At 43.6% G+C, this 102,728-nt stretch overlaps 6 protein-coding genes, 2 non-coding genes and 1 pseudogene across 9 annotated transcripts in view; 3 read left to right on the forward strand and 6 right to left on the reverse strand.

Moving 5' to 3' along the window:
- Positions 1-6,120, reverse strand: part of RNASE10 (ribonuclease A family member 10 (inactive)) — a 19,127-nt gene extending 13,007 nt beyond the window's left edge. The window contains 1 exon segment of the mRNA XM_049768994.1: positions 6,053-6,120. Within this exon segment, the coding sequence (XP_049624951.1) occupies positions 6,053-6,120 (68 nt within the window).
- Positions 6,121-20,372: 14,252 nt separating this feature from the next.
- Positions 20,373-20,479, reverse strand: LOC126002151 (U6 spliceosomal RNA). The gene has a single exon (XR_007492926.1). It is a non-coding gene; the product is annotated as a U6 spliceosomal RNA (small nuclear RNA).
- A 1,969-nt stretch (positions 20,480-22,448) lies between these two features.
- On the reverse strand, positions 22,449-22,555 carry LOC126002189 (U6 spliceosomal RNA). The gene has a single exon (XR_007492957.1). It is a non-coding gene; the product is annotated as a U6 spliceosomal RNA (small nuclear RNA).
- A 6,533-nt stretch (positions 22,556-29,088) lies between these two features.
- Positions 29,089-45,131, reverse strand: PNP (purine nucleoside phosphorylase). Its single transcript, XM_049768672.1, has 6 exons — positions 45,000-45,131; positions 37,152-37,321; positions 32,910-33,013; positions 32,549-32,724; positions 32,252-32,442; positions 29,089-29,743 (listed from the first exon to the last, which is right to left on the reverse strand). The coding sequence occupies exons 1-6, from the start codon at positions 45,008-45,010 to the stop codon at positions 29,532-29,534; spliced, it is 864 nt and encodes a 287-aa protein (XP_049624629.1). The 5' UTR covers positions 45,011-45,131; the 3' UTR covers positions 29,089-29,531.
- A 13,464-nt stretch (positions 45,132-58,595) lies between these two features.
- PIP4P1 (phosphatidylinositol-4,5-bisphosphate 4-phosphatase 1) lies at positions 58,596-62,801 on the forward strand. Of its 2 annotated transcripts, none has more exons than XM_049768674.1 (7): positions 58,596-58,867; positions 59,148-59,338; positions 60,063-60,169; positions 60,949-61,054; positions 61,228-61,280; positions 61,372-61,462; positions 61,985-62,801. In XM_049768674.1, exons 1-7 carry the CDS (start codon positions 58,705-58,707, stop codon positions 62,126-62,128), a joined length of 855 nt encoding a protein of 284 aa, XP_049624631.1. In that variant the 5' UTR covers positions 58,596-58,704; the 3' UTR covers positions 62,129-62,801. The 2 variants fall into 2 exon arrangements, with proteins under 2 accessions (XP_049624631.1, XP_049624632.1); XM_049768675.1 differs by having other exon boundaries at positions 58,596-58,846.
- A 644-nt stretch (positions 62,802-63,445) lies between these two features.
- On the reverse strand, positions 63,446-65,984 carry APEX1 (apurinic/apyrimidinic endodeoxyribonuclease 1). Its single transcript, XM_049768642.1, has 5 exons — positions 65,921-65,984; positions 65,518-65,643; positions 65,113-65,297; positions 64,141-64,333; positions 63,446-64,015 (listed from the first exon to the last, which is right to left on the reverse strand). The coding sequence occupies exons 2-5, from the start codon at positions 65,573-65,575 to the stop codon at positions 63,498-63,500; spliced, it is 954 nt and encodes a 317-aa protein (XP_049624599.1). The 5' UTR covers positions 65,576-65,643; positions 65,921-65,984; the 3' UTR covers positions 63,446-63,497.
- A 497-nt stretch (positions 65,985-66,481) lies between these two features.
- Positions 66,482-74,638, forward strand: OSGEP (O-sialoglycoprotein endopeptidase). Its single transcript, XM_049768638.1, has 11 exons — positions 66,482-66,596; positions 68,557-68,676; positions 69,386-69,561; positions 72,425-72,520; positions 72,654-72,703; positions 72,838-72,916; positions 73,569-73,634; positions 73,739-73,829; positions 74,044-74,119; positions 74,212-74,310; positions 74,464-74,638. The coding sequence occupies exons 1-11, from the start codon at positions 66,482-66,484 to the stop codon at positions 74,501-74,503; spliced, it is 1,008 nt and encodes a 335-aa protein (XP_049624595.1). The 3' UTR covers positions 74,504-74,638.
- Positions 74,639-78,696: 4,058 nt separating this feature from the next.
- On the reverse strand, positions 78,697-80,141 carry LOC126001758 (UBX domain-containing protein 7-like; annotated as a pseudogene).
- Positions 80,142-90,348: 10,207 nt separating this feature from the next.
- KLHL33 (kelch like family member 33) lies at positions 90,349-99,223 on the forward strand. Its single transcript, XM_049768730.1, has 5 exons — positions 90,349-90,602; positions 90,767-91,514; positions 96,888-97,812; positions 97,916-98,083; positions 98,192-99,223. Exons 2-5 carry the CDS (start codon positions 90,791-90,793, stop codon positions 98,742-98,744), a joined length of 2,370 nt encoding a protein of 789 aa, XP_049624687.1. The 5' UTR covers positions 90,349-90,602; positions 90,767-90,790; the 3' UTR covers positions 98,745-99,223.
- The last annotated feature ends 3,505 nt before the right edge of the window (positions 99,224-102,728 follow it).

Here is a 102,728-nt window from a genome sequence, read left to right on the forward strand (position 1 = left end):
TGACTTTCTGCATGAGAGGCAAATGCCTTACCTCTATGCTATCTCTCTGGCCCCACAAATAACAAATCTTAAAGCAGAAATTAATGAAGTGGAAACCCAAAAAACAATCTGAAAGATCAATGAAAGCAGAAGTTGGTTCTTTGAAAAAATAAACAAGATTGATAGACCATTGGCAAAACTCACAAAGAAAGAGAGAAACTTGATAACCCATATTAGAAATGAAAAGAGGGAATAAAAATTAAAAGAGGAAAAAAAAAGAAATGAAAAGAGGGAGATCACTACAGATATTGCAAAGATTCAAAGGGTAATCAAAGACTACTTTGAGAAACTTTATGCCACCAAATATGAGAGCCTGGAAGAAATGGATAAATTCTTGAACTCTTATAACCTTCCATGGTTGAATAAAAAGGATATAATATATCTAAACACCCCCATACCATTGAGGAAATTAAAATGGAATCAAATGTCTGCCCAAAAAGAAAAGCCCAGGCCCAGATGGATTCACTAATGAATTCTTTCAAACCTTTCAAGAGGAACTACTACCAATACTGGCCAAGATCTTTTATGAAATTGAAAAAACGGATACAATTTTAAATAGCTTTTATGAAGCCAACATCACCTTGATATCAAAACCTGACAGAGATGCTGCCAAAAAATAAAATTACAAACCAATATCCCTGATGAACACAGATGCAAAGATCCTCAACAAAATTCTGGCAAAGAGGATCCAATGCCTCATCAAGAATATCATTCACTACGATCAAGTAAGTTTCATCCCAAAAATGCAAGGATGGATTACCATAGTTGATAGATGGTAAATCTATCAACCTAATACACAACATCAACAATAAGAAAATGGATTAAAGACCTTGATATCATACCTGAAACCATAGATATATAGAACAACACGTAGGTAAAACCCTCTATGACATTGAAACTAAAGGTATCTTTTTTTTTTTTTTTTTTTGGGCCACACTCAGCGATGCTCAGGGGTTACTCTTGGCTGTCTGCTCAGAAATAGCTCCTGGCAGGCACAGGGGACCATATGGGAACCAACCACCTTTGGTCCTGGATCGGCTGCTTGCAAGGCAAATGCTGCTGTGCTATCTCTCTGGCCCGACTAAAGGTATCTGTAAGGAGGAAACAGCACTCTCCAAACAAGTAGAAGCACAGATAAACAGATGAGGAGGGGGGCAGAGAGATAGTATGGAGGTAAGGCGTTTGCCTAGGTTGGTGGTTCAAATCCTGGCATCTCATATGGTCCCCTGAGCCTGCTAGGAGTGATTTCTGAGCATAGAGCCAGAATTAACCCCTGAGCGCTGCCGGGTGTGACCCAAAAACAAAAACAAAACAAAAAAACAAAAAAACAAAAAAGATAAACAGATGGGAATATATATTTTTTGTTGTTGTTTGTTTGTTTGCTTGTTTGTTTTTCGGGCCACACCCGTTTGATGCTCAGGGGTTATTCCTGGCTACGCGCTCAGAAATTGCCCCTGGCTTGGGGGGACCATATGAGATGCCAGGGGATCAAACCGTGGTCCTTTTCTTAGCTAGTGCTTGCAAGGCAAACACCTTACCTCTAGCACCACCTCGCTGGCCCCCAGATGGGAATATATTAAGCTGAGAAGCTTCTGCACCTCAAAGAAAATTGTGCCCAGGATACAAGAGCCACCCACTGAGTGGGAGAATTTATTCACCCAATACCCATAAGATAAGGGGCGAATATCCAAAATATACAAGGCACTGACAGAATTTTACAAGAAAAAAAAATCTAATCCCATCAAAAAATGGGGAGAAGAAATGAATAGACACTTTGACAAAGAAGAAATACAAATGGCCAAAAGGCACATGAAAATATGCTCCACATCACTAATCATCAGGGAGATGCAAATCAAAACAACTATGAGGTACCACTCGGGCCAAAGAGAATGGCGCACTTCACAAAGAATGGCAATATGCAGTGCTGACGGGGATGTGGAGAGAAATGAAATCTTACTCATTACTGTTGGGAATGCTGTCTAGTCCAACTTTTATGGAAAGCAATATGAAGATTCCTTTAAAAACTGGAAATTGAGTTCCCATGTGATTCAGCTATACCACTCTTAGGGATATATCCTAGGAACACAAAAATACAATACAAAAATCCCTTCCTCACACCTATATTCATTGCAGCACTATTTACAATAGACTCTGGAAACAACCAAGATGTCCTTCAACTGTTGAATGGCTAAAGAAACTGTGGTACATATACACTATGGAATATTATGCAGCCGTCAGGAGAGATGATGTCATGAAATATTTCTATACATGGATGAACATGGAATCTATTATGCTGAGTGAAATAAGTCAGAGGGAGAGAGATAGACACAGAATAGTCTCCCTCATCTATGGGTTTTAAGAAAAGTAAAAGACAGGTTTGCAATAATTCTCAGAAACAAAGATAGGAGGGCTGGAAGGTCCAGCTCATGACATGAAAGCTCACCACAAAGAGTGGTGAGTATAGTTAGAGAAATAACTACACTGAGAACTATCATAACAATGTGAATGAATGAGGGGAGCAGAGAGCCTGTCTAAAGTATAGGCGGGGTGGCGTGGGGAGGAGGAAGATTTGGGACATTGGTGATGGTAATAATGCACAGGTGAAGGGGGGTGTTCTTTACATGACTGAATCCCAAGTACAATCATATTTGTAATCAAGGTGTTTAAAAAAAGATATAATAAAAATAAAATAAATAAATGCAGACTATTCCTTTCCCTTTAAAAAAATTAAGTAAATCTAAAAAAATAAGGATTATTACGTAGAAAAAATCTAGGAACAATGTCAAGGCATGCAGCATAGTAATGGAGATTACTAAGGGAAGCCCACTCCAGATGTGTCTTTTGGCTTTCCTGGTGCAGTGCCTAATTTTCCCCCCATGAAATATTTCAGCCAGAAGGCCCGTCAGTGGAAGTCAATCATAACCCCTGTGTGGATTACTGGCTATATTTCTGACATGGCTGTAACATTATTTATCTCTTTCCTTTTATTTATTTGGCTTTGCTCCCTTGCTAAACTACAGATATTTGGCCTCAGTTTTTCTGCAGTCAAAAGAAATTTTAGTACCAAAGAAAGTTGCTAAGTTCCCCATTGGCTAGTTTATTTGCAACTCAAAAATTGAGTCCAGCTCCTTGGTACCTCCCAAAAACTTTACTTCTGAAACTAGTTGAGCAGGATATGCTTTTGAGATGTTAAAACTAACATTCTCTTTTTTAACTCAGCTCTCTTTTTATTATGGGGGGGGGTGGTGTCTCACCCGGCAGTGCTCAGGGGTTACTCCTGACTCTGTGTTCTGAAATTGCTCCTGGCAGCATGGGGGACCATATGGGATGCCAGGATTCAAACCACCATCGATCATGATTGGCTGTATGCAAGGCAAATACCCAATCTCTGTGCTATTTCTCCAGCCCCATTTTTTAACATCCATTAATTCATATTTTTTTCCAGATTGATCTTTGAATTTATTTAAAGAAAATGCATTACATAGTTGTTTTAACTGATGATAACTGAAAGAAAATATAAGAGATGAAAGAGAAAGGAAAGAATTATTTTTTTGGTTTTTTGGGCCACACCTGTTAGATGCTCAGGGGTTACTCCTGGCTAAGCACTCAGAAATTGCCCGTCTTGGTGGGACCATATGGGATGCTGGGGGATCGAACCGTGGTCCTTCCTTGGCTAGCACTTGCAAGGCAGACACCTTGCCTCTAGCGCCACCTCACCGGCCCCAGGAAAGAATATTTTTGAGAACTATTGATTCACAATGAATTCACTGAAACACCAACAAAAAGTTTAATAAGCTCTTTAAAAAAAAAAGATGAGTTAAAAAAATACAGTAATAATGGTGTGAGAGTAGCAACTGTTGTTGTTTGCATAGGTCCAGCAAAATATGGGTAAAATGAAAAAAAAAAAAAAAAGAGACTTGGCCTAAATACAAGGAGACCTTACCCCTGAAGTTATCTGGCATAAGACTGACTCTGGGTTCCAGTTATTCTAGGTTTTCCAATCCCTGAGTCATTCTCTGTGGTCATGGTGAATTTTTTTTTCACATATTAGCTGTTGTTGGTGTCCGGTTTCAGTAGTTAAAGATTATGGTTGCTTTGCATTTCTTTCATCGAAGTCAGGATGTTGTGGAGTGTTTTGTAGTTTCACCTCACCATTAGATGCAGAGTGTCCTGCCCTGCAAGCCAATTGTTGCTGTTGCTAGGTCAGCTGGGTGTTAAGGGAACACTTCTTGGAGTAAGTCAATGCCAGGGTAGCGGTAGGGTCTTCCCTGGTAGAGGTTTGCTTCCTGGTGATGTTGTAGACAATTGTGGTTGTTTCCATAGATGGTCAATGGTTCAGGAGTCTATGGGCAATGCCCATTCTTCTGAGGCCTTAGCCAAGGCATTATGCCAGTGTTTAGGGTATAAGGCCTAACTGCATTACCAAATTTGTGTTCCTATCTCTGTTAGATAAGAACTTGTTTGCATATGTAGTATTTTCCATTTTAATGCACCTATGCAAAAGAGGAACAATGCCACAATGTATTATTGGTGCCCCTGGAGAGTTAAGGGAACAAGTCCAACTATCCCCTTAACTTGGTTCTAGCATGAATTCTAAAGCATAAGACTCTTCTACCAGAATTCCTTATTAACAGATCACAAAGAAAGAAAAAACAAACAACCCCTCCCCCCCCCAAAAAAAAACAGTGGGCACAATTGTCACTGTATAAGGGGATATTCAATAAGAGTTATAGCAGTTAGGGAATACACCTAAGATATTCAAAGGAGATATGCATGTCCCTTTCATGTCATTAGAAATAGTCGGGAGGAGGGTGCTGAATCCTGGACACCACTTTGATCTGTGATTTGGCCTTCTGGAGTCTGCAAAATGTCTCCCAGCAGTTCCATATCGGGAAATACCTTTGAGTAGTAACTAATCAGAAACCTAGGATAGTAGCAATCATAGTTACACAGTGAAAGAAGGTGGAGGACAGGAGGCCGCTGAGAGTAGATAAATAGGAACAGAGTACTGGTTTCTTCTCAGCCTGAGAGTCTGTTTTTTTTTTCACTTTGGTAGCTGGTTGGCAGCTGGCTTAAGTGGGGATAATAATGTGCTTCGTGAGGAGGCAAGAACTGAGGGTAAAAATGGTTAAATGTGGGGTAATAGGTGTTGGAAGTGAGGGAGTTAAGGACTAAAAATGAGCTTTTGGGTGGTGAGCCAAGGGGGGGAAGGAAAGTACACAACATAGACATTCTGTATATGACAGATTAAATCCAATGATATCCAAATAATTGTCTATAATTTCTGAGTGGGGGTGCTAGCCCCCGCTCAGTTTCAGAATGGGCAGGGGTGGGAAGGAAAGTTGCCTGTGACTTTCTGAAGCCAGCCCCTCTTGTGCTCTTGTGCTGCCATTCCCCATGCTGGCAAAAGCTCCCGGCTCCCAGGAAGGAAAGAGATCCTTCAAGAGCTGAAAGCCCAGAAGTTCACCACCCCCACTGAAACCCTCCCTTCTGAGCAGGGTGGGAATTGGGGAAAGCCTGGGATCCCCTTAAAAATCCTCACCGGCACCCACCTCACTGGTCCCTTGGGCATGTGGCTCAGGGGTAGCCCTGCCAGGAGTTCTATCTGAGCACAGAGCCACGAGTAATCCCTGAGCGCTGCTGGGTGAGACCCCCAAAAAAAAAACAAATAAACAAAAACAACAAACTCAGCCTTAATTATGACATAAACACTAGATGTTCTAAACTCTCTCTAAGGAGCCACATAGACTCTAGCCTGGACACTCAAATCTAGGAATAAAGATTGTCCTTTCCACCGAGAATTCATTTATTAGCCGAGATGCAAAATCTCCACGCACAATCACTGTAGTGATTAAATTAGGAGCAATTTACTCACTAGACCAAAACAGCTTTGGAACTAACAATTTATTAACGATTCACAGGGATTCCAATCTAGGGTTTTTAGTACAGCAAGAGGCATTGTACTAAGTAACGGCAGAGGCCGAAATATTTCAGTGTTGTAATGAGGGCTCACCCCCTTTTACTTGGTATGGGGTGCTGGCCTGACATGCTGAGCCAAAGGATGGTGGGAGCATAGCTCATGGCAGGATGGGTGTGAGGGAGCATCCTGCCTTTTTTTTTTGGGGGGGGGGGGAATTCCTGCAGGCCCTGGGCAGATCTGCCCTACACTGCAGGTACATAAGTTGGGGTAACAGAAGAGCAGGCCGCCTGATACTCAGGGATGCCCGTCAATGCCAGCACCTCGAGAAGGCACCTGATTGTGGGGTGCATATTGGCCTCTTCGTCCAGTTTGACTGTGAAGCTCCTCTGCGCCTTTAGCTCCTTGGCCACTGACCGGGATGGAGCTGACTCTGACGACATTGCTGTAGACCTTGACAAGAATGACCCGGTTGTTCTCCACAGCTCTTTGGATGTGTGCGTGGGTCTCCTGGGCCTCGAGCACCAGATCGATGAGGTGGCACTTTCTCTGTACCTGAGCAGCCAGGTCCTGGGCCAACTGCTGCTCCACGGCCGCCTGGATGTGGCTGCGGATGGACAAGAAGACCCTGACCACCAGCACGAGGCCCAGCAGGAAGACAAGAGCAGGCAGGCCCTGGGCTGCCTCCTGCCAGACCCCCTGAGCACAGTTTGGGTCCCCGGGGACCAGCTCCAACACCATCTCAAATTCTCAAACATCAACCTCAAGCTAAGAGCCATCTTAGAGAGCAGCCAGCTCATGGCTACACCACAGTACTCTTAGCTGGTTGCTATGGTGCCATCAGCCACAACATTCCCTTGGAACTCTGTGGGGGTGGGGGCAGGAGGGGTTTGACCAATAAATGGATTCTCCTACCCCTCTGGCTCCCTTGCAGCGCTCAGGGGTTAAACTCCTGGTTCTATGCTCAGAAATCTCTCCTGGCAGGTACAAGGGACCATATGGGATGCCGGGATTCGAACAACCGAATAACCGACCTTCTGCATGAAAGGCAAATACCTTACCTCCATGCTTTTTCTCCGGCCCCTATTTGTTTATTTTATGAGTTTGGGAAACACACCCAGCTATGATCAGGGGTTATTCCTGGCTTTTCACTCTAGAATTACTCTTGGAGGTCTTCAGGGAACTGTATATAATGCAGGGGATCAAACCTGGATCAATTAGTGCAGGCAAGTGTGTACTCACGGTTTTATCTCTCTAACCCCATAAAATACATCTTCTAATTATTGCCTGAAAGTTACAGGAAAAGAAACAATGGTGCTATAAATTTCTTACTAAAAAAAAAAAAATAGGGCCTGAAAGATAGGATAGCCTGGCTGACCCCGCCAGAATTAATTCCTAACTGCAAAGTCAGGAGTAACCTCTGAGAATCACTAATGTGGCCCATAAGCCAAAATTAAAATAATAAAATTAAAAAGATATTTTTTTGGCCTTACATTCTATCCTTCAATATTTGTAAATAACCTTTTTTAAATATTCATTTCTTATTGCATTGTTTTTGATTTTTTGTTGCCTGAAATTGGTTTAACAATATAGAATTTTTCATAAAAAAGTAAGCATTGAAAATGTTGAAAAAATTGAAAATTGAAAATTTCTTCTTTAGAGAGGAAATTTCAGGGTTGAGAAACCTAGTTGCTTAACATATTGGTTGACCTTTGGTTTTGTTCTTCCCAGAGTCTTGACTTTCTCAATAAAAGGAAATACAGTACTTTCCAATCTCTTGCTTCAGTGTCTTTCTTGAGACTTTGTTTTCAATATTTTATACACCATTTTTTTAGGTGCATTTGCCTTTAATACAGTTATTGAGAGAGGAGGAGAGGGGTTTGTGGTTGGCCTTCCTGTTGCAGTCAGATGGAAGATTATCTATGTGGCTGCATGCAGCTGAACAGGCTGTAGTTTCAAGCACTGGGGAGTTTTCATAACCACTTCATAGTTCTTTTGTATTGTTAAAGACTGCCGACCCAAGGTCTCATCTCTTTCCATCTGGAGCTGCTGTTCTCTCTAGCAGGTAGGAATTGTTTTTTCTTACTGGCTTAGTCTTGAGATTTCAGTAAAGGTACTACTAGTGGAAGTTTATAATATGTATCTTTGATTTTAAACTTGATTTATAGTATGTACTTTTAGAGTACATTTTTCTTGTAGGTGGAAAAATTTAAATATGTGATGCCCATCCTGTCTGCATTTGAGAAAATGCTAAGCTAAGAAAATGCTGATTGTATAAACTTCCTGTAACCATGCTGATAATGCCATAATGTGGGTACTCCCCCATTGCTGAAGCATGAAGCAAAGTAATGATGAGTTTACAGTAATGTCCTATAAAAACAGGCTTTTGAACCCCTGAGCTTTGTCTAAGATTTCAGGGGCTTACTGGTCTGATAACTGGTGTAAATAAAGATCTCCTTGTTCTCCTGTCATAGATGGTTTCAGTGTGCTTGACTAAATGGACACCCATTACAACACTCTGACTTCATACTCTATTTGTGTGTGTGTGTGTGTGTGTGTGTGTGTGTGCATGTGTGTATGTGGAGGGGTGTTTGGTTGGTTTCTGTTTGGGTGCTGTGTCAATAATTAGGGCTTACTTTTGGCTCTATGCTCAGGATCAGTCCTGTTGGAACTGGGGATGGGGAATAGAACTAGAGTGAAACTAATTCTTTTTTTTTTTTTTTTTTTTTGTGGTTTTTGGGTCACACCCGGCAGTGCTCAGGGGTTATTCCTGGCTCCAGGCTCAGAAATCGCTCCTGGCAGGCACAGGGGACCATATGGGACGCCGGGATTAGAACCGATGACCTCCTGCATGAAAGGCAAACATCTCACCTCCATGCTATCTCTCCGGCCCGAAACTAATTCTTTATGAGGTGGAATGAAAAAAACATTTAGGACATGTAAATATATACTATATTATATTATAGTTATATATAAACTAATATAATTATATTGTTTTATTATATTAATTACATTAAATTATATCATATTGTTACATTATATTATATTATTATGTATATAAAAGCATAGGATCTAGAACAATATACAGTGGGTAGGGCACTTGCTTTGCATACAACTGACCTAATTCCATTACCATCATCTCACTTGGTTTCCTGTAGTGATTCCTGAGTGCAGAGTCAGGTGTATTCCACCTGAAAAAAGAAATGAAAAGAAAAGAAAAGGAAAGAGGGGGCCGGGCGGTGGCGCTAGAAGTAAGGTGCCTGCCTTGCCTGCGCTAGCCTAGGACGGACCGCGGTTCGATCCCCCGGCGTCCCATATGGTCCCCCAAGCCAGGAGCGACTTCTGAGCGTATAGCCAGGAGTAACCCCTGAGTGTCACCGGGTGTGGCCCAAAAACCAAAAAAAAGAAAAGGAAAGAGAAGGAAAGAAAAGGAAAGCAAGCAAGCAAGCAAGAAAGAAAGAAAGAAAGAAAGAAAGAAAGAAAGAAAGAAAGAAAGAAAGAAAGAAAGAAAGAAAGAAAGAAAGAAAGAAAGAAAGAAAGAAAGAAAGAAAGAAAGAAAGAAAGAAAGAAAGAAAGAAAGAAAGAAAGAAAAGGAAGAGTCTAAAGAGTTTGTGAGAAAGAATTTTATTTATTTTTTAATAATTTCTTTATTTAAGCGCCATGGTTACAAACATGTTCATAGTTGGGTTTTAGCCATAAAATACACATCCCCTTCACTAGTGCAACTTTCTTGCCACCATTGTCCCCCATTTCCCTCCTCCCCATCCCCTGCCTTGAAGATTCAAGATAGGCGTTGTATTTGTGAGAAAGAATTTTAGAGAAAGAAACTTTTTGTATGGTGCAATTTGATATGTTTTAATAAATTTTTAAACAGATACTAAAATTAAGATTAACTACCAATACAATACTTATGTAAAACCAGAAATTGACTGCTTTTCTTTCCTAAAAGGACTAAAGTATTTTTTTTTTCTTTCGGTTTTTGGATCACACCTGGCAGCGTTCAGGGGTTACTCCTGACTCAGAAATTGCTCCTGGCAGGCTGGGGGAAATATATGGGATGCTGGGATTCGAACCACCGTCCTTTTGCACGCAAGGCAAATGCCCCACTTCCATGCTATCTCTCCGAACCACAAAAGTATTCTTAAGGTTGTGACCAGGAGGCTTAAAAGATAGTTTAGTAAGTAGTGTACTTAACTTGCATATGGTTGACCTGGGTTAAATCCCTGAAACCACTTGTTCCTCAAATACAGAAAAAGAATTAAGCCCTGAGCATTGCTGAGTGTGAATCAACAACTAGGAATTAAAAAGGGCTATACAAGGGATTACAAATGGTTTTAAATAGTCTGCCTCAAAAATAAAGATGACACCCATTAGTCAGATAACTTCATATACCTCATGTCAATTTTACCATTAGGTTGTAGATTAAGAAAACCTAAACTTAATTTTAGTATTGGGGGGGCACACCCAGTGGCACTCAGGGATTACTCCTGGCTCTGCGGTCAGAAACCACTCCTGGCTCGGGGGACCATGTGGGATGTCGGGAATTGAATCTGTGCCCATCCTGGCTCAACTACATGCAAACTCTCTACCACTGTGCTACCACTCTGGCCTTAATTTTAGTATATTTTATAAGGCATTACTGGAGTGAGAGGGGGCAGGCCCACTCCTAGCATTGCTCAGCCTGATAGTGCAAGTCTGTGGTTCTGGTATTTGTGCCTATCAACATGGTGTACAAAGCTAGGAGTAAACCTTGAGTACCATGTGCTGTGTTCCAATTTCAAAACCAAACAAAATAGAGGCTGGAGATATAATAGAGTGATTGAGTATTTACCTTGTATGCAGCTGACAGGAGTTTGATCCCTGCACCCCATATGGTTTCCTAAGCTTGCCAGGAGGAATCCCTAGACACAGAGACAAGCTTAAGTCCAGAGCACCACCTGACCTGGTCCCAAAACAAAACAAATCCAAAGAAAATGACTGATCATAAAATTCTACTTTCAAAAAGTCCCTAAAGTCTAAAGAAAATATGCCAGCTAAACTGTTATTTAGCAGAACTGACATAGTTATTAGCCCTTATGATTAAGGGTAACTTAATGGTTCCCATTCCTTGCTGCTCTCTTTACGGTATTTCTGTTAAATTACGTTTTTCTTGCAAAATCATCCAGACATTCCAGCTTGATGGCCACCCAGGAAAGGTTTCATTCAGGAAGAGGAGGCAGCTAATGACGCAAGCTACTTGGGATTCTGTCCTCATCTCACAGGTTCACACTTGCTTTGGTCTGGTGCATCTGGAGTTTTCCAGTCTCACAGGATTGACTCATACTAACTACCTTCACAATAACACTATAAACAAGAGCTGTATTGAAAATTTGTGCAGCAGGTAATAAACTGCCCTACACATTCTCTCCAAGACTCAAGTGGGAGGATAACCGTCAAGATTTGTTTGCTGTACAGAGACTTTAGGGGACTGAGTTTCATGTCAGGCACATGAGCACCAATAAGAGTGACCCCTGACTGGTCCGAGTGCAGTGGTGTTTACAATTAATTTATCACAGCCAGTTACATATTTCTTTGTTCCTTCTCCACTCCTACTGCTTCACTTGACTAGCCTTAAAAAAAAAAAAAAAAAAAAGAGTGATCCCTGAGTATAGACCCAGAAGTAATACTCAGCACTCACAGGCATTGTTCAAAAATAAATAAATAAATAAATAAAAAATATTTGTGTGCCAGGATAAAGAGTAGCATTGAGATTCACCGAGGTCAGGATGAGGCTGGGAAACATTACACACTAAATCAATGCCTCACCCTTGAGCAGCATAAGTTTATAAGGGAGCAAATCCCAAATTCATAATTTTCCCTTTCTATTCTCTAAACTCCCAAACATGCCCTAAATTATTGTAATAATGATTTAACTGTATTATACTGATTTTTATTTATTTCAGTATAGTTAATTGATCTGGATTCCTTCATTTCCAACCTTGTTCCATAAGAGGATTAAAGGCTGCTTGTAAAACTAAAATATATATTAACATGAATCAACTTAGGTGAAAGGCAGAGTACAGTTTGATTGACTAAATATTAATTAGAAGAATGTTAAAGTTTGTTTGTACTTTGGTGTCCAAAGCTGGAGCCTATAAGTTTTTCATGGCCTCCTCTGTTTATTGAGTTAGGTCGGTGGGTGGTTTGATTTTACAAATGGTGCCTACTGTTCACTAAAGATTTATCTCATGTGAATCAATATTCATATAGTATCAAAGTTATTGTTTAAGGGCTAGAGAAAAAGATAGTCCTCCAGACTCAGCTAGAATCCTCAGCAACCTGTGTACCACCAGAAGTCACTCCTAAATATCAAACCAAGAATAGCCCCTGAACATTCCTGGTGCAGCCCCTAAACCAAAAAAAAAAAAAAGTTGCTGTTATATTTACACTGTCAACTATATCTAATCACCGTGATTTAATTTTTTTCTTTTTCTTTTCAGGTCTGATCTTTTTTTTTTTTTTTTTTTTTTTTTTTTTTGGTTTTTGGGTCACACCTGGCAGTGCTCAGGGGTTATTCCTGGCTCCAGGCTCAGAAATTGCTCCTGGCAGGCACAGGGGACCATATGGGGCGCCGGGATTCGAACCGATGACCTCCTGCATGAAAGGCAAACGCCTTACCTCCATGCTATCTCTCCGGCCCCAGGTCTGATCATTTTTTATTTCCACTAAATGTTCATGTGGGTGTCTGGACCTGGTACCATTCATTTCCCCCCCTCAGTTTATGAAGCCGAACAAGATGATGCAATCAATGTGGTTCTGTTGGAGATATAGAAAAAGGAAAAATGGGGCCGGAGAGATAGCATGGAGGTAAGACGTTTGCCTTGCATGCAGAAGGATGGTGGTTCGAATCCTGGCATCCCATATGGTCCCCTGAGCCTGCCAGGAGCAATTTTCTGAGTATAGCTCCAGGAGTAACCCCCGTGTGCTGCCAGGTGTAATCCAAAAACCAAAAACCAAAAAAAAGAAAAAAAAAAAAAAAAGAAAAAGAAAGAAAGAAAGAGGGCCGGGCGGTGGCGCTGGAGGTAAGGTGCCTGCCTTGCCTGCGCTAGCCTAGGACGGACCACGGTTCGATCCCCCGGCGTCCCATATGGTCCCCCAAGAAGCCAGGAGCAACTTCTGAGCGCATAGCCAGGAGTAACCCCTGAGCGTCACAGGGTGTGGCCCAATTAAAAAGAAAAAGAAAAAAAAAAGAAAGAAAGAAAGAAAGAAAGAGAAAGAAAGAAAGAAAGAAAGAAAGAAAGAAAGAAAGAAAGAAAGAAAGAAAGAAAGAAAGAAAGAAAGAAAGAAAGAAAGAAAGAAAGAAAGAAAGAAAGAAAGAAAGAAAGAAAGAAAGAAAGAAAGAAAGAAAGAAAGAAAGAAAAGAAAAGAAAAAAAAGGAAATGGAAAAGAAGAAGGAAAGAAAAAGCAAAAAAACTAGGAGCGGTCCTTTTAGGTGTTGTAGATATCAATTTAGAAGCGGGAAGGAAAAAAGAGGAAAAAGGTAACAAGACAAAAAAAAATAACCAACAAAAAACAACCAAGCAATAACAAAAAAAATACAAAAATCACAAACAAAAACAAAACAAACAAACCAATTTAATTTTTCTATTTGTGTTAATAGAAAGAAAAACTTGCCAAAACAGCCTGTCAGGCTCAAGGAAAGGAAAAACTCCCCAATTATCTTGATATGCCCTTCGATCAGGCTTCCAGGTTCCTACTTTCCCAGGTTCTTAAAGAGTTTCTTTGATAACCCCTCACTACACACACACCCCAACCCCCAGGATACAGTTGTTCCGGCCTAATTAGTGGGATTAGGGACTGTAGTTCTTCAAAGATGAGAGCTGGAGAAATAGGAAAGCAAAAGAGAAAAGCATTTAGACTCTGTAATCTGTAATATAACATCTGCAAACCTTACTAAAATAATAGTGATTGGGGTGGAGCGTTGGCGCTGGAGGTAAGGGGTCTGCCTTGCCTGCGCTAGCCTAGGACAGACGGACTGCAGTTTGATCCCCCGGTTCCCATATGGTCCCCCAAGCCAGGAGCGATTTCTGAGCGCATAGCCAGGAGTAAGTCCTGAGTGTCACCGGGTGTGGACAAAAAACAAACAAAAATAAATAAATAAAAAGATTAAGAAAATAGTGATCTTCTTAGGTAAAATTGGTATTGCTGTTATGTAGGAGAATATCCTTGTACTCGGAGATACTGACTTGTATTAAAAAGTGGGCTAACATGGAAACAGCTTACTTTCAAATGGCTCTGTGTGTGTGTGTGTGTGTGTGTGTGTGTGTGTGTGTGTGTGTGTGTGTGTATGTGATGTTAACAACTGATAAATTGATACTAGGAGAGGGTAAATTATTCTCTTTCCCCCTTTCTTAGGCTTGATTATTTTAAATGTGAAAGATTGGGGGCAAAACAGACTTAAAATGTCTTTAATATATATCAGACTGAAGGCAAGTATACCAAATTGATAACACTACTTTGCTCGACTGAAAGAATAAAGGGATTTATTATGTTCCTTGTTTTTTTTGTTGTTATTTATATTGTCAAATTGGCCTATGTGTACTGTAAATGAGATTTTTATCATATAGTCCTTGTACCTCTGTGCATTAAATGCCCTGCCCAACCCTGCTCCAGCCCAGTAAACCCCTTTCAAAGCAACTTTCTCACCTACAAAAAGCTCCCATGCATATCTCCAGCCTCATAATTCTTTAGCCTGCAAACAATATCATCATAAATTATTGCCCACACAAATCACATGCCATAAAAACTGCTGTTCCAGAACAAATGGTTCCTATCTGACTGCACCTTTCCACCCATTGTGTGCCCTTTCTCCCAAATGACTGAATTACTTGGGATACTTCTCCATTCCTGCTTTCACTCTGCCTCCACCCACCACTCACTTACTACAAGTGTGCTTTGGAGGGGCTGTCCTTTCCAGACTGATCCTTTTATTATCTTGGCTTTTGTAAGCAAGTCATAATATTCTTGGTGAGTAGGTTTGAATAGAGTTTTCCTTCAATAGTTTTGTTAGTAGGTTTGAATAGAGTTTTTCTTCAATAGTTTTGTTAAATATTTATCTTAGCTCCTGAGTCAACAGTTCAACAATGTAACTCAATAATCTCTTTTTTTTTTTTTTTTTTGGTTTTTGGGCCACACCCGGTAACGCTCAGGGGTTACTCCTGGCTATGCGCTCAGAAGTCGCTCCTGGCTTGGGGGACCATATGGGACGCCGGGGGATCGAACCGCGGTCCGTCTCCTAGGCTAGCGCAGGTAAGGCAGGCACCTTACCTCCAGCGCCACCGCCCGGCCCCCTCAATAATCTCTTGTTTGGAGTTGTTATTGTTGAGTATTGGGAGCTACCCCTGACAGCTTGGGGGCTCTACCCAGTTCTCTTCTCAGAAGACTCTTCTCAGAAGTTGCTCAATGGACCATGTATATAACACTGGAGATTGAGCCAGGGTTAGCTGCATGCACTTTAACCCCTGTACTATCAATCTGGTCATCAACAATTTCTTTTATTTTGTGTAACTCTTCTATTTTGTTTTGTTTTGGGTACCACACCCTATGGCACTCAGGGGGTATTCCTGGTTCTGCACTCAAAAATTATTCCTGGCAGGCTCGGGGGGACTAAATGAGATGCTGGGGATTGAACCTGGGTCAGCCGCATGTAAGGCAAATGCCCTACACATTGTGCTTTTACTTTGGCCCCAGTTATGTATAACTCTTCTTTATATTTAGTGCCTTCCATTTGAATTTCCTACAATCTAACACCTTTCTTTAATGTAAGACAATTCCACAGTAATAAACCTTTTTTATCTTTAATGTGCCATAGGTTTATCTCCCCTCAGACCTTTCATATTCAGCAAGATATGTGATGAGTTTTTACACATTACCTGCATTAACGCTGTAGATTTAAAGTTATGAAGACAAAAGTTCTAAGTATAAATCTTGGCTTAGCTATTTTTTTGCTGTCTTGATGACCATGATGGAAAGCTGACTAATTCATGACTTGCTTAATAAAACCAATTAGATCTTTACATTTAACTCCATTAGATTTTTGTTATTTAACATTACTTAATGGTTTCTTTTTTGTTTGTTTGTTTTTGTTTTTGGGCCACACCCAGCGATGCTCAGGGGTCACTCCTGGCTGTCTGCTCAGAAATAGCTCCTGGCAGGCACGGGGGACCATATGGGACACGGGATTCGAACCAACCACCTTTCTTCCTGGATCGGCTGCTTGCAAGGCAAACGCCGCTGTGCTACCTCTCCGGGCCCTACTTAATGGTTTCTAAGTATAAAAATGAAAAGATAACCAGGGATTTAAAAACCTTTTTGTAAACTGTAAAGCACAATATTAGATGCTTCAATTAAGGAGTGTCATCTTCCTCCCATCATAAATTGGATCCTTCTCTACTAGGTCATTTGCAGAATTTGGCTAGTTATGGTATCAGCTTCAATGTTTCTTTTGCAATTACAGTAACAATGATTTCTCTAAGACAATCAAGCTTTTTATAAAAATAAACCAATAGTTCTGTTGTGCTATTTTTAATAAAATGCTTTATAAGAATAGCTACAATTTTCTTATGTCCTAACCATTTTTCCAAACTCTACCTTCCTTCCAGTTCTCAAAGCCTGGCCATATTATCCATCTGTGTTCCAAAATTTGGAGCCTCTTCTTTGCTAGAGGTTAGCAATAAAGTTTCTTCATTTATTGTTTTTACTCTGTTATATTTATTTATTTTTTATTTATTTATTTTTTGGAGGGGTCACACCCGGTCACGCTCAGGCATTACTTCTGGGTCTGTGCTCAGAAATCGCCCCTGGCAGGCACAAGGGACCATATGGGATGCCGGGATTCGAACCACTGTTGGTCCTGGGTTGGCCGCTTACAAGGCAAACACCTTACCGCTGTGCTATCTCTCCAGCCCCTTTACTCTGTTTTATTATCATTATGTTAAAATGAAGAGCTCTACCATGTAACTTAAAGCAAAGAAGAAAAATGTGCTTTGGGGCCGGAGAGATAGCATGGAGGTAAGGCGTTTGCCTTTCGTGCAGAAGGTCTTCGGTTAGAATCCCGGCGTCCCATATGGTTCCCCGTGCCTGCCAGAAGCAATTTCTGAGCATGGAGCCAGGAGTAACCCCTGAGCACTGCCGGGTGTAACTTGAAAACCACACACACACACACACACACACACACACACACACACACACAAAGTCAACTTAAAAAAAAAAAGAAAAATGTGCTTTGATTTGTATTTTTTTAAAGGTCTGGACATCAATCAGGCTTGCTGTCTGAGGAGAAATAATTGCATCCTTCCTAATATCTTCAAAGCATATAGTAGAATCAATAGCTACAAAGACCAGCTTTATAGCCACTTGTCTGCCTGCTGAATGCTATCAAGTCAAAGTCAAGCTCCCATTGTGGACTCCTTTTATTATCAAGAGCCCCTATGGCACAATAGTCGTGATGATATTAAAAGCAAGTTAGTGAAGTTACTACTATACCAATAATCGATTACAAGTTTCATTTAACTCCTAGGCTATAGTTTATTTATTTATTTTTTAACACTTGCTGTCTTTTTTTGCAGGGATGGGGATGGATCACACCTGGCAGTGCTCAGAAGTCACTCCTGGCAGATTCGGGGGACCATATAGGATGCTGGGGATCAAACCCAGGTCCATCCTAGGTAGGCCATATGCAAGGCAAATGCCCTACCACTGTGCTATCGCTCCAGCCTTAGACTATAGTTTATACCATCATGTTTCTTCCTCACATCACAACTAAAACCCACTTGGATTCTTTCCATTTCAATTTGTCTCACATCCCCCACAAAAGTGTATTTCCTTGACCATAGTTTTACTCCTTCTCCTACTCCCTTGTAGCAAAATTTTACCAAATAATTGTACGAACTTTGTCTTCTCTTCTTCCTCATTTCTCATTCTTTTTAAGGAGAAGGGATGGTGAAACATGGGCCCACACCCAGCAATGTCACCAACCCAGGAGGGACCCTGTTCAATTCCTGGTATCCCATATGGTCTCCTGGGCCTGCTAGTAGTGATTTCTAAGTGCAGAGCCAGAAGTAACCCTGAGTGCCGCTGGGTGTGAACCCCAAATAAATTTACAATAAAGCAAATTATTGATTATCATCAAAACTGGTTCCCCTCAAGGATCTTACCTCAGGAAATAATGACTCCAGTCATTTAAAATACATTTCCAGGGGCCAGAGAGATAGCATGAAGGTAAGGCATAAGGCGCTTCTTGCCTTGTATGTAGAAGGTCAGTGGTTCAAATCCCGGCATCCCACTTGGTCCCCTGAGCCTGCCAGGAGCGATTTCTGAGCATAGAGCCAGGAGTGACCCCTGAGTGCTGCCGGGTGTGACCCCCAAAAAAAACAAAACAAAACAACAACAACAAAAAAAAACATTACCAAAAACTTAAGAATTGTGCTTTACTTTCTCTCTTTAGTAGCACTCTTATTTTTCCTCAATAGTTAACCAAAAAATTTCAGCAATTAAAAGGCAAAGCGGGCCCGGAGAGATAGCACAGGGGTGTTTGCCTTGCAAGCAGCCGATCCAGGACCTAAGGTGGTTGGTTCGAATCCCAGTGTCCCGTATGGTCCCCCGTGCCTGCCAGAAGCTATTTCTGAGCAGACAGCCAGGAGTAACCCCTGAGCACCGCCGGGTGTGGCCCAAAAAAAAAAAAAAAAAAAAAAAAAAAAAAAAAAAAAAAAAAAGGCAAAGCATACTTACTTATCTAGCAACAAAGAATTTTGATTCAGGTAGGAAAAACATTTCCAAACATGTTCTATAGATAGACTGGCGAGATAGTACAGCAGTAAGGAGCTTGTCATGAATGCAGCAAACACAGGTTTAATCCCAACACAGGCATCCCACTTCAAGCCTTAAAGAGTGATCCCTGGGGCTGGAGCGATAGATAGCACAGCTGTAAGGAGTTTGCCTTGCACGTAGCCAACACAGGACGCACCCCAGCTCGAATTCCAACGCCCTCCAAGCCTGCCAGGAGCGACTTCTGAGCGCAGAGCCAGGAGTAACTCCAGTGTGGCGCCTGGTGTGACCTCCCCCCAATAAAGAGTGATCCCTGAATGCAGAGCCAGGAGTAACCCCTAGTCACTGTCAGATGTGGCCCCAAAGCAACCAAACAATAACAAAACCATGTTATGGCTACAGAAAATTGGTGATAGATTCTAGAAAATACATAAAGGGGGTGTCAGAAGGACTGAAGGTTTTAGAAGCCTACCTACCATGTGACCATCCCCAGGTTGATCCCTGTCACCACAGAGCCCAAGAAGATAGAACCTTTGGTCACCTGAATAGATAGAACACATAGAACCTTTGGTCACCTGAATCCCCAGGAGGGGAACCTGGAGCTACTGAGTACCACCTGGAGATCCCATTCCACCCCCCCCCAATTAAATTCTATCCTCTAGTTCTAATCATAGTCATCATTTTGATTGATCTGAATGACTTGATTTCTCAAACATCTGATTGCTTGATGGTTTCTTAAAACAATTGATTTTGGTCTTTGACCAAAGATCAAAGGTCTTTGAACCTTGTTTAAACAAATTGGCAATGCAATTAAATTCTCTGGAATGGATCCCTAGCCTCAATTTTCTTTTTTTGTTTTTGTTTTTTGTTTTTTGGGCCACACCCGGTGATGTTCAGAGATTACTTCTGGCTATGTGCTCAGAAATCACTCCTGGCTTGGGGGACCATATGGGACTCCGTGGAATCAAACTGCGGTCCGTCCTAGTTTAGCTGGCAGCCACAGGCAAAGGCCCTACCACTGTGCTATCTCTCCGGCTCTCTCTCTCTCTCTCTCTCTCTCTCTCTCTCTTTATATATATATATTTAAGCACAGTGGTTACATCGTTGAGTTTTAGTCATAGAACATACACCACCCTTAACAATGTACATTTCCTGACACCCAGTGTCCCCAGTTGTCTTCCCGTCCACCCTTCCCCGCTTGCTGCTAGGGCACATATTTTTCTTTTCCTTTTCATTTTTTCTTGCAGTTTATTTATTATTGATTAATTTTTTGGAGCACACCGGCAATGCTCAGGGATTACCCCTGGCTCTGTGCCAAGAGTAATCTTTAGCTCTTTTCTGCACCCAGTTCTTGTCCAGATTGATCACTTTCCACTATCATTGTCATAGTGGTTCCTTTTCTGACCTAACTGCCTTCTCCCCATTGTGGCAAACTTTCTACTAAGGCCCAATCCTCCTGCCCTTTGTTTCTACTGTCTTTGGATACTATTCTATAATTTTCTTTATAGCCTGCAAATGAATGTGATCATTCTATATCTGCCACTTTTCCTTTGACTCATGTTCATTCAGCGCTCTTTTTTTTTTTTAAAAAAAAATTAAATAAAAGAAATCTTAATTTATGGAACGCTTCACAAATTTGCATGTCATCCTTGGGCAGGGGCCATGGTAATCTTCTCTGTATTGTTCCAATTTTAGTGTATATGCTGCCGAAGCAAGCACTCAGCGCTCTTTTTGACTGAACTTCTTCCCTGATTATTACAGTGCCTGTTATTCAGGCCTCTGTTCAAATGCCAGCTCCTCAGGGAAGTCTTCTCTGACTTAACCAATTTAAAATCACTTACACTCTTTATTTTTATTTATTTATTTTGGGTCACACCCGGCAGTGCTCGGGGTCACTCCTGGCATACTCGGGGGGGCCATATGGGATGCCGGATTCGAACCACTGTCCTTCTACATGCAAGGCAAATGCTTTACCTCCATGCTATCTCTCCAGCCCCCACTTACACTCTTTATTATTTTATTGATATATTTTACTTAATAACATTCACCCATATCAAGGATAAAATCAAGGACTTTTTTCTTTTTTTCCTGTTTTTTTGTTTGTTTTTTGGTGGTGGTGGTGGTAAATCAAGATTTTTAATATTTTTTGTGTTAATCTATCACCACAACCCTCTATCCCCAGATAAGACCCCTTACACCCACTTATAGAGTCATGTCCATACTAAGAACCAAGAAATTACTACTTTTTTGGGGGGGGGGTTTGGGGGGCCACACCTGTTTTGATGCTCAGGGGTTACTCCTGGCTAAGTGCTCAGAAATCACCCCTGGCTTTGGGGGGGCATATGGGGACGCCGGGGGATAGAACCATGGTCCTTCCTTGGCAGACACCTTACCTCTAGTGCCACCTCACCGGCCCCACTAATCTACTTTTTGTTCTCTACAAATTTATCTCCTTTTTTAAAGGGGGGGGGGCACACCCAGTGATGCTCATGGTTTACTCCTGGCTATGCACTCAGAAATCACTTCTGGCTTGGGGGACCATATGGAATGCTAGGGGATCAATACCTCGGTCTGTCCTAGGCTAGCTCGTGAAAGGCTCCGGCTCCTACAAAGGGATCTCTTTTAGAAGTTTCATATCAATAGAATCCTAAAACATATTATTTTTTTCTGGCTAATTTGACTAACATTTTTTTTTACTTTATTATTTTATCCCCCATATTTATTGACTTCAGTACTGATAATGATAGTTTCATGAATACAATGTTCCAACACCACCTGCTTCCCTCCACCAGTGTCCCTAGGACTACTGCCACCCAGGCCCACTACCCAGGTAAACTCAGCCCTATAGATCAACTCTTAAGTTTTTTTTTTTTTGTTTTTTTTTTCTTGTGGTTTTTGGGTCACACCCGGCAGTGCTCAGGGGTTATTCCTGGCTCCAGGCTCAGAAATTGCTCCTGGCAGGCACGGGAGGACCATATATGGGACGCCGGGATTCGAACCGATGACCTCCTGCATGAGAGGCAAACGCCTTACCTCCATGCTATCTCTCCGGCCCCAACTCTTAAGTTTTTAATCTTTGGTGACTGGTGTGACTTTGGCAGGGCATGTGTCAAGAGTTTGACCCTTGAGGGTTAAAAGGATTCTATTGTGTGGATATACATGTGATCGTTCCAGTCACTAACTGTTCCCAGATTTTGTTTAGTTTTATGGAGGGGAGAGAAGTAGGCCACACCTCAAAGTGCTCAGGTTTTACTCCTAGTTCTGTGCTTAGGAGTAACTCCTGACAGTGCTCAGGAACCATATGGGTTGCTGGGGATCAAAGCCAGGTTAGCCAAGAGCAAAACAAATGCCTTACCTCTGTGCTATTCTCCAGCCCTGTTCTGCTTTACCTATTATAGTCAATGTTGCTATGGATACTTAGGTAAGTCTTTGTTTGGTTATATTTTTATTTATCTTGGGTAGAAAGTTCAATAGAGAATTTTCTGGGCTATAATAGTTTTCTGTCTCCCTATTTCAGACACAGTCAAGCTAATCTCCAAAGTAGATACATTATATATTTGCATTCTACCAGCATTGTCCCAGGTTCTTACTTCTCTATATCTTTACATGTTACTGTATTCTCATCCCTATGTATTAATATTGGCTTATCAAGGTAGATATTCTAGTGAGTGTGAAATAGTATCTCAGTTTGTATTTGCTTTCCTTCACAAATTTGCATGTCATCCTTGCACAGGAACCATGCTAATCTTCTCTGTATTGTTCCAATTTTAGTATATGTGCTGCCAAAGCAAGCACTGTATTTGCTTTCCTTTCTGTTATCTTGATGATTCATTTGTTCTCTTTTCATTTCTTTTTATAGGGGTGGGGGATTTGGATTACAGCCAGCAATGTTCAAAGGTTATCCCTGGCTCTGTGCTCAGAAGTGACCCCTGGTGATGTCTGGAGGGAACCATATGCAGTGCCTGGGCTCAAACTGGGGTCAGTCATATGTAAGGCAAACAGCTTACCCCTTGTACTATATCATGAACCCGGGCGATTTTCTGCATATGTATCACATTACCTATTTTTTTTTTTTTTTTTTTTTTTTTGGTTTTTGGGCCACACCTGGCGATGCTCAGGGGTTACTCCTGGCTGTCTGCTCAGAAATAGCTCCTGGCAAGCACGGGGACCATATGGGACACCGGGATTCGAACCAACCACCTTTGGTCCTGGATCGGCTGCTTGCAAGGCAAACACCGTTGTGCTATCTCTCCGGGCCCACATTACCTAATTTTAAAACATTTTTTAAAACATATTTATTTGTACTATAACTTTTTTTGTTTGTTTTTGAGCCACACACGGTGACATTCAGGGGTTACTCCTGGCTATGCACTCAGAAATCACACCTGGCTTGGTTGTACTGTAACTTTCTCAATGCAATATAAATTCCATGAAGGCCAGAACACTGTCTTGTCGTCCTCTGGATCCCCAAGTCCTAGAATCTTTATTGAATAAATACACATGTTTATAACTTTCTCACTGCACTGCTGAGCAATTTAGAAAGATACTAAATTAGAGTATTATGTTCAGGGGACCATATGTGGTACCAAGGTTTGACTATATCCAAGACAAGTTCCTTACCTCTGTACTAGCTTTCCAGTTCTAGTTTTTGTATATGTTTATGCTTATGCATACTTACAGCCTAGCATTTCTATAGAGGGATTAAAACATCTGATTATTGAAAGGACAAAGTTGTTGAAAATAATTGGGGAAAATGGGCAAGTATAAATATATACAGGATTGATTGCCAAACAAATATTATCTGAGTGACCACTCTATCAGGAAAGGTTCCTGCTGGGTTCGGATTAACAACAGGACCTGACAGTACACATCACAGAAGCAAATAAAACAGGGTTGTTAACCTAAAGGGCAGGGGATAAAGTCAACTCAGAGATGAATATCTTTTTCTAGTTCAGACATAAGTGCAAAGATTTTGATGACAACACATCACCAGAAGGGCGTGTACTTCCAAAAGCTTATGTGAAAGTCATATTGAACTTGGAGATATGAGAGTGTCTCAGTCCAGCCTAGTTCCACTCCTAAGTGGGTATGAACATATTCAGAGCAGCTCTGGGGCAGAGATATCTCATGAGCCTAAGCTCCACACTGCACTGTATCCCTGCAGATGACATTCGGTTCTCCAAAGTTTATCTCTTCTCAAATCTCCAGGCTAGTGTTACCTGTTCTGAGAACACCCTGAAACCAATTTTAAGGAAACAAAAATAAAATCAGTTTCCTATAAACTCAGTCTTGTTAACATGTTCTGAAGTCAGCTACAGTTACCTAGAGGTGAAGAGTGATAGGTAATCGTTTAGAAGCTGGATAGTTACAGAGAATGGCAGATTAATAGAATATATCCAAAATTCTCCTCCCCTCCAATGCTGAGGGTCAAATACAAAGTTTAATACATGTATAATTTGAACTCATACATTGAGTTTGAGTTCCTCCAAATTACTGTGGCAATAATTATATGGATTTTGCTTGTTTCTAAACCACACCCAGAAGTGCTGGGCCTGGGCCTATTCCTAGCTCCTTGCTTAGAGCTGGTTCCTGCTGATAGTCTGGGGACAAAACAGTGCTCTAAAACAAACCCAAACCTCATGTCTGCAAAGCATGTGCTCTAGTCCTTTAAAAAAATCTCCATAGCCTGTGACCACTATTTTTCTTTTAAGATTCTAATAGTAGGGGCTGGGCTGGTGGCACAGTGGTAAGATAGTTGCTTTGCACATGGCTAACCCAGGACAGACTGTGGTCCAATCCCCTGGCATCCTACATGGTCTCCCAAGCCAGGACCGATTTCTGGGCACATAACCAGGAGTAACCCCTGAGCGTCACCAGGTGTGACAAAACAAAACAGAACAAAACAAAAGATTCTAATAGCAAGGGAGGAGGGAATAATAGCAGAGGCAGGAATCCAAGACTTGCTTCTACATTCACCCACAAGTTAAGATATATGTAAACTTGCAATTTAGGGACTTCACAGGCTCCCTAACATGTTATCTCTGGATGTCAAACTAAGACCTTTCCTACTTCCAAAATAAACATATAAGAAGCAATCATTGTGCAAATAACAACTTTCTCCCCAGATGGCAATAACTTTATTTTTGCTCTGTTTGGTGGCAATATACAAACAATTGTGGCTCTCTTTTATTATTTGGGGAGAGCAGTGGAAATTAATTTTATGAGCTTGAATTCACCTTAGGCAATCTCTGACAGGGCATAAAAGGCACCTAATAAAACTGAAACAGGTTATACTACAAATAAAGTATGGATATTTCTTCTAATTTTTTATATTTAATTTTAGCAGGTGCTGAGAGACAGCTCAAAATAAAGTAAGAAAAGACCAAGGCAAAAGTAAATAGCTGAACTTTATTGAATTTTAAAACAAAATAATAAAGAGAAGAAAAAAAGGTCAGAAAAATCAAAGAAAATGGGAAGCAAAATCAAAATCTCTAAAATGAACAAAAAGTGCAAGTGCAAGTGAGTAACAGGAGGGAAGAGGAGGGATTCTTTGATCTAAAACAAGAAAACAAAAAGGAGATGAATCCCAAAAATATAAAATCTCATGTAAGCTTATAAAATATCTGACGGGAAGATTACAGACAGGATATTTTCCGTCTTTATAGATATCCAATTCTAGAATAATAGAAAAACTGGGCAAAGAGCCAGTGTTTGTTCAAAAGATGCCTCTTAGAAACAAAAGTAATTCTGAAACCAAAAGCTTATTAACAAGAAAACGGCAATGCAGATCAACAGAAAAATAAATCAAATTTTGCCCAGTATAGAACAAATAGTTCTGTTCCTCCTACTTTGTATTAAAGGGACAGTAGATAGCGGGTTTTGGTTGTTTTGTTTTTTTTTTTTCTTTTTCCCTCTGTCTTTATTTCTATTAGCAATCAATGGATTGGGGAAATGGTGAAAAAAAGTTATGACCATAGTTTTCCCTTTTAGGGAGGATATTCCAAGCCATGCTCAAGGGCCCCAGAAACAAGATTTGGGTTGGCTGTGAGGCCTTGGAGATTCAGTGCTCAGGCAAGCAATTAATACGCTCAGGCCTGAGACCTGCTAGGGATATACCCAGAAGTTTGCTGCTCCACGAGATTCAAAGGTGTTTGGGGTCTAAATTCAGGACCAACCCATGCCCCCACCCCAAAATCACTCCAATCCTTGAGCTATCTCACCTGGTCCTCATAATCTTCCTTTACTTCTTAAACAAAAAAATTAGGTAATTAGTTTTGACTGCTAACTCACCAAGAAAACACACTGATTTGCTGATGTAAAAACTTTTCTAAGATATGTTAAAATTGCAAGATGCAGAACAGTACATCTAACAAGCTAGTTTTGGTGTGACTTGGAGATGACTTAGAGACATGGATCAAGAGACACCACACACACAGTTCCCTAGCACTACTGGGTATTAACTCTAGTGGTTCCCAGCACTGTCAGATCTTTAACAATTGTGAAATAACTCTCCATTCCCCAGTCCCACCATTCTGGGTATGGTTCTATAAATAAAAATAATAATAAAGAAGATGGCTATGGGCCAGTGCAATAGCACAGCAAGCAGGGTTTTTGTCTTGCACATGGCAGACCTGGTTTAGATCCCCAGCATCCCATATGGTCTCCTGAGTCTTCCAAGAGTGATTTGAGTGAAGAGCTAGGAATAACCCCTGAACACTACCGGGTGTGGGCCCCCACACAAAAAAGATGGGGTTGGGTCGGAGAGATAGTGTAGAAGGAAGTAAGGTGCTTGCCTTGCATGCAGTTGACCCTGCTTTAAACCCCCAGCATCATATATAGTCTCCTGTCTGCCCAGATTTAACAGGAAAAACCTTAGGGTCTTAGCTCTAGTCACACCAGTGGTGACAATGACCACTTTTCCTATGTATTTAGAACTCATATAACATTTGAACCCTAGCATCCCATATGGTTCCCCATGCATCAACAGTTGTGATTCCCAAGTATGGAGCCATACAAAAACAACCAAAAAAAAAAAATCCCAGTTTTTCATCTTGTCCTTTTGCTCTTTCCTATTCCACAGGTTTATTAGTTTCTTGTGCATACAGTGAATACATAGATACATAAAAGTATGTAGATTTTTCATAGCTGTGTGCTGTAGATTCCTTAGCTGTAATTCTCCTTCCATTCCAGCCTTTTAAATAAGTTTAGGGCCAGAAAAATTACTTAATGGGCAGAGTGTATCCTTTGCATGTAGAAGGCCTGTGTTTGATTCCTATCACCTATGGTCCCCCAAAGTACAACCAGGAGCCACCCCCGAGTATATACCCAAGTGTAGCTCATGAGTACTTCCAGATGTGGCCCCAAAACAAATACAAAAAACAAAAAGAGACTAAGTTCAAAGTTTTCTGTGAAACTTTTCCTGAATAACCCTATTCCCAGAATTTTTACTGGTTCTTCCTTTGGGATCCTATTCCACGCTACATATACCTACTTTGTCACCTTATAGTAAAAGTTAATAGTTCTACAAAAGTATCTTAATTTAGCAGAGTCAGGAGCAGAGGGGGACATGGGTCACACCAAGGTGCTAAGGGGCTACTGTGGCTACATGCAAGGCAAGTGCCTTGCCTCATGTACCATCTCTCTACAAAAGCAGAGATAGTACAGGTGTTAAAGGAGCTTGTTAAAGGAGCTTGTTTTGTACATGGCCAGTTATGGTTCCATCTCCAGCAACATACTTCACATATGATCTCCCAAGCACCCCCAAGAGTGATTCCACAGCACAGAACCAGTAGTAGCTCTTGAGCATAGCCAGGAATGACCTCCAAAACACTGTCTTAAAATTGTAAGATACTTGAGGAAAGACCATTTTATACTTTTGTTTGGGTGTGTGGGTAGGGGGTACCCAGTAGTACTCAAGGCTTTCTCCTGGTAGAGGACCATATGAGGTGCCAGGGATCAAACTCAGGTCAGCCACGTGCAAGGCATTGAAATGCCCTACCCACTATACTATCACTCCAGTCTTTGTTATACTCTTAACATTATTTTAGTTAAAAGCATAATAGAAATTTGAGATTTGATTGAAATAAAATGGCTATGAACATGGAAATTTCTGTCTAACACAGATTGAGCATCACCAGGTATGGCCCCAATTTTTTTTCTTAAAAATAAAACAATAAGGCTAATTTTCAGCCTCAGTTATAATAAGTGCTAATTAAAAATTAAAGAAGTAATGACTATCAGCCATCTCCTTAAATATCATAGCTGTACAGATACTGTAATTATTTCAAGGATTCAGGCACAGTACTTCCCTTTAAACCAGTTTTTGTGGAGATAAGAGATACTAAGAGAATTGCCTAAAGGCCTGAAGAGGGATTCAGGGCTGGGTGGAAGCATAAAGACCAGATGAAAGGAAGGAGTGACAGGATAAGCCCAGGGCACAATTTTCTTTGTGTTGAGCTCAGCTCATTAGGTCAGCCACCAAAGAATGAGGAGTTTTCCAAAGCTTTCAATTCAGAAATCTGCTTCCCTATTATACTTGTAACTGAAATGTCGCCTTTATTAAAGGTTTATCCAGCCTTTCTCAAAAGGAAACCAGACTTGGAAGGGTAGTATGGTTTTCAAACATGCCAGCCAGCTGCATGCATATGTATGAGCATAGATAATAGTGTGGGGGAGGAAAGGACAAATCTGGATGCTGCCTCACAGCAGCAGAGGGGAGGTTCAGTCAAGGAGGCCACTGGAGGAAAGGAGATAGACAAGGAAAGTTGAAAACAGGCCGACTTCACAGCTTTGCCTGAGGCTGGAGGGATTCTAATCAGCAATGACTGGTAGCATAAGAGTGGTAGATGTTTGCTAGTGCATTGTCTAAATTGAATGCAGGCATAAATTATAAATTTAGTCATATATTATGGCAGGAATTAGAGTAGGGGAGTACAGAAAAATATAAGTAGGAGATCACTTGTCACTAGGGCACAAACGACAAGTTTCTAGTGAGGAACACAAGCTGAGCTCAGTGAACTAAGTCATGAGAGAGGACAGGAAGAAACCAGAGGCAAAGCTGATCTGAGGATGTGGTCCTCAAGAGCTAAGGGGCCTCAAGAGCCTTCCCCTCATTAGTCATTCTGCCTTTTCTTCATCTTTTCCTACATTCACATCTTACCTCATCTTAGCTCTTAGCTATTATTCCGAAGGGCCTGAATTACATAGCAAGCCAGTTGGGTCTGGCCCCCAAACCAAAACAAACATAAAACAAACAAAAAAAACTACACAGGTTATGTGTTTTTGTAGACTTAGCCAGTGCCCCAATCTTATTCAGAACTCCACGGAAATGAAGACATGATTGTATTTTCTCTTTATTCTCAATATACAATGGAATTAATTTCAAGAGGTATTGGATTGTCTTTGGTGGTTTCCAGTGCTGCAGGGGAACAGAACTGAGCCCCCAGGAATGTCAAAGCAATATCTAAAAAAATTAACAACAACTACTGTGGTAAGTTCACTGCCCAAGTCCAAGCCTGGGAAGATCCACAGATGTGGAGATAGAGGGACTGGGCTCCAGTTCTTGGTGGTGGTGGTGGTGGGAACAGAGGTGGAAATTTTTTGAGAAGGTGATTTCCCAGAAGTGAACCTGGAACTAGAAGGGTCTGAAAAAAGATAGAAGGGATTATCCTTTTCTTTCTGCCACTACCTAGGGATCACATGACCCCAACAAGGGCTAAAAGTTACTTGGATAGCAGATACTTGAATGTCATGGAGGAGACATCGGCTTACTTCAAGCCTTAACTTGTGGAATGCTTGCCATGAGATTGGAGATAAACTGCTCCAACTTCTGTGCAGCTTGTTTCCCAGCCTCTAGGACTTCTTCGTGATTGGCCTTCTCCAAGGATTCATAATTCGTGATGACCTTATTAGTGATAAGAGAAAATCCGAAGACTCGAAGTCCACAGTGTCTTGCAACTATAACTTCTGGTACTGTGCTCATGCCTTGATGGGGAGAAAAAAGAAAAACAATGGTCAGGATCCTTAAATGAGTTGCTCCTTATCCTTACCTCACCACTTAATCAGCTTACTGGCAATTGAACCTCTCAAAAAATATCCAAAAAAGGGGCCAGAGTGGTGGCATAAGTGGTAAGGCATGCCTCGCATGTACTAGCCTAGGACAGATTGTGGTTTAATCCCCCAGCGTCCCATATGGTCCCCCAAGCCAGGAGCGATTACTGGATTTCTGAGCGCATAGCCAGAAGTAACCCCTGAGTGTTCACCGGGTGTGTCCCAAAATCAAAAACAAACAAACCAAAAAAACCAAAAATCCAAAAAGCAGCTAAGTTATTTTTGAACATTGGGCTCATTACCACGATCTCAAAGTTGGGACCGGCCACCATGACATAGGTGCCATCCTGAAGCTCTCACTGCTTTCCCATGTGGTTCCAAATATTGTGAGCTAATATGCCTCATATTCCTCATATTTTTGAACATTGGGCTTTGGTTGCTCTGTATTTTATAAGAGTGGAGCTTTAGGGGCCGGCGAGATAGCATGGAGTTAGGGTGTTTGCCTTCCATGCAGAGGGATGGTGGTTCAAATCCCGGCATCCCATATGGTCGTGTCCCCCCCCCCCCCCCCCCCCCCCCCCCCCCCGTGCCTGCCAAGAGCGATTTCTGAGCATAGAGCCAGGAGTAACCCCTGAGCGCTTCTGGGTGAAGAGTGGAGCTTTAAATGGTACTACATATTTGTGGGGGGGTGGTGGAATTATTTATCACACCCAGTGCTTCTCAGGGATTACTGTTGGCTCTGTACTGGGGTGTTACTCCTGGTTGTGCACAGGGGATGACATAGTGATCCCTGTGTGCATATAGGTGCTCCATCTGCTGAGTTCTCTACAGCTCCTCTAGTTCCTTCCTTCTGTCCCTCACTCCCTCTCTTTCTCCCTTCCTCCTTTTCTTTATTCCTTCTTCCTTCCCTCTCTCCCTCTCCCCCTCCTCCCTTCCCTCTTTCTTTTCTTCCTTCCTTCATTTTTTTGGCCCACACTCAGTGGCTTTCAGGTATTATTCCTGGTTCTGCACTCAGAAATCAGTTCTGGCAGGCTTGGGGACCATAAGGGATACTGGGGATTGAATGCCCTACCTGCTGTGCTTTTCTCTACCCTCCTTCCTTCCAGTTTCTTATATTACGATTGCAAAGCTTTATTTTCACATCAATTTGTGGCACTCTTTTTTTGTTGTTATTTATTTGTTTGGGAGAGGGCAACACTCAATGGTACTCAGGGGCTATTACTGGCCCTGTTCTGGGGGTCACCCCTGAAGGTAGTCAGGGGATTATACAGCCAAGGGATAGAACATTCCAGTCCACTGTGCTGTAGAGTATTCTTAGAATTATTCTATGTTATTAGTTCTGTGCTTGTTGTCCCACCTGGATCTTCCAGGTGGGGGCGATTGAGTGAGAAATAAAAGAGCTTGTGGGGGAGGCTATTGAGGCTTTTTTGCCAGAGCTGATGGCTGGGTCGGATGGCTGATTGAGCTGTAGTCAGACTGTCAAGAAACTCTCTTTGCCAAACCTTTGTCTGAAGTGAATTATTTGTGGTGGATTTGTTGCCGGGGTCTCCTCCAGGAGGAAGACGGAAGAATGAGTTTTTTTTTTTTTTTTTTTTTTTTTTGCCACACCCAGCGGTGCTCAGGGGTTACTCCTGGCTATCTGCTCAGAAATAGCTCCTGGCAGGCATGCGGGACCATATGGGATGCCGGGATTTGAACCAACCACCTTAGGTCCTGGATTGGCTGCTTGCAAGGCAAATGCCGCTGTGCTATCTCTCCGGCCCCGGAAGAATGAGGTTTAATTTTTCTCTCTGGGAGTTACTTTTGGACTCGCAGACCATCAGCAAGGGGTTTGACCTCCCTCCACACTGTACTATTCTGCAACCTTTGTCTGTGGCAATTTTGGAGTCAGCTTTATGTAGTTCTGTCTTCTGTCAAAGACAGAGAAGGTGCCATGAAGATATTTTGTTAGAATAATACTTAGAGCTAGAGTGAATGTTTTGCATGCAAAAGTCTGCTTCAGTCCCCAGTACTGCACAGTTCTCAAGCACCACCAGAAGTGACCCTCAAAGAGTGACTACAGACTAAGAGGTAGTTCCAAACAAGTATAGCCCCAAGTAATAATCCTCAAAATAGTCATCAGTCATGAGTAAATCATTGACAGGACAGTTGTGAAAGCTTTGGAGATAAAACAAGTTTGATACTATATCAAAACCAACTTTCATCTCCTTTTTTTCTGATCTGTGAAACCAGGTATTGAGCCCAGATTTTACACATGAATGGCATGTGTTCTACCACTGGGCAACAACCTCCATCACTTTAATATCTTCTAGAAGCCATTTTAATTTAATCTGTCCTTAGGATCTCCCTCAATCTTTGTTCTAAATATCTTACTCCCTTCATTTTTACTTTACCAGATCTTTCCCTCTTGAAGCCTCCCTCCCACCAAACTCCCCTTCTTACCAACAGCATCTGCTCCCAGTTTTTGCAACAGACTACATTCTGCCACAGTCTCAAAGTTGGGACCAGCCACCATGACATAGGTGCCTTCCTGAAGCTCTCGCTGCTCTCCCATTTGGTTCCAAACACTGTGAGCTATATGCCTCATATTCCGGTCATAAGCATCAGACATGGGAGGGAAACGAACCCCAAACCTAGGATATAGGTTGGATTATTTCAGATGAGTGACATATACTCTGCTATATCCTAAACCAGACCCTAAACCTTACCATCTATAAACAAAGAAGCCAAGATACCTACCTATCCTCATTGGGGCCTCTGAGAGGATTCTGGCCACAGAGACCAGGTAAGTTTATATGATCACGGATCAACATGATATCTCCGACTTCAAACTTGGGGTTGAGACCTCCAGCTGCATTGGTGACTACTAGAGTTTCCACATTCATAAGTTTGAAAACTCTCACTGGAAATGTCACCTTAAAAGTGAAAGGGAAGAAAGCGGTCTTTAAAATTGCACCGATCTACTCACATAAATATCATTATAGAAGAGAAAATAGAATGATTCGAAATCCACCTATCCCAGATCTCCAGCCAATGGAATTACATTACTAATGCTCATTCCACACTTCCAGATGCAACCAAACTTAGGTCTGTGTTTTACCTTTGAGAGTGAATAGCCTTCGTACATGTGGAATCTTCCCTGCATCATCACACAGGCTTTGCCATTCAAGAGACCAAATACCAATCGACCTGCATGGCCTGGTACTACAGACAAAAAAGAAAGGAAAATGAAAGGGATGGAACTTACATAAAACAGATTCATTGAGCAACTACTTTATATGTTCAACATATAAAGGTATAACAAAGCAAATGAATTGTCCCTACTTTCAAAACATTTAAACATGGTGAGGGAGATATATATATCGTAAACAAATTTACAAAGAGGTATATAAATACATCCTACAATTAGTCTTACAGGGGTAAGGGTACTCAATGTGAACATATATCAAAGAAAAGGCTATCCAGGTATTGGGGTTAAAGATATAGATAGATCAATGGGCCGAGTTTTGCATTTAGGAGGCCTGCATATGTTCAATTTCTGGTACTGTGTGGTCCTCCAAGAACCACTGGAAATAATCACAGGAGCAATTTCTTTTTTTTTTTTTTTTGGTTTTTGGGCCACACCCGGTAACGCTCAGGGGTTACTCCTGGCTATGTGCTCAGAAGTTGCTCCTGGCTTGGGGGACCATATGGGACACCGGGGGATCGAACCGCGGTCCGTCCAAGGCTAGCACAGGCAAGGCAGGCACCTTACCTTTAGCGCCACCGCCCGGCCCCCCAGGAGCGATTTCTGAGCATAGAGCCAGGAGTAATCTTTGAGTGCTGCTGGATGTGACCCAAAAACCAAAAAAAAAAACAAAAACAAAAGACTCGAAGTCTCAGGGAGAAACTGCTTTCAGTCTGTTTTCCACAGCTGGGTTGTCTGCTGCTGGTATCTTAAGATGCCTACTAGCAGATTGTTTGTGGTGGAAGTTCCTGAACCTGTTTTATCTCCCTAACCATGTGTGGGTTATTTCCTGGGTCAGTGTTGCTCCCAGACCCACATCTCCCCAATCCCTTGGGATTGATGTATGAGGCTTCTGTTTCAGTAGAGTAAATGCCTCCTTGATCCAGAAGGAAGCTCATAGTCAATTCTAGTTTCCTAAAGAGGCTACCAAATAAGGGAATGTGTTTAAATTCAGACAAGTTTATGCATTATGATACCTGAAATCTATGAAAATACTCATCCATGATGGTGCATGCATGGGTGTGGACATGATAATAACCATTATTACTGTTTCCTTATCTGGGACTTTTTCTCTAATGGACATGACTAGCCTGTCCCTTAAGAAATGAATAATTTGGGAAAGGGAAGAAAACCAAAAAGATGGGCTGGGGAGATAGTTCATAGGGCTTGTACACACACTTTGCATTCAGGAGTTTGATTGGGTTTGATTCTTGGCACCAAATGGAGTGATCTGTGAGAACTGGCGGGTGTGAACCAAAAGTGAAAAATAAACAAAACAAAACAAATAAAACAAGAATTGAATTCTCATAGAAGAGCTTTAAAAATTTAAAGGGATCAGGGCCAGAGAGATAACATGGAGGTAGGACATTTGCCTTGCATGCAGAAGGATGGTAGTTCGAATCCGGCATCCCATATGGTCCCCCGAGTCTGCCAGGAGTGATTTCTGAGCATAAAATCCAAGAGCACTGCTGGGTGCGACCCAAAAGCCAAAAAAAAATTGTTTTTAAGGGATGGGATCTGGAGCGGTGGTGCAAGCGGTAGGGCATTTGTCTTGCACAGGCTAACCTAGGACGGACAGTGGTTCAATCCCCCGGTGACCCATATGGTCCCCGAAACCAGGAGTGATTTCTGAGCACATAGCCAGAACATAACCCCTGAGCATCAATGGGTGTGGCCCAAAAACCAAAACCAAAACCAAAAAAAAAAAAAAACCAAAAAAAATTAAAGGGATGGAGAGGTAGTGTAGGGGTTAAGGTGCTCCCTAAGCACAGCCAATATGGCACAAACACAAAAAATAAATAAAAATTTAAAACAAAGTAAATAGACTTAGAGAATGGACATGTTAACAGAGGAACAGAGTTATGAAAATCCAAATAAAGGGTGAGAATTTGGTCATTCTCGCATATCCATTTAAAATAGATTGAAAAGTGATATGCGTGATACCCCTTTAGTAATAATATTGCAACTGCAGCACCTAAAAGGGAGAGAGAGCGGGCCCGGAGAGATAGTACAGCGGTGTTTGCCTTGCAAGCAGCCGATCCAGGACCAAAGGTGGTTGGTTCGAATCCCGGTGTCCCATATGGTCCCCGTGCCTGCCAGGAGCTATTTCTGAGCAGACAGCCAGGAGTAACCCCTGAGCATCGCCGGGTGTGACCCAAAAACCCAAAAAAAAAAAAAAAAAAAAAAAGGGAGAGAGAGCGAGATAGACAGACCGACAGAAAGAAGAAAAATACTTGCCATAGGGCAGGCTCCAGGGGAGGGCAGGAGGGAAACCAGGGACATTAGTGGTGGACAATGTACACTAGTGAAGGGATGGGTGTTAAAATATTGTATGACTGAAACTCAATCATGCATAACTTTCTAACTGTATCCCACAATGATCCAATTTAAAAATTATTAATTAAGGGCCCGGAGAGATAGCATAGCGGTGTTTGCCTTGCAAGCAGCCGATCCAGGACTAAAGGTGGTTGGTTCGAATCCCGGTGTCCCATATGGTCCCCCTTGCCTGCCAGGAGCTATTTCTGAGCAGACAGCCAGGAATAACCCCTGAGCGCCGCCGGGTGTGGCCCCAAAAACCAAAAAAAAAAAAAAAAAAAAAATTATTAATTAAAATTTTAACCAGTGGCACCATATATGGCCCTCCAAACATGGTCAGATATGATCCCTGACCACACAGCCTTGAGCACATTAGGTGTGTCCCCCAAAATAAATGATTAATAGTTGAAAAATAATCATCTTAAGTAACTAAAGCAAAATGTTCACTGAAGGAATTGACAAAATTACATTGATAACATTTCTTAAATAATTCACTTCTCACTTAATGAAGTGATTTCTCACTAAGGTTAAGAATGGCAAGTAGGGAGGCCCGAGAGATAGCATGGAGGAAAGGTGTTTGCATTGCATGTAAAAGGTCAGTGGTTCGAATCCCGGTATCCCATATGGTCCCCTGAGCCTGCCAGGAGTGACTTCTGAGCATAGAGCCAGGAGTAAGCCCTGAGCGCTGCCGGGTAGGATCCAAAAAAAAAGAATGGCAAGTAGGGGCCGGAGAAATAGCATGGAGGTAGGGCGTTTGTCTCACATGCAGAAGGATGGTGGTTCGAATGCTGGCATCCCATATGGTCCCTGAGCCTGCCAGGAATGATTTCTGAACATAGAGCCAGGAGTAACCCCTGAATGCTGTTGGGTGTGACCCAAAACAAAAACAAAACAAAACAAAAAAAGAATGGCAAGTAGAGCTAGTGTCACTACTCTTAGAAACTTTTCTCTCTCATTTTACTATTTCCTTCACCTACTTACATCCTTTCAGTTTGGCCTTAAGTATTACTCCAAGGGTTTTGAAAAATATCTATTAACACCTTGGATGCGGTAAACCCCGAAAGAATTCTGGTTTGATTCTCGGCATCCCATATGGTCCCTCATGCCTGCCCAGAGCAACTTTTGAGTGCAGAGCCAGGAGTAACCCCTGAGTGCTATCAGGTAAAAAACTCAAAACCCAAACCCCCCCCCCCCCCAAAAAAAAACTGTTAACAAGTAACCACATTCCCTAAACAATTTGAAAAATTGCTTAAATTAATTGCTTAAATTAATTTTAATGCTTAAATTAAGTAATTTCTGGGCCCGGAGAGATAGCACAGCGGCGTTTGCCTTGCAAGCAGCCGATCCAGGACCAAAGGTGGTTGGTTCGAATCCTGGTGTCCCATATGGTCCCCCGTGCCTGCCAGGAGCTATTTCTGAGCAGATGGCCAGGAGTAACCCCCCCCCAAAAAAAATAAAACAAAAAAAAAAAACAAAAAAAATTTAAGTAATTTTTAAAAATTAAAAATATTTCAAATATATAAATATTTCAAATATATGGAAGGAGGACATGGGGGAGGTGTGGGGCTTTCTGAAGTTGAAGGAATGGAAGGAAACAGATGTCTCATAGTGCCACTGACACAGTAAAATTTCTACTGGGGGAATTTCCATGTAGTCATTCTGGTCCTTTACTGTTTCTCTTTCCTCTTATAACTAGTCAAAAGTTACAGGATTATTAGGTCCAGGTATAGAAGCACTAAAATTCCATCAATATCCCTCACCAATATCCCTCAGGACTCCTCCCTCTTCCCTGATCAGTACCTGTACTTTGAGGAAAGTTTGGTATATCACTGTAGTTAAAGACCTGGGTCTCTGTTAATTTATCAGTCAGCCCTCCTAGGCCAGAACCACAGATCACTGCTACTAGAGGTTGACGATTGATGCGTTTTATAAGCCATTTTGCAGTATTCTCATAATCTTCATATGTATATCTGGAGAAAAAACAACAACAACAAAATCAAGTTGAACTTTACTTCCATTACCGAGGCATCAATAGTCTAATGGCCTTCCTTATAGAAAGGCTGGCAGATAAATTGAAGGGGGTGGGGGATGGGGCAGGGATAGGGCAATGGGTCAGAAAAAAATCCAGAGGGGAGGCTCCAGTCTCAGATGAATTATTTCTGAACCATTCTGAAAGTCTGGTGTGAAACTCCTTTCTCATTCTAGAACTCATGAAGGTTAACAAAGCCTGGTACCTGAGAATTAACACAAAAGCGCACCTATTTTGCTTGTGAGATTGCTGGGATGGATTCCCAGTACCATCAAGAGCTATCCAAAAGTCAAGTCAGGGCTGGTTCCTGAGAACAACTGAGTGAGGCATAGAACACATTAAAAATAAAATTAACGGGGCCTTGGGGCCGGAAAGATAGCATGGAGGTAAGGCGTTTGCCTTGCAATCAGACGGTGGCATCCCATATGGTCCCCTGAGCCTGTCAGGAATGATTTCTGAGCATAGAGCCAGGAGTAACGCCTGAGCACCGCCAGGTATGACCCAAAAACCAAAAACAAAATAAACGGGGCCAGAGAGATAGCATGGAGGTAAGGCATTTGCCTTGCATGAGAAGGTCAGAGGTTCGAATCCCGGCATCCCATATGGTCCCCTGAGCCTGCCAGGAGCGATTTCTGAGCATAGAGCCAGGAGTAACCCCCGAGTGCTGCTGGGTGTGACCCAAAAACCAAAATAAAATAAAATAAAATAATAACACATTAAAGAGCTGGAGAGATAGCACAGTGGTAAGGTGTTTGCCTTGTATACAGCTGATCCAAGATTGATGGTGGTTTGAATCCCAGTCATCCCACATGGTCCCCTGTGCCTTCTAGGAGCAATTTCTGAGTTCAGAGACAGGAGTAACCTCTGAGTACAGTTGGGTGTGACCCAAATAAATCATTTAAAGAAAATTAACACATTGGGGCTGGAGAGATAGCATGGAGGTAGGGTGTTTGTCTTGCATGCAGCAGGATGGTGGTTCGAATCCCGGCATCCCATATGGTTCCCTGAGCCTGCCAGGAGTGATTTCTAGGTATAGTGCCAGGAGTAACCCCTAAGTGCTGCTGGGTGTGACCCCCCAAAAAATAGAATTCTAGGGGCCACAGTGAAAACAAAGCAGTAAGGCATTTGCCTTGCATGCAGCCAACCCCAGAAGGACCCCGGTTCAATTCCTGGCACCCCATATGGTCCCCCAAGCCTTCCAGGAGTGATTTCTGAGTGCAGAGCCAGGAGTAACCCCTGAGCACAGCCAGGTATGACCCAAAAACAAAACAAAAAAATTAACACATTAAAAGTAAGTACCTGTTCTGCTGCCACTAGCATGAATAATATCTCTCCTGATGGTCGAATATGAAGACATCCCAGAAACGAATAAGTTTAGATAGAGAGATGATAGTCTCGGGAGAGGGGTGAAAAGGTGATCTAAGGACTCTTAATTAGAAGAATGCAGGCACCCTTAGGGAAGACCCCATTAATGGGGGGGGGGGGTCCTGTGTTCATTCTTTTGTCTGCCACTTCTCCTGAAAGAAGACAATCCAGGGAAACGGAATTAGCTTTTCCTTTGATATCCCTTTTTAAAGATCCAGTTAGATTTGCTTAGCATTAGATAGGTATTTGCCTGTTTGCATCTGCCCTTCTTTCTGGATTATTGGCCCTAAATAATAAATAAGTAAGTGGAGAACAGACAGAGCTCTCAGTACACTACATGAGGCTGTGAGCCCCCTGATCCTATACTTTTCTCTCTTATGTCTGTCTTCTTTTCTTTTCTTTTTGGTTTTTGGGCCACACTCAGAGATGCTCAGGGGTTACTCCTTGGTGTGTGCTCAGAAAATCGCTCCTGGCACGGGCGACCATATAGGACTCTGGGGATCAAATCCAAGTCTGTCCTGGATCATCCGCATGCAAGGCAAATGTCCTACCACTGTGCTATCATTTCAGCCTGTCTTCAGGCTTGTTGACCTGGGTCTGGTTCCTGGGTGGAGTGACACATATCAAAGAAATATAAAACGGAGAGGTTATATAGGATGTTTCATTTCCATCAGTCCCTTCCCAAAAAGGGCTGAATAGAGCCTGTGGTTGCAAACACATTGTGGGGACCTGAGTCACAACTGCAAAAAATTCAGTAATAGTTGAGAGGCTGAACAACAGATTATTCATTACTTCTTGTTTGAGTCACCAGAGAATATAACTGATCACAGAACTATGAGACTACCTAGGAAGTGTGTTAAGTACTGGAAGCCCTCAGCACCATTTTGGAAGCCTAATTCAGTTTCATACTAACTGTATGTTCCCAAATGGCAATTGCCTAGACATTCAAAAATGTGTTTTGTCTTTGTATTTTTGCCTCAATTTATTGACAGTGTAGATAAGTACAGTGAAACCATCAAACCAAAGAGAGTAAAAGGGCTGAGTTTGAGGACAAAGGCTAACCATGACATGCAAAATGGAAGTCTCAGAAAGACTGCGAATGTGGCCAGATGATGGTGCCTGTGGAACCCCTCACATGCCCCCGTCATACTCTGCCCAATCCTTCCTCCTGCTTTCCTCACCTCTGCATACACACAGCTTCCTGCAAAATAGGGAGAGGCCGCAGGTCCCCCATGTGTATGATCTCCCCCAAAAAGACAAGGACAATAAATGTTAATCAGCCTCAGAGTAGTAGCAAACCAATTACAACCTTTCCTTAGTATTTTAATGATTTTCAACATGTAATTAAGATTAATGACCCTGAAGGCAGAGATAAATCTAATTTCCTTTTGTAGCCTCATTCTCTAGTTCCTTCTCAGAGAAAAATGCAAGAGACCAAAGTCTTAGGTCATAAAGAAAATCATGGGAACATTTGTTTAGATGTGCCACAGTTAGTTCTTCCTCTCTAGTTCCTTTCTATCAGTGTTTCTGGGACCTCTAAATCCCCAGAGGCCTTAGTCATAAGCCCTAGAGATTAAGGAAAGCTACAGGACAACAAAACAGACCCAGTCTACACCACCAGTGAACAGAGCAGAGCTAACTTCACAGGATGCTCAATTGTAGCTACCTAAAATGGAGACTAAGGAACCATTCCAAAAATTTATAATTCTAGGAAGAGGACAAGAATTGCAATTTTATATAAACTTCTCAGTTAGGTAATTCTGACTTTAAAAAAACCAGATCTACAGAAAGGACTGATACAGAGTTTCCCTGAAAATAAGATCTACTTAAAGATTTCCTTCTGGGTGAAATATAAGGCAGCCCCTTAAAAAGAAGGCCTCCCTAGTCTCTGTCTGGAAAGAAAATTAATTTACCATAAACTGGTTGCTAGGGCCGCCCTGATTGGCATCTGTAGGATTCACAGTGTCTGGTTTGTGTTGACAACTACCAGACTACCGGACCATAAATAGGTAATAAGTTTCCTTTATTTTCATTTAACAATAAATGTGTACCATGTTCTTCTTCATGGAAAAATAAGGCATTCCCTGAAAATAAAATCCAGCGCATCTTTGGGACCAAAAATTAATATAAGACACTGTCTTATTGCTGGGGAAACGGTAGTATAGGGGTTAAGGCATTAGCCTGGCATGTGGCCAACCCTGGTTTGATCTCAGGCTTCATATATAGTTCCCCCAAGCATAGAGCCAGGAGTAATCCCTTAGTGCAGGGCCAGGAGTTGTCTCTGAGCACCACAGGGTATAGTCCCCAATGTCTTCCCTCACTCTCATCAAAAAAGAAAGAAAAGAAAATAGGCCTAATGGCCAAAGATAGCACAGCAGGTAGGATGTTTGCCTGGTACGTGGCTGACCTGGGTTCAATTCCCGACATCCCATACAGTCCTCTGAGCCTGCCAGAAGTGATTTCTGAGTTCAGAGTCAGGAGTTAACCCCTAAGTGACACCAAATGTGGCCCAAAAGCCAAGAAAGAAAAGAAAGAAAGAAAGAAAAGAAGGAAGGGAGGGAGGGAAGGAAGGAAGGAACAAAGAAAGAAAGAGAAAGAAAGAGAATGAAAGAACAAAAGAAAGAAAGAAAGAAAGAAAGAAAGAAAGAAAGAAAGAAAGAAAGAAAGAAAGAAAGAAAGAAAGAAAGAAAGAAAGAAAGAAAGAAAGAAAGAAAGAAAGAAAGGAAAAAGAAAGAAAGGAAGGAAAGAAAGAAAGGAAAGAAAGAAAGAAATGAAAGAAAGAAGGAAAGAAAGAAAACAGGCTTAGGAATTGCTCTTCTAGAGGGAAGTAGAACTCTATCTGGATTTGAGGCCCAATTTTGTCTTTTGAGGCAAGCAACCTCTACTTCAAGTTTTTCCTCTGGTTAAAGGAAATAGGTGAGGCCAGAGTGATTGCACAATGGTTGTCTCACATGCAGCTGACCCAGGACAGACCAGGGTTCAATCCCCAGTATCCCATATGGTTCCCTGAGCCTGCTAGGAGCAATTTCTGAGCACAGAGCCAGAAGTATCCCCTGAGCACTGGGAGATATGACCCAAAACCCAAAAATAAAGAAAAGAAGGGGCCGGGCGGTGGCACTAAAGGTAAGGTGCCTGCCTTGTCTGCACTAGCCTTGGACGGACTGCGGTTCGATCCCCCGGTGTCCCATATGGTCCCCCAAGCCAGGAGCAACTTCTGAGCACATAGCCAGGAGTAACCCCTGAGCGTTACCGGGTGTGGCCCAAAAAAAAAAAAAAAAAAAAAAAAAAAAAAAAAAAAAAAAAAGAAAAGAAAAGAAAGAGGAAATAACATAAAGAACATTAAAGAATATTGGAAGATTGAGATCAAGGGCCAAAGTCCTATAAAGCCACAAATCCTGCTTTAGGTTTGACACACTTAAGCTCTCTTCCCTTCCCACTGTTCCTGTTTTCTCCTTCTTCTTGTCTCTTTACCAAGTTTATTTATTAGGGTGACAGCTGGTAATGCTGACCCCCACAAAGGGTGTTAGGGTAGAGATGGAGGTGGGGTTACACTAGAGCCACAACTAGTGGTCTGAAGGATGATGATAGGTGGGTGCATGGAACAGGGCACCTCACTTGACCTTGTGCAGGCCAGCCAGTACTCTTACCACTTGTGTTACATCCCCAACCCCTTCACCAAGATGATTCTTCACCCTTCAACTATCTAAACACTTACACAGAATCCTACCACTTGAGAATCAACCCGTAATTCTCAGGGGCTGGATAGTACAGTGGGTAGGGTATTTGCCTTGCATGTGACTCACCAGGGTTTGATCCCCAGCATCACTATGGTCCTCCGAGCCCACCAGGAATAATTTCTGAGTGCAGAGACAGGAGTTTCCCTAAACATTGTCAGGTGTGGCCCGAAAAAGAAATGTTCAGAATTCAAGTCTAATTCTCTTAAACTCACTTGACAAGACCCAAAGGTTGAAGGACAGGAAAAAATGAAACTGTCTCAAAGGACTGAGCTTATGCAAGAGATCAAGATTCAATCCCTGGCATGACATGGGACCTCTTAAAACTGCCAGAGTGGCCTAATAACAAAACAAAAAAGAGCCTTTGAAACCAGATGAGGGCTGGAGATATAGTTCAGATGGTGGGGTGCTTGCCTTGCATCCCGGGCACCCCAATGCCTTCCCAAGCTTGTCAGGAAGGCATGATAAGCTCAGTTGAGCTGAGGCTTCAGGATGTTGGAGAAGCAAAACAATGAAAGGAGAAAAAGACATCTGTTTTATACATGGTTGGACATGGAGAGTATTATGCTGAATGAAATGAGTCAGAGGGAGAGAGATAAACATCAAATAATCTCACTCATCTGTGGAATATAAGGAAAATAAAAAAGACAGTTTGGGAATGATATCCAGAGACACTAGAGATCAGGATTAGGAGGACCAACCCATGGTAGGAAGTTTGTCACAAAGCAGAGAGTGCAGTTAGAGTATGAAAGTGACTTGCATGACACCCCTTCATTAGCAGTAGTGCAAACTACATTGTGTGTGTGTGTGTGTGTGTATATGTGTGTGTGTGTGTGTGAGAGAGAGAGAGAGAGAGAGAGAGAGAGAGAGAGAGAGAGAGAGAGAGAGAGAGAGAGAGAGAGAGAGAGAGAGAGAGAGAGAGGGAGGGAGGGAGGGAGGGAGGTAAAATGCCTGCCCAGGAAACAGGCAGGGAAGGGTGGGTGGTGGAAGGGAAGAGGGCTGCAGGGAGAGTGTGAAGAAAATTATTGAAGTTGTTGGCGGGAAACGCGCACTTGTGAAGGTTGTTATATATTGTATGATAGTAACCCAATAAACAACTTTATCTGTGGGGGAAAAAACTGTAGTCTGAACTACCTTGTAACCATGGTGTTTAAATTAAAAAAATATAATAAAAGTTGGGGCCGGAGAGATGGCATGGAGGTAGGGCCTTTGCCTTTCATGCAGGAGGTCATCGGTTCGAATCCCAGCATCCCATATGGTCCCCCGTGCCTGCCAGGAGCAATTGCTGAGCCTGGAGCCAGGAATAACCCCTGAGCACTGCCGGGTGTGACCCAAAAACCACAAAATAAAATAAAATAAAATAATAAAAGTTAAAAAGGGGGGGTGGCAGAGCGATAGCACTGTGGGTGGGGAATTTGCCTTGCAAGCAGCTGACCAGAGTTCAATCCTGGGCATCCCATTCGGTCCCCTGAGCCTACCAGGAGTGATTTCTGAGAGTAGAGCCAGGAGTAATACCTGAGTGCCACTGGGTGTGACCCCAAAACCAAATTAAAAAAAAAAAAAGGCATCTGCAAAAGGGGGGCCAAAATGAAAGAATCAAGAAAGTCTGTGCGGTGGTTCAAATCCGGTCCCGGTGCCTGCCAGGAGCGATTTCTGAGCACAGAGACAGGAGTAACCCCTGAGCGCCGCCGGGTGTGACCCCAAAACCAACCCCCCCAAAAAAAAAGAAAATCTGTGGCTTATTCTGACCACACTCTCTTGTGATCATCTATCAAGCGCCAAGAACACCCTGAATCTCTGGACTTCTTTAATGCCGGGAGACCTGGACTGGGATGCCCAGACCCACGAGGGTTGTGCCAAGTGGGAGGCAGGGACAACTGTGCGGGATCTGTGTCTCACAGTTCGATGCAGGGAGGGTCCATTTCTCTTCTGATTGCACTTTCAATTTAACAGAACTTCCAGTTTAAAGGCGAGGTTGAAATAGTGGCTTAGCGATGGAAAGAATCGCTCTTCTAACGGAGGAACTCTAGCTGGCGACAGACACCGGAGGGAAATAAAATAAAAAAGCGGCCCTAGACTGGGCGTGAAAGAAAAGCACAAGGTTTGGAGATTGGGGAGGGGGCGGAGGCTTGCCCCACCGAAGTTCCCAAGCGCAGCCACGCGCGCTCAAGGCAGAACACAGCCCGCGGGTCCCCCGACCTGTCATTCCCTTCCTGCTCGGTGGCACCACCCCTGCCCGGTTCCCGCGCGCGCCCCTGCCTGGAGGCTCCGTGCCAGGCCGCACGGCATCTCCAGGACGCACCACACTGCTCTCTCTGTCCCTCCCTCTCTCTCTTCCCGCTTTGTCCCCTCTTCTCTCTTTCTCTTCTCTCTCTCCCTCTCTCCCCCCCTCCTTTGTCTCTTCTTCTCTCTTTCTCTCTCCTCCCCCCCCCCTCCCCAGTAAGGTCGCACTGGGCCAGGTTTCCGCTCCCCGGGGGCCTTGGGGCTTCACCCGGACCAGGCGCCCGGCCCCCGCCTTACTCTTTCTCCATGGTGCCGCCAACGCCCCGGGCTGGTGAGTCTGCCCTTCTCAGCTCCGCTGTGCTTGGCACGGCTGCCCGGTCGGGTTGAGTCGACCCGGGGCAGGTTGCTCGCAGCCTCTATAAAGGCTGCTCGACCAATCGCAGCGGCGCACGCGGGCGGGCCCCTCTCCATGGCGACACACCCAGTCCCAGCGTCCGGAGTCGGAGGAGCGAGGCTCCGGAGTGTGGCCACCCCTCCTCGCTCACCGGCCCTGCTGCCATCTCCCGCGCAGGGCGGAGGCCATCCGAGAGGTCCCCGCGTCCCTACTGCATCCTAGACCGCCGGCAGGGCAGTGGGTCCCTCCCCCCACCCAAAAAAAAGAGGGGGTAAAAGCCTAAAAGTCCACTCTAATGCAGCCCATTCATGTAGTGTCTGATGCAAACCGTGAGAAATTAGGAGGAGGGGAGGAGGGGTGGAGGGGTTCCATGATCGATCTTGCATCGTCTACACCAGAATGAAATGAAGCGAGCCTACGTCGGGGCTGCCTCTTGGACCAAAGAACACGAGGTCTACCCTAGTACCACTGCTGGCCTGGATGTTTAAGTATTTGGAAGACCCAATCAGGGGTTTAAATTCAGACCCAAATGGGCAAATGAAAATGTTCTACGGAAGAACTCTTGGATACCAGATAGAAAAAGGCTGGGGGGTGGGACAGGGAAACACAGGTGTTCTCTCAATTTACATAGTAGTGGATCCGAACAATTCTGATAACCAGAGAAGGCTACCCCACCCTACCCCATCCCAGGTGAAAGTTCCTGTAACAAAATAAAGAATAGCAGATCTTGTATGTGGCAACCCAGATTGCACAGCCAGGAGTAGGTCCTGAAGACCCTAGATGGGATTTCCCCGCCCCCTCAAAACAAACAAACGTCAAATCTATAGAATAAAATGGCTTTGTAAGAATTTAAGTGTTGGGGCCAGGCGGTGGCGCTAGAGCTAAGGTGCCTGCCTTGCCTGCGCTAGCCTTGGACGGACCTCGGTTCGATCCCCCGGTGTCTCATATGGTCCCCCAAGCCAGGAGCAACTTCTGAGCACATAGCCAGGAGTAACCCCTGAGCGTTACCGGGTGTGGCCCAAAAACCAAAAAAAAAGAAAAAAAAAGAATTTAAGTGTTACAAGTTTAGCCAATTTCATAAAGTCAACATCTTAAACTTGACTAGTTATTTGAATTCTACACCTGTTTTTACTGTCCTGCTTACCTTTTACCATGGTGCCTCAAGCCACTGTTTTCCAACACTGTTACTAACTCATGTAATGAATATGTATGGAACGTCAACCAACTACGTATCAAAAATATTTTAGCATTAGGGACATATGAGAAAGAGAATATATGTAAATTTTAAATGCTATCAATAACTGGATCCAAAGATCCGTTTAGTAGTATAGGGTTAAACCTTTTGCCTTTTATGAAACTCCAGTTCATCTCCTCCACAGCATATGTTCCCGTGAGTCCCCTGATCCCTGAGCAATGAGCCTAGAGCAAGCCCTGAATACTGGTGGGTGTGGCAAGAACAGACACTTGAAATCAAATACAGTTTATTAGAAAGAAAAGATTAACACAGCATTATATCTACCAAGTACACATCTATACATTGTGTTCTTAAACGCACTAAGACTTAGGTGTAAGACAGAACAGTCTTTCTATCCAGGTGATTAGGAATCTAAACCAAGTAGTTCAAGGATTACTGATGTTTTGAATTTTAAAAAATTTCGTATTTACTTACCTTTGCTTTGGGGGGGTTTTACCTGCTCAGTGTCTACTAATGGCTGGCAGTGCTCAGAACCACTTAACACCATAGATCAAATCAGGTAAGCACCTTAATCCTTGTTCTCTCTTTCCAGTCCAGTTTTTGAATCTTGTTCCAATGGCCATAAACATTTTGGAAGGATCCCACATAAAAAGACTTATGCATGATATGCTAGTAGAATCTTTCAAAACCATAACTGATATTACTCAAATATGTGAACAACTGTTTTGTATTGTAGAAAGTTGATGATCATTAATAAAATATGAATAAAAGTAGATAAATATATAAAATATAAACAATAAATATAGGTGGAATTGAAGATGCTGATTTTATTTTGTTACCAGAATAGGTAACTGATTTAAAAAAAAACTTCCTTCAAATCAAAGGCAAAAATATATCATTGAAGTTCTTTGGAAAACGAGCACAAAATTACATTTTGCATTTTCCAGTGTAAAAAAAAAGGACAGAAGGAATGAAAAATGATTCTAATCTAACAATGTTTTGTTTTCCCATGTTGGTGATCAAACTCAGGACCTCACACTACGAGGCATGTGCTCCCTACTGAGCCTCATTCCTCACCCTTTATCAATTTTATTTTGTCTAAATTATGTACTTGTAAACAAAAGATGATCTCTATATGGGCCATAGACTCCTATATGGGTAAAGGAGTCGAGGTGCTTGCCTTGCATGTCTTGCATGTGATCCACCTGGTTTGAGTCCCGACACCACATGTGTTTCCTTGAGTATTGCCAGAAGTGATTCTTGAGCACAGAGATAAAGAGTAAGCCCTGAGTATGAGGTGTGGCCCAAGCCCACCCACACTCAAAATATAATTATCTCTAGGTAACTAAAAAGGGAAACATCTCAATATTCCATAATATTTCTCCAGTGGCAAGGAGGGAGAAATTGTAGTGTATTAGGGGCTGAATAGCTCAGTGGTAGTTCATTTGTCTTGCATGAGGCTGACCCAGGATGAACCAGGGTTCGATCCCCGGCATCCCATATGATCCCCTGAGCCAGGAGTGATTTCTGAGTACATAGCCAGGAGTAACCCCTGAGTGGCACTGGGTGTGGTTCAAAAATGTAGTGTACATAAACATTCTGGGTTTTTGTTTGTTGTTTTTTGGGGGGTCACACCCGGCAGTGCTCAAGGGCTACTCCTGCCTTGTGCTCAGAAATCGCTCCTAGCAGGCTCATGGGACCATATGGGGTGCAAAGAATGAACCGGGTCAGTCCTAGGTCGATCCCAGGTCAGTTCTGAGTTGGCTGCCTTCAAGTCATTACTCTGTAGACATCACTTTGGCCTCTACATAAACATTCTGAACCCACTTCTTCAAAGTAATGTTTGTGATGAGCGAGGATAGTTTATCAGTCTGCTAGGGTGAAATAATTTTCGGTAATGTTCAGCCACCAATCTCTGTAACCATTTTACTTGTTGTTGTTTTGTATTTGGAGCCACAACCGGCAGTGTTCAGGGGTTACTCCTGGCTCTGCACTTAGAAATCACTTCTGGCTCGGGAACCATATGGGATGCCGGGGATTGAACCCGTGTCCGTCCTGGGTCAGTCACTTGCAAGTCAAACGCCCTACCCCACCACTGTGCTGGCTACCAAACCAGCCATTTGTTCATCTCAGACTTGCCAGTGATTCGGAAAGACATCTTCCAGGGTCTAAGAAGCCTCCAAGTAACGGTTACTCCTCCCCAAAGCCAAATGCTATTCTTACCTTGATTGTGAGACCCTCCCACAGCTAGGAGGGGTCCGTGGTTGGTAAGTAAGAGAGGCCTGGGAGGCAGTGAGGGAGATGCAGCAAGGGGATGCAGACAGTTGCAGCAAGGAAGGAGATCAGAGGCACTCGATGGATGCAGGAACAGGAAAGAGGCTGCTTAGTTTAAAGACCATATGAGGAATATGCACATAGCTGTTAGTGCCTAGTAGTAATAATGCTTGATGTCTCCTGAAACTTCATCTGACAGCCTGAGATAATTACCTCGCTGTTATCCTGAATCCACAGACCCATGGGCCAAAGCACCAGGCCAGCCGAGAAAGGCCTCACCATCCATCCATGCACCACTAGGACTTTATAATTAATAATTAATAATAATTTATAATTAATAATAATCAATGCAACATTCAACTACTTTTGTTGTTGTTTTTGGGCCATATACCCGGTGATGCTCAGGGCTCAGCAATTGCTCCTGGCTTGGGGGACCATATGAGATGCTGGGTATCGAACCCAGGTCCATCCTGGGTTAGCAAGGCAGATGCCCTACCACTGCAGCTCCAGTCCCCCAACTACTTTTTTAGTTTTTTTTTTTTTAGGAGCATACTCGGTACTACTTAAGGATTACTTCTGGCAGGTTTGAGGGACCACATGGGATTCTGGGATTGAATCTAGGTTAGCTTTATACAAGGCAAATTCCCTACCCTGTACTATCTCTTTGACCCCTCAGACCACATTTTTATTTCGCCATGTATCCAGAACCCATGTTCCAGGTTGCATTAAATCCTATTATGGATTCCACCCTAGCCCCAAATTTGTTTTCTTTTATATCTCTTATTGATTTTCTCCCAGGCTTTTGACCTTTAAAAGGTATGGATTTGGGGCCTGGAGAGATAGCACAGTGATAGGGCATTTGCCTTGCACACTGTCCATCCAGGACAGATGGACCGTTGATTCGAATCCTGGCATCCCATATGGTTCCCTCAAGCCTGCCAGAAGCGATTTCTGAGCACAGAGCCAGGAGTAACCCTGAGCGCCACCGGTGTGACCCAAAAACCAAAAAAGAAAAAAAAAAGGTATGGATTTGAGTATTTTGTGTGTGTCTGCAGCACTATGAACACTGGTATTTAGTACTTAGTGGTCAAATATGTGATGTCTTATTTCCTTACAGGTCATCTTAAGTCAAGGTCTCAAACTTGACATCAGACCTTATGATAATTTTGTTCTGTTTTCTATACTCCAATCCAGAGATTTCTAATTTCTCTTTTTAGCACAATTAACAGGCCCAGGACAGCTCAGCAGTGGAAACTGATAAGGCTGGTGGGCTCAATAGCCCCAATAGCTAGTAGCTATTACAGATCACAGAATTCTTTCTGTTACAGAGAATTCTATGCATAATTTTTTTTTGTATTTTTTTTGTTTTGTTTTTGGTTTTTGGGTCACACCTGCCAGTGCTCAGGGGTTACTCCTGACTCTACACTCAGAAATCGCTCCTGGCAGGTATGGGGGATCATATGGGATTCGAACCACTGTCCTTCTGCATATGCATAATATTTTAAAATTTTTTTCTATGTACATAAAATATCTACATCAGGGGTCTCAAACTGGCGGCCCGCAGGCCGTTTGCGGCCCTCCATACAACATTTTGTGGCCCACGGCCGGCCTTCAAATATCGCAGTATTCGCTTACCGAATAATCGCAATAAAAATCGCATTAGTAAGAAAAAAATCGCATTAAACATTCGCATACCCCGAGCAGTTCATTTCGGGGTATGCAAATGTTTAATGCGATTTTTTTTCTTACTAATGCGATTTTTTATTGCGAATATTCGGTAAGCGAAATCCCATATGCGGCCCTGCCTCACCCCGACTTTGCCTCCTGCGAGCCCCCAGGTAAATTGAGTTTGAGACCCCTGATCTACATAAATGAAACAGGAGCCATTTTATTTTACACTTATATGTTGGTTACAACTGTTTTCACCCTAAACAAAGCTGGCTTCTGGCCTCTTTCCCAGCCCCTTTTACATGCCAAAGATTGTCCTAGGCAGGACTATTTCTAAATAGGCCCTTTGTCTTCACTCCCCACCCCACCCCCGGGGGGGAGGGCGGGAATGGTCCTGATGCTTAATAAAAACTTCAATTTGGGCAGACAGCACTCTCTCCCTTCAAGAGGTAGGAAGCTCCCTTACCACATGTGTTCCCTCTCAAGCTTGGCTTTTTTTTTTTTTCCTGAAGCAACTCCTGCTCCAGACCTATTTTTCCACCTGGGGTTGGATTATGGCATATGAAGCACTACACTTACAGAGCACCTGTAATTAGAAATCAATCAATCAATCAACAAGTTTAGGTTATTACTCAATACAACCTAATTATCCTTCTTTCTCCCTTATTATTCTCCTAACTTCTGAGGGACTCATGTTAAGCATATTCATAGGAACACTTTTCATGCCCAGGATCATTTTGTAAAGCACTGCCTTCCAGACTGGAGAGATGTGTCTAGAGAATGGTTACAAAACAGCCATTTATTGAAGCATATTAGCCTTTCAGGAATTTTTAGGAATGGACTATATTTTATTCCTCCACTCTTGACTGAGGCTAATTTCAACAGATGGCATGATGTATAATATCTTTAAATATCTAACTACCACTACCAAGAATCTTTGACCTTCTACTTATCAAATTTATGAAGTAGAGATATTATGTTATTTTATTGTAGCCCTTCCCTTCCTGTTCAAAGGATCAACTTCAGTTCTTTTTATCTGTGCTTCTCTCTGTGACAGAAACAGAATGAAGATTTAAAAAAAAGAAGAAAAAGAGAAAATTCAACATCCTAAATTCTAATAATTTTAGCTACCGGAGAGAGAAGCAGACTATATCTAAAGAGGAAAGAAATGTGGAATTCAAGGGAGCAAAAGCTCAGAGTAACAAATAGAAATTAATCCTTAAATACTAGAACATACCTTACTAAACCACCCTACTCAACCTCTCAGAACCAACTGTAGCCACCCATGGTGGTGGATGAAAGGCCATGGTGGTGGGGGTGTGTGTGAAGAGCACAGGACTGGGTGCAGAGACATAAGAGACCTTCCAGGAGTTCAGTATTACAGCTTGTTTTGCAGTTGGGAAATGAGTTAATTATACAGAAGCATGAACAATAGGAGTGACAAGATTGTCCATGTATGGGAAGGGTAGGAAGAAGTGAAAGGTCATAAGGAAGAATTTTTCAGACATGAGTGTTCCATGTCGGATGACATGGCTTAGGGGAAAGCAGGATGTGGGCCCTGCTATGTCTTGCAGCAAGACCCTGTCCTGTCTTTAACCATGACAACATCAGCCTTATTATGCACAAAAGTATTAAACTGTAAACCAGAAGACTTGAACTTTTTGTTATGTCAGTCTCTCATTTAGCTTAAATGACTTGAGTTCCTAGAATCTCAGTTTCCTATCTGTAAAATATATTTGATGGAGCCGGAGAGATAGCATGGAGGTAAGGTGTTTGCCTTTCATGCAGAAGGTCGGTGGTTCAAATCCCGGCATCCAATATAGTCCCCGGAGCCTGCCAGGAGTGATTTCTGAGCATAGAGCCAGGAGTAACCCCTGAGCATTTCCGGGTGTGACCCGGAAATATATATGTGTTTTCTCCATCTATATCATGAGTTTTGAAATCACATAAATATGGACATGAAAGTGTTTAAATACGAGCAAATTACAATTATTTTATAACATTTTGCATTTACCTGTCTTTTGGCCTACTTAAGACAATACTCCAAGTCACCATATAGTAATACTTTTTATATTAATAAATTTTAATTGTGATTAGATATGTTGTCTATCTCTGAACTTACTTTTGTTTTAGTTTGTTGTTTATTTGTTTTGTTTTTGTTTTTGTTTTTGTTTGGGACTGTTCCCAGCAGTACTAAAGGTGTACTCCTGACAGGCTCAGTGAACCATATGAGTACTGGGGATTGAACCCCATCACTGTGATGCAAGTGCCCTACCCACTGTACTATCACTCGAGCCCCTGAACTTGTTTTATACTCTTTATATTCATGTTATAAAACATGTATTGTAAAAAAATGTATTGTGGGGCCGGGCGGTGGCGCTAGAGGTAAGGTGCCTGCCTTGCTTGTGCTAGCCTTGGATGGACCGCGGTTCGATCCCCCGGTGTCCCATATGGTCCCCCAAGCCAGGAGGGACTTCTGAGCGCATAGCCAGGAGTAACCCCTGAGCGTCACCGGGTGTGGCCCAAAAACCAAAAAAAAAAAAAAAAAAGTATTGTATCATAAGTTTCTTTATTTCTTTTCTTCTTTTTTTTTTTTTTTTTGGTTTTTGGGTCACACCCAGCAGCACTCAGGGGTTACTCCTGGCAAGTTTGGGGGACTATATGGAATGTCGGGATTCAAACCACCTTCCTGCATGCAAGGCAAATGCATTACCTCCATGCTATCTCTCTGGCCAATAAGTTTCTAGTTTTTATGTAACAGAAGATTTCTAGTGCTGATATTTCATAGTATAAATTTTTTCCCCATAGTATAAAAATTTACATTATGTCTCCTATCCTGAATTGTAAACTTCTGAAAATATTTTACAAAGATGTGAGATAATTTGGGATTGGAGAATTACAGTGGGTACAGTAGTTGCCTTGCAAATTGAGTTTGATCTTAAGCACCTTAACCCTTATCATATCTCTTTTAGCCCCCTCCCAATTGGAGTTGTTTTTTCTGTTTTTTTTGTTTTGTTTTGTTTTGTTTTTTAATTTTTGCACAACTTACACCTGGTGCTTGGGGGAACCATGGTTTGCTGCAAATAAAACCTGTGTTTTATTTCCTATGTGCAAATTTCTATTCCTTTTCCTTTTTTCCCCTTTTCCTTCCCTTCCCTTCCCTTCTCAACCCTTCTCTCCCCTCCCCTTCCTTTCTTTTCCTTTCCTTTCCTTTTCTTCTTTTTCTCCCTTTCCATAACTTCTCATTCCTGTATATATATTGACCACTAAAATTCTTTCATTTGGGTGCTGGAGATAGGGCTCAGTGAATGATCCCTGGCATGTATAAACCCTGGATTCAATTCAAAGCATCACCAAAATCATGTAAAATACATTATACCACATGTATTTGATTTAAAAATAAAACAGGATTACAGTTCCTCCCATCAAGAATTGAAATACTCCCTTTTACCTTGAATTTGACTAGCTTTATGACTTGTTATGACCATAGAAATTTGGAAGGAATGAAGCTGTACTAGTTCTAAAGCTTAGGCTTGAAGATGCCTTTGGATTACCCCTCCTATTATGACCATACTATAATGAAATCTAGTCAGCTCATTCAACTGCCACACCATGGGTGAGGCCATTAGATCATTCATTTGTTTCTAGTCATTTCTAAATATATGTTTACGAATAAGCCTAGGTGAGACTAGTAAAAGAGATACCTAGCAAACCATAGGACCAAGAAGGGTATTATTCTCTATGCAACATGAGGAAAGGAAGACTAGAAGATTATTGCTTTCTGTGCAATATGACATCTCCGAAAAATAGCTTCTTTTCTGAGCACTATCTGACCATTACCAGACTGTAATGTCACTCAGGATAAAACAGTATTTACTGACCTTAGATTTATCCTAAAGCATTGTGTCCAGAACTAAGTACACATACACAAACATGTACATATAAATTTGCTTTGTGAAACACATCTAGGACAGCTACTACTCATAGCTCAGTGCTTGTGGATCACTTTTTTTTTGGGGGGGTGGTCATGCCTGGCTCTGTGCTCAGAAATTGCTTCTGGCAGGCTTGGGGGACCATATGGGATACCAGGGTCAGCTGTATGCAAGGCAAATGCCCTACTTGCTGTGCTATCTCTCCGGCTCCTTGAAGATCACTTCTGGTGATGCTCCGAGGACACATATTTGGGGTCCAACATGCACGTATGGTTTCGTCTTCAATCTGTTAAGTCACCTAGATTTAGAAAATATCTCTTAGCACAAACTACCCTCCCCCCAAATAGGCAACACAATCTACAATCTATTTTTATTGCCACATCTAGTGGTACTCAAGAGTAATTCCAGTTTGGGAGACTAAATGTGGTGATAGAGATTTAAACTTATCAATCTATCTAGAATCCTGGTTATTGTATGCATTTCCATTTCTCCCACAATTTTATAAAAAACATTTAATGAACATCAAACATGGTTTTGCAGAGGCTAAAATGAACATGTAATCAAGGAGCAAATAATTGCTAATGTATTCCATAGAGCATTTGAATACATGTGCACCAGAAGGACACAAGGGACGCTAGAGAAATAGTATAGAGTGTAGGGTGCTTGCTTTACATGTGACAGACCTGGGTTCAATCTGGTATGGTTACTCCGAGCACAGCTAGGAATTATTCCTGAGTACAAAACCAGGAACCAACCCCCTCCCTCCACCAGCACTTCTGGATGTGGTCCAAAAAAAAAAAAAAAAAAAAAAAAAAAAAGCATGAAGTTTGGCATAATGAACCAATCTTTTGAGTTATTAATCCCACCCCATTTTGTACCTAGAAATTTCTTGTCTCTTTAAATTTCATTGGAATTTAACAGGTGGAGGGATACTGCTAAGTAGAAGCCACTCTTGCTCAGGAATGAATCTTAGTAGTGCTTAGGATCATCTATGGTGTTAAGGATTTGAACCCAGCTCAGTCACATGCAAGGCAAGTGCGTTAACCTAAGTACAATCTGTCTGATTCAGCTATAATTTATAAATATTATTTTGGGACCAGGTTATACTTTCTTCCATGTTAGATTCAGCAGGTACATCTTAAAAAAATAACTATTCATGGGGCCAGAGCAGTGGTGAAGTAGTAGGGTATTTGCCTTGCATGCGGCTGATCTAGGTAGGACCGTGATTTGGTTCGATTCCCTGGTGTCCCATATGGTTCCCCAAGTCAGGATGATTTCTGAGCGCATAGCCAGGAGTAACCCCTAAATGTTACTGGGTGTGACCCAAAAACCAACCAACCAAAAAAATACCAAAACCAACTATTCATGACTGGGACGAGAGAGACAGTAGGTAAGTTGTTTGCCTTGCACACAGCAGACTCAGGTTTGATTCTCAGCATTTCATATTGTACCTCGAGCATGTACAGGAATAATTTCTGCATGTAGAGCCAGAAGTAGCCCCTTGATCATTGCCAGATGTAGCCCACAACTAGAAAATAAAAAAATAAAACTGGTCATGGTCCCTAGAGTCATTTTTCCATTCCTTGTTACCTCTCAGTTATAAGCCATTGGCCATTTGAGTTAGGGCATGGAAAAAATCCAGATATAGTTCAGGCTTCCATAAAGAACACGTGCATGACCAAAGAAAGTAGCTGGCAGGGGCCCTAAAGGTTGGTTTTAGAAATTAAAGTGGGTAGGGCCAGAGTGATAGCACAGCCAGAAGGGTGTTGCCTTGCATATTGCCAAAGGTTTGATTCCCAGCATTCCATATGGTCCACCAAGCACCACCAGACAAGTAACCCTTGAGTACAAAAACTAAAAGTAAGCCCTAAGCACCTCTGTTGTCCCAGACCCCCCAACACAACAAAGATTCTGTTTTATTTCTTCCCTTATACCAAAATGTATCAATCTGCTATTACTGAAGGCCTAAGCACCTCTGTTGTCCCAGACCCCCAGCCCAATGAAGGTTCTGTTTTATTTCTTCCCTTATACTAAAATGTATCCAACTGGTATTACAAAAGGCCTGTTTTTTATTTGTTTGTTTGTTTGTTTTTGCCAAACCTGGCAGTGTTCGGGCTCTGAGATGATAGAGTTCAAACAAGGTCCTAATGCATGTAAAGCAAGTACCTCAATACCTGTACTCTCTCTCTCTGACTAAACCCTTTAGGTGTGTTCTTCAGAAAACAGCAGCCATTTCAGTATAATACTCAAAGAGCTCCTACAGCTAATAGAACTTAGCTAGTGAGTATTTCCTGGAATCTTGAGCGAGAACTCTTTGAGATCTTTGATCTCCCAATAATCCTCCTGTGATAACGGACTCTTCTAAGGGAAATTACTTTAAATAGCACTATAAAACAAATGAGATCTCTTTAAGGAGATTCACTTTTACTTTCATCTACCATTAACTCCAGAATTACAGGTTACTCTCATCCCACACTTTAATAATAATCCTTCTCTAACAAGAAGCCCTCATTCATTTGAACACCTTGCTTTACCTTACACATGCAACAAAAGTGCAACAATAAAATATTCCTCTTAGCTAATGGGGGGAGTGACTTTTATACATTTTATTTGGATACCCATTTAATTAGGCCTTTTGATAAACTTGAAAAGCAGTCTTATTGGGGGTGGAATGATGGTACAGAGGAAGGTGCTTGTCTTGCATGCTACCAGACCAGAGTTGGACCCCATATGGTTCCCTGAGCCCACCAGGAGTGATCCCTGAGCATAGAGCCAGGGGTAACTCGAGCACAGCAGGGGTGACTCAAGAAGCCAAAATGAAAAAAAAAAAAGTCTTATTTATTTACTGTAGAAGCTGTTGGAAGAATAATTATTAACATTATGGGTTGGGGCTGGAGCAACAGCACAGCATTTAAGGCATTCACCTAGCACATAGCGGACTCAGATTCGATCCTTGGCATTCCATATGGTTCCCGGAGCCTGCCAGGAGTAGATTCTGAACAGAGCCAGAAGTACCTCGTGAGAGCCGCTGGGTGTGGCCCCAAAACAACCAAACAAAAGATAGCATTACAAAAAATCCCCAACATATTATGGGTTGGTGGATTGATTGGTGGTGTAAATGTTGCTTAAAATCATTATCAACACTTGTTAGACTGAGGGCAAAGGAGAGAAGTCCAAAGATCCTTTCTCCTAAACAAGAGACTAAGATTTGAATAACACGGCCAAAAAAAAAAAAAAAGAACGAAAATTCTAATTCAGTTAGAATTAGGAATCATAAAATTGAGTAAATGGCAACGCCATCTAGTGAAAAGTCAAACAGACAAAGCTCAAAATTTAATCGGGTATAGAAGGGAGGGCGCCATCTGCATAGGAATTTTTTGGATGCAGCTAATCGGTTGATAGCCTTTTTAATTTAATTGACCTTATAAAATTTTTTTTTGCAACAGCTTCTAAAATACTCGGGGGTTGTACCTGATAACTGATAATTCTGGCAATGGTGTGTGGAGACCATGACCATGAAGTGCTCGGATCTAACCCAGCCTAGCGCATGCAAAGCATGTGCTAACTGTTCAGCTGAGGCGATCACTTGATCCTTTTAATCCATTTTCTCCTAGCACATCTTCGCTCTCACTTTGTGATTTTTTAAATCTGAAACAGGCATTTTATTATTATTACCATACTACCAGATAGAGTTCATCTAAAACAAAATTAAATTGGAAGGACACATTTTATAGCAATTGGCCTTTCATTCAAGAGTCCTTCTAGACTAGAGGCTATAAAGGACACCTCACTTTGTGATTTCTCTGGTAGGGAAGATATGGGTTCCTCCACCCCTCAGCAGATGCCTTTAACACTCTTTGGGGGCGCGCCCATTGCACCACGCCCCCCATTAGACAAAACATTGGGTCCCGTCAAGGGCGCCCCAAAGATCTCTGTAGGAGAAGAAAACCCTCCACCAATTACAGACTAATGAAAAGAGCAAAGGCCGAAAGAACCCCTCAGAGCAGTGACTCAAAGTACCTGTCAAATCCCAGAGCCGGGGACCACCCCGACTCCTCGCACACGTGACCAGGAACCCGAAGTCACTTCGCCCCGCCTCCTGGTCTCGAGGTAGCGCGATGGGTTCCGCTGCCAATGGCTCGCAGTGCCTCCCATCACGTGCTGGCCCAGCGACAACTGGCGTGTCACGTGACAACCGACGTCACGAGGAGCTGCCCAATAGCGAAGCAGAACCGCCTAAGGGACGTCAGGGCATTGGTTTGCGCCGGCGAATCTTCGCACACTCGGGTGGGTGGGTATAGCCTATCACGTGACGCGGAAAGTGGCGATCAGCCTATCAGGTGCGCGGAACGGGGCGGATTGGGGCAGGCCCTGGGTTGCGGGGGTGAATTGGACGGGCGGCGCGCATGCGCTCTGGGGATCCGGTAGCGACGGCGGCGGCGGCGGCGGCGGCGGCGGTGGCTTCGGTGACGGCAGCGACAGCGGCGAGAGCAGCTGCTGGGTCCGGAGCGGAAGCGAGAAGCGGCGGCGGCGGCGGCCATGGCGGCAGACGGAGAGCGGTCCCCGCTGCTCTCCGACCCCGTGGACGGTGGCGCTGGCGGCAGTGGATTAGTAGGGCCGGGCGGGAGCGGGGCTGGGCCCGGGGGAGGCCTGACCCCTTCCGCGCCACCTTACGGAGCCGGTAAACATGCCCCGCCCCAGGGTAAGCCGGGGCGGGTCCGCGGGGCGCCGGGGAGAGAGGCGGGCCGGGGGCGGGGCCGAGCGCCAGGTGCGCAGCCCGGGCACCTGTTACCCGCGCCCGGGTCCCCGGGATGCGCGCCTTGGAGTTGCCCAGGAGGAGGCATCATCTGATCAGGGGAGGGCTGCTCACCTGGGCTCCCAAGTTCTTTTTAGGGACCAGGAGCACCTTCGTCCAGGGAATGTGAGCGGAGGCGTGAGCCAAGGATGCCAGCTTGCTTTTTTAATTTTTCCCCTCCCTCTAGCTTTCCCCCCCTTTCCCGAGGGGCACCCAGCTGTGCTGCCTGGGGAGGACCCACCCCCCTACTCGCCCCTGACCAGCCCAGATAGTGGGAGTGCGCCCATGATCACCTGCCGAGTCTGCCAGTCACTCATTAATGTGGAAGGCAAGATGCATCAGCATGTCGTCAAATGTGGCGTCTGCAATGAAGCCACTGTGAGTTTCACATAAAATGGGCCCTGTATTTTTTGGGGGGTGGGATCCTGTTTTTCTTTTGTCTGTGGCCACACCTGATGGTGCTCAGGGCTTACTTTTCTTTTTCTGGCCTTGCGTTTAGGGATCACTCCAGGTGGTTTTTTTTTTTTGGGGGGGGGGGAGGCGCACTGGAGTGTGGAGGAATACCATCTGGGTTGGCCATGTGCAATGTAGGCAGCCTGCCCTCTGCATTTTGTCTCTGGCCCCTGTAAAGCTTTACTTATTACTTTACTTATTTTGGTATATTGGGCACACCCAGTGGTGCTCAGGGCTTACTCCTGACTGCACTCAGGGAGCACTCCTGGTGGAGCTTGGGGTTTTTTTATATGGGATGGCAGGGGTTGAACTCAGGTCCTGCATAAAAGGCAGTGCTCTATCTGCTGTACTATCTATAGCCCCTTGGGTCTTCTTTCTGTCCTTTGATTCTAACCACTATCACCCCCACCCCCTTTCAGAGTAAGCCACATGCTTTAGCGGAACCCAAGTTTCAGTTCCAGTAATCATTGCCTAGTCAGATATATCTCAGCTATTTAAGTTTCCAATTCATTTGCCTTTTTTTTTTTTTTTTTGGCTGTGTGTATTTTTACTCTCCTGGCTTAAGACCATATCTCAATTCCTCAAAAGGTTTTTTAGAGGAAATAGGAAAGGCAGGGGTTTGCTTATAGATATTCCTTTTATTCTTTAGCCAATCAAGAATGCACCCCCAGGGAAAAAATATGTTCGATGCCCCTGTAACTGTCTCCTTATATGCAAAGTGACTTCCCAACGGATTGCCTGCCCTCGGCCCTACTGGTAAGAGGCTTTAGGTAGGAAATAGCATTAATAGGCAAAATTGAAAGCCAATAGATGTTTATAGAAAAGACAGAGGCGAGAGATTCTGGTGTCTGATTGAAAGTAAAGGTGAAAAAATGTAGCCATGGGGCTGGAGAGATAGCATGGAGGTAAGGCTTTTGCCTTTCATACAGAACAGTGGTTCGAATCCCGGCATCCCATATAGTCCCCCGTGCCTGCCAGGGGCGATTTCTGAGTATAGAGCCAGGAGTAACCCCTGAGCGCTGCCGGGTGTGGCTCAAAAACCAAAAAAAAAAAAAAAAAGGAAATATAGCCATCTTTCCCGTGAGATGAAATAAGTCCTTTAGGAGAGAAAAAGGGGTGTTGACTGAACACTTCTGAGGAAAAAGGGGAATTATAGGCCTGTAGTCTAAGCAGTGTTTCTTCATCTGAGCCCCAGCTAGACTGGATTGGAAGACTGGGACAGGGTTGGGACATGGAGTATCTTCAGTGTACAAATAGAGGAATTTAGGCAGAGAATGGGGGGTTAGGGGTGTGTGTAAAGGAAAAAGAGTATGGGAGTCCTTAGGATTCAAAACTTTGTTTTGGCACCACATCTGCTGATGATCTGGTTACTCCTGACTCTGTACTCAAAAATTACTCTTGGTTCTCAGGGGACCATATAAAATGCCAGAGATTGAGCCTGGGTCGGTTTCATGCAAGGCAAGCACCTTAACTCTGTACTATCTTATCTAGTTCCTCAGATTCAAAACTTTTAACCATTTATTTCTCTTCTACAGCAAAAGAATCATCAATCTGGGACCTGTTCATCCAGGCCCGCTGAGTCCAGATCCACAACCCATCGGAGTCCGAGTTATCTGTGGACATTGCAAAAATACTTTCTTGGTAAGGAGGTTTATCAGGAGGTTCCTTGGGCTAAAGGATGGGGAATAGGCGCTAGGAGTAATCATAATTATATTTCTAAATTATAACCAATCCCAACAAGGTTTGTTCTGTGGGAATTATTTGCCCCCGCAAAGCTCTATTTAGGATAACTCTGCTTCTTTCTTTTTCTTTAGTGGACAGAGTTCACAGACAGAACCTTGGCTCGTTGCCCTCACTGCAGAAAAGTGTAAGTGGTTACAGAGTGTCATGGTTGACTGTTATATGAAAAGTCAAGACTCCACAGCCTTACAAGTATCCCTTTGTTTGCTTCCTTGCAGGTCTTCTATTGGGCGCAGATACCCACGAAAGAGATGTATCTGCTGCTTCTTGCTGGGCTTACTCTTGGCAGTCACTGCCACTGGCCTTGCTGTGAGTAATCATGACTCAGTCCTTCATTCTTGAGCCCTTACCTCTCCTCTCCACAGGTGGACATTAAGTATTTTCCTGATAGTGAAAGAAGCTGAGGAAATTTTGTCTGCTTTGTTGAAGCCATCTCCATTTTGTAAAAGATAAGACGTGGAGAAGTAGCTAAATGAAAATTTGGCAGTTTGGAAACCTGTCCCAGTTTTTTGACAGAAAAACTGAAATAGGACCAGAGAGAGAACTCAGTGGGCTAAGTACATTGTGCAGGAGACCAGGATTCAATTCCTAGCACTGCATGGTCCTCCACTGTTGGTAGTGAGCCTCAGCACAGAACCAGGAGTAGCCGAAGTATCACTGGGTGTGTCTCAAAACCACTACTCCACCACAAAGGGGGTGGGGGGTAGATAATGTCAGGGATAGTATGGGTATGTTCCTGTCTAGGAGTAAGGAACAGGACAGCTGAGTTCTGCTCCTAGAAGAGTCTACATCTGTAGTAAGCCCACCTTTCTTTTTCTTTGCATTTGTCAGTTTGGCACATGGAAGCATGCTATGCAATATGGAGGCATCTATGCAGCCTGGGCATTTGTCATCCTGTTGGCTGTGCTGTGTTTGGGCCGGGCCCTCTATTGGGCCTGTATGAAGGTCAGCCATCCTGTCCAGAACTACTCCTGAGCCCCATGAAGACTCACAGACAGTGCCTGGCCTCTTCCTGGTGGGGACCGTGACTATAAAGGGATCCCTGGTGAAAGTTTCCCTGGGCTTCTCTAAGGGGAGCAAGCAGCTACCTGCCTTTTCCCTGGGAGAGGTGGGAAGGCACCAGGCCCTCTTGTAGGTTTGGGAAGGTAGAAAAGACCACCCTCTGCTTTCCTCCAAGGGTTGCTGTGTTTAGGGTAAAAATAGGTGGAGTGTTGCCCCTAAACATGGATGCTGAAAAGACGGTTCTAGACTTGTCCTTCCTGTATGCTCCCTGAGCCATTCCTGTCCCTTACACATTCCAGGGCATGGTGGGGGTGGGCAGCCCTGGGGGTTTCCCTCCCTCTTGTGCACCATTAGGACCTTGCTGCTGCTATTGCACTTCTTGGGGGGCTGGCTCTGGTGTTGGTACCCCCGATATCCTCTCCCCCATTCTGTGTCCTGTGGGGGTGGGGGTCAGCTGCTGCTCTGTACAGAACCACAGGAACTTACATGTATATAATTATTTAATGTGGGGTATGTTCCCCAACTCCCATACTTCCCTGAATTCCTCCTTCCAACACCCCAGTTGATGGATTTAACTGGACTGAGTTCTGGGGTGAGGGATGTAAGGACTTCCCTATGCTTGTAAATAAATAAGGTTATGACTCTACCCTTCTCCAGTTGTCAATCCTGTATATTAAAGAGGGATTTGTAAGGGTCAGGGAGATAAATCAAGTCTAGTACAAGGGCCAGAGGGGTGGCGCAAGCGGTAGGATGTTTGCCTTAAGCATGCTAACCTAGGACAGACCAAGGTTCAATCCACCGGCGTCTCATATAGTCTCCCAAGCCAGGAATGATTTCTGAGCGCATAGCCAGGAGTAAGCCCTGAGCATCACCAAATGTGGGCCCCCCCCCCCCCAAAAAAAAAAGTCTAGTACATACTTTAATTGGAGACCAAGATTGACCACCAGCACTACACTACCTCTACCAACTATGGCCCCAAAAAACAAAGATTAAGGGTGGTAGAACTTAGTAGCCCCACAGAGGGGCAGAAAGGCACAGCACACTGAAACTATGGCTCTTTATTAACACTTGGAAGGAAGTTAGAAGTAGCTTTTTGTACAATTTTTTTTAAGAAAGAAAAACACCCCCCAAAATAGTTTTAGAACACACACACACCCCTGATTTTTAAATGAGTAACTTGCCTGTCACTGATTCTGGTTCAGTGTTTTGTATTTTCATAAGGGTAATAAAATGCACTTTTTCTAGAAAGCAGTAAAGCAGTTGGGAAGTAAAAACTTAAAAGTTAACAGTGATATGGTATGGATACTGCTGTATTTCCCAGGCTCAGTGGTTTAGGGGAGTATCACAGTGCTAAGTATAAGGTGATGGGACAGTGGTCACTGCCCATGGCCTTGGAACGAATCTTGCTGTCACACAATGCAGGTAACAAAGACTGAGACAATAGGAAGTAATCAAGACGCCAACCAACATTTTTGGACCGAGCATTCATCATATAAGTCCAAAAGGTGTAGGCATAGGCTGTGTCAGGGTAGAGGTGACGGAAGCTGTCAGCCAGAGGCACGGCCTGTAGCAGCTCTCCAAAGCCTTGGCGTTCTTGGGGTGTAAAGCCAGCATTCTTTTTGTTTCCCTTGGGGTTGCGAAGGTCAATCTCTTCATGAGCCACATTGAGGTCCCCACATAGCACAAGAGGCTTGCGGGAAGCCAAGTCCTTTAGGAACTTGCGAAAAGCTTCATCCCAGCGCTGTCGGTACTCGAGGCGCACCAGCCCTCGGCCTGCGTTTGGTACATAGGCGGTTACCAGCACAAATGCCTCAAATTCAGCCACGATCACCCGGCCCTCCTGATCGTGTTCTTCCTCACCTACAAAAATAGAAACAGCATGAAATATAGGGAAGTGGAAACAAGTAAGGAAATGAAGAACTGGGATTAAAGTGGTACCCGCATTTGGTTTGGAAGAACTCAGGTATCAGAAAATAAGGTCTCACCAATGCCATAAGAGACTTTGATGGGGCACTGGCGTGAGAGTAGGCCCACGCCACTGTACCCTTCTTTGTCTGAAGGAGATGCCCAGTACTGATGTGACAGTCCAGGCAGCTCTTGAAGTTCAGCCGGTAGTTTGCTTTCTGAACATTTGGTCTCTTGGAGGCACAGGATATCTGGTGCTTCTTCCTTGACCCACTAATAAAATAAAAGGTAGGAAAAAATAAAACCAACTCAGACATTGAAGAGTCTTTGCTAAAAAAAAAAGTCTTTGCTAAGTATTAAAACAGATCGGGGCCGGCGAGGTGGCGCTAGAGGTAAGGTGTCTGCCTTGCAAGCGCTAGCCAAGGAAAGGACCATGGTTCGATCCCCCCGCATCCCATATGGTCCCCCCAAGCCAGGGGCAATTTCTGAGCTCGTAGCCAGGAGTAACCCCTGAGCATCGGAAGGGTGTGGTCAGAAAAACCAAACAAACACAAAAAACCCCACAGATCAGACAGTATAAATAACTTATATAAAACTGTGACAATGGAGGATGGTAACATCTTGTATGCAGCACACTGCAAAGACTGTTTTGGGGATATACTCAATGGTGCTCAAGGATTACTCTGGCTGGCACTAGGGACCATAAGGGGTGCCAGTGAGCAAATCTTGGTTGACCACATGCAAGGCAAGCACCCAAACTGCTGTACTACTTCTGTGGCCCACTAATATTTTTTTTTTCTGTCAGTACTGAAGAGCTGTCAGTGATAGGCATTTTAAAGTAATAGCTATTGAAATGCTGGAAGCAAAATGGAGCAAGTCAAGATTTCCCCCCACCCTCCCTCCAGTAAGCTGAGTGTTTTTAACAAGACAATGGCAATGTAATCAAAGGAATTGGCATTTGGGCAGTATAATACTCCTTTACTTGTACCTCCAGGAAAAAATCTTAAGATCCTAAAAGCAAAAAAAGAAAAAGGTCTTCCAATTACACTCACATCTAAACCTTTCTTCTTAATCCAGGCCCGAAGCCCATCCACATTCCAGGAACAGATCTTGATGGTGGCTGATTTGCCACTGGGTGACGTTTTCTGATCTGGGGGGTCCTCATAAAGGATTGGTCCTTCTGCTGTCTCTTTTTCATTTTTCTTTGCTCCTGCCTTAGACTTCTTGGACTCTGGCTCTATGAAATGAACAGTATACAACGTCAAAAGTTGACTGGTGGCAACTTCAATCTGAGTTACTTTACAAGAACCAACCCTCACGGAGGGCCTCGCAGTTGCCTCGATCTAAAATTCACAAACTTGCGAAAATGTACCAAGTTGGTTTTACTTCCCACCCAGAAAGCCTCAGTCAGAGGACCTTCGTGGCGACTTATAAAACATTCGTTTTTTAAATCTTACCAGTCTTGGGTTCATCCCCATCTTCTGCAACTTCTCCCTTTTTCCCACGTTTAGGCATCGTCGTAATGAACGCCCTGCGGCACCTAATCCAAGTCGCCCACCGAAACAGTTTCCTGAAGGCGTTGTCTAAAAAAAAAGGCAAATAAATCATAAAGCCAGTGCAAAGATTCCCTCCCTTAGGCGCTCAGCCAGCCAGGTCTGCCAGGGCAAACGTTATCTCGACATCTCTCCCCGCCTCTGTCCTCTGAGGTCCTTGCAACCCCTCACCCGCAAGTCCAGATCATTCTATGGGGCCAGGTACCCTCTTCCCAAGAGCTGCCCTCCTCCAAAGTGGGGCCGAAGGCCCCTAGAGAACGATGAATAACTATAAATCAATCGAAATCTTAAGACCCGAGTATCAGACCTGCTCAAGTTCCCACACTGGTTCCTCCTGAGCCCAGCACAAAGACCACAGCACGTTGTGCCCCCACGTGGGAAACTCGCGTGGTCACGTGACGGAGACCCGCGGCGTGATTGGTCCGCCTGGCACTCCGTGACGTCGTTCTTCGAGCGCGGGGCGCTGAAGGCCCCCGACCCTCCATACTGGGGTTGCTCATCGTATGCCGGACATTTGCGTCTATTTCGCAAGCCTGAACCAAGAATTTACGGCTGTTTAAGAAAGTCGGTAACACAAGAAACTTCTTCACCGTATCGCGGGAGAGGAGACTCAGTGGCGCAGATAGGGCGGGAGGACGTACACGCCTCGTCATTGGTTCTGGCAAATGCAAGGACAGACCTAGACGAGCGGGGACCTTGCTGGGTCGCCATGACGACCGGGGCGGGGCGCCGAACGCGCCAGTGGGGCGAGTGTTCCGTGGTTGCCCTCCGGATTCCAGTGGCTGCGGGACCCCGCATTCCAGGATCTGGGGCCCTGCACGAATTGTTCAGCTCTTCCGCTGGGGACTCGAAGCATCGCAGCGGATCCATGCCTGCGGTGCTGGGGTTCGAAGGCAGCGCCAACAAGATCGGTGTGGGGGTGGTGCGGGATGGCGCGGTGCTGGCCAACCCGCGGCGCACTTACGTCACGCCTCCGGGCACAGGTACGGAGGACGGGGAGCCCGCGAGGCTGCTGCGCTCTGCTGGGCACTGCGACTCCTAGCGCTCTCGAAATAAAACCCTGATGGGACCGTGTGCGGAGCTTTTGTTCCCGAGCCCCCGCGGTGATGGGCAGTGCTGATCCATTGACCCATAAGCACCCCAGCCCTTTTAGGGACTGAATACAAAACTTAAGATCTTTGGGCCCTTCTGATGGAATGAATACATATCTTTGTAGGTGCCTTGGTAAAGGCAATCGTGACCTTGTAGGTTGAGCTAAAGATGCCCAATTTAGGTGTCTGAACTTCTATGCATATCATTTAGTATTTCCTGTGAACGGCTCTAGTTCCTTTTAAAAGTGGGAACAGCTATGTTGTGTCAGAGGTTCCAGAAACAACTTTTCTAGTTCGGGGCCACACCCAGTGATGCTCATGGGCTGCTCCTCCCGATGATGCTGGGGGAAATCATGCAATGTCTGGGATCCATTTGGGCTTTTTTGGGGGGGGGGGCACACTTGGCAGGGCTCAGGGGTTACTCCTGGCTGGCTTGATGGACCATAAAAGATGGTCTGCATAGCAAATGCCCTACTCACTCCGCTGTGTAATTGCTTCGTCCCCAGTTTGGGCTTTCTGCCTACAACGCACACGCTCCATAATGTTAATCTATCTTTGGATCCTAGAAATTTTCTTTTGGTTTGTATTGAGACCACACCTATAAGATGGCACCCATCTATTATCTCAAAGGAAAGGCTCTCCCACATCTTTCTCTTTCTGTTAAACTTCTCCTTTGACATGTCCCTGCCCTACCCTGGTGGATTTTGTTCTGGGATAATAAAAGTCAGTTTTAGTTTGGTGCTCTTGGAGACCACAGATGGAGAAACCATTGACCCCCATGAGTCTCCTGACAAGCTTGGTTTATTTATCTTTTTGGTTTTTGGGCCACACCCAGTGACGCTCAGGGTTACTCCTGGCTATGTGCTCAGAAATCACTCCTGGCTGGGGGGACCATATAGGGTGCTGGGGGGATCAAACCGCAGTTTGTCCTAGGTTAGCATAGTACAAGGCACCTTTTGCACCACTGCTCCAGTCTCTAGCTTAGTTTATTAATCCTTTGCTGCTACACTGCTTCATCAGACCCATTCATCTGGGATTAGAGATACGGTGCGTGGGATGATCTCACAATTTGCTGGTTTTTATTTTACACACACTCAGCTGTGCTCAGGATTTAACTCCTGGTTCTATAGCCTAGGGATCACTACTGGGGGGGGGGGTGTATATTGAGAACCATATGGTGCAAATGGAACCAGTCAGCAGCATGGAAGGCAACTCTCTACTCTTTAGAATCTCTCTGCCTCCCAATCTCTTTAATGTTATTTGTAAGCTGTCATGTTATATGCATGAAAAGTTTTCTTAACATGTGTGTAGTAGGTCACTCATTAAGAATTTATATTTGTTGACTATCCACTCTTTTAGGCACTTTGGCACTAGGAATACCACGATAAATAAAATAGCCAAGGCTTAGAGAACTCTTGGTTAAAGTAAGAAAACTGCAAATAGTTGTTTATGTACTAAATACAGTGTTAATTATAACAGTATGAGCATATCGGGGTTCTGTACCAGAAATTATCAAAGGGTATGGAGTTCTCCTGGGGGAGCCACACCCAACCTTGGGCCTACCCAGAATGAACTTGGGCTTTCTTCAGGCAAAGCATGTGCTCAGCCTCTGGAGCTACCTCTTTAACCTTCACGAAATGGTATAAAGTAGATATCAAGTCCTGAAGGCTTTGTGGGACATGGGTGTTTCAGAGAACTATTCATTTACCTAAATGAATTGAAAAGAAAATCTTGCTGACAAGCTTAGAGAGCAAGAGACTCCTCTATACTGTGAAAACGCATTAACAGTTAAAAAACAAACACCTTTTATGCTATAGAAAAATCAGTGAAAACTCTCTTATTCGATTGTCAGGATTCCTTCCAGGCGACACTGCCAGGCACCACCGAGCTGTTATCTTGGACCTGCTGGAGGAAGCTTTAGTAAAATCTGGACTAAAACCCCAGGATATTGATTGCATTGCCTTTACCAAAGGTATGTGGGGACTGTAGCCTGTTAAGATCTAAAAAACCTTTTTCTTTGGGGGGTGGGTGGGTGTTGGGTTTTTGGGTCATACCCGGCAGTACGCTCAGAAATCGCTCCTGGCAGGCTTAGGGACCATATGGGATGCCAGGATTTGAACCACCGTCCTGCATGCAAGGCATACACACTACCTCCATGTTATCTCTCCGGCCCCAAGATCTAAAAACCTTATGTTATGGTCAAAGTAATAAATAGCACAGCAGTTGTGGTACTTGCCTTGCATAGCAGATCTGAGTTTGATTTTTTTTTTTTCCTTTTGGGCCACACCTGGTGACACTCAGGGCTACTCCTGGCAATGTGCTCAGAAATCGCTCCTGGCTTGGGGGACCATACAGGATACCGAGGATCAAACTGCGGTTCGTCCCAGGCTTGCCTTGTGCAAGGCAAACGCCCCACCGCTTGTGCCACCGCTCTGGCCTCCTGAGTTTGATTTTTAACATCCCATATTGCCCCAAGAGCCCCACTGCCAGGAGTGATCCTTTAGCACTGAGTCAGAATTAAGCCTGAGCACTGTCTAGTATGCCCCCCAGCAAAATAAAAACAATAAGTAAGAGTTTAATGCTTTACTTCTGCTCTACCTCTCACAACCACTGCTTATCCCAACTTTGTTTTTCCCAGTATCTAGGAATAGTATTTCTAATTTTTGTTTCTGTGTGTCTAGGGCCTGGCATGGGTGCCCCACTGGCTTCTGTGGCTGTTGTTGCTCGTACTGTGGCCCAGCTGTGGAATAAGCCATTGCTAGGTGTGAATCACTGTATAGGCCACATTGAGATGGGCCGCCTCATCACAGGAGCGACCAACCCAACTGTACTGTATGTCAGTGGAGGGAACACACAGGTATTTAGAACGACCCACTATACCTTCATGTCATAGTCTTCCTGGGTGGTAGAAATTGTAGGAACAGATCTGGGCTCCTCTCAACATGAATATTGGACCTTAAAACACCCACAAAGTTTGAAATATTGCAGATTTTGGAAGGATAGGAGAACATTAAGTAACTTCTAGATGTGTGTGTGCATAAAAACTTAGAATCTACAGTCTTGAAAAGTAAAGTGGTAAGGATTGATACCTTCAGAATAATTAAAGGAATTTCACTTTGATTATTTGGAAACTTTTTTTCCTATAGATCTTAGGAGTTGAAACTAAGGGGCACTGCTCATTTTATTTCTGTTGTACAGTTACATGCTTTACATTTCTTGTGATAAGAATATGGGAGTTATTTTAAGAATATGAAAATGAATAGAGGGCCAGGTGGACCAGTCTATGGTCTGAAGTTTGCTACAAATAGTACAATTAGGGAAAGTACTATCACTATGACAGTGATAGTAGGAAATGATCACTTTGGACAAGACCAAGGTTCTGAAAGGAGATAGTTATATGCACAGTCCCCCTTCATTAATAGTAGTGCAAACCAGTTTCTAAAAGGGAAAATACGGGTGGGGAGAGGGAAACTGAAACATTGGTGGCAAGAAATATGCACTGGTGAAGGGTGGTGTACACTATAAGATTGAAACTCAGTTATGAACAACTTTGTAACCGAGGTGTTTAAATAAAAGGGAAAAAACATGTGAAAGTATACATGATTTAAAGTGTTTTACAAATGGAAGAAGGTATTTGAAGTTTATAGGTGAAATCAGAGTTGTTTGGGATATCTTTTAATTTGTGGTTGAAGAATTTAAACCTTTGTCTTCTTTCCCACAGAGTACCTAATGAGTGTATATCAAAACAATTTTCTGTCAGGACTGAGGAGATGACTCAAAGAACTGAATGCATGCTTTATGCAGGGGGGTGTCATGTTCCTTTACTTTCACTATATGGTCCCCCAAGCACTACCAAGAATTACCTAACACTAAGCCAGAGTAGTCCCTGACTTACTGCCATTAGGTTTGACAGAAATCCTCAAATTAAGTAAATAAATGTGAGAAGCCTGAGAAATAGTGTAGCAGGTAAGGCACTTACCTGGGTTCCATCCCTGTCATTACTTTGCCTCCTGAACCTCACCAGGAGTAACTGCTCAGTACCATATTTTGGTGTCCCTACCCCACCCCCCAAAAGGGCAGGGATTAAGTAGATCAAAAACCAAGTGCTGGAGCCAGAGTGATAGGGCAGCAGCAGGATGTTTGCCTTTCACGAGGCTAATCCAGGATGGACCTTGTTTTGATCCCTAGCGTCCCATATGGCCCCTTTCCCCCAGCCTGGAGCAATTTCTGAGCACATAGCTAGGAGTAACCCCTGATCATCACCGGGTGTGGCCCCAAAACAAACAAGAACAAAGTGCCTATATGGTTAGTTCATGGGATATTAAAAGCAGCAGTTACAAAAGCAAAAGACTACTAAGATTAATAGCAGTGATAGTTTTCTTTTCCCCTTACCTGTTTTGTTTCTGATTTGTTGTGGGGGAGGGGTTTCCCCATGCCCTGCCCTGCTGTGCTCAAAGGCTGTTCCTGGCTGTGTGCTCAGAAGTGACCCCTGGTGTTGCTTGGGTAACTATAATGCCTTGTCAGATACCAAACTAAGGGTAGCCAGGGTCAGACACTTGTAACGCAAGTGCCTTACCTCTCCCTGTACTATCTCTCCAGCCTCACCTCTTCTCATGGGAATTCAATGCAGATGTGAAAAACATGGAAGATGGTTGGGTAGACAGTAGTGAATAAAAGTAAAGTTTCAAGATTTTTCCCTTTGGTTGCAAGCCTTTTGGCAGCAGAATAAGATCTTTGTCGGGATGTAAGAAATCCCTAACAGCACTGAGAAGGAAAATGGACTTCTTTTGCTTCCCAGAAAATACTTGATGTCAGAAATAGGGAGTATATATGTCAGTAGGAGATAAATATTCTCTGCAAGAGGCTTGAATAGACAAGTTAATTGCTAGTACTGATTGGGTAGGCTATTTGTTTGATCCACTGTAGGATTTTCAATTTATCATCTTGGTCTCGTCTCTTATAAGTACTACTGGCCTGATAAGATCATTTAGGACTCTAGCATGATGTCCACAACAAGGAAAACCTGTCTCCTAATCCATAGTGTCAAACCTGCTTTTTTTCATTTTATGGTTTTGGGTCACACCTGGTGGCACTTGGGGGTTACGCCTGGCTCTGTACTCAGAAATCACTTCCGGCAGGCATGGGGGACCATATGGGATGCCGGGATTCAAACCACTCTCAGTCTTAAATCAGCTGCATGCAAGGCAAATGCCCTTCTGCTGTGTTATCTCTCTTGCCCCTGTACTTTTAAGGGAAATACCTGGAAACCTCTGTGCTAGAAAAGTATATATGAAATGTCAGTTTGCTTATATCCTCACCTAAACTGTTTGAAGGATTAAGAATCTGGGGCCTGAGTGATGGCACAGTGGTAGGCCGTTTGCCTTGCATGTGGCTGACCTAGGACAGACCGTGGGTGGATCCCTCAGCATCCCATATGGTCCCCTGAGCCAGGAGCGATTTCTGAGTGCATAGCCAGGAGCCACCGGTGTGGCCCCAAAACAAAAAAACCAAAAAGAATCTGCTTCAGGTGGGTTCAGGGTACGTACAGGCTTTTCAGATACAAACTATTAAAGAATTGTACATTTAGGATTTGGGAAAGAGCTTTTGGCCATTTTGTATTGGAAACTTTGGTGGCCATGTTCCTCTGCTATGTTCTTCCCCAAAGACAAATGCTCCTCTTTACAGACTTGAGGTTTCATGGACACCCTCATCACCCTTAGGTGATTGCATATTCAGAACATCGTTACCGCATCTTTGGAGAAACCATCGATATTGCTGTGGGTAACTGTCTGGATCGGTTTGCACGGGTGCTGAAGGTAAGTCTTTGGGGCTGCAGAGAACATAAACCAGGCAAATTTCTGGGGAGCATGAAATTGAAGCGAGAAAGCTGTACATTAGTTCCTTAGGTTGCCTGTTTTTATGAATTTATCCTTGTTATCTTTCTACTAGATTTCCAATGACCCAAGTCCAGGCTACAACATTGAACAGATGGCAAAGCGGTAAGTGACATCAGTGGAAGGATCCCAACTGGTGGCACCTCAGGGATTCCCCTCTCTGTTTCTGAGGACTGTAAAGGCTGAACAGCCAGGCTCCCCTGGCTCAGTGCCTCATATGTATATTCTTTCCCATGTAGAGGCAAAAAGCTGGTTGAACTGCCCTACACTGTAAAGGGGATGGACATCTCATTCTCAGGGATTCTGTCTTTTATTGAGGTGAGTGTGGAGAAGGAAGGAGATGGGTACTTTGGGGCTTGTTAGTTTGCTTTGCTTTTATGTACCATATGCAGCAGTGCTCAGGGGTTACTCTTGGCTCTGTGCCTTCAAGAATCACTCCTGGCAGGCTCGGGACTTAAGGGATGCCAGGGATTGAACCCAGATCTGCCATGTGCAAGGCAAGTAACCCCCTGTGCTATTGCCTGGCCCCACTTTGGGGCTTTTTAACAAAGCATTTGTTTGCTCAACCTTGTATGCATGTAGTATAGTACTGGTTCATTAATCCTGAATAAGTTTATTTAACAAAATTTATTTAATAGCTTCTGTGTGCCGAGTACTGTTTTGAGATAACAGCAATGGAGCATGGAGCAAAATAAAAATCCCTGCATATACGGAGCTTGAATTACATTGGGAAGATAAAGATCCCTTCCCCTCTCCTCGAAAATTAATTAAGCCTTTATATGTGGGTTTTTTCTTGAATTTTTCCTGATACTGTTTTTGAAAAAAAAAAAAAAGGAAGAAAGGGGAAATAATAAAATATAAATGCTGATTAAGTGCTGTGGAGAAGAATTATAAATGCTGATTAAGTGCTGTAACTTTGCTCTCCGGCCATCCCCAAACCATTCTCAACTGTTTTCCCCTTGAATTTTAGGAGGCAACCCATCGAATGTTGGCCACAGGGGAGTGCACTCCTGAGGATCTGTGTTTTTCCCTGCAGGTAATGGAATAAAAAGTAGGGACAGGAAGTAGGGGCTGGGGGAACTTGTATGAGCAGAAGTCATCTGGGATCCCCTTTGATGTCCTTATCTTGTCTGTCACCAGGAAACGGTGTTTGCAATGCTGGTGGAGATCACAGAGCGAGCCATGGCTCATTGTGGCTCCCAGGAGGCCCTCATCGTGGGAGGTGTGGGGTGTATGTATCCTTGAGTCTTGCTCATCTTGTCTGTGGACATGTATCTTCTGACAGTCTAAATCTCTAAGTTTTAGAGTAAAGTATGTATCAGTTATAGTTATGTGCTTCTTAATTCTTGCCTCCTAGTTCCCTGCTGCCTTTTCCTAAGTAAATGCACATGGAGTATATTAGCTGACACTGAAAAGAAGGCTAAAATCCACTTCCCTCTTTATAGGTAATGTACGTCTACAGGAAATGATGCAGACAATGTGCCAAGAACGTGGAGCCCAACTTTTTGCCACAGATGAGAGGTCAAGGCCTTTTCCCCTCCCCCGCCACCCCCAGTATATTACTCTGATTTTTTTCACCTCAGATGCTAAATTTTTCCCCTTTTCTTTCTCAGATTCTGTATTGACAATGGAGCTATGATAGCCCAGGCTGGCTGGGAGATGTTTCAAGCTGGAATTAGAACCCCTTTAAGTGATTCTGGAATCACACAAAGGTGAGCGCTTTTGTAGTAGAGTTAAATAGTATCATATGGGAAATAGGCAGCACTAGGCAGAGTCAGGTGCAGAAATCAAGCAGACACCCCCCCCCCCCAAATAAAAGAAAGGTACTAATTATGTAACCATAAAATTTTTCCTCTTTTTTACAGATATCGGACTGATGAAGTAGAAGTGACCTGGAGAGATTAAGAATAGGAGAATAGCAGAAAAGGAGCTGAGAGTATCCTTGGGGGATCCTAGAGGACTCTGGGTCTTAATTTCTGTCCTGAAATGGGAATCCTAGCAAGATTGTGAACTCCGCTCTCCCATCAATAGGTTGAAGACCACCTGACAATAAAATATTTTCTGTATTTTGGTAGTCAGCTGTTACTGTTCAGTTCCAATATAGAATGGGCACTGGATACATTCTTGTGTAGAAGTGAGTTAGCAGTCACAGTAGTACTCTAATAGTCCAGATAGGCTTGAGCTATTTGCTGTGAGCACAGGTTGAAAGGATATCTCAAGTACTCTTGTCATATCCCCTGATTAATATTACAACAACACTATTTTAGTATTGTGGATGATTCTGATTTTTTTCAGAATAGCATGAAGACTGTCTGATTTTATGCTAATTTTATTCAATACCTACCCACCCCTCTATTGTCAGGCTTAATGTGGGGACCCAAACACAATTTTCAAGTTAATCTCATGTTTTTTACCTTGTTTAAATCATCACATAAAGTTCTATACTGGGGCTGGAGCAATAGCACAGGGGTCTCAGTTCTTTGTTTCTTTAGTTCAGCCACTCATTCTCTTGGTCATATATTCTACCTACAACTTAGTCTCAGTCATTCTACATAACCACCTGTCTTGTTTCTTATAGTGCATTGAATCCAACCACTTATCCCTTTATTAGGTCTGGGAGTTTGTTTGAACATAATTTTCATTGACTTTGTTACCTATTTCTCTTCATTTCTCATTTCTGTCTAACTCCCCATTATAAGTACATGACTGTGAACACCTCAGCTTCTTTGCCTCTGTTACTTTTTATATACTCTTTGCCTAGACTGTGCAACTGAAAGGAATAGCTAGAATTATCCAGGTTGACTCATAATTCTAAAACATTATCACCATGAAATTTAGGTGGGTCTTTGTAATTCCTAGCAGTATTATCCAGTTCTTCTTCTGCCCTTTTTTCTACTGACTTGCATACTTATAGCCGCTCAAATATTTTGTTTTGGGCCACACCCAGTGCCACTCAGGGATTACTACTGGTTCTGCACTCAGAAATCATTTCTGGCAGGCTTGGTGGACCATAATGGGATGCTGGGGAATCGAACCTGGGTCAGCCATGTGCAGGGCAAATGCCTTTCCTGTTGTGCTATCCCTCTAGCATCTCTCAAATTTCTGAAACCTTCCCCATTCTCTTGCTGTCTATGCCAGGGAAAATAGAAAGGTGATCATAACATTTTCACAAGCTCTCCCTGTACTATATCTATTGACCTTCCAGTCTCTGTATCTTGTTTCTTTGCTGCAATTGTAAACTAGTTTTAGTCCTTGGAGGACACTTGGTTGTCACAACTGGGAGACAGTACTACTGGGTTGAAGCCAGAGGATGCAAAATACCTTCCTACACACAACAGTTCCCTACAACAAAATAATCTGGGCTAATATGCGTGAATGTCTTTTTTTTTTTTGGGAGGGGGGTTGTTGGGTCACACCTGATGGCACTCAGGGGTTACTCATGGCTCTGCACTCAGAAATTGCTCCTGGCGGGCTCAGGGGACCATATGGGATGCTGAGATTCAAACCACGGTCCGTCCTATGTCGGCTGAATGCAAGGCAAACATCCTACTGCTGTGCTATCTTTCCCAGCCCCTATGTGAATGTCTTTTAAATTATACTCATGGGGCCAAAGAGATAGCATAGAGGTAGGGCATTTGCCTTGCATGCAGAAGGACAGTGGTTTGAATCCCGGCATCCCATATGGTCTCCTAGCCGGCCAGGAGCGATTTCTGAGTGCATAGCCAGGAGTAACCCCTGAGCGCTCCCAGGTATAACCCAAAAACTAACAAACAAAAAATTATACTTTGTAATCCATCCCTCCATTCTTCCTGTGTAACTTGATCTTACCAGGAAGACCCTCCCATTCCTGGGAGGGGTCTTTGGAAGGTAATATGAGGTTTGGTCTAAGGGGCAAAAAAGGGGATTTTGCCTGCATGAAGTTGGAGATAGAAGCAGGAGAGAAGATGGCTGAAAGGTTAAGACGCAGGGCAAGCTAAGAATGGCATGTACTTAAATAGGTTTATGATATAGGCCACACATGTTGGCCAGGGCAAATAAAGCTGATATTTCCTGGAACCTGTCTGAATGATTTCCTTGCCTCTACCTGAGGTTGCTGACCCACCGGCTAGAGGAGGTGCAGCCACGTGGCCTGGGATGGCAGAGAAAGGGACCTCCATGCGTCCCCTCCATCCAAGCCCATCCAAAGGGCTTAACGCAACAACACTCAGGTCCAAAATCTGCAGTAGGTACCATCTGTTGTTTTAGGCCATCTACCAACAGTTCCCTTGTATGAGTCATATTTTTCTCCTAGATTTTCCACATCAACACACAAATGATTGCTTTTCACCCAATGTATGAAACTTTGACACTGTTTTGAACACTGATTTGAACATACTAAACCTAATGACAAATTCTGTATTGTCAAACTAGGCTATCTGTGGCACTTGTCACTTTCTATTTGAAACATTTTTTTCATTTGACTTTTGAACATATTCTTGGGTTGGTTTGTTCATAATTCATTCCCTGTCTGTTGCTTTTTCTCCATCCCTAAAGAACAACCTGTTCTTTAGAGCTCAGTCCTTCTACAGCTTCCCTTTTACACCCATAATGAGTTTCATTCAATTATATTTTATTTTTTGAAACTAGTTACATAAATATATTTGTAAGTATTTATGCAATTATGTACTTATACATAAGCACTTACACAGACTTACAAAAATGTAAGAGCATTAATTAAAAGGACTTAATGAATAAACAAAATTTCCCATGATTTTCTTGAGAAACAACTCATTCTTTAGGAAGGGTTCCTCAAAAATCCAGCCATTAGAAACCATATTCTCTAATTTATATTATAACAACATATGAACAGTTTAAAAAAATTCCCTAGTTTCTAATATCTCAAAAGTTGATAGGAACCTGAGAACTCAAAGGTCTCTTAGCAAAGAAATTATGTTCCTCCCATAAAAGAACCAATTGATCAAAATTCACTCAAAGCCCCCTTTGACAAAAAGATTCCATTTTCTATTATGGTTTTATAACAAGCTGAAATTCTGATTTTACCACCAGAATCACTACTACCCATTCAAACAAGTCTAGATAGAGATCAAGAACTGCACAGCGAGGCTGATCTGTGGAATAGTATTTAGATTCAAGATGGTCTCTCCTAATTAATACTGAAAAAGCTTTTGCCAAGTACAATTTAAATGTGCTTTTGTTCGGAAAAAAAGAACCCCAATATTTTCAGATTACTAATCTTCCCTACCTCTCTTCTAAATAATTGTTTTATGGGTGGAATATAGATTTTTTTTCCCTTTAGAGAAGCTTTCTGTTTGGATACCCTCTACAAAAAAACAAAACAAAACAAAAAACAGCATGAGGAATGAAGCTTATTTAGTCACCCAGAGACTTTTAAACTATTCCAACCAGGGGTTAAAGCATTAAAAAATTTTTTTTATTTCTACCCAAAGGAACACAGCAACTCTCGACTGTTGTCCCCCCGCCCCCCCCCATACCCCAAGACATCCGTATGCCTTAAAGCACATAGGACAATCCATAATCACAGTGGTCACAACCACAGGCTATTGTACCTGTACCACATGATTATTGAGAAGCTGCCTTCCTATAGAATCTAGATCACTTGTGGATCCAAAGAATGGAAGGGCCAAACAAACTACTATGCTGTACTGGCAAAAACAGCAAGCACCTTCCAGTTTCAGTTGCTGAAATATGCTCACGTCATGTCCATCCAAGAACTAGCAGGATCAATACAGGTCATAGAATAACTATGAAGAAAACTTATCTTGGGCTAGGATACTGAAAAGCCACTCCATGCTATTCACACTATATTTAACAGTAATTTTGCCAAGAACATACATCATGGATCTCATTTTTGCAGGGGAGATGGGAATCCTTTGAAAGAGGAGCAATAATTATAAGAGATGCTTTTTCCATGTAAACAAAAGCACAAATATTTTGTTACTTGATATTTCCTACATCAAAAAAAAAGTGTGTTAGAGATTTTCTCACTTCTATAAATCGGGCTTCCAAAAAAAGGGAGGCTGCTCTTATTCAAAGGCTAGCTATTCCTTCACCAAAGCAGTCTGAGGAGTAATATCATTTTATTCCCCCCCCCCCAAAAGTGTGCTCTTAAGAGCACATCCTTGGTAGTTTGTGGCTGCACTAGACTCAGTTCTGGATGGGGGCTCTGACAAGGGCCTTCAGTTCTCATCTTTTCTATGCCCCAAATCTCTGTGGGGAGACTTTCTGGATTTGGCAAGATTCTCAATACCCTCTTCCTCATCAGAGCCACAAACAGATATAAACTCACTGCCAGAAAAAAGTTCAGATTCAGATTCTTCATCTGAGTGGTTATCCTGTTTTGTCTCTGTTGAATCAAAATGTGTCTCTTGTAAGAAGGCTCTGATTGCTATTTCTAGCTGGCTGTCTTCACTTGCATCAATAAGGCTTTTTGAACGGGCACATTTGGGGGGGGGGCTGCTAGAGAGTCCATCCAACTGCCCATGTTCACCCAGAAATCCTTGTCACTTGGTCCAAGAAGGAAAATACATCTAACTGGTGCTACTCGACTAGTTTTTGACCTGTCCATGGATCCAAGATAGAAACATTGGGGAAATCCCCTAGCTTATAAAACTATGTATCTCTGACCTTCTTCACGGTCGTGATAAACCTGCCAAAAAATGAAATGTTCCCAGATAGCATTCTTTACAGCTTCGTTGCTCCATACATCACAGTTGAGGCACTGGCAATCAGTCTTGTACATTCTGAATATTTATCATTAGTCACTTATTTTGCATCTGGTCGGCCACTTTCTTCGGCTGTTTCAAAGCTGCCTTTATGAATCAAATCAATGGGTGGCCAGAAAAGATCTGCAAGGGTAATTAATTTTTTATCTATTGCTCCTCCACTTCTTAATTCCTGTTCTTGTCGAATAGTTTCAGTTTGAAAATCTCAAAAACCGGACCCGGAGAGATAGCACAGCGGTGTTTGCCTTGCAAGCAGCCGATCCAGGACCAAAGGTGGTTGGTTCGAATCCCGGTGTCCCATATGGTCCCCCGTGCCTGCCAGGAGCTATTTCTGAGCAGACAGCCAGGAGTAACCCCTGAGCATCGCCGGGTGTGGCCCCAAAACCAAAACAAACAAACAAACAAACAAACGAAAAAAAAAACAACAAAAGCCATCAAATATTGAACGTGCAGTCGCCTTCTTTCAGGAGCACCAAATGAAGGTTCTGGTTCCACCAGTATTTCTTGTTTTTGAGGAATTGGGGCATGAACTTCTTCTCTGATTAAAATGCAAATGTTTTACTTAGGCAAGAAGTAACTCCTAAGAACAATAAATTCATACTCTGGATGTTGTCTGACAGTTGAGATACTTGTGAACTTGTACTGGGCTCTTCAGCAATTCCTCCACGATCCATGAGCGTAGTAACTGCCATCTCCAAATTATTGTTGCAGGCTTCCAGCATGTGTTTCCCTACACATTTACTTGCATCAGTGATGGCTGTGAATTGCTGCATTAACCCTTTCAGCACTGCCACCGCCATCTTACCGCCACTACTGCCCTTCATTCAATTTTAATCACTCAAATGTTTTTTTTTGTTTTGTTTTGTTTTGTTTTGTTTTTGTTTTTGGTTCACACCTGGCGTTGCTTAGGGGTTATTCCTGGCTGTCTGCTCAGAAATAGCTCCTGGCAGGCACGGGGGACCATATGGGACACCAGGATTCGAACCAACCACCTTTGGTCTTGGATCGGCTGCTTGCAAGGCAAATGCCATTGTGCTATCTCTCCGGGCCCACTAAAATGTTTTTAATGTGTTTCATGATTGTATAGCTCCAATCTGGACCTTTATCCTTAATATCTATCTGCTCACTCAACTTTTTTCTTTTTGCTCAATTTATCTGCTATAGTTTTTTCTATTTCAAGTAAAGTGCACTCCATCTTTTCTATTTACTGGTGGGGTTGGTACCTGGATCACATCTGGCAGTGTGATCTGACACTGCTCAAGAGTAACACCTGGGGGCTGGGAAGGTGGCACTAGAGGTAAGGTGTCTGCCTTGCAAGCGCTAGCGTAGGATGGACGGTGGTTCGATCCCCCTGCGTCCCATATGGTCCCCCCAAGCCAGGAGCGATTTCTGAGTGCATAGCCAGGAGTAACCCCTGAGCATCAAACGGGTGTGGCCCCCAAAAACAAACAAACAAACAAACAAACAAACAAACAAAAAAATGAGTAACACCTGGTGATACTCAGGGTTTACTCCTGGCTCTGTAAACAGGAATTACTTATGATGGTGCTGGGGGCCCCATATGCAGTGAAAGTGATTGACTTTGAGTCAGCTGCATGCAAGGTAAACTCCTTATCCACTATACTGTCTTCCTGGTTCTGAGAATTCTCATGAAATAGTTCATGACAAGAGCAGAGTGACTATACAGCAAGCAGGTAGGGAACTGACCTTGCTCACAGCTGAACTGGGTTTAATCCCTGGCATCATGTATGGTCCCTCAAGCTCTACCAAGAATGATCCTGAGCCCAGAGCCTGGAGTTAGCCCTAAGCACCTCTGGGTTTGGCCCAGAACCCAAAATATATATATTATTTGTGGCAAACTGCCACATCCCACTCAGGAGGGGCACACACCAGAAGGTGTAGTGCTCTCCTGAAAAGGAATTATTTGCCAAAAAGGCCCCGCTTAGAGCAGTCAAAATCAGTTGACCCTTTGCGTGGATTGTTTGGCCATAATTCCAAAAGTAGCTGTAACTATCTCTCTCTTTATTTTTAACCAATATTAAAATCAAGCCTTAGTAAATTCTTTCTAACAAAGGAGGACAGTACAAATCCCGCCAAAAGTCTCCCACAAAACAGCTCCCTGTAATTTTTGCTACTTTGGCGCCAAGATCAGGTTTTTCCCAAAACTTAACTCATAGTAAAACAATTTTCAGTTTTCTCCCAAAAACTCTAAAACATTCCTCTCTCTTCCCACTTCCCTGAAAATTACCTGGTTTCTTCTGCTTACCCAAAACAAAGCGAACCCAAAACAAAACTTCTTTTCACCTTCAGTATTGGTTCTTTAATATGCTAATTTAAGCCAGGGTCCTTCATTCTTTTCCCAGTTTCTTTGATGTCAAAAATTTACACCCTGCATTCCAAAACTCAACCTTTTAAAAGCAGCCAGCTCAAAAAATAAATTTGTCTTCGTCTTTTTAGATGCAAATCCCCATGCATTCTGTGTGGTCTCATTTCATTTCTACAATATTGTTCCGTCATTCGCCATTCCGTGTACCCACTCTCTCCCCGTGGGGTATTCCCGAACTCCACGAAGAATCTGTTGCAGGTTACAACAGAATTGGCTCACAGCAGCAAACAGTTTTTATTATTGGACAGTTCTTTCAGAATATATCCAGAAGTTTATTTCTCCTCACTGTTGCCCTAAAGCAAAGTTCTCTCTCTACAGTTATTGCAGTAGCAGGTCTCAATGTTATCATTGTCCGCTTACAGTCCATTCCTATCACTGGAACTGGTGTGGATGGTGTTTATTCTGGAAGCCAAATACTTGCACTCTTCTAATAACTTCCATGGTTTTCTATATTAAAGTGAAAATTGGAGCCCTCTAGAGGTATCATAACCTCCATAATAATCTGCTGTCCCTTCCTCACTTGCTGCTTGAACCCACTTTCTATTGCTCCTCTTCTTTAGGGGTCAGAGGAGGCACCAGGGACCATTGTAGGAGAGGCTTCCCAAGGTAGTCAGTAAGTCAGGGACTTGCTGTCAACAATTTTCTAGTTAGTGGTGCCTTATCTATTGTTACTTAGAGACCTCTATCCATACCCAATGGTTTTCAGGCACTGTAGTGCTAAGAATCAAACCTAGGGTCATCAGCATACAAGGTATGCACCTTAGCCCCTAATACTATCTCTCTGGTTTTGAGAACTTTTAAATTTCTCTTTATTGCTATATTATCTCCCAGAATGTAGTATAAGATTGGCAGCAGATTTATTTGCACTGAGTATTTATCTGCTGTGTAAATAGGTAAATAGGTAAACCAAGTTATCAAAGGACTATGAAATAAGACTTGAGCCAAAAGATAAAAAATGTGAACTAGGGCTGGGGAATACAGCTCAAGTTATAAACATATGCTTTACCCTGAGTGTCATCTCTGTCAGCACTTGTGGGGAGCCCTAAGCACTACCAGATGTGTCCCTCATGTCTCCCAGTGCACTACTGAGCGTTTACCCTATTTTTTTAAATTAGGATTGTTTGACATTGCAACATTGATGATTGATATTGCACTAAGTAGAAAATTGTAAGAAACACTTGTTTAAAAGAATAGACATAGATTTAATAAGGGCTGAGGCAAGAACTCAAAGGTGGAAGCCGTACTTTGCATGTGGGAACCTTAGACTATATCCTTGACACCACTGGGAGTGGCCCTTAGTATAGTTCAGGGAATAGCCCCTCCTGGCACTGCTAGGGGTGACCCCACCACCAAACTTTTAAGACATGGAAATATAAAATTACATGATTGAAGAATTACAGTTAATTCATGAGTGATATCAAGGGTGAGATGGTGAAGGAAGGAATGAGGCTACCTGCTTATAAACTATACTTGACTGAGTGTTTCCAGCTCATTTTTATTTATTTATTTTTTCTAAGTAATTGTATATTATTTATTCATATATTATATTAAATTTTCTTAAATAGCAAATACAACTAACCTTGTAAATTAATGTAAAATTGGGCATAGCCATACCTTCTTGCCTATTGCATACATCTCAAAAAATCAGCAATGTTTTTCCATTTCTGGGTTCTTTCAGTATCTACAGTGATCTATAGTTAAATTTAGCTTTCTCCAAATCAAACTTTTTATCTGTGAACTTTAAGAAGGAATGGTATAATAAAACTGTATATTTGGTATTTGCCACAATTTTTTTCCCTTTTGCTTGCTCCTGTTAGCCTATATCCTATATATTAACTTCTCTCATTCTCTAATCTGGGTAAATGACTCCATTATATAGATTCAACTCCTTGAATCATTTTTCTTTTTCTCTTTTTTTTTAAATTATCTTTATTTAAACACCATGATTACAAATATAATTGTAGTTGTATGATTACAGTCATGTAAAGAACACTCCCTTCACCAGTGCAGGATTCCCACCACCAATTTCCCAGATCTACCTACTCCCCACCCCACCCACACCTGTACTTGAGACAGGCTTTCTTTTTCCCTCATTCATTCACATTGTTATGATAGTTTTCAGTGTAGTTATTTCTCTAACTGCACTTATCACTCTATGTGGTGAGCTTCATGTCATTAGCTGCACCTACATGGGAGGATGGGGGGAAGTAAGGGTTGGGACTGAGGCAGTAAAATATTAGAAATGAGCTTTGTAGGGCAGTATCAAGGTCACAATACAAGATGGGTATTATGGATATATAGAATATATGCACACAATACCATCAATATGAAAACAAAGAGAAAAAATTTCCACTGACTGTCCCAACATAAACCAGTGCTAGAACAGCCTGCCCTCCTCCCAGAGCGCATTCCCATTAGTGTAGGGAGACATAGGGGGAAAGCCTATTGACCCCTATAGAGTCCACCTAGACCGGTGCCCAGGGAAAGACTGAAGTGCAGGGGAGAAAAACCCTATACCTGGCAAGAGCTGGTCTCCAGATTCAAGGAGGAAACCGGAAGCCAAATGTCTGCCCGCCCTCCTCCCCATGCACCTTCCCCCTGGAGTACGGAGGGAGGGGGGAAGCCTGAGGACTACTAAAAGTCCACCTGAACCAACTTCTGGCCATCTGAGCTGGCACCAAGGGAAGGCCTGGAGTCAGGGGAAAAAGACAAGGATGGTTGGGGGCCTTACCAGCCTCCCAGAACTCCCCAGGCTAGGGAGAAAAGCTCTGGTATGGGGCCTCCCCAAACCCTATACCTGGCAAGAGCTGGTCTCCAGAATTAAAGAGGAAACTGGAAGCCAGATGTCTGCCGGCCCTCCTCCCCATGCACCTCCCCCCTGGAGTACAGAGGGAGGGGGGGTCATTTTTACTTTTTATCTCTCTTATTCCCTAAGAAAGGCAGAAGCCAGGCCCCCAGGACATTTTGCAAAGCAAGTGCCATACACATCGACTGTTTTCCTGATCCTTAAGAGAAAAGTATGGTCCACATGATGACAGGAAGGGATCCATTGGAGATAGCTATAGAAGGTCTTGAGGAAAACAAAAATTAGGTCATTAGTGAAGAACAAAGAAGACAGGTTATGTTTTGTGACTGGACACCTCAACCATGAGGTCACTGGAGAAATTCAATTTTTTTTTTGGTTTTGGGGCCACACCTAGCAGTGTGTGAGGGTTACTCCTGGCTCTGCGCTCAGAAATCAATCCTGGCAGACTTGGGGGACCATATGGGATGCCAGCGGTCGAACCTGGGTTGGCCGCATACATGGAAAGTGCCTTACTTGCTGTGCTATTGCTCTGGCCCTGAGAAATGCATTTTTATTGAATTTTTATTTTTCAGGGACCTCCCAAATGGTGCTTAGAAGGCTATGGGACCCCACTAGGAATTCTGTCAATCAGATCATTGGTTCAATACAAGAGCTCAAGGAAACTGCTGCTCAGGTCCTGCAGTGCTGGGAAAACCCAGACCATACCCAGTCTTTTTTCTTTTTTTTTTTTGGTTTTTGGGTCACACCGGCAGCGCTCAGGGGTTACTCCTGGCTCTACGCTCAGAAGTTGCCCCTGGCAGGCACGGGAGACCATATGCTCTAAGAACTCCATGGGGATACAGTAATACTTGAAGGACCAGGTAGTGCCAGGAGCCAAATCCTGATGGGTGCCTGTGTCCTAATCACTGCACATCTTCAACACCTATTACTTTTTTTTTTTTAGGGATTTGGCTCACCTGCTGTACTCAGATCCTCTCTCTGGCTCTGTGCTCTAGGATCACTACTAACAGTGCTCAAGGAACCATATATGGGGTGCTAGGAATTGAACCTGGTTTGATAAGGCAAGTACCCTACCAATTGTAGTATCTCCAGCCCCTTATATTTACTCTTTGTTGACTTATGGTATATAAAATTAAATATAGATCTCATGCAAGGAAGACAAGCACTTACTATTGAGCTGTCAACCCTGCCCCAGAGATAGTTCAGCTGAGTAACCCAATGGAAGAGGTTACAGAAATCATACTTAAAAAACGACAGAATCAGATAGCTTAATTTACTGCTTTGCATGTGGGAAGGCCCAGGTTTGATCCCCAGCATGACCTGGTCCCCAAGGACCACTGGAATGATCATTGAGTGTAGCAGGACAGCCTCTGAAGAGGTTGACTGATGGAGGGATGGAGAATGAGGCCCTTTTCTTCCAGCTCGGAGCACGTGTCTGCCACCCTGTCTAGCCCACGGTTCTGAGGTGAAACGGCGGGTAAACAGCTCGCAGACAATCAGGCTCGTGGAAATATTTGCTTTATTCGGATGGACAAAACTGAAGTCCAAAGACTCCGATTCAGTTCCAGCCAGCAAAAAGCCTCTCGCCTTCCACAGACCCTTGCTCTTATAGTCCAGAGTCAGGTCCCACCCAATGGTGGGATCAGATACCAACCAATGGTGGAAGCAGAATCAGGTCCTACCCTGGGGTGGGGGCAGAATGCCAGGTCACACCCTAGGGTAGGGCACAATCACCTAATCAGATTAGGGTGAGCAACATAGTAATCCCCCAAAATATTTACATACACAACAATTCCCCCTTTTGTTTTTAGTAAACAAACAATATTGTCTACAATTATTAAAAGAAAAATTAGTCAATAATAAAAGAGCGGCTGTTTGCATAAGCGCATCACAGGAAAATGTAAAGAAAAACTTCTAACCTAAGCACAGGGTGTCTAAAACCAGAAACATGTATCAAGGAATCAACTACAAGCTCCTGAGAAGATAAATCTAAGACGTACATAGATCTTTCGAAGAGACACCAGAAAGGTTGTGTAGCAGGCAAGAAGAAGCACCTTTTCTTTATTTGTTGTTGTTGTAGGTGGTGGTGGTGGTCGTTTTTGGGTCACACCTGGCAGTGCTCAGGAGTTACTCCTGACTCCACGTTCAGAAATCGCTCCTGGCAGATACCGGCATTTGAACCAATGACCTTCTGCATGAAAGGCCAACGCCTCGCCTCCATGCTATCTCTCCAGCTCCATTTTTATTCAAGTTCAGGTAGACCAGAAAGCCCATCTTTGAGGGCATTGAACTAGGCCTTTATTTCGGAAGAAGTGGCACATACACCCTCTGCACAGTGGGGAGCCACTGCAATGATGATCAATAGATATCTGAACTTAGTCCAAGTTCTTAATCCGGTCTGAAGTCCATAAGATGTCTGAAATTGATGTCGACTATTTATAGATGGGAGCTTAAGTCACAAACCAAAACAAAATGTTTAAGGCAGAGACCCTCCCTGTGTAAATAAACAACTTGAGGGCCCATCCAAAATGGATGGAACCTTCTATAAACCTAGTATTTTGCCTATGATGCGCCCACGCAAAAAACCCTGAGAACAGACAAAAATATCATTTGGGAAATTATAGACAATAGTATATAACTCACAAACCTAAAGTCAAGAAAGCAAAACCTTAATGTAATACAACATCGATTCCTAATATTAAAAACTAAAATAGAAAAACATTAATTACGATAGTCAAAAGAAGCGTAGTACCAAACATAACTTCAAAGGATTACAGTTATAGGAAAAACAACAGATGTAATTTCTACAGAGTTCAATACCAATGTGTAAATATGAGGGGTCTGGGACTCCAAAAAGACCGGCAGAAGACACTTGATGGGTCTGACAAATGGCGCTCCGAACTTTGACCTGAATCCTGAACCCAACAAAACAGCAAAAATGGTAAGATTTCTGCTCTTTTGTTTCATTTTGGCTCTTTTCGGCTGCACTGAGCCCAAAACACTGGGCCACGTGGAGCCATGTTCAAACATGGCCGTGACCCCTTCTAGGAAAACAAGGGCAATTAAAACAAAAGAGGTGGAAGCTTGCATCACCTCCAGCCCAGGCCCAGAACTAAAACTTTGTTACAAAAACCAAAAACCTGGGCCTCTTCAAAAACTTATTAAAAGTCTAAATTGGAAACGGAGGAGAAAAAAGACTGTATTTAAAGTGGACTGATTTTCTGAAAATGACCTTTGGCTTGAATTTGGATTTCAACTTTGAAAATTTCGAACTGAACTTTTAGTTTAAATCACTTGGAACTCTGAACATCCAAAGTGCTCCCAGAGGGGAAAAAAGGCAGCGGTGAAGCCCCTGCGGCAAAAAGCTCCAAGCGGCAAGCTCCAAGCAGCTCGGCTCGGCTGGGATCTCGGCTGGAATCGGCTTGGCTGGGCTCAGCTTTGCCCGGAAAAGCGAAAAACCTGAAATCCTCGCTCCAGATCACAAACCGGCAGCGGAGCCTGGAACTACGGAAGAAAGCCACGTGGTAAGATCAGCGTGGGACAAAACATCTGAACTTTAAAAGTTTAAAGAAGCCACGTGGTGAGATCAACGTGGGACAAATTAATCATCTGAACTATGGTTTTAGGTGTAGAAAATTAGTGGGTAGTAATATTTTACTCATAGTTGGTGATGGGATAAGTTTTACTTAGTAGTTAAAAAATAAAAATAAAAGGGAAGTCATTCAGTTTAGCTCATTTAAACATCTAATTTCTAACCACCTGCATCTTTGTCTTAAGTCATTTTCTTTATAATTTAAATGTGTTTTGTTGTCTTTCAGAGTTAATATTTTCAATTGCAAAATGTTTTACTGTGTATTTTAATGTACTTAGCCTGTTTTTAAAATGTATGTTATGCATGTATGCTGAAGTACTTGTGTATAGAAAAAATATAGGAACAGTGAAGTTCCCCCAATATAGTTTAAAAATATAGGAACATGAAAGTTCCGAAATAGTGCTTGGTAAAAAAGCATTAATAGAATTTTAGGTTACAGGTGTAAAGTATATTTTGCAAATGATATGTTTTTGAAAAGGGCTGGTATATTAATTTTCACTTTATTACGTTGGCGCATGAAAATATTTAAAAAAGGGGGAAATGTGGTGTACCCCAAGACCCGCCCATATCTGGGAGGAGTTTTGGGAACCGGATAATAGGTGTAACTACCTGCAAGACCTCCCATTTCTGGGAGGGGTCTGAACCGGATAGTAGGTGTAACTTTACCTGCAAGCCCCTCCCATTCCTGGGAGGGGTTTGGAAAAAGGTAGATAAGGCTGGGACCAAGGGAATTTGGGCTTTTTGGCTCTTTGCCCTTTTGCCGTTTCTCTCTTGGCCCGGCTTGGCTTCCTGGCTTTTGGATCTTTGGGCCGCTTGGAGCCCAAAGGGAAGATGGCTAACAGGAGATAAGATGCAGGGCTAGCAAAATATAGCTGAATGCTTAAAAGGTTGACATAGGCCACACACCTGTGGTGGCTAGGGCATAAATAAAGATGATTCTTCCTGAAGCCTGCGTGTGAGTGAGTCTTGATTACGCCAACTACCTGGGCCTGGAACTTGCCAGCTGGATGGGGGATGAAGCCACGTGGCTGGGGCCTAAGCACAAAGGCCTCCATCCACCGCCATCCAGCCCCATCGTTAATTAATTAATGCAACAATTGAGAACTGCCAATGTGGCTCAAATACAAAATAAAAACAAACCAAAAAATCTACAGGGGCAATGGAGAGGAAGTACAGTGGGTAGGATGCTTGCTTTGCATGCAGCAGACCTGGGTTTGATTCCTGGCATCCCAAGCACTGCCAGGAGTGATTCCTGAATGTAGAGCCAGGAGTAACCCCTGACCATCAAAAGGTGTAGCCCCAAAATAAAAATAAAAAAAAAACAAAACCCAACAACCAACCACCACCACCAAACTCCATCAGTGTCTCATGCATGTTTAGTACTGAATCATTCCTAGCCCCCAAGCCTGTCTTATGGACCACACCACTATCCAAGGAAAGTGCTTATAACATGAAAAAGTTATATAAGGAGGATTGAGGAGCATCTTCTAGACTCTTTCCATTCAGCCACAATCATTTATCACTCTAGTCAGAAAAGTAATTAACTTCAGGCTGGAAAGGCTAACGGACTTTTTGTACATTAGCCAACCAGGAGACTTAACAGTACCCTGGGCTGCCACCTTATAAATGACAAGCAGATTTCAAAACCAGACTTTCTGTGGCTTATCATGTCCCAGCTTCTAAAAAGAAGTACCATTCTCAGCCACTTCCCTACTGTCACCCTAGAGCAAACAGTGGTGGTGGTCGTGGTGTGTGTGTGTGTGTGTGTGTGTGTGTGTGTGTGTGTGTGTGTGTGTGTGTGTGAGAGAGAGAGAGAGAGAGAGAGAGAGAGAGAGAGAGAGAGAGACAGAGAGAGACAGAGACAGAGAGAGAGAGAGAGACAGAGAGAGACAGAGACAGAGAGAGACTGAGAGACAGAGACAAAGACAGAGACAGAGACAGAGAGAGACAGAGAAAGACAGAGAAAGACACAGAGAGAGAATGCCCAACAAGTAAGCAAGTAGACAGGCAGAGAAAGATCTGCAAGAAGCACCACTGGTAACAAAACCAAGAGGGAATGCAAGTCCAGGGAAGGAATAACTGCTCATTCGCGTCCTTCATGCCATCTCATCTCCACTCTCCACTCCTGCTCCCTGAGCCAGGAGCTTCTTCTGGCCTGCGCAGCGCAGAGTTCACCAGCATTCTGAACTGTGCAAAGCACCAGAGCCTTAATGACTCGACTCTCCCCTGCCCGATCCCCAAAGGCGCCCGTGCCTCCCAATTTGACCTCCCTCAACCCGGGGAGCTGGACAGGACCTGCGAAGGGGTGGGGGAGGAGGTCATCCCGGGACGATCCGATCGGTGTCGCCGGGGATTGGGTGTCGGAGCTCGGGCCGGCCAGCCCAGCCCCTGGCCCGCAGCACCGTCTATAATTAGCCGCCTCCAGGGCCACCAGCACTGTCGGCGACCCGGGGCTGGGGCGGTGCGGACGCGAGTCGGTACGCAAGAGCAGGCAAGGAGGATTTGCTGCCGTCCCTCGGGAGAGGCTGCCCATGGGGATGCGGAGGGAGATCTTGTCCCCATCCCGAAGTACCCCAGCGCTCCGGAACCTGCGCCTACTAACCTCGCTCTGACGCCCCATCCCTTTCCCTTTTGCATCCAGCAGTCCAGCGCGCGGACCTGGACCATGAGAGTAGCGGGGCCCCGTCCCTTGGACTCGGGGCGCGTCCTTCCCGCCCCGAAGGCCGGCCTGGGCATCCCTGTCCCCGCGCGCAGAAGCCCCGCCTGGCCTCCGTCCCCGGACGAGGATGCGGGGCTGCCCCCTTTCCCTCGGGAGGAGCCCGGGCCCCGGCACCCCACGGCTCCAGGGTCCCTGCCCTCTGCGGCCGCGTCGTTGGAGGAGGACGAGGACGGAGCTGAGGGCCCCGGGGACGCCGAGGCGCTGCGCAGCGAGGAGCATCCCGGCCTGTTCTTCGCAGAGGCGCAGAGGCTGCGGGAACAGGGGCTACTGCTGGACCAGGCGGTGGCCGTCGGGGGGCGAGTGCACGAAGTGCATCGGGTGATTCTGGCGGCCGTGAGCGGCCTTTTCCGAGACAGGCTGCTGGAGGGCGAAGGGTCTCAGCCTCCCTGGAGCCTCCCCGTGTCCCCTGGGGGTTGGGAGGCCGTGGTCACCTTTGCCTATACGGGGGTGCTGGTGCTGGGGCCGGCCTCCCCGGGAGAGGTGCTGCAGGCGGCTGAGGCTCTGCGGGCACCCCGGGTGAAGGCCGCGGTGCAGCGGAGACTCGAGGCCGAAGACCAGCAGCTGAGCCAGGCCGAGGAGCTGAGGGAGAGCCTCCTTGGCATTCAAGGCCTGTACCAAGGGGGCATCGGGTGCGACCTGGAGCTGGAGGCTGACGGCTGCAGGCTGCGAGGTGAGGACCTGTTATTCCCAGGTGCATGAGCTACCCTTAGGGAGGCATAAGTGTGCATGGTTTGATCCCTTCCGTGGTGGTTTTTATCCTTGTTGCAATGGGAATCTATCTCCTGGGGTGCCCTTCCAGGCCTCCCCTGACCCACAAAGATTAAGGCATGCGCAGTTGAGTTGTTTATCTGGGCTGTCCTCACTGATTGAAGCTGACCCTCTGCCCTCTGGCTTTCCCTGTCTGTGCCCTGTGACAAGGAATTTATAGACAGTTGGCTGATGCCAAAGGTAAGGACGTGCCTGCAGAATAAGCAGAAAGTGATTGGCTCCACAGAAATTAACCATCCGTTAGGGAACAGAAGAGGCAGAGGAGCATCACGGAAAATTAAGTATGTTTTCCAAAATACGTTGGAGACCCTGGCAAATATGGATTCCCTAGCTAATTAGCAAGATTGAGCACTAGTCTGCCAGAATCTTAAATTACCAGGTCACAGCACTTACTTAGACAGATGAGTTTTTCGTTTTGGGAAACCAGAGATTGAACCTGGCTTTCATGCATGCAAGGCACTGCTTTACCTACCCCTGCATCCACATCCCTGCCAGGCCAGCCCATTGGTGATAAACTCTGTCTATCACTGGGTAAACTAAAGAGGGTTGGTTGAATATGTATTATTCAGATTCTACTAACATTTAATGAAATATTGAGTACTAAGAATTGTTACATACTACTTCTTTTCATTTTTTAGTGGAATAGACACAAATCTTCCTGCATGTGAATAAAAAAATTTTTTTTAATCCAGAGATTTAGCTGGATAAATAGATAGTACAGGAACTATAATACTTATCCTATGGGGCTGGAGTAATAGTACTGCAGGTGGGTTGCTTGCCTTGCACATAGCTCACCTGGATTTAATCTTCTCTGGGCTATCTGCCATCCCATATGGTCCTCCAAGCCTGAGAGGAATAATCTCTGAATACTGCCATATGTGGCCCCTAAAGTAAAAAATAAAAATACTTTGCAAAAGGCCAACTCCCATTTGATCCTCAGCACTACATATAGTTTTCTGAATACCACCAGGACTGATCCCTGACTACAGAGCCAGGAGTAATCCCTGAACATCATTGGGTATGACCCAAGCTCCTGCCACCCCCAAATAAATTTCGAGATGTTAACTGGTGAGAATCTAGATACAAAGCCAGTCACTAGCCAAGTCTGTTGTTTTTGAGGGAGATAAAGAATACACTTGGCAAGATGCTAAGGGTCCACTACTGGCAGTGTTAAGGAGATTGTTTGCAGTACTGAGGATACAACTGGGCATAACCCATGAAAGACAAGTGCCTTAAGCCTTTGTACAATCTCTCTAACTCCTAGTCAGATCTGTTTTTTTTTTTTTTTGGCGGGGGGTCACACCCGGAAGTGCTCAGGGGTTTACTCCTGACTCTATGCTCACAAATTGCTCCTGGCAGGCTTGGGGACCATATGGGATGCTGGGATTTGAACCGCCATCCTTCTGCATGCAAGACAAATGCCCTACCTCCATGCTATCTCTTCGGCCCCAGATCTACTTTTAATTCAGTTATTCATTGCTTCCTGTGCTACTAAAGACCTGTAGCACCAGGGAAGAGTTATAATGCAAACACAGGGCCGGAAAGATAGCACAGCAGTAGGGCACTTGCTTTGCATGCAGCCAACCCAGGATGAACAGTGGTTCAATTCCCAGCATCCCATATGGTCCCCAGAACCTTCCAGGGGTGATATCTGAGCCAGGAGTAACCTCTGAGAGCCACCAGCTGTGACCCGAAAGACAAATAAACAAAAGAAAATAAGACTAGTGCTGGAGAAATACAGAGCAGGTAGGGTGTTTGCATTGCATGCAGTTGACCCAGGTTCTATCCCTGGCATTTTATCTGGTCCCCAAGCCTGCCAGGAGTAATTTCTGAGCACAGAGCCAGGAAAACCTTCTGAGCACTGCCCGGTGTTGCCCTAAAACAAAACAAAAAGAGAAGACAGAGTAAAGAGCATGGGGTCAGGGGACTCTCAGTGGACTGAGAAACCTGACTATTCTTCACATATACTATTTATTGTTTAGAACCAGTAAACATGGGAAGAAGGGCAACCATTAACAGACATTAATTTACTATCTATGCTTCTCTAACCTAGTAGGCCTTTATATATTAAAGGGATCTGGGTGGGGGCAGCTAATGCAAGCTCTGGATTGTCTTCTGGTAGAAGTGGCAGATACCTGAATAAATGCAGAACTCCCTACCTATAGGGCATTCCCTAAGGGTGCCTGTGTTCTGGTAGTTAGTAATTAAGGGTACCCAAATGACCTTTTCAGTGCCTTTCATCAGACTATCATCTTTCTATCTAAGTGTATTTATTTCCTGGATTTCTATATATCTAAGACATGGGGGATTAAGATTTTAGCACATGAATTGATTTGTAGAAGGGGAGACAGCATTTAATTAATAGGAGATTCCCAATGCATTTGTCTTCTCTGCTAAAATTGAAAGGAGAGAAGACTAAATTTTTCACAATTATAAAATCCTCACTAGTATTAAACGTTAATACTCTCATATTAGTGATATATTTCCTCCTTTTTATTTTATTTTATTTTGGTTTTGGGGCCACACCATCATGCTTAGGGATTACTTCTGGCTCTGTGCTCAGGAAGTACTCTTGGCAGTATTTGGGGGATCATATGGGATGCTAGGGATCAAACCATGATCAGCTGCATGCAAGGCATACACCCTTCTGACTGTCCTATCTAGTCTCTCCTTCCACTTTTTATTTCAGTGGTGAGGGAAGTGAATTGGGTCACAACCAGTGTTTCCCAGGGATTATTCCTGACTCAGCTTCAGAGTTAATCCTGGTAGACAAGGGGAACTATATGTACTACTGGAGATTGAATTGGGGTTGGCCAATTCAGAGTTATCCTTGATCCCTGTACTGTCTTTCTGGCTCAACTTCTATTATTGTTTTAATATTTCAACTAAATGATAACTTGTGATTTATAATGCTAAGGATTATGATATGGGCCTTAGTCAACACAGTCAGATGTTTCTAAGCTTTATGGGGTTCTTTCTCATGTGACCCACCTTAGAAGACTTATATTCTTATCAACTTCTTTTTTAAAAATATAACTTTTGGGGCCAGCATAATAGCATAGTGGTACGGTGTTTGCTTTGCATGTGGCCGATCTGGAACTGACCTGAGTTCAATCCTCTGCATTCTGTATGGTCCCTGAGCCTTCCAGGAGCGATTTCTGAGTGCAGAGCCAGAAGCAACCCCTGAGTTCTTTAATTAAAGAACCATGACTTACAAAGTTATTGATAATTGAGTTTTAAGCCTATATCATAAACCCAAGATTTCACACTACAAGACAAGTGCTCTACCACTAAGCCACATATTCAGAGAAATGTTAAGCGCTAAAACTTGGATAAAAGAAGGTAAAGCTGGTGCAGCTGTTAAGGCTTTTGCCGTATTTAATCCTGGACATCCTATAATGTCCCCCCAAGTACTGCCAGGAGTGACTCCTGAATGGAGGGCCAGGAGTAATCCCAATGTAGACTAAAAAACAAACAAACAAACAGAAAAAAGGAGGAGGCAGTTATAAAAGATTGTGTCAGCTGTTCCTATGTGTGGAAGATGTTGGTGGCTTTTAAAATTATAAAGGAAAAAATTATACTCAGTGTACAATATGGACAGCTACATAAAGTGCTCATTGGTCTTTGCAGGTCATTTTATATCCCTTTTTAAAAATTATTTTTTATATCCTATTTTAGCAAGTTTTGTCTATACCATTTTGGTTTTTTTTTTGGTTTTGGGTCACACCCGGCAGTGCTCAGGGGCTACTCCTGGCTCTACGCTCAGAAATTGCTCATGGTAGGCTTGGGGGATCATAAGGTACATCAGGATTCTAACCACCGTCTTTCTGCATGCAAGGCAAATGCCCTACCTCCATGCTATCTCTTTGGCCCCTGTCTATACAATTTTTTAAAATTTATTTATTTTGGTTTTTGGGCCACACCCGGCGGTGCTAAGGGGTTACTCCTGGCTGTCTGCTCAGAAATAGCTCCTGGCAGGCACGGGGGACCATATGGGACACCGGGATTCGAACCAACCACCTTTGGTCCTGGATCGGCTGCTTGCAAGGCAAACACCACTGTGCTATCTCTCCGGGCCCAATTTTTAAAAATTTTTTAAAAAAGCTCCTTCTCTGGGGCCAGCGTGGTGGCGCTAGAGGTAAGGTGTCTGCCTTGCCAGCGCTAGCCAAGGATGGACCGCGGTTCGATCCCCCGGTGTCCCATATGGTCCCCAAGTCAGGAGCAACTCTGAGTGCAAAGTCAGGAGTAACCCCTGAGCGTCAATGGGTGTGGCCCAAAACCAAAAAAAAAAAAAAAAAAAAGCTCCTTCTCTAATTGGCCAAAACAACAATTGCAACCTCAAATATGAAAGCAATAATTATCAAAGTATCTGTAGGATATTGACATGAAAATCATGTCACATTGTAGAGGGACCAGAGAGACAGCACAGCGGTAGGGCATTTGCCTTGCAAGCAACTGACCCAGGACCGATGGTGATTCGAATCCTGGCATCCATAATGGTCCCCTGTGCCTGCCAGGAGCTATTTCTTTCTTTCTTTTTTTTCAGGAGCAATATCTGAGCTCAGAGCCAAGAATAACCCCTGAGCATTGCTGGGTGAAAAAAAAAAAAAAGTAAAATCCTGTATGGTTCTTGGAAATATTGCAATACAAATACCTGAACAGAGAAATAGACTTGCTTTGTGTGTAGATGACACCTCATCACCTTATCCTATTCAATTCATAAGCATTCCTGGACACAAAACCAGAAGTTCTACGCTCAGCAATAGCCAAATAAAAAAAGTAAAAAAAAAAGTTCTAGAATCTCCATCCAAACCTAATGTAGGGTAGATTCCTGAAAACTCATTTTAAATATTATTTTGAGATAGAAAGAACATGTGATCTCTCTCTCTCTCTCTGTCTCTCTGTCTTTTTTTTTGGGGGGGGTCACACCCAGCAGTGCTCAGGGGTTACTCCTGGATCTACGTTCAGAAATCGCTACTGGCAGGCTCGGGGGACCATATGAGATGCCAGGATTCAAACCACCGTCCTTCTGCATGCAAGACAAACACCCTACCTTTTTTGTCTTTTTATATTTTGGTGACATAATTACAATAATAGCAAAAACTTTAGTTCTGATATACTTTATTGCATTATAAAAGCACCATGTGGTATTATGATACATGCACAATTTGGTATGAGCATCTTAGGGGTTGGCCCAAATTTGGGGTGGTGAGGTTGGACAAGTGCCTGATAGCTTGCAACACTCTGGGTCCCCCTTTGCTGTTCCCTCTTTCAGTGCACCGAGCAGCCCTGGCCTGTGGCAGTGAATTCTTTGGAGCCATGCTCCTGAGTGGGATGAAGGAATCCCAGGGTACAGAGGTATGTCTACATACCGTCTCTGCTCAGGACCTACAACTCCTTGTGTCTTTTGCCTACTCTGGGGTTGTGCAAGCGACATGGTCAGGACTGCTGAAAGTTGCTCAGGCTGCTCTTCAGTACCAGAGCTCTTCTTGCTTGGCTCTGTGCCAGAATGCCTTAGCTCGAAGTCTCAGCCCTGCCCGTTGCCTGGCCTTGTTTCCCTTGGCCGAAGCCCCTGGGTTGGAAAGACTCTGGAGCAAAGCCCGTCACTACCTCCTCACTCACCTGCCTGCGGTGGCTTTGTGCCCTTCTTTCCCTTCTTTGCCGGCCTCCTGCCTGGCAGAGATCCTGGAGTGTGATGAGCTTCACGTGCAGGAAGAGTTTGAGGCCTTCATGGCTGCACGGGTCTGGCTAGAAGCCCACCCTGAGATGGCAGAGTCAGAGGCCAGGGCTCTGCTTCGCTGTGTCCGCTTTGGCCGAATGTCCACCAGGGAGCTGCGGAAGGTACGCGCAGCAGGGCTGCCAACACCGTTGTCCACAGACATGCTGCACCAGCTGCTGGTGGAGGCCGAGATCCCTGGCCGGCCAAGGAGGAGAGAGCCCGCACAAGCTCTTATTGTGATCGGCGGGGATGGGCTCCGCGCTGACATGGCTGTGAGACAGCCATCCCGGAAAGTGTGGTGGGCCAGGGCCTTTTGCTGCGGAACAGGCCTGGTGCGGACTGTGGAGTGGGGGCGATTGCCCACCCTGCCCGCCCCTGGACGTTTCCGCCATTCAGCTGTGAGCCTCACTGGAAAAGAACTCTATGTGTGCGGGGGACAAGATTTCTACAGCAACTCCAGCACCCTGACTTCCACTCTCAGGTATGACCCAGCCCCAAGGGTGACATGGCCCGAAGTGGGCAGCTGAGGGGAATCTGCTAGCTCAGTCGACCTCAACTTTTCTCTCACCCCTCTGTGTGTCCAGGTGGGATCCCAGTCAAGAGGACTGGGAGGAGATGGCACCTTTGTACCAGGCTCGCTGCTTTTTTCCACTGGTGGCATTGGATGGGCTTCTATATGCCCTGGGTGGACGAGACAATGGTGTTGCCCTCAACTCTGTAGAGACCTATAATCCTGAGCTCAATGTCTGGAGGTGAGTTGAGAGAAAGAGAGCATGGACGAAGTGTGGGAGAGAGGCACTTGGAACAGAAAGGGAGTTGACGGTGATCAATACCTGCCCTTGTGTCTTGTCTTTTCCTAGGTCCTCACCACCACTTCCAGTGCACTGCTTTGCTCATGCAGCTACTGTATTGGAGGGACGTCTATATCTGAGCGGCGGCTGTGACAAGTCTAGTCAATTCTTGTCCTCCTTGCTTCACTATGATCCCAAACTTGAGAAGCCGGGGACATTTTTGAGTCCCATGGGGGTTGCTCGGGCTGGCCACGTCATGGCTGCTCTAGGGGGAAGGTTGTATGTAGCAGGTGGCCTAGATGAGACTGGAGACCTACTGAGTTTTGAGGCTTATGATGTGAGGACTAACAGCTGGACCCACCTGGCACCCCTGCCCTCGCCCCATGTAGGAGCTGCAGTTGCTGTCCTGCAGGGGGAGTTGTTGGTGCTGGGGGGCTACAGCCACCGCACTTATGCTCTGTCTCACCTGATTCACGCCTATTGTCCCGGCCTGGGCCGGTGGCTCTGCCTGGGAGCGCTACCGCGGCCTCGGGCCGAGATGCCTGCCTGCATCTTGACACTGCCCACTGTGCAGCACATATCCTTGGTTTCCACCCAGCTCCAATCCAAACCTGCTGGGTGAAGGAGAGCAACAGAGGAAGGGGGACAGTAGGGATAAGAAACATTCATTGTTAAGGAACAGAAATTGGGGGCAGAGAAAGAAGGACTTATTCATGTAGAAATTTCTTCTTGCACAGTGCTTAACAACTCAGAAACTGCTTTTTGTGTCTGTGACCTTCATGGAGGAAAAGGTGTTTAAAAGCCCTGAAGAAAGTGTGTTGGGAAAGGAAGGTAGCTGAACAGCTAAGTTAAAAGAAGGCACCGAAGAGAAACTCTATAAGGTTTAAGAACCTGGCTAGATTCTTGATCAGAAAGAGCATCTCTCTAGCTGGGGAAGGTAATCAAGAAACTCCAGGGGCCAAGGTCCAGGGCTCATGAGTGGATAGATGGAAAAAGAAAAATGGGAAACCATCTTTGAAGGAGTTTAAGGAGTGGGGTGGGGAGATGATAATGAACAACCTATACCTTACCAGGATGTGATCCTCTCTGTTCCCTATTTTCTTAGACTCCTAACCCCTTTGACAATATTTTTTCATATTCAATTTTTTTAAATTAAGGGTTCTCATCAGCATTGCTGGAGGCCACCAGGGTTATTCTTAACAGTGCTCAAGAGGCCATGTCATGAGAGGAATCCAATCTGGGTCCCTGACAAGGCCAGGCATAAACACCAGCCCTTTGAGCTGTCTCAGAGGGCTATCAAATATATTTGATAATATTCTTTCTCAGGTAATTTATAGGCCCAGCTTTACAATTTTACAATCCTTGGCCTGGCTTTAGCTCAGCGATTACTTCGCAGTCACAAAGCTTTGCTTTGGAACCAATCACCTCTGGTGGTTCGAGTCCCGCGGGTGCTTTCCAGTTCTTTTAATAATAATAATAATAATAATAATAATAATAATAATAATAATAATAATAATAAAACAACAACAACAAAAACAATTTCCCAACCCAGATACCAGGGACTTCCCCTAAAAGCTTCTGTGTTTTCAGTCAGCGGCAAAAGTTCCTGTCTGAATCTGGCACAGCACTGGAGCCTGAGATGACAGGGTATCAGGGAGGGAGTGCTGTATTTTGAGGAAGAGCAGAAGGTAGACAAAGAAGAGAGGCACCCATGGTGTACATGAGATTTTTGGAGGCATGAGAAGATGGAATGGAAGCAATCAGATGCCTGACTAGCTTATTTTCTTCCTTTTGGGGAGTGAAAACAGGACAGTTCAGAGTAATTTCCTAAGAAGTGACAGAAAGAGAGAGGGGGGGGGGGATATACGGCTGAGGGGAAAAAGTGAGGCAGAGAAGGAGCAAAAAGTAATATTTCTGTTTCCCCCTCTGTCACTTTCTTCCAGTTTTTTGAACTCACTTCCCTTTTGCTTTGCCATGAAGGATGATTGTCCTTCTTTTTTTCTTTTCTCTTTCTTCCACCTTTCTTCAGTTATTAATTGCCTGCTCTGTACCAGACACTATAGGAAGCCAAAGTCAGATAATTTGACCAGCATAGACTTGGAAACAAATGTGTTTTGTGGTGGATATGGAGGTATGGATAAAGTACTATGAGGGTGCAGAGGATGAAGGAGTGAACTCTGCAGGGAAAGTTTCTGGAATAGAAGGAGTTATCATATGGGTATAAAGGTACATGCTGAGATAGTTTGAATTCAGTTCCAGACTTCCACAATAAAGCACTGAATATCCTCACAATAAAGTGGTACAATTTGTTTCTCAAAGTATAAAAAAAGTGTGCTTTACCTAGACTATACCTTATTAAGTAAAATAATATTGTCTTAAAATGAATTTCATAACTTAAATGTGATAGAGACCCCAAATGAACACATTCTGTTGGGAAAAATGGTTCAATAGACTCACTGCATATTAAATTGCTGCAAACTTTTTAAATGAAAGATGCAGCATCTGGGGCTGGAGGGATAGCACAGTGGCGTTTGCCTTGCAAGCAGCTGTCCCAGGACCAAAGATGGTTGGTTCAAATCCTGGTGTCCCATATGGTTCCCCGTACCTGCCTAGAGCTATTCCTGAGCAGATAGCCAGGAGTAACCCCTGAGCATCACCGGGTGTGACCCAAAAACCACACACACACACACACACACACACACACACACACACACACACACACACACACACACACACACCAAAAAAAAGAAAGAAAGAAAGAAAGAAAGAAAGATGCAGCATCTAAAGTGCTCCTTGAAGCTTGAACTAAATATGAAGACTGTCCAGAAAGCTACTGTCAGCAAAGGAGGAAGGCCTCTGGTCAGAGGAAAAAATAATGAGTCAGTGGGGCATGGCTGTGTATGTGGACAGAAGGGGGAGAAGAGGCACATGGCCTAGCTCAGGGAAATCTGTTCATTATCAGCTTTTGCTGGCTGCACAAGGTTCCTATCTGGATACTTTCTGAAGACAATACCTTTCCATTACTAGCTGTAATTCCCTCCTGTCCCAGCTCCACTTGATTTTTTCCTTGTATCTCCATTTCCCACTCACTGAACAACTCAGGGCAAAGCAAGGTCAATTTTTTTTTTGTACAGGTTAATTATCTGTTACTATTGTCACTAAGATTCTCATCCTTGCTCCTAAGGGTGAGATGGAGCCTCTCTTGCATCTTTCTTCATTCTGTCTAGGAGACATCTGACATGATTTTTGGTTGCTGTTATTTATAGATTTCATTATTCTGTCAATGATCTTCCTTTCTCCCCAGTATTTCTATTTAAGAACATAGTTGAAAATGAGGGATCTGTAAGAGAAAAGAGAAAGAAGACTGAAGAAGGGGAGAAGTTGGAAATACTGAGGTTGGCATTCAGTCTTTAGTGTGAACCTGTTCTTTGTGATTACTCAAAGACAGGTTTGAGTAAAGGTTTCATCATGATTGAATCATTTGTATTTGTTTTTTTTAATTATTAAAACAACAACAACAACAACAACAACCTTCCCCAATCCTGTGAAATGCTACTTCTATTTCCATCCTACCCCCTGTCTGAAACCAGCCTCCCTCTACTGTCACCACGGCCTTCCTTTACCACACCACACCATCTCAGGCCATCCTCATTCTGCTTCATCTTTCTGCAGAAACTGACTGGTTTGAAAAATGCCTCTGACTATTTGGAAAATAGTTCTTCACTGGTTCTTAATGGCTCTGTTTTTGTTTTTGGGTCACAGCCGGTGGTGCTCAGGGATTACTCCTGGCTCTGTGCTCAGAAATTGCTCCTGGCAGGCACGAGGGACCATATGGGATGCTAGGATTCAAACCAACGTTGGTCCTGGGTCAGCTGCTTGCAAGCAAACACCCTACCGATGTGTTATCTTCCAGCCCCTGGATCTGTTTTTTTTTTTTTTATCCAAGAGGTGACAGGTGAATTATAATATCTAACAGGATGTGGCTCCATCCAGGTAGAGCTGAGAGTCAGTGGTCCAAAAGTATGCACATGGAGAAGAAGTAAGTTGTGGAAATCTCTAGCTTTATTTCTCTTAAAATATAAAAGATGGGGGCTAGAAAGATAAAACAGCAGGTAAGGCACTTGCCTTGCATACTGCCAACTGAGTTTGATCCCTAGTACTGAATATGGTCCCCAGAGCACCATCAGGAGTGATATATCTGAACACAGAGTCTAGTGGAAACCCTGAGCATAGCTGGATTCTTCCTAAAAAAGGATAAAATGAGAAGAGATTACTAATTTAAAGCAGGACATCAACAGTGGAATCAGGGGAAAAAAAGGAGAGGGAAAGAATAAGGGAGTGGAGAAGAAAAGGGAAAGGGTAGGGAATGAAAACAAAAGAGGAAAGGCAAGGGAAAAGAAAAGGAAAGGAAAGAAAAAAGGAAAGGAGAAAGAAAAAAGGAAAGGAAAATGAAAGGGGAGGAAAAGAAAGAAAAAGAAAAGGAAGGGAAAAAAGAAGAAAAGAAAAGGGAAAGAAAAGAAAAGGGAAGAGAAGGGAAAGAAAAGGGAAGGAAAGGAAAGGGGAAAGGAAAATGAAAAGGAAAGGATAAAGGAAAGGAAAGGGGGAA

The sequence above is a fragment of the Suncus etruscus genome, chromosome 2 (assembly GCF_024139225.1).
Source record: "Suncus etruscus isolate mSunEtr1 chromosome 2, mSunEtr1.pri.cur, whole genome shotgun sequence".
In the NCBI taxonomy this organism is placed as follows: domain Eukaryota; kingdom Metazoa; phylum Chordata; class Mammalia; order Eulipotyphla; family Soricidae; genus Suncus; species Suncus etruscus.

Bases quoted from the DNA above. Each gene is read 5' to 3' on its own strand.
- PNP (XM_049768672.1), bottom strand. The intron at 32,725-32,909 runs GTAAAACACAGA...TTCACTTTTAAG, and splicing joins AAGGCTATTCACTCTCAAAG to GTGACATTTCCAGTGAGAGT. The intron at 29,744-32,251 runs GTAAGAAGGGGA...CTCCCCATCAAG, and splicing joins ACTGGGAGCAGATGCTGTTG to GCATGAGCACAGTACCAGAA.
- PIP4P1 (XM_049768674.1), top strand. From the start codon at position 58,705: ATGGCGGCAGACGGAGAGCGGTCCCCGCTGCTCTCCGACCCCGTGGAC. The intron at 59,339-60,062 runs GTGAGTTTCACA...TTTATTCTTTAG, and splicing joins GCGTCTGCAATGAAGCCACT to CCAATCAAGAATGCACCCCC. The intron at 61,463-61,984 runs GTGAGTAATCAT...TGCATTTGTCAG, and splicing joins TCACTGCCACTGGCCTTGCT to TTTGGCACATGGAAGCATGC.
- APEX1 (XM_049768642.1), bottom strand. From the start codon at position 65,575: ATGCCTAAACGTGGGAAAAAGGGAGAAGTTGCAGAAGATGGGGATGAA. The intron at 64,334-65,112 runs GTGAGTGTAATT...TTATTTTATTAG, and splicing joins TTAAGAAGAAAGGTTTAGAT to TGGGTCAAGGAAGAAGCACC. The intron at 64,016-64,140 runs GTGAGACCTTAT...CTATTTTTGTAG, and splicing joins CAAAGTCTCTTATGGCATTG to GTGAGGAAGAACACGATCAG.
- OSGEP (XM_049768638.1), top strand. From the start codon at position 66,482: ATGCCTGCGGTGCTGGGGTTCGAAGGCAGCGCCAACAAGATCGGTGTG. The intron at 73,830-74,043 runs GTATGTATCCTT...CCCTCTTTATAG, and splicing joins CATCGTGGGAGGTGTGGGGT to GTAATGTACGTCTACAGGAA. The intron at 74,311-74,463 runs GTGAGCGCTTTT...TCTTTTTTACAG, and splicing joins GATTCTGGAATCACACAAAG to ATATCGGACTGATGAAGTAG.
- KLHL33 (XM_049768730.1), top strand. From the start codon at position 90,791: ATGAGAGTAGCGGGGCCCCGTCCCTTGGACTCGGGGCGCGTCCTTCCC. The intron at 91,515-96,887 runs GTGAGGACCTGT...TCCCTCTTTCAG, and splicing joins TGACGGCTGCAGGCTGCGAG to TGCACCGAGCAGCCCTGGCC. The intron at 98,084-98,191 runs GTGAGTTGAGAG...GTCTTTTCCTAG, and splicing joins CCTGAGCTCAATGTCTGGAG to GTCCTCACCACCACTTCCAG.